Source organism: Amblyomma americanum, chromosome 2, assembly GCF_052857255.1.
Source record: "Amblyomma americanum isolate KBUSLIRL-KWMA chromosome 2, ASM5285725v1, whole genome shotgun sequence".
NCBI lineage: Eukaryota > Metazoa > Arthropoda > Arachnida > Ixodida > Ixodidae > Amblyomma > Amblyomma americanum.
In genome coordinates, this window is record NC_135498.1 from 60,640,899 (window position 1) to 60,783,745 (window position 142,847).

A 142,847-nucleotide genomic window follows, 5' to 3' on the forward strand; every position below is an offset into this window, starting at 1 on the left:
AATGGTGCTATGTTCGGGCGGCGATTCGTCCGGTGAATCTTCATCTATCGCACTGTAGCTCGTCGACGGTTGGGGCTCACTCGCAGGCTGCGTATCCGTGTCGCACGATTCGCCAGAAACAGAGCACACCGTCTCTGCCGGCGTTGGTGACTTTCGACCCGCGTCTCCTCCAACGATGCAATCTCGGCTACCGATTCACGCGTCCGTACGCAGAGGTGCAAAAGGCTCCGTTGGCGCGTCTTCCGTCGACTGGGTTATCGGCTTCGATGGCACAGGGCGATTGTCGGCTTCGCTGCTGGAGTAACGCGGTGCAAGATAGCACGGCATGGTTCCGCATGTTCAGTCGGGTGCTCCGCTTCTCCCGCTGTCCGCAGTCTTTTTCTCGCCATAGGAAGCTTGTGCTTCAGTTTTCCGGAGGCGTGCTTAGTCAAATTTCTTTTCGAACGAGCGACGATCCGTCACAAAGCTGGGAGCTTTTAGAAATCCGAATGCTGCATGTCAGACTACGGTGTGGTTTGCGAAGCAAAACAGTGGTCCATTGAGGTTGCCAGCTTGCCCGCTTCCGCAGCAGCAAGCAATAGGGAGGCGAGGCCTCGCCTTTCAGACCGGCAGCCAATCGGAGGCGCGCTTTCAGCGGAGGGCCCGTGTGACCATCCCAGGCATACCCGCGCTTCTTTTGTGTTTGTGCGACTGTTACAAGATGGTGACGACTGAAGAATTCAGAAACGGAACAGTGGAACTTGCTTTCGAACGATACCAAGATGGTGGTGCTCGGTGGCGGGAAAGACGAGATATGGCTCCGCGAACTGCGGTGATTTTGCGCGATTTTGAACTGTCTCGTTCTGTGCACTGACAAATAAATTTTTTCCGGGCACCTCTAGTGCGTTTTCAGCGAAACCATTTTGATGCAACTTAGATTAGGAGTTGCAGATACCGAAGCGCTTGGTTTCCAAAAATCGATTTTTTTTCCCGCGATTTTCGCGATCCGATCCCCGCGTCCCCCCGTAAATTTGAGGGAGGTACAGCTAGCCAAGGTGCAGCAGGACTTGATAAGGCCACGCTTCTGATACTGGCTTGTAGCTACTGCTCTGGCTAGAGCCTCCTGTCTACTGTGTGTTGCTTTAATCTATTGGTAAATTTTTATTGCATGCTATGTCTTTTTGCTTTCTTTTGAGTCCACCTTCCTGTGTCAGAGAAACGGGAGAGCAGGCTGGTGTGGTGCTTGCTTTGTGCACCCTGAAGCAAGGACATGAAATTTTAAGGCCCTAGAATATCTGACCAGGTAGCCCCGCTTTGCATGCATGCTCACTAGGTTGACTGGTCTGCCACATGTTGCCTTGCCAGGTGGGCTCCTCAGCCGCTAGTTCCATGACGAACAGCACCTACCTGCCAGCCCAGTCAGCGACTGCGTCTGGGGATGTTGTTTCTGTCACTGCCTCCAAGCCCATTGCGCCTGCTCCTCAACGCACAAAGACGCCCAAGGTTCGGGTGCCACCTCCTTCAAAGGTCAGTGCTAGCCAGGCATCGATATGAAACCCTCGTTCGGCTGTGTCATTTTGTTGTGACAGCAGCTGAGCTTGGCCACAAATGTGGCTTTTTCTGTCGGGCAAAAAATTTTTTAAAAATCTGCAAGGGGAAGAAGTTGACTTGTTCTGTAATTGGCTTTGGATCATATATCGCTTTGCCACAGTCCTGCCAGGATGGCTAGATTAGCACATTTAGAACCACTGGTTTAATTTCTATCCGAATTGTTCCTGCCACTGCTAACTGAAACTTGACATGGCTGCACCCACTCTGGCTACTGCTTGGCTGGTGTTGACTCGTGCCAGGTGTTTAGTTTTGTTTTCCCCACCAACCAGGCTACGGGCGAGGTCTTTCTCTTTCTTTACAGTTGTACAGTATAGTGAGGAGGAAAGTGCACTTTGTCGCTGTTCTGGGGGTCATGAATACAGTCAGTGACAGATTATTCTGAACCCGACTGTTCAGGCACTGTTTTTAACTTTGTTTAAAAACTGTTGCTCACCTCATAGGAATGTGTACATGTTGGTGGCCACTGTTTTCACTGTTTTAGAGTCCTAAACTTCAGTTTTGTACACTAAGTTACGCAGGTGAGGATTGCTGCCATAATTGGCCAACTGTTTTATTGTTGCCCTAGGAAATGGACAACTGTTGTAATCTTGTGCCGTGCGCCAATCCGCCTTTTTCATTTTCCTGTGCTGCCACCTCGCGTACAACGCTGGAAGCTCACTGGTAGGGTACTGCGCGCCCAACCCGGCCGGATTGAGTGCCGCTGCGGAGCACGTTTTGTTGGAATCTATCAACGATGGCGTGTCCTGGGCAGCACCTGGTACCTGGAGGATTTCTAGGGTTCATTGGTGGCTGTGTGCGAAGTCCGAGGCAGGCTGTAGTGTCCACCGAAGAGCAAATTCTTCAGTAGCTCCGATCATCCGGCATGCGATGCGAACACCAGCTAGCAAGGTCCGCCGCTTCAGAGATGAAGGCTACATTCGGAACATAATGTTCAATGAAATATACCAGATCAGTGAGGTTGGCGTTTTCCGCTGTATATGCCTGCCATTCATGAAAGGTGGATACTACATCGTGCACACCGTAGTACAGAAAACGACTGGGGACAACAGTTTCCACAAGCAATCGTTGTGCTCAAGCGCTGCCGAATAGCTATAAAAGCACAAGCGTACTCGCAACAAAGCAGCTCTGCTAGCATTTCACTGTATTTTCCCACAACATACCGCTGCATAGGTTAAACAAGCATGCGCGTCCATAAAGACGAGCGCAAGAGGCGCACATTAATCCATTCCGGCGATACCACGCAGAGCTCTTCATCATGGATATGATTCGAACACACGCATAACGCACCTTCTTCTTCTGCCTCTTAATACATGGCACATACCCACACGGGGGGATTGGCCAGGGTGTAGTGGCATAAACAAGGAAATATCCATAGGAGATTATGACAAAATTTTAGCACCATGCGTGAATGCTCTCGTAGCTTCTTTTTCGTTGCCACCATCGCGCGTTGAAAGCGGCTCACAGCACTTGCCCATTTGGCCTTCTTGCTTGAGAAAGCAAAAAGCGTCGAAACGAAGTCTGGGTGCCGCGGTGACATTCGAGGCCTTCCTGCCCATGAATAAAACACTTCGTGATAGACTGCACACGCATTTAAACACAGTACCTCGTCCGTACCTGTCACAAAGTGATTCCCGCACAGTCTTGACGTGCTTGACGGTGCCCAAGGGCGGCACGATCGTCAAGCCGGCGAACTGCTTTTATCCATGCTTCGCGTCGAAGGCTGTCCCGGGAAGCGCTTGGAAAGCGAAAAAATCCGAGTTTACTTTCCTTTACATATTGGGTATTGCTGCCATATGCAACACATTTCGTAGGTATCGCCAAATGCGTCGCGCTGCTGCAGCAACGCACCCCGCGTAGGAAGCCGGTTTGTTTACACTTCCACGACCGGTCTCGAGTGGAGCGAGCGACCCTTCCAATATGTTTCGCCACACCGCCGCCAGGGGATGGGCGCATGCGCAGTCGCGTCGTGAAAAAGGCGGATTGACAACCTGTGTTGACAGTATTGGCTTGCGGTGTACAGACAGTGCGGTGTAGACATGGTGAAACCATGACTTCGGCTCGAACTTATGGTATTCTTGTTGCATGTAAGGACAACATGCAGCAGGGCAGCTTTTTTTCTTTACATTGAGCTTTTTTTTTTTTTACTAAATTGATTTTTCAGTTCCCATCGAGCCTGCAAATTCACTTCACTACCGTTAATAAGCTTGACTGTCATAGTACTGTATGGTATTTGAAGTTGAATGCTAGATCAAAGTGAAATATTTAGTACAGTAGAATCTCGATGATACAGTCCCGATTGATACGAATTTATAAAATTCCTTGGCTGGAGCGCATTGTGCACAATGTGCGGAATTCTGGATGTTCCAAACTCTCTACCGCGCCACATCGGATGATAGAACATGCGAGCCGTGATTGCACCCTCGAGCACTACGTGCGACCTTCACATCGCCGAAATCGCGCATTAAGCACCGCGAGTAGCGATCTGTGGCCGCACAGCAGTGATTAAATCCCGTCAGTCGTAAACAGATCTGCGTGCATGCATTTTCTATGCTTCTGCATATGAATTTTGTTCGTTTGGAGGACACAAAATTTCGGATGATACGAATTTTTTCGCGACCCTGTGAGATTCGTATCATCGAGATTCTACTGTATACGAATTTGTAAAATGCCCTGGCCAGAGTGCATTTTGTGCAGTGGGCAGAAATTCGGATAGGAACAACCCTCCTGCCTCACTGTGGAAAAGAAAGCACGATTCATGACAACAGCCTCAAGCACAAAGTACTTGCTGTACATCACCATCCATATGGTGAATTCTGCGTACGAATTTAGTTCATTTTGGATTAGAATATTTTTTGTCACCCTATGATATCAGTTTGAGGTTCTACTGTAGGTCTGGCTTTTTTTTTTTTTTTCCTTGTAAACTTTTTAGGATAAGTCAGTGCGCGAGTTCTGAAATTAAGTAATTAGGGAGCAGCGGCAAGCTTTGCTTCGCTGCTCAGTGCCTCTTGCCATTAGTGGCTGCGTTTCCGGAAAGCATGCATTGGGCAGTGCACTGAAGCCTCGTCTGCAACCCTCCTGCAGATACCAGAGTCTGCAGTTGAGATGCCAGAAGACAGTGTGGTGTCATCACTGGACGTCCAGTTTGGGGGCCTTGAATTTGGCACGGACACATTCGACTTTGGGGCGACCGATGGTCTTGCAGCGGTGTCCACGTCGCAGTCCACAATGCCACCCGGCCTGGCTCAGGCTGAGCAGGCATCCATCGCTCCGACGGTACCCTCATCCACACCTTACCTGGACGGACATCATGCAGTCAAGTATGTGACTCTTCTGTAGTGGTACTATACACCTGCCACTGTAAATTGCATGATGGAAAAAAGAGCTAGCTTTTCTCGCTTACTGGTGTTCTTGGATGCAGTCTGCATGCATGCAGGCATGAAAAGAGGAGAAAAAAAATGCAAATGCACAGTGCACGCACATCAAGATAAATGCCAATAAATGGAGTAGTGCCATTAGGTTCAGGTTACTGTGTGTTGTTCGGGGGACATCAGTCTTGATGGCTTGGGGTTGACGAGCCCTACCAGTCTTTTTTCTATTGGCAAGGCTTGAGTGTGTTGTTTAGAATGCTACATCAGTAAGGAAGCCAGTGGAATGGCCGAAGTGTGTGTACCTGGTGTTTCAGTTTGTGCCTCTCCTGTGATGATGTGTGGTGTGACTTTCGTTCTCCTGAATGCCCACAGTTGAATGAAAACCATAGACTCACTCTCTGAGGAGATGGCATAGTGTGACACTAAAGTACATCGGCAGAATATTCACTTTTGAGTTTTGCTGAATGGCTGGGTCATCCTTGCCTGCATTTAAAGCTTGTGAAGTTACCCCTGCTTTTTGGAGGAGCATAGTGCCCGGATGATTTGACGTGGAATGTATGAAGAATGCTTGTGTGCATTGGTATGATGGAGCAGGTTTTGTTGTCAGAAGTATGTTTTTACTTGGCCAATTCCTTTCCTTGGCTTGGTGAAGGGGTAGTTTAGAACACGTTGGTTTTTCATATCTCAGTTTAAATTAAATTTTCAGTCTCCAGAGTGCTGAAATAAAAAGCACCATTTTGAATTCAACTATTTGTTTCACTCCGCATTTGTTTTGCGACTGGTGTGACCTGAACTGTTTGTGCCCAACGCAGTAAGGGCACCTCGTCGACGGGTGTCCCGAGCAGTCCTGTGGTGCCCCTGGGTGCCGGCCAGGTCACGAAGGACGCCTCGACGGCAGGCTCTGTGTCTCAGCAGCAGTCGCAACCCTCGCAGCAGCCTCAACAACAGCCACCATCACAACCATCAGCGGCGCCACCCAGCGCTGCACTCTCACGGCCACCCGGCATCCCCGCTCCCAAGGAAGCTCCGGCACCCCTGGGAAACAGCGTGCCTACCCCCACGGCCAACGCTCTTGGTGCGGGGGCCCCTGCGTCTTCTGCAACATCGGCAGCTGTTGCAGCGTCGGCAACTTCTGCCAGTCACAAGGTGAGAGCGGCCTCTTGCTTGCTGGCGTGGGTACTAGCATGGCAAAACGGCTAGGTTGAGTTTGGGGGAATTGTTCCGAATAGATAATATTCAGTGATGGTGCTGTGTTGATGTGACCCCAAGATGGACATTGTGGCAGGAAAAATGGATTGAGAGAGTGACCTGTTAGTTACTATGAGCATATGGATAAGAGTCAGCTTAAATTCAGAACTTCATGGCAAAACTGTGCTTGCTGAGATTTTAGAAGTGCGTAAATGGCCCTGTCAACAGTGCCAGGATGTCGCCGCTGCAGTCGGGACCTCGTCGAAAGATTCGCAGCTGTGACGCAAGGCCAGTGTTATACTAGAGCAGGCAGTGTGGGCCTCGAGTGATCACTTTCTGTAGTATTTGTGCTTGAGTGTGATAATCTGGTTCTGTCCCTTGCTGCAGTGGACGGCATGCAGTTATGTTAACGCGTAACGCATTGCGCTGAGGGCAGTGGTGGGCAGCAATAGTATGCCCCTCTTGTCAGCTAGGGCAGTGCTGAGCGTTCCTTTAATGTTAGGGATAAGGAAACATTCTTCTCACATTGCAGTGTTGCCTCTCCCGTGATGATGTGCATTGTGACTTTCGTTCTCCTGAATGTGCTCAAGTTGAATGAAAATAATACACATTCTGAGGAGATGATGCAACGTGCCCAAAGAATCCGTCATTGTGCTTTCTAAGAGTTCACTGTGGCTTCTGTATGGACCTCCTGAACTCCTATTGTTGTGATTTGAACAGGCATCACTAAAAGTAAGTCCTCTACTCTGACCACAATATTCTGTCCCAGCTGCTTCTTTTGAATTGGACCTGACATCAGTGATCTTAAGGTTTAGCCTGATGTTCAAGTGACATGTCTTGCTCGTGTCAGGTTATAGGGAAGTCTTTTGACAGTACTAATTGGAGGGTTGGGTAGTAAGGCATACCAAGGCAACGAGAGTAGACTAGCTTTGTTATTTGTGAATGGACATAATTCAGAAGTTCCCGATACTTGGCACACACGCTTTCATTGAGAGGAAGTTCACCTGGCGGTGCTCTTTTGGAAAACTTTGTGCCTCCACCTGAGAAATGCGGTGTGTGTTCTCTTGTGCAGCCCCCCGGTGGATCTGGGATGGGACCCGAGCACCTGCTCCTCCAGTCCCAGCAGCACTCTGAGCGCAGCAAGCCCGTGTCATCCTCGTCTGTGGCTGGCCCACAGTCCAAGATGTATGCCGGTGGTGCTGCGGCAGCAGCCCAGAGAACCAGCCAGGGACTCGAAGGTGTGTTGGCTGGTTGTAGCAATAGTTGCAATGTTAGATGTCCAGAACGCTGCTGGTTAGATGACAGCTGCCTTATTTGCAGGTGTGAATGCAAACTGAGGATTTTAACAAATGATGTCATGTCTAGGAAACTGTTGTAGTGGAGTTTGTGCCTGTACGGTTGAATTGCAATAACTCCCACGTCGAAGGAGACTGAAATTTGTTCAAACTAAGGGGTGCCAGATTGTGCTCCCCAAATAGATAGGACCGGGGCGTCTGTTGGACAAACTGCAAGGTGAAATTTAGCAAGGTTCCACTGTACAGTAAAACCTCGTTAATTCGAACTCTGTTTATTCGAAATCCCGCGTAATTCGAAGGTTTTCGGCGGTCCCAACAGTTTGTATGCAAATTTTGCCGGATAATTTAAACAGCCAGCGCGCCCTCATCCGGATAATACGTCAACTTAAGCCATGGCCTCCGTGATTTTTCCATAGTGCCAGTCTCTGAGGCCAGTATAGTTGCCGGAGTGAAAGCCAGGCGGCACTTTAAATCAACTTCCTGTTTCCGGTGCTTTGTTGTGCCTCAGTGATCTGCACCGGTTTTGGAGGCTAGCTTTAGTTGACAAAGCAACAAGCAGGTGCCACTAGGTCAAAATTTTTCTGGTTCCGTTTCCGTTTTTGTTGTTTGTCTCGCTTGTGGCAGGCACTGCTCGTTGTTCTTTATTGTTCGGTGCCGCGACCAGGCGAGTACTGTGCTCTGCTAGTTCTTGACCACGTGCGCGGTGTTGGTGTTAAGAAAATGCCGAAGTACAAAACTCTGACTCTCTGCCAGAAAGTGTGCCTAATTGAGGAGGCTGAAAAATGGACGAGCTCCAAAACGCAGTTGGCGGAAAAGCACAAGGTGCCTTTATCGACCCTTTCGACTATATTGAAAAATAAGACGAAGATCCTCGAGGCCTACGGGAAGACGCATTCGACGAAGCGGACAAGGATTCGTTTTCCTACATATCCGGACGTTGAAGACGCCTTGATAAAGTGGCTTCAGCATGCAAATGCAGCACACCTGCCTGTGAACGGCACGCTGCTGCGCGAAAAGGCCGATGAGCTTGCACTGCGGCTGGGCCATGAAGCATTTAAGTGCAGCAACGGCTGGTTGTCCAGATTTAAAGACCGCAATAACCTCAAATTCGTGACAGTGTGCGGCGAAAGCGGGAGCGTCGACCCAAATGTTGTCGAGAATTGGAAAAGGCATACATTGGCTCCGCTGCTTCAGCAGTACGCGGAGGACGATGTTTACAACATGGACGAGGCCGCATTGTTTTACAAAATGCTGCCTACGAAGACGTTTGCCCCAAAGGATGCGGTAGTCACGGGAAAAAAACAACCCAAGGACAGAATAACCATTCTGTTTGGTGCGAATATGTCCGGCAGTCACAAACTGCCGCTGCTGATCATAGGAAAAGTGGAGAAGCCTCGGTGCTTCAAGAACGCACGACTTCCTCCTAAAGATGACGTGCTGTACAGAAGCAACAAAAAGGCTTGGATGACGGCAGCGCTGTTCGAGGAGTACGTGAGGCACCTTGACCGTAAGTTTGCTGCCGCGGGACGAAAAGTTGTTTTTGTTGTTGACAACTGCCCAGCCCACGCCGACATCCAGAACTTGACAGCAGTTAGGCTTGTCTTCCTGCCGCCGAATGTTACAGCTGTATCGCAGCCTATGGACCAAGGCGTTATCCTGCAAGCGAGGAAGATTTATCGCTGCCATTTACTTAAAAGGATCTTGTTGTGCTACGACAACGGTAAGCAATATTCCGTGGACCTACTGGGTGCCATTTGCCTAATCGTGTACGCCTGGAAGCAGGTGGAGGGAGATATGATCAGGCGTTGCTTTATGCACGCCGGTTTTTCCAAGCAACGAGATGTCAGTCCCGAGGATGCATCTGATGCCAGCTGCACACTGGATGATGAAGGAGAGTTATTGTGTGCGCGCATGACCGACTTCGACGAAGAAAGCGGCGACGGGAGCAACGGATTGACCTTTGCGGACTATTTGAGCGCCGAACTTGATGCCCAAACGTCGTATGCCGACTTGGAAGGAGAAATATGTGACAACGGGCCTTCCAGCGAAGTTGAAGGCGATGTTGAGCCCGCCCGAGCACCAGCTTTAGCTGCAGTCGTCGAGTCGCTGAACGTTGTGCGCAGTTTTGTGGAGTGTAGCGGCGGTAACAGCGAATTGCTGCGCACTGTAAGCAGACTGGAGGACGCAGCCTACGGTGCGGCTAACTACCGCGCCAAGCAGTCGCGCATCGATGACTACTTCAAGTGACCGTTTTTCAGGCGAAATAAAGGCGCAGTATTGATACAGCCACGTTTTGTACGTTTATTTCTCGTTTTTCGTCCATTTTTGATAATTCGAAAACCCGGTTAATTCGTTGATTTTTCGCGGTCCGACGGACTTCGAATTAACGAGGTTCCACTGTATTAGATTTCCTCACGCGCAGTCTTCCAAAATGTGCTGCACTGCGTTCTGGCTGTAAAGACCACCCGTGAACAACCTGGTGGGTGCATTAGCCTCATAGTTCCCACTGACGTGAGCATGACATTGAGCGTTGTGCTGAAACGGTGCACACTCGCAGCACGATCAGTAAATTTGTTTGGCTTGCAGCCAGTAGTGCTGCAGCTTGTTGCCTGGCGATGTGGCGAACCAATTTGGCTGGGGATTGCAGGCGGACTGTCTGCAGGCGGCAAGGTGGAGCAGCCCATGTACTCCTCAGCGGGAGGGCACCACTACGGGGGCGCCTACCAGGCGGGTGGGGCAGCCAAGGGCCTGGTGGGCTCCTACCTGGCCCACACGCAGGGCGGCTTCCCTTCCTCCACAGCCGGACAGCACTATTACGCCCAGCAGCAGCCTGTCAATTCAACCACAGCAGCCTTCAGCCAGCAACAGAGCAATGGTATGTGGTCTCGAAAGCAGCGACCACCCACCCTCCCATTGTTGTGGGGCGCTGGATACCCGCTGTTTTGCAAGCAGTGGTGGGAAGTTGCAGTACTGTGCTTACTCGCACAGCGAATGCACTTTCGGACTCTGCAGTCTTGCTGGTGTCGATTTGAGTCCGAAAAATCACTCCGTGTCCGTCATAAATGTGTATACGCTCGTATGAGGTGCGTGTCGGTTCCTCAGTGAAGCTCGAAATATAGTGCACAGGTCGGGATGATTGGAGTGTAAAAAAGTTTGTCGGCTATTCTGTACTGTATCCGTGAGGCCCTGTGAGATTTTTGAGTGGTAATTTTTGCTGGGCTTCCAGTTTCCATGCAGAATGCTTGGATAAGTTCACACACCAGTCCGGAACCGTAGTTTTTGTCGTGCATTTGGAGTAAATCTGGCCTAATGCTCTGGTTCTGTGTTTAGGGAGCAGCTGTTAAGGGGGGGACACGGGTCTTTGGAACCAAAAAAATGACCAAAAAGTCGAATTATCGAAAATGGCATTTTCGGAATCTACAACTATTAATCTCCAGTTTCACAAATTTTTGTCTCCCAGAAATCAATATTTTTGCCGTATTACGAAATGTAAATCACTGCGTCACCCGATTTTGTGCATGAGCAGACGATAAAAACGGTGCATTTTCTACTCCGCGGAACGCTCGTCTCAGCGCGCCGATCGCAGCCATCTTGGTCTCGTTTGCAAGAAGACTCTCTACGCTTCAATTTCCCGCCGCTTGTGCTTGCATGCTCTGAATGGCTGCGGAGAAAAAGAAGCACAAACAACAAAGAAAGCGTGAGGTCTATTCGCTGATATGAGCACATGACTGAAACGAGCTCTCCCATTGGCGGATTCTCGCATGCTTCGTCTGCTAGGCTTGCTGCTGGTCGCTGGCAGACGCGTCCCCGGTGCCATTTTGTTGAAAGAAGCGAGACCGATGCACAACGATGTCGCCGATTAAATTCCACTCGCGGCACAAGTTCGGTCAGAGGAAAAGAAATAAGCGAGTCAACAACCTTCCTTCACGTCCTGCATCATCGGAAAGCACCGATAATGCGCAAGAGCCAGCGGCCGGTGAAGCGGCGTCAGCGGACGTCGAAGTAAGCCTAACGAGCTCGGCGACAGCTACGCACAGCAGCCGCATACGCTGCGGCACCAGGATGCGACAGCGTTCGGAATTGCTCGAAATCGAAGCGAAAGCTAAAGGAAAGCTACAAGCTCTCGATTCAACTTCAGCAACGCAGAGGAAACAGGATTTCATCGGCAACTGCGACGATCGCCCGCTTCGAGACGCCAACGGCAGTGTAGACGATACTGCGTTCGCTGTTGTGAATCTGGAATCTTTCACCGAACTGTTGAGTGCCGTCAAGTGCAAGGTGTGTGGCGGAAACGTGGACGTTTCTGAAGGTGATCATGAATATGGTTTAGCCGTGAGGCTCGCTCTCTTGTGTGTGAACTGCGGCGAGATTTCATCTGCGTGGAGTTCGCCGCGCGCTCAAGGGAGCCAAAAAATAAGTCCATTTACTGTGAATATTCTTGCTGCACGGGCAATGCAAAGTACGGGAAATCGGCAAACCGCACTGAACGATGTCTTTGCAGTAATGAATATATCCCATAGAGGGCTTCACAGTAAAACCTGGCAAGGTTACATGAAAAACAAGCTGACCCCACGACAACACGCGCAGCCGAAAAAGTGATGATGGACAGCGCCCGTTCCATTCGCGAGCTCTACACAGAGTTGCACTTAGACAACCCTGGAAATATCACTCTCTTTCGACGGTTCGTGGATGACCCGGGGTCATTCATCGCATATCGGTGTGGCCGCAGTGATTGAGCTGTTCACTGGGCTTGTACTAGACTATGTTGTGTTCAGCAACTTCTGTGTGGGGTGCAAGCGCGGGCCTGCGGAAAGTGACCGAGCGTATGAGGCATGGAAGAGCAGCCACAGGTGTCAGAAAAACACGGAAAAAAAAATCTGGCGAGATGGAAGTGCAGGCTGCACTTGTCATGTTTCAAAGGTCATTAGAGAAACATGGCCTTCGATACACGACAGTTTTGTGTGATGGAGATAGCTGCACATTTCTGGCACTGCAGGAGGCTGATGTGTATGGTTTTATAAAAGTGTAGAAAGAGGACTGCACAAACCATGTGCAAAAGCGCATGGGCACGGCCCTGCGCAATGTGATTGCTAAGCACAAAGGTGAGGGAACAGAGAGCCTCAGTGGCAAAGACAAGCTCACGGGCGACCTTGTGAACAAGTTGACTGCATACTACAGCTGGGCTCTGAAGTCTCACACCAGAGATGTCGAAGCAATGCAGCAGGCAGTGATGGCCACGTATCACCACGTTACATCAAATGATAATGTGTCAAATCACAGCCTGTGCCCAAAGGGCCCAAGCTCATGGTGCCGCCAAAATGCTGCCGCAGCAAAGGGAGAGCCCACTCCGAAGCACAGATATAGCTTGCCATTGCATGTGTGCAAGGCACTATTGCCAATATATCAGCGCTTGGCAGACCGAAAGCTGGTGGAGCATTGCCAGCGAGGAAAAACTCAAAACAGCAACGAGAGTTTGCACTCGCTAATATATATTAGGTCACTGGCACCAAAGGAGCGCCATGCATCATTATTTGCGGTTCAAGCCGCTGCTGCAGAGGCTGTTGTCCGTTTCAATGCAGGCAGTCTTCAAGCGTCTTCCCAAATACTCAGCAAGCTGGACATTAACCTTGGCCTAAGTAACAGGAAGAGGATGGCTGAGAAGGATAGGCGACGAACAACTGAGTCTATGCGCAAACTGGCCTCTTCTGCAAGTGTGCAACGGGCACTGCAAAAGTGGCACTCGACCCACAAGCAGCAGTCAGACTGCATGCCTGGTGCTTATTAGCCCCCAGGAAATATAAATATGCAGATATCATCATGAATATTCAATAAATCGTGGCACATTTGGGTTTTTTTTTTTCATTTTTCTCAATTTGCATATTTTTGCCACCCAGCTGTTTTGGGATATCTCTGCATCTAGAGCAGATAGAGATGTAGTTTTTTTTTTTTTTTTTGCTAAAGGAAGCTTAGGGTGCAGGAATTCCCCTATCAGGCTTCAAAAATTAATGATTATGCAAACTTTTGAATGCTTGACAAGCGCATTTTGAACGTTGATGTTCAAAGTTTCATTAAATTACACACATGGATAAAATGGAAAAACTGCCTTGAACATTGCATTCTCTATTCATTAGACTATGTAGCCATGCTTAAAAAATTAATTTTTGCCGAGCCATTTTCATTGTAGTGAGGTACTAATTAATGACTAATTAATGTGATGTAACTTGGGTAATAACTAGCTTAGAAAAGAAAGGCATATTTGAAATCGGCGAAAAAAGACTGGGCAATGTATTAAAATTTCATAATCATCGGCATAGAAATAATGAAAATAGCTTTAAGACCAGTGTCGCCCCTTAAGCATTGCTGTACACGAGTGTAACAAGTACTGAACTCTGGGAGAAATCAACTGTTTCTTAGGCATGCCAAGCCTCTTCATCCTAGTATTGATGCCCGCAGAAAAGAAACTGCGGTTGTTAGACTACAAGCCAGACATGCAGCGTGCCCATAAGCAACGCGGAAGGTTCCGAAGTGGTGGGCAAAATCGCTAGCGGCTAACTATGCTCAATGGGTGCGTTGAAGGGAAGAGTTCAGCTACACTTGGGTGATTAGGCATGCTGTTGTGTAGTGCACAGTGACGCTGCAAAGCAGAGGCGCTGAGATCGGTGTTCCCAGCCGGCAAAAAAAGAAAATAATAGTCTTGTGCGAATATTAGATATTTTCGAATAGTTGAACGAATAATACGCTATTCGATATTCACTTCGATTCGAATTTTGTTATTCGGACATTTCGAAGTATTCAGCTCGAACGAATAGACACACGCGGCAGGGAGAAGGAGTTTTCGGAAGTTTCGGTTTTTGATTCAGTAATACTTTTCCCATGCCAGGAAAGCTCAGAACAAAGGTGTACAAAAATGCATCTCGTCGGCGTGGTGGTGTGGTCGATGGCGTTTATTGGGCGACTCTTCTGTCTCTGCCGTGGCGGCATTTGATCAATCCCAGCCGCCTTGGACCACTCCAGAGAGACCCACGGGGGACTTGCATGCGGCCTACAATCCGATTTGGAATTTTTTTTAAGATTCCACTGGGAACCAAAGCTTGATGTCTTAAATGCAAGGCAGGCCTGAAGACCCCGAAAAGTACGACAGTAACCCTAGCAACGCATTTAAGGAGACACTTGGACTTGCACAAGGACTGCCAAGAGAAGTGGGACACACGCGGAAGGCCATCCAAGCTCAAGGGGCAAGCAAGGCAAACATTCAACAGCCATCCATAGCCGACAGTTTCAAGCCAAAAATGAAGGCGTCAGGCCCCAAAAGCCTAACAGATGACAAAAATGATAGCTCGCTTGTAGCTCATGGTATGCACCCCTACAACATTGTCGAAGAACCAGGTTTCCTCAGCATGAAGAAGTTCGCTATGCCGGATTATGCCGTGCCATCTTGGGCAATGTTCTCGAGAGCCATTATTCCGGACCTCTACGCATCAACCAAAGAGAAGATAAAAAAGAAGCTCTGGGATTTTTTCTCAAGCGGAGTGGAGTCGCTTTCAATCGCAACTGATGGCTGGACATCGCGGGCAAATGACAGCTACGTTTGTGTAACTTGTCATGTCATGGACAGGGACTTCGTGCAACACGTGCATGCATTGGCTTGCACGGAGATGACAAACTCTCACACTGCAGGTAATGGAAGGAACTTAAGCAGTAGGGTGGTCATCATGGAGTGGTGTGCCTTGTTTCGGGCACACCCTTCAGTTGTGTGTCAGTGATGCCAAAAGAGAAATGTCAGGGTTTTTGCAGCTCTGTGCTAAGGCCAGAGAGATCGTGGCTAGATACAAACGCAGTGCCAAGGCCCGAGGACGGCTTTAGGAAATTCAGAGAAACATGCAGCTGGACCCTCTCGAGGTTATACAAGACGTCTTGATGCGATGGAATAGTGAGCATGCCATGATGGCCAGGCTCGTGAAGCTCCGTACGGTCATCACTGTAGAACTTTCAGAATCTGATGCAGTTCAATACTTGGAACACAAGTGAGTGGAAGCTTATGCATGCAGCAGTGCAAATCTTGAAGCCACTTGACCATGCCACAACTGAACTGTCTGGGGACAGATATCCCAAGCTGTCACAAGTCATTCCCCTGTTGCAGTGTACCAAGGTGATTCTAGCTGAACATGTTTCCGAAGGTGGTGAGGCAGCATTGTTTGCCTCCAAGCCTTTTGTGTAGCATCAGGGCGAGGTTCCCTGATATCAAGATGTCACGCCTTCCTGCATTGGCAATGTTGGTCGATCCTAGACACAAAGCTGTCTGTTATGCTGAACGACCCGGGTCGCAAAGCAATGGGCATTCACTCTGCTCACAACGACAGCAGAAGAGACTGCCAGTTGATCAACATGGTACAGCAACAATTGAGAACAGCACCTGCTCTGCAGTCTCATCAGGGGACTGTGTGGAGTGCTTTTACACACTTCAGTTCACATGCACATCATCAGTCAAGCCGTACAATCTTGGATGAGGTTGCTGGGTACTTGAAGGCTCCCCTTCTTTCTCGGTCCGAAGGAAGACCCCTTGTGTGGTGGAAGAGCTACGGCAGCCACCTTTACCAAACCCTGGTTGCAGCTGCCCGTAGGTATCTTTCAATACCAGCCACCCCAGACAAGTGAAAGGCTTTTTTCGGCTGCATGAGCATGTGGAACAGCTAGTGTTATTGCACGAAAATTTGTAAATTTTTGTAAATAATCAAGTTGTTTACTTTAATTGAATAAATCCCGGGCATTAGCCCTCTGCCGTTTTTTTTTCTTTACTTGCTTCTATTCGAAGGATTCGCTTCGAAATTATTAGAGAATTACTATTCGCTTCGAGCCAAAAAAGCACTATTCCCGAAGCCTAGAAAATACAGTAGAATCTCGGTGATACGAATTCGTAAAATTCCCCCTCCGAAATGCATTGTGTACTATGGGCCAAAATTCAAATCTTGCGAACACTTTTTGGGGGCGGCCTCTTCACCTTTTTTCTTTTTACTTTGTTGTTGCCCAAGGCTAGCGCCGCTGCTTATTGGTCCGTTCGCCCTGCGAACCAGGCAACCCAACCGGTCAGGCGCGATTTGTCCTCTCCACATTTCTCGCGACCCTGCTCACCCGTTCCACCGGTCATTCCGCTACAGCCAGCGCGCAGATCGTCACACCAGCAGCAGCTCCCGCTTCTTTGTTCCCTCGTGCGCGACGACTATGGAAGTGCAGTGTGTTGTTTGGTGTGTTGTTTTGCGAGCATTGATCGCATCAACCCGAAAGGCGCTGTCCTTGAAGCACAAACTGGATATTTTAAAGGTGAACTATGAGTCCAAGAAAACGCGCATTGACATGGCCAAGGAATTAGGCCTGCCAATTTCTACGCTGTCTACGGTTGTCGTTCGGCACGACCAACAGTTTTTACAAAAATTTATTTTTCGTTCTTTCCATCGTCCTACAATAATTTTTGTAAGGCTTATACAGTAAAATCTCGTTAATTTACACTTGAAGTAATGGAAAAATCATCCTAATTATTCGCCCTAAAACCTGTCTGAAACCATCCGCGTCAAACTGCATTTACTCGAGGGGGTGCACAAATTGCGTGAACATTTTGCAAACATAGCTAAAAAACCCAACAAAGGTTATAGCATGCAGTATGTACTGTATATTGCTGTCTATATATCGACATCGCAACTCACCCCTTGCTGGCTAAAAAAAAATTGACTCCAAACTTTTTCTCAAAGCTTTTGTCATTGCCACACATGCACAGGCTACCAGGGTCCTTACCAGAGCAATGCCTACTCTGGGCCAAGTCAACAACAGCCTCAGGCCAACTATGGTGTCTCTGCGAAGCTCTCGAGCTCGGGAGGCCTCGGTCCTCACTCTGTCAAGGACTCTGTGCTCGACTCTGCCTCCCAGCAGGTGGCTGCCACTCAGGTGGGTGTCTGCTAATATGCTCACCCGTAGGGGCCACATAAAAATCTGTTTATTGCAAAAATATCTGTAGGCACTAGTTTCACCAATTACTGAGTAACAAAATGCTTTTCTCTTTTGAATATCTTCGTAGATGTTAGAAAAGGCCTCATAAATATGAACTACATGGTTTGTGGTAGACTTTTCGTGAATTTTTTACCCCAAAGACCCCCCTAGATTGGGCCAGACATAAATGGTAGAAGTGTTTCCAGAAATGATAAGGACACTATTAGCAGTTTGCCAGCCTTACTGCTTCTTTTCTTAATGCTCGCTTGCAAGTGATGTAAAGAATTTGGTGCCAAGCTCAGTGTGCCATTCTTGCAGCACACGTATGAGAACGCGCACGTCGTAGCCACAGCAGGTGGACTCCCTTCTGGACCAGCCTCAACGTTGGCCACAACGGCGTCCTCATTAGCGGGTGCAACGGCAACTACATCTGTGCTCAAAAACTCCATGTCAGCAAGTGAGCGACATTTCCTTGGCTCATACCTTCCTCTGCCTTTTCGTCTATTTCTTTTTTTGTTTTTTTGTTAGTCCCAATGTACTGTATTTATCCGAATGCAGGGCAGCCACGACTGTAACGTGAGGGTTGCTTGTGAGGGCATGAAACGGAAAAAGCACATGGATATAATGCACAAGACCGAAATGTGCATAAAGTTAGGTTGATGTATATGAATACAGCAACAGACTGATTTTTTGTGCTCCAAAAATTTATATTTTGGTCTTCGTTGAGGAACATGTTCATGTTTATGACTGATACTTCACAACCTTTTTAATATAAACGTTCCATTTTTCTAACCAAAACGCCAGCAATACTGTGGAGTGTGGTGCAAAGGGTGTTGGAAAACAGATACAAAGATTCTCTGAAAGCATCAGTGAAAGCTACAGTTCGTTCATTTCGTGCACGTCATGGTTTGGGATTCAGAGGGGAGTCCACACTGCGCCACTCCCCTCGAGACTGGTCATGCAGCAGCAGCATACATATCTCGGCAGTCACAGGTAGCATCGAAACTAGGAGGGCGCCCGCCTACACATGCCTAGAGACTACCGTAGAATCCGCAGATGCGTAGGCTCGAGGTATAGGTTGGCCCTCACAATTTCGAATCGTCATTTTGGTATACCGGTAGACTTGCACATGTGGCAGTACACAGTCGAGCCCACGCATAACATCCCGACTTAAGGGGGGACACGGGCTTCGAAAGCCAAAAAATCTCTAAAAAATCGAATTTTGGAAAACCACGTGTTTGGGTAGAACGTGTTATAAACTATCTTTCCTGTAATTATCAGCACGTAATTCATTGTAAAAGTGCTTCAAATTAAATATATAACGCGCCGCGGCAGCTCCTGAGCAGTGAGCGAGAGCTGAAAACATCTATATTTCGCGCGAGCGCCGCCATCTTGGCCTTGTTTTGTTTGTGAATTCTTGCGCTTTTTTTCTCCGGTATCGCCGGCGGCGGCATGGTATGGGCGTGGCTTGCCTGTGAATGAAAGGCTCGCGAGAGCTTTCGAATTTCCCGCGGCTCGAATGCACAGCTGCGATTGGACAAAGCTTGCTCGCGGCAGATTGCGTGTCTGCTATTGGCTGCTGCGCGTGTTGGTCACGTGGTCACCTCCGGCTGCTGGAAGGCTTGTCGTCTGCATCGGCTCCTTCGCTGCGGGTGTCTTTGTACTCCTCTTCTGCCTTTCGCCATTTTTGCGATCGTTCACCGTTCTTTGTCGTGGAGTCCTAGCTTTTACAATCCGGCGCTACGTCTTCTGCTTGAACAGTCGCGGGCTGCCGGACACGGGACTAACCCTGCTCTGGATACTGAGGCCGGTTCTTCTCGCGCAAGTCGTGCACATTCTGTAGTCATGGGTCGCACGTTTCGAAAGAAACTAAAGACTGAGCTTGCGTACGGAAAGCGAAAGCGCCGACCCCCTACTGCACGGAAGTCACGAAAGTCTCTGAAAGTGATCGTTGATGAGGCAGACTTGTCAAATGACGGTGTGCGGGCGCCGGCATCGGACGTCAGCGTGCCGGACTGTGCCCCACCAATTCAGCTACCAAGCAGTGACAGCGATGTCGCCCTGGATCCTGGGCCGTCGACAAGCTACGGCCGCGTACCGGACAATGCAACGGAGTTGCGACGCAGGTCAGATTTGTCAGCAGAGGACTGTTTCCTTGATGAGGCTCTTCAACGCGACACTCAAGCCATTTCGGAAGAAGTGATACATGGTGCGTCGGCAGATGCGGTCGATTAATCAGCGGAGCTGTGCCGATGTTCCATGCGGCGGGCGTCGTACCATTCAGGAACACAGAGAGCCAAGTTTTGTGTCCGTGGAATCGGCACAAGCGCGCGCGACCGCTGTTCGCGAGTCGCTTGGTGCGATGTCGGCAACTGAGCGGAAGTTCACGCTGACCGCGCTGCCGGAATCCGATACTACGCCTGCATCAGATGAGTTCGTGGTAATTCAAATGGGTGCTCTAAATTCGCTGATCAGGGCTGCCCTCTGTCCGATTTGCCGGAGGCCAAGCTTAACAGTGGACCGGGACACCAGACTTGGACTTGCTGTGAAAATGGTGCTGAAATGTTCTTGTGGTGTTATCAGCTCCCAGTGGTCCTCGCAAAGAAAGCAAGGTGCAAGGGCTTTCGATGTAAACCTCAGATCTATACAAGCAATCAGGAGCATTGGCAAAGGGCCCACTTCTCTGAATGACTTCTGGGCAGTGATGAATGTTTCACACCGAGGACTGCACCAGAAGACATACCAAGAGCATTTGAAGAAAGTGCTCAAGCCAGCTGCTCAAGTTGCTGCACAGAGTTTTTTTGCAGGTGCTTAGAAGGCTGTCAAAGATGTTTATAAAGAAATGGAAGTCAACTTCACCAAGAACATTACAGTTGTTTATGACGGCACATGGCTGACGCGCGGGCACAGCTCACACATTGGTGTAGGCTGTGTAATAGAATTTTACACGGGTCTTGTACTTGACTGTACAGTCTTGTCCAACTTCTGCCTTGGGTGTGAAATAGGGCCAACTGAAACCGACCCTGCATACCATGAATGGAAGAAGGCTCACCAGTGCCAAAAAAACATTGATGTCAATGCAGGACGCATGGAAATTGAAGCCGCACTGCAGCTTTTTGGGCGCTCCCTTGACAGAAACGACCTCAGATACACAAACATAAACAGCAGCAGCATGCCTCCCTCTTCACTGTAGAAGCAGCAGTTTACGAGGCAGTTGCTGTGTACAATGCAGGCAACTTGCGAGCTTATACTGAGCTTTGCACTACACTGGGCTTAAAACCTGGTGCCCTTGCCCTTCAGAGGGCTGCAGGAAAAGACCATCAGCGAGCCAAAAAATCGTCTCGTGTGCACGAAATCAAAGGGCAGAGACCCAAGAAGTCACGTGTAACCAAAGACAGCGAAAACTACAGTCCTGGTGCATTTTGAGAGTTGTGAACTGCTCCGAAAACTTTGAGAGACGTTTTCTCAAAAGTGTGTTTTGGGCATTCTGCTTTGTCTGTGGAGAGGGTAGCGTGGGAATGCCTGAACCAATTTTGATCCTGTTTGTTTTTATTTATTCCCTGAAGTGTGCTTGAGGGTATGACAGTCTTCAATATCTCGTTGAGGGCTTAGTTTTTTTTCTACAGCTAATTTGTGAACGACAAGTTCTGGCACAGTTAGTGAAGGTGAACATGATGTTCTGTGTAAAAAAAAATAATGGGTTTAAGAAAATTTTTGGAACTGTTGTACCCTGCAGGGCTCTTTTGAGCAAAGATTGAAATTGAAGGCAGCTCCCTGGCATGTTTCGTTACAGTGCCAGGTTTTCCACAAGCGGAACACATGTAACATTTTGTAACTTGAAAACTATACAAGGTATTATAATGAAACTCCATATTTCTTTATTTAAGACACTTTTCAGTGTGGCTACCAAATTTCATTGCTCTAGGTCAAAGAACAAAAAAGTTTGCCCTGATCCCCACCTCCCCCCTTAAAGGGGGACACTGGTCTTTGGGACCAAAAAATGACCCAAAAATCAATTTTTTAAAAATGACATTTTGGAGCCTATAGCTATTGTTCAACTCTACCAGTTTTCTCCTCCAGGAAATTTGTATTTTGACCATAATATTAAATTTAGACCACTGTGTGGGCTCAATTTGTGTAGCAGCAGGCGATTTAACACCATGAAAATTTTGGACACCTGGCTGTCTTAGTAAGTTAATATCTCAACGTCTCGGACAGATAGACGTCATATTGTTTACTAAGGGAAGCTGAAGGGACAATGTATGCAATAATCGAAGCACAATTGTTCTATCATGCTTCAAGAATGTATAATTTTGCAAAGTTTATCTATGCATGATATTACACTTTGAATGCTGCTATTCTAAGTGCTGTAAGATTACTAATGAGGGTAAAATGAAAAAACTGCTCCGATTATTGCACTCCTCACTCACCATACTATCTAGCCATGGGTTAAAAATTATTTTTAGTAAGGCATTTTTTGTACTGAGGTACTAATAAATGACTAATTAAAATTAATTATCTTAGGAACTAACAAATGAATTTAAAAAGCAATTTCATATTTGAAATCAGCATAAAAAAAATGAGCCAGTTGTTAGTTTCATTAGGATTGGACTAGAAATGAGGAAAATAGGTCAAGACCAGTGTCCCCCCTTAATTAAGACGAACTTTCGCTTATAACGAACGAGACCGGCTCAACCATCAAAATATACATTGTTTCAATGACACAAAATCACACGTACAACGAACGTCATTAAGCCCTGCTGATCGGTTACAGGGAATGGAGTGCGTAAACCCGGCACCGCGATATCTGCCTCCGACCCCTTTGTGCGCCCGGCGCGCGGTATGTTTTCCAGTCTCATCGCAGGCGAAATGCCCTCCCCGTTTCGTTCCGCTCTCAAGCGAGCTACATTTCCCCGCCGACCTGCCTTCCACGGTCACCCTCCCGCCCCTCTGAACTCTGCTCCCCTCTCCTCATTCTCTCGCAAATCTGTTTGTGGCCTCTGCGATCAACCACGCCACCGCCGGTGCTGATCGCAGAGGCCGCGCTCCAGACCTTCCATGGGAGTCGGGAAGGTGGCTGCAACTGACATTCACGGACGCCCCTCGTTGGTCTCTCCGCTGGTGCTGTGCGTCTGTATCTTTAGCTTGATTGGCTTGATTGCCGCCTGTGCACGTTGCATGTCTACCCCATCGTGTGCTTTTGTCACTCTTGTTGCGCTGCGGACGTTTCGTTGGCTTCGTTCAAATCTCGGGCCCTGGTTGTAATTCGGGATGGCGGACGGGAACACCGTGCCCATTTCTATTGTATTCAGTGGTAGTAATGATGAAGGCGGCCTGGGCAAAGGCGATGGCCACTGGCGAGCGGAACTGCTTCCGCAAGGCCAACTTTGTCAACACAGTGTCTGTTGCCGAGCCTGATGCTTCGGAAGATGACCAGCCCGGCGACGATTTGTGGCAGCGCGTCGTCGACTCCGACATGGAGGGTGATGACATTGGTTGGAATGGTTTTATTTCTGTCGATGACTACGCCGACACCGCGGGACGAGAGTGCCGCGGAGAAATCTGATGAGGATGAAACTTCGGAGCCAGCACCCATAAGCGCGCCGCGTGACGCTCATGTTCGTTTAAGCAGCTCGACTGTACTCCGTGTGACATTGTGTTGTAAATGGCCAATGTTGTTGTGCAGCGGGCAAGACCATGCCTGCGATGCCACCCGGAGTACCCGCTGCCATGCTGGGCCACCAGTTCCTTGTGGGCAACGCAGCCATGCCATACTACGTGAGTGCCCTCCCTTTTTGTCCCCTTTATTGGGCACCCATATTTGTTCGTTTTGACTGGGGCTTGGAAGTGCCTTCCGGCTTCACCACAAAATAATGACCACTCATTTAGTGTGGCAGTGTGTCCCCCCTTTGTGCAATATGTGCATTATTTCTACCAGAGTTCCTGCCAAGCATGCCTACAGGATGTCAAACATAAGGCTGCATGAGACACCATTCTTGCAAGTAGTCTTGTGCATGGGCTTCGAAAAAAGAAAAGTCTGGTCTAGGTGTCAGCCATGGAAAAAAAAAGGTGTTGATGGGTGGCCTAAAGCAGTTCTTTTTTCCCTTGCTTAGTAAAATTAATAAACCACTGGAGGTGTGCGAAGTTCTGTTTATAACGTTCTAGAGCATCCAATCAAATTGGAAACAATATTTTTCATTGTGAAAGATTATTCTGTAGTACGAACGAAGCATGGGATGTTCAAAGCGGTCACAAATGGACCGTATCTAATTACATAAATTTGAAGTCAAAAATGTGTGTTCACACTAGGTTGAACTACCTCTATATTTTGACAGTAGTGGTTCAACTCTATTACTGCAGTGTTTACCTGTTCATTAACCTTTGGCTTACAGGGACACCCTAGGGCAGATGCACATGAATGTGGTGTCAACTTTTCTTACAAATAATGTTGCATAAAACAAAGCCCAGAGGTTTCATCCCGTTCAAAGCCCAGAGGTTTCATCCCGTTCACGTTTCCATCATTTCTCGGATCGTGCAAGCACCCCTAGAATACTGTGGAGCATGACACAACAATCTTACTTCTGACGTGCATTATCTATTTAAATTTGAGGCGTTTTTTATGATACAGAGCGCACTACGACTGTAACTTCTGTGACATGGTAACATGAGTGTCATTGATGCAGCTGTGCATGCGGAGGATTCATGTAATGTGTGGGCATGGTTATGCCAAAGCATGCTTTGTAATGGTCGATGCCTGCCTTGGAAGCATGGAGTGAGTGGGCTTGAAGGATGAGCCACAGAGGAAAGCGCCGTTAATGTTGTGAGTGGAGTTTTGGGTTGGTGGTGTAAAGGAAGTGCCATGCAAAAAACACTAGTGAGGGAAGTGTGCATTGGTGCTGGAGCGGCAAGGCAATCATTGTTCTAAGTGGCAGGCAGCTGTAGGCTCTCCGGGCTGATCAATAAATGCTTTGTCGATAGCTACTGTTTCTGCTAGGTGGCGGCAAAGCTCCGAAACGGAAACGTTGAGGCCGGACTCTCTCTCGGCCTGTCGATGTGGGCCTGCCGATTGTCAACAGGGCTGCCATTGCACGCATGCCAGAGGGGTGGAGGAAACTGTGTAACATGCAGTTCAGGCCATTGTGTGATTGTTTGGATGACCACTTGTTGAGCAAGTCAGAGCTTGACATGGCGCCACTTAGGGAGCCCAGCTGAATTAACTGACGCTGGCCCCAGGGTGTCCAAATAAGAGAGCTTCCAGCTCCATAAACATACATGGGCACGTGACTGTGATGACAGTCCGAGTTAACCAAAATTTGGAATTAACGAGGTTTTACTGTATTTGCCTAAGCTTGCAAAGAATAGGAAGGTATGCACTAGGTGCGGAAAATGCAACCCTGAGATCATGGTCTTTAATGTTGCCTTGCGAACACTGGAAAACTGGCAATTTTAGCAAGCGGGATAGTGGCATTCTGCTAACCCCTAGAAGAGCTGTGCCATCCTGGGAAATAATGTGGTCTGCACTGTTTTCTCTGCTGTTGCTGTTGTGCGCCCATAAATTCAAAGTTGCAGCACTGCCCATCAAGGGAAACGCCATGGCTGTGAGCAAGACCACAGACCTGCCATAGTGTGTGCATTGTTTTGTAGCCTCCCCAGTGATGAATTATGTTCTGATGTTGTGCACAACGCTGAATGAAACACTTGAAACCTGAGGGGAGGCTGCGAAGGCTGCACTCAAATGTGTGGCTGTGCTGAACATTTGTGGGCTTGCTGTGGATACAACTCAAAAGTGGTGTGCAGTGCAAATCCACTGGTGCATTTCTCTGAGCACATGGTATGGCAAACGCTTGCATAGTTCGCTGGAATTTGTTTGCACGTACACGAATTGTGGGTGGGCTTTCCTGCATCCTTTTGAGCATCTGATTTGCCAGAGCCTCTTGTAATCCAGTTGTGCGGTTGTTTTTTACTTGACAGGTTGTATGAAAGCAAACTAGCTGCTTACGGAGCTCTTGACAGTGGTCTGCATTGACGGTTCTCTAGACCAGAAATCTGTTCTTGTCTGTGCACGTCTGCGTGTTTTGTTGTTTAAGAAACTTTTGGTGCAGCCTTTGTCAAAAGTAGATAGCCCAGGGGTGTTTGTTTCCTTGTGGGCCATGCTGTGCATCTCTGATCCACCCCCTTCTCTTTTGACAAAGGCTGCACGTGTCCCCTGTGCTAAAAATGAGTTTTGCAGAAAAGGTAGAAAACCTGCAACTGAATTCCTGAGTGCAAATGCTACAAGGGGGGCTTCTTGTGCTTGAATGGCTCAGCAATCACTACTGCTTACTCTGCGCAACCTGAATTGGTATTTTGGTCTCTTCCATGCCGTATGCAGAGAGGTAGCAAACAGCACCCTTAGGGGTCTTTTGGTTCCATGTGAACAACACACGCGTTCACCGAAAAGCAGCCAGTGCATTCAAGGTTGTTGCCGCTCATCAAACCTTGTTTTCCCAGATGTGCCTCAATACAGTAGAATCTGTGATACGAACACTGTTGGTACGAATTTTGCAATCATAGGGATTCGTGAAATTCCTTCGGCCAGAGTACATTGTGTACACGGATGTGCAGAATTTCGGATGTTCCAAACTCTCCCTCGCCTCCACGGATGATACGAACGCATGAGCCGCAACCACACCCTCAAGAACTAAGCGCTGCCCGCACATCGCCGACGTCGCAATCACTTATCGCCTGTTGAGCACCGCACGCAGTGAGCAATGGTGCGCGGCCCGCACATCGCCACAGTCAGATTGCTAGTCGTGCGGTACGCACTGCGCGTAGTCAGTTGTGGCTGCATAGCAGTGAATAAATCCCGTCAGCCATAAACAGATCTGTGTGAATGCGTTTTTCATGCTTCTGCATACGAATTTTGTTCGTTCGGATGATACAAAATTTCGGATAATACGAATTTTTTTGCGACCCCATGAGATTATCACAGAGATTCTGCTGTATCTAAAAAGTATTTTGGGGAATGAACAGACGAAATGGGCTCTTGCATAACAGATGAGTGCAGTGCGTTCCTCTGTACTTGCCCTGTTCATGTGCTTTTGTATGTTAATTCAATAAAATGTGCACTGAATAGTCTTGTGCAGCCAGTGCAAGTGCAAAAAGAGGGTGGCAAGACTTGTCAGAGTGACTCCGCTTCAGACACCGCCATTTCGACATGTGTCAACTTGTGCTATGCAACAGTGGCATTGGCGAAACGGTGCTTGGCTACTTCATAGGCAAGTCCATCGGCTTGCGCGAAGCGTGTGCGCCTGAAAGTCAAGCTGCCATATTGAGACCCCTTTTGGAGCTCCGTTTCCCAAGTCCCAGTGCAATGCAAGGCTTAATGTGGTGGCCACGTCGTGTGAAGTCCATCTGGGGGCTTGCTCTTGGGCTTGCTCGAGTTCCTGTGCATATGTTTGGTGGTGTTTTCTTGGGAGGGCCCTGGACCACTTCTTGTCAACATTGCAGTTTTCCTCCATGGCTTAGTTTGTCCTTGTGATGCTATCACATGTCAGGAAAATTGCATCATTTACATAGGGTGCAATTTTTAGCACTTAATTTTCACTTTTGCAACAAGGTGCCTTAGTGCACTGGAAGCAAAAAAAGGGAGGGTCTGGAAGAAATGAGGAAACTGGCGACGACATTGGTTTGGGGCCCCTCTGAGATGCGTGCAATGTGTTTGATGCTCATTGACCTGTGGTGCGAGTTATGCTTCATTTTGCATTTTGCCTTTTTTGATGTTTTGTTTGTTTGGTTCTGTGGCAGATGTTTTGAAAGCATGACCAACCTGATTTTTTGTTTGTTTCTTTCGTCCTCTTTTCTTTTTCTTCTTTTTCTTTTCTTTCCCCCCACCCAATCTACGAAGGGCTTGCAGCAGCAGCCTTTGTATAGCTACGAAGACTTGCAGGTGCTGCAGACTAGAATGCCACACCTGGTAGGTCTCACTCAATCTTTCACCTTGGTTTGAGCGCTTTTTTTTTTTAATGTTGCAAACATCTTTCTTTTGCCATTTACTTCATTGAGTTTTTTTTCTCTCTCTCTCTGCTTTGCTGTTCTCTGCCTATCATTGCACTTTTCGTGTTTGAACTTCAACTTCACATGCCTTCTTCTTGTATATGCTTGGGTTCTGCACTTCATAACACTCTGCATTTCTTTTACCTCACAGCACCTCTGTTTCATTCACCTATGTCATTCCTTGTTCTGCCCGTAATCGTGGCTATTTCCCATGAAATGCACACTACCTTATTCACACTGGCACTTTGGTTGTAAATTGTGCAAAATGAGTGGAGTGGAGGGGTGTCTTCAGAGCTACTTGCAAGATGGCCGTGCATCGCAAATGTGCAAGTACATGGAAAGCAAAACCAACATGCGTGCTGTATACTTGAAAATGGAAAAAGGCAGCATCAGTGATTTGCTTTTTGGTATCATTATCATCCTGTGTAAGGAGCAGCAACATGCAGGCCTCTAAATCCACAGTTGTGCTTCTAGATTTTGTGCAGTTGCTGTGGTTTCTGAGTTGTTTGCAGCTCTCCTGATATGCAGTGTATGCTGCAGTGCGTTTCACTCATTTCAGACTGAATGGCGATGCTTGGAAACTTGGTAGTCCTTCACGTTGTGTGTCGTGTGACGTGTTAGTACAGTCTATGTGTAATTTACATTGTCTCCCAACCAAACACACAATCAAATTTTGGTTGTGTGTTTGTTCCCTGTAATAATGAACAAGAACGATGCATAAGTCACCACTAGGAATATGTCCACGCCTGGTAAATAAATTGCAGTTGGATTTCTTTTGTTGTGTTGTTTCGGTTTAAATAGCGAAACTGTGCGCTATTACATGTAGGTGGGCTTTTGAGTAATCTGAAGCATAACAGAATTGAGATATTATACCATCTTGTTATACTTGCTTTTGGTGATGCTGGTGTAGGAACAGTTAGTGAATTGAAGTGCAAAGCAGCTGTTGTATGTGTCGCAGTTTTTTTATGCCTGGTGGGGCGTCATCTATGTAATCTAATAGCCATTATTTATCTCTTGAAACGTCGCCACGGTTAAAGACTCCATTTATTTACCGGGCGTATGTGAATTATATGTGGTGCGCAACATTCTAAAGTAAAGATTCTACCAATAATTTCATGTCTATGCTCCTTTAATCTTCAAATGTTTGAAAAGGTTTAATCTTCAAATATTTGAGAAGGTTTAATCTTCAAATATTTGAAAAGAATTGTCCTGCTGGTCCTCGTGTGTCAAGTGTAAATTTCGCTCATCTGTCCCTCTGTGCGGTTTTTATTGGCGCCTCGTAACATGCTTCTGCTGCGTTCTTTTAGCGAAGCCGTTCCTTGATAGCTGACCTGCACAGAAGTGTTGCACTGCCTGGTTGCAGCCTACATTTGTGTTGCTAAGTGGTCTTCCCAGAGTTTGATATTTGTGTGTTCCACTCTTACCTTCCCTGTCGTCTTCCCATTCTTTCCTTCTGTGGTTTGTTTTGAAGTGTCACTCCCAAGAGTTAATGTGCTTTGATAGCCAAGAGCTGTTTTTCTGCTTTCCTGTGTGTGGTTGCAGTATTGTGTGTATTCTGACATCGCTATTCTTTCTGAACTGAGTGCAGTGTCCGTTAAAGTTGTGTTAGGAAAGATTGGCTTCCTGGGATTTTTTAATTTTTCAAACATTGAGATGCATATCAGTATTAGGTATTTAGTCAAGCCTTTTGCTGCCTGAGAATGCAAAAGTGCCAGTGTGATTTTGGTTGACTGCTTTCTTGCGCCATGAATCCTTTGCTCTCTAAGCCGCTGCGGGATTCCATAACCTCAACATGCCAGTATAGACGAAGCTGTTTTTACTAGCAGAAAGTTTGCATGCTTGCTTTTGTGAAATCCATCTCATGGTACCCTGCTGAGGCTGTGTGATAGTGAAAGACATTACGATACGTGCTGCGGTTTCTTTTTCATCTTTAATATTGCCAATTTCACATGTGCATGTGCTTACTTAAGACTTCTGACCAGGAATTAGTTTTCTTTTTTGTTCAGTATTAAGAATGAGTGGGAGGTTCAAAAGTCAGATTATGTTGTGTGAAAGTTTTTCTTCTGCATTTAAATTATCGCTTAGCAACATGATTGCTGCCATTGCAGCTGTTCGCCAGGTGTGCTGGGGCTGCTGTTATAACCATATTTGTTTTCGTCAATTGTCCCTCTCTGGAGGTGTATCAGTTTCAGGAAACAACCGGATGTCATCTGGGGTAAAGTCTGAAAGGCAGTGATGAGCATCTAATTTTTGCAGGCCTTGATAGAGAGTCATTTCTTGTGCGGTATGAAGGAGGGTAGCTTGTGGGTGCATGTCATCACCATTTACGGGGTTTGTCTACCCCTGAACTCGAAGAGTGGTTTGCTTTCAAATGGAAGTGGATGGCACCAGGACAGAGAATGAAGTCAGCAACCTCCCTACAAATAACTGAGCTGTGCCATTTTGCATTTCATTGTTGCACTGCACTTTCTCTGTTGTTGACAGTGGCGGTATGGACTTTGCTAGATGTTATTGTGCCTTTCTTCTTCTCCATCTTTCTCCACCTGGCCAACAACACACAGGGCTACTATGACATGCAGTACCCCGTGCCTGCCACGAGCCTAGCCGGCAGAGACCTTACGTTGAACAACATGGCCTATGCTGGTGAGTGGTTCCGCATGCCCATTGGCCACAGAAAATGGCTTTTAATTGCTCTTGAGGGACCATCTGTTGAGGAGCCTCCTCTCCACAGTGAAGGAATTCCTCTGGTATCGTCATGCTTTGCATGAGCACTAAATGCTGAATAGATGTTTTTTGCACAGGCTCCGTTAGTAAGTCAGACAGGGTGCAGTAGTAGCAATTGGTATGCATATGGACTGGGCCGACTTGCTCTTGTCAGACTCCACATGCGATTGCTGTGCGATGTAAAATTTTTGACTGCTAAGTAAGCACTTGCCTGGCAGTCAACCAAGGGATCCGTACAGAACATGACCCCCAGAAGTAGCAGGAGCTCTTCGATCATGGCAGATTGAAATTCTGTTCCCTGTGGCCACTACGGGGAGGTTAACAGACACAGCCTATAGGCTAGGCTGTTTCTTTGCCCAGTCGGACACCGATTTCAATGCGTAGGTCCTGTGTAGAGTTCTGATGTCATCGTAGAGGTTTGTCATGCAGCTGGTTTACGATGTGCCTTATGCTTGTGCAGAGGGGAACAAGTTTGGCCGAGGGGAGAACAGCGACAGCAGCCCTGGCACAGTGGGGCCTCAGGGTGCTGCAGCTGGGGCTGCCGCTGGTGCCCAGGGGGCCCAGGGTGGTCAGCAGGGAGCACCCCCGGCAGCGGGCCAGCAAGCTGCCAGCCAGCCCTTCTTGAACACACTGCCCCCAGCTTACGGCTACTACTTCCCCTCCAACATCATGCCCGGATCCATCCACCACTATGGCCCACCGCCCATGTTCCCTGTGAGCCCTTTGTTCAGCTGTTGTCCACTGCCAGTGCTGTGAGCACTAGCCTAAGAAAACTGCGTTTTGGTTGGTGTAGTAGGTGCCAACCACAGTGAGCTCAAATAAACATATGATAGAATTTCGGTGACATGAACCTGGCAGATACAAATTTCTGGCTGAAACAAATTTGAGAAAATTCTCTGGCCGAAGTGCATTGTGTATAATGTGCAAAATTTAGGGTGTTACAAAGACTGTCCTGCACCCCTATGGATAATAAAAATGCAGGAGCCATGATCCATCTCCGACGCAGCAGCAATCACCAGTCGTGCAGTACTCGCTGCGAGCAATACCGTATAAACGCATGTAAGGGCCGCACTTTTTTTCCAGATTTGAGGCGGGTGTGGCCCATACACGCGATGTGCGGGGAAAAAATTTAGAGTAAAGACACAACAATCGGAGAATGAGCGACATTTATTCTAAGTTCAATCATCGCTCGCGGAGTATTCCCGACTCCGAGCTGGTGATGTGCTCTGGTGTACGCTCATCCTACAACAAGTGGCGCATCATTTCCGCTGTCAACACGTAGCCGTTCCGCGCTTCCATCACTTAGCAGAGCAGCTCTTCTTCCAGTTCAGGAAACTTGAACAGCTTGCCTCGGAAAGCGCGTTTTTTACAGCTTGTGTTCCTTAGTGCATCCTTTTGGTTGCACCATCGTCGGACGCACTTCTCGGCCACGTCTAATTTCCTGCCAGCCACACGCTTGCCGTGTTCGACAGCAAACTCTCAGCCGTGTAGCTATTAAGGTGCTTGCCTTATCGTGCTAAAACTGCAACGCTCGGCGACAGCACACGAAAGCCACAACGACGGCGAACGACCACGTTACCACAGCTCCCGTGCCTTTGACAGCCGCAAAAGGGGTGAGCTGGTGATACGGAGGAAAAAGTTGATAAGCCACCACCTCGGGCACCATCCGTGGGCGGCACCTGAAAGCTCCTGTGCACATGCGTTGCCTCCGCGATCAAGTATGCCGTTGCTCGCAGCCGAAGCTGATCGCGGAGGCCACGGCGCGTGCATTTCGAAGGCTATTCCTGCGCCAGTCATGGAAAGTTTGGGTGTGGCCCTTACAGGGATATTATTTTTTAGTAATATTTCCTTCCTGTAAATGGGGTGCAGCCCGTACGGGCATTAATAGGATAGGAGGTGGTGCGTAGGCCACACATCACTGATTGCCAGTTGCGTAGTGCTTGCCACGAATGCTAAGCGGCAGCACTTCGCCCGTAAATTGCCAATGCCACGATCGCCAGTCGCGTTTTCTCGCTATGGCAATGGCAGTAAATACTTTCCACTAAGGCATTTCCTATGCTTCAGCAATGGATTTTGGTCTTTTTTTTTTAATGTGAATTTTCAGGTGATGCCAATATTTTTTGCGCCCCCTCAAATTTCAGTTGGTGAGATACTACTGTACTGCTAAGGGGTAATCGCACCTTGATTCTCCTGAACGCATTTGACTCATGTTCACGAATTTATTTGTGCCACCTACATCTATAGCATTGAAGAAGGGGTCCACTGTTAGAGTTCAACAGTGCACGTCTCTGAGCTCTGATATTTCTCAGGGGTTAATAATACTGAGATAGTGATTTTGGGTTCAGTCTTTTCAGAGTTTCTTTAGTTTATTGCATTTCATAGTGAATATGTGATAGTATTGACCTCTTCATTCATTGCTGGTCAGCCTGAAAGCACAAAGAGAAAAAAAAAGCATGGAACTGGGGTGGTCGCCTTCACTCTGCTGCTTTACTGATGCTTGCCAAAGGTTTCTTCTTCCTTTTTTTTTTAACATAAGTTGGGGGCACGATAGGTACATGCTCTCCTTTGATCAATATTGGGAACAGGTTGCTCATGCTTAATTCGCATTGGCTGCACTCCCTACCTCCTCACTCATGTTTCGCTGAATCTCTTCACTGCGAGAGCGAAAGGGACTGTACATAGGGAGCCTGAGAGCTAGCACTTAGAATTTTTTCTCAACATGCTTGCATGGATTGCTGCTTGCAAAATTTTAATAGTAAGGGAGTGAAAAACACATCGTTCAAGTGCGAGAGGCTCCTGATTGTTTGTGAGGTTAACATTGTTGCTGCTTTTTTTTTCAACTTTTTCTTTCAAGTGGATGCTTTCCCTCTTGCTAGTTTTGCTAGCATCCACAATAGCCTTATGGCATTGTAACTTCAAAAAAAAAAAAGTGCAAAAAGACGACGGACACAGAAAGAACACACCACATGTGCCACCTGCGTCACGTCTTTTTTCGCTGCTTTTTTTTTCTAAGATCCTGTACGAACTAGCTTGGATGTCGGTGTTACTCCTGTTGGTTTTGTGATCTCTTTGGCCTTTCATTTGGACAAATTGTGCCACAAAGCTGCAAATGAGTTTATAAGTGAGACTGGTTCCTGAAGTGCGGTGTTTGCTAAGTGTGTCCATTTCTTGGTGCATCCACCTTTCCTTGAGCGTGGGGCTGGCATGCCTCTTCCTTCTCGTGTGGCTCAAAGTCCTCCTTCCGACTGATCTCGGATTTAGTGTTGGATTGTGCCACACCAGTTTAGTTCAACACTCTTGCATGTGGCATAAAAGGCACCGTAGTGCATGATGGAGGGAGTACTTGATGTGCAAAACCCGCCCTTTTCCTTGGTTTCATGTGTAGGGGATAGTGTAAAAATTCGCTGCGTGTTCTCACGTGTAGATGGCATTTTAAATTTTCTTTCATTGGCCAGCTATTTTAGTGGCCATTAGCATGAAAGGGGAAAGTTTTTATTTGGGGATGGTCTTGATTGTGGAGAGAATAATGGTGCTGCACTAGTTTTTTTTTTTCGTATGTGCTGCCTGTAGCCTAGGCAGTCGCGTGTGGTCTGCTCTGAACTAGGAGGCCTTGCTCAGGAGCCTGTTGACAAATGATCGACATTAGTATTGGTGCGGCATTGACAGGACACTGCCATGTGCCGGTCTTGCTCAACCTGTTGGCTGTGTGAGCCCAGCACAGGCAGGACAAATCAGCCGCCGCGGTGGCTAAGTGGTTATGGCGCTCGGCTGCTGGCCCAAAAGACGTGGATTCGATCCCGGCAGCGGTGGTCGAATTTCGGTGTAGGCGAAATTCTAGAGGCCCGTGTGCTGTGCGATGTCAGTGCACGCTAAAGAACCCCAGGTGGTTGAAATTTCCGGAGCCCTTCACTACGGCGTCTGTCATAGCCTGAGTCGCTTTGGGACGTTAAACCCCCATAAACCAAACGGGCAGGACAAATCGGGCTGCTTGTTTCTGTGGGGTGAAGCAGGAGAGTGGCAGTGATGTGCATGGTGTAGTAATGTGCTGGCTACCATCCTGCTGCAGTCTACAGGTCAAGGTTACTCCCCCTTCAAAAAGAAATCAAAACTGTACGGCTGATATCTAGTGTGTGTCAAGAAACTTGTGTTAGCTGAAATTGACCGCAGTAGTTTACTGGTGGACGGGGTTGGTTCTGATCACCCCGGGGTGTTTGTGTGGCAGGTGCCTCCAGTGACCAACGCCCACGGCCCCACCACAAGCGCGCAGTTTCAGAAAGCCAGTGCATACGCATCCCACTCGTTCACCTCCGGTACGTCTTCTGCCAATTGTTCCAGCCGTTTTCTTTCTCGCTTGTTCTTGTTTGGCCGCCTGCATTGTTTCCCGCAGCCGAGCTGCTGCTTCCCTTTGTTTTGCAATGCCGTGGCGAAACCTGGTTTCAGCCTTGAGGGGGGCCTACCTTAAAGTTGGTTGCCGTGCCCTGTGAAGGCAGCAAGAGCTGGGGCAGCTTTTAGCTGCCAAAGAGTGCAATGGCTACTTGCTATCAACTGGTTGGCAGCCTGGAAGAGTGATTGGTTCCACTTTTTGTGGGCTTTTTTTTTTTTTTCATTTGTGGTGCCTTATGTCTGTTATCTGATGGGATGCAGTCGTACTGTGACCTTTCTAAGGTGGGGTGTGGGGGGTTCCTGTAGGCAGAGCTTGCTGTGGAGCAAGCAGTTAGGAACTAGGTGGCCGGGTACAGGGCAGTGCATGTGGGTGTCATGGCCTGGTGCTCACTACTAAAGCGCGCAAGTGCGAGGACAGCTGTGGCACACGAGAGGTGCGTCATTTGCCTGCTCTGTCTCTCCCCTTTCTAGGCGGGTATGACAGTCTGAATCCCACGCCGGACTACGCCAAAAACACCTATGGCGCAGGTTCTCAGGGACAGGCTAAGGGCATCTCGGGTTCATGTGAGTAGTGCAGTCTGCTGCTGCTACTGTGTCGCGTGGCCTCTTGGAACCTGCTGCTCTGGCATTTTCGCTTCCCCTTTTGGATTGCCTTCGTTGTTGTTGTTTACCATTGATGTTATGCATTGTTTGGTTGTGCTCTTCTGTATGCTTGCAGCACACAGCACACGTGTGTGGTGTGCAGTTTTATTTTTACCACATGATTTCCGAGGGCAAGTGATGTGACTCAGGAGATGGTGTTTTTCTTTTACTCCCCGCTTGTTTGTGGACGGTGTCTTGTTGGAGAGAACATGGTGAGAGAGAGAGAGATGTGTGTGTGGGTGGGGACGCAGAGGATGAAACTAGGGCACAGTACAGTGGTGTAGCTGCGTTCAGAACTGCTGTGACCACCACCGCCACTACTGCTGTTCCTGCTTGTCTTTTCCATGTTCCCTTTAACAAAAAAAAGTGGTTACAAGTGGCGCAGGGAACATGGCCCCAAGTGAGAGGGGGGCATCAAGAGATGGTGCGGGTGGGCGGTGTTGGAGTAGGGGGGAAAAATTGGAACAAGACCTGTGTCTCTCTTGTTGCAGTGGGTTCGGCCGATGCATCCAGGTCAGGGCACGCTAGAACCCACCCCCATTTAGCAAAGGTACTGACCCACGGTTTCTCCTCTGTGTTCCTCCTCTCTTTCCTCTCTCTCTCACCTTCTTTCGCTTCTTTGCCTGCTGGTGTTGCTTCTCTCCATATTCGCTTTTCCAAGACTTGCTTGAGGATGCTTCGTACTTCCGTCTCGCCTCCCCCTTCCCCTTTTCTGCTTGCTGCCATGACGAGACGAGTTTCCTGCCCTCACTCCTCCTCTCACTTGGAGAACTCTTCGTGCATTTCACCGGCAGTCGGTGCCTGGTTGCTTCTCTTTCTCAAATGTCATCCTTTTCTCTGGTAATACGCCATGTTGTGGGAAAGTGAAGCCTTGTGCACTGCTGCTCCGGCACTCATTGGTAGTTTCTACCTCCAACGCACTTCTGCTTTTCCAACAGCACTGGTGTGGCTCTATGCCCTTTCCACATCTCTTGCCAAGAGGCTACTACTTCTATTTTTGTTGTTGTATCCTCATGTGTTTATTTTAATTTTATATATGGTGCGGCTGTAATTGGCTATAGCTTTCTTTTACTTGGGCAATGGAAAGTGCAGTTTTAATTGCCATTGTGTGCTGTGTCTCTTGAACTGACTGGTTCTGTGCCATTAGTATAGATGTTAAATAAGGTTGCATATTACATGGGTGTGCTTCAAGTCCTGAATGTAATGTTTTCTGCACATGTTTTTGTGTGACCTGTAACTGATGGAGCCCAACACACTGGTCCTGCCTCCTGTAGTGGAAAGAGAAAGTGTGGGGTGTTAAAAATTCGTTCAGCGAGGTTTCAAGTTTAGGCTGCATTAAGCTGGCAGAGTGGTTAACTGAATACAGATAAACCTGGATGTAATGAACCTCGATATAACGAATTCCTCTATGCTGCTGTGAAGTTTCTCGATAACTCCAACGCTATTGAAGGGTCTGTTTGTGAACTCCGTGCACGAAATTTGTTACTGCGATTGTCCTTTATATTATGAACCCTTTACGCCAACTGTCAGTTGGCTGGTGCTGCATTACTTTAAATTTGGCTGAACCATGGGAAAATTTCACGGCAAGAACACAACAAGCGAACATAGTTGACGCAAGGCACCATACTCCAGCACTATTGGCGCCTTTCTTGTGGAAAATTCTGCAGCTTTTGCGTTTTTGTTATCGCACGAAGTGACCGTAAGCAGCGCAAGACAGGGCTCGGCAAAGAAGGCATTAAACGAGTAGCACACAGCCATCGACCAGACAACCACGAGGGATGGGGCACTCAGGAAGAGACGTGTGCTTCAGACTCCCCCACCACCCTAACTTCCCACCCCAAGAATAGCCGCATCATGCTAGCCGTGGCAGCGTTATAAATGTGATAAAGAAATGTTTCTTTATGTTTAACTTCATATAGCAGGGGGTTTACTTTAACATTTGCAAGGGGATTTCATTGACATTTATTTATTTTAGCTTCTGTTCGGAGTTCTTTTGAGTGTATGTGAAAACTGTATGCAACAAAAAATTGCGGAATTTTATCAGTTTTGTTATGTCCAGGTTTAACTGTAGCTGTGTACCGCATTAGCTTTCTTTTAAGTAAGTCTTCAGTGCAAAAGGGTCCAGGTTTAAGTGTAGCTCTGTACTGCATAGCTCACACTGTGAAATGCCAGTCGTGTCTCTCAAGTGTAGGTTGCTTTGGTGTGCGTGCCGACAAGCATACAGCCCGTGTGACATAACGCCAATAGCAAACAGAAGCTTGTTCTGACTTTTCAGGAAGGGCTCATGGATTTCAGTTCACGGGAGGCCAGCCCTACTGTGCGCTGGAGTCTACCCACTGTAAAGGATGCTAACCTATGCCTTTCCATCTTTCCCCTCCCTTCTCCTGGAACACATCTGCGCAGTCTTTTGAGAAGCCGGGCTTTTTGGCTGGCTCGCAGCCCGCAGCAGCAGCACCCACAGCAGGCGGTCATCAGCAGCAGCAGCCAGGAGGCTCAGCATACCCACAGTTTGCTGGACCCCGTGGTTCGCCACCCTCTCTGGCAAAGCAGCAGCAGCAGCCGGGGGCTCACATGCGCCAGAACTACCCCTATTGGGGCAACTGAAGACCCGTTCTCCTCCGTGCTTTGTACTTTCTGCCACCACTACAAGTCTTTTCTCTCTCAACATCCCTGTCCCCAAAGACTGCGTGCTTGAAGTGAATTGTCGCCACCATCCCTCAGAAGTGGGTTGTCAGCATGCTGCTGGGGACGGGTGGGTGTTGGCAGGATTGGGGTGGTGGCGCCTGTCCCTTGCGCTCACAAAAGACAGTGTCACCCCCCTCCCTCGTCCAGCACCCTCCGTCCCTTCCGTCTGTCTTGACTGGGCTGTGTGCGGGATAAGAAGAAAGTGCTGTGCCCTCTTGACTGTGGTGGCTCTGCTGCAGTGATGGTGATGCTGCTTGCTGCACTGTTTCCTGCCCTACCCATTCCCCTTCCCCTCTTGTTTTTCAGAGACCCTCCCACCCCCCTTCTTCCCCCTTTGTTTTCATCTTTGGCCACCCACATTTAGTCTGCCACATTCTCCACCCTCTCCCTGAGATCATGTTTTTCTCCTTGACAAGTCTGGTGCAAGTTAATTTTGCATTTTTTTTATCTTAGTTTCTCATAATAATGCAATTATAATTCATCTTGAGACTCAATGGAATGCACAAGCCGTTTAAGTTTGCCCGCTTCCCGTTACTGCTTGGGGTAGCACAACCAGCCTTCCATTATCTTCTCCCCCTCTCCGCACCAGGCTTTGTTTGCAAGTGGTTTTCACATGGTGATGATAGTGATGTGCAGCGATTTGCGAGGAAATGCGCTCTTTGCCCACCATTTTCTCCTTGCGAATGCTGCTTCTCTGATGAGTACCGCATGTCACATTCTTTGATCTTTTTTTTTACATGCAGCTTTTTTTTTTTGCTCCAGAGTTTAGTCCTTACTTTTGCTTTGTCAAATTTAGGATTTGCAGAGATTCCTCTTTTAAGTCCACCAGGCCTGCCAGCCAGTAGTAGCAGAGGATTTTCTCAGTGCTTTGCGAGTAGGACAATGCATAGCACTACAGTAGTTTGGTACAAAGCTAGATTGAAAAAAAGTGTGGGCACAGTTCAAGGTGTGTGAATGTTTGTTGCCAGCATTGTTAGTCAAAAATTTGTGCAAGAGCTTGGCCAGTGCATATATTATGGTGAAGAGAAAAAAAAAAGTTGCCTGCAGCCACAGCCTGTGTTGGTTGCCAGTTTTAGTTCTGGCTACCTTGGCTCATGTGGTGCCATTGTCTGTTGCTGTCTGTTGTCAGTGTGGTGCATGCAGTCAAGGATGGCAGGGTCATGAAAAGCAGATGCGTACGTGGAGGGAACTGATGGCAGCCAGCTGCCTAGCACACCGTTGCTTGGCGGACACACGCTTTGTTTTTAAAGTTTTATTAGAGCACAAGCTTGAACCTGACCTGACCGTGTTGTCCCTTTCGAGTGGTCTCCTCTTGACTCTGCCACTCTCTCTTTGTATGTGGACATCTGTCGAGCGTTGCCCGTTTGCTAGTTTCAGTGCTTGCGAGGTTCTTTTGTACATAATCGCCAGGTGGCGACATCATGGGGTGCTTGCAGCATACAAACTTGGCACTTTCCTCCACATCTCCCCTGCTGTTTTTGTAGGTTTTTCTCCCTCCTCATTTTGTGTGTATGTGTGAGCGTTTGTGTATGCTTGAGTAAGTATGTGTGTGTGTGTTTGTGTTGGCATGCAGAGCAGGTATGCCTACCTTGGTTGTTGCTTTTGCAAGCTCTTCTACACAGTAAGCTGTTGCTGGGGGAACTTAACTGCTGCTGGCAGGCGGGCGGGCTTTTTCTCGCACAGATAAGTGTTCAGTCTGTCATTTTTGTTTCAAATGCTGTAATGCCGTGTGTTTGTGAGTTCAATTCTTCTGAACTGTTTCTCTGGCGTGCTTTTTTTTTTCTTTCATTCAGAAGTGTGTCGTGTTTCAGCAGCATTCAGAGTGTGGAAAAGTAAAATGCAGCAGTCTACGGTAGTATTTTTTCTACTGAAGCCATCTTTGCGCTGTGCGTATGTTGTGGGGGTTATCCTCCCCCTCCTTTCTGTAATATTTTTGCACCCTCCATTTTTGTTCAGCGAATCGTCTTTCTTTTTGTGAAGTTGGCATATATATATTATATATATATAATGTATATGTATACATATTCGTAGGGCAAGTGAACAGAGCAAACAAGAAGTCCCATGTAAAGTTGTTTTTCCCATGCGGAAACGAAAAATGTGTGGCAATGCAGCGTGAAATCAGGACGGGAAGAAAAAATAAATGTTTGTAAATATGAGTATACAGTTTGTTTTTCTTTCCAACTGTGTTATCAGCCTCGATGTTTTCTTGCAGTGCGTTCAATGTTTGCAGAATGCTCATGGTCTGATAATAAGCATGCAAATGGGAAGAGCTGGTAGTTTTCGTTTGTGTGGTTCGAAGGTGTGATATATATATATATATAGTTTGTGACGAGAGGCTCCGAAAAAAATAAAATTCTTGTCATTAATTTTGAGCTTTGTGTTTGTGTTTTTTTCCTTGCTACTGCGTGTGGTGCACAACCTCCTTTCATTTCCCTTGCCTTGAACTACCAGTGTGGTTTGAGTTAGGAGTTCAGCTTATGCATGTGCATGCTCTGCAGAAGTTGCTGCCTAAAGTATTTTACTGAGACCACCTTGCTATGTTGCAACCACTTATTGCAGCGAGGTAACCACAGCAGTTGCAGACCAGAAAGTGTTAGCCAACATTACTGTTTGGACATGATAAAATGCAGAAGCATGGCTGCTTTTTGAGTGTTCTTGCTGAAGAGTGAATTGAGGCTACAAGCGCCAGTAGTATTTACTACCTGGTTTGAGGGATCGATGCCCCCCCCCCGAGGTAAATGTCTCCTTTACCGATTAGGGTAAGCATGCTTGGTGGATAAATCGAAATTGCGGAAAAGCAAGAGCTATGACCCATGGTGTTCTTTCCATGAACTGTGTCCAACCGGTTGCAGTCAATATGTGCTGACCGCAAGAAGCTGCAGCTTCAATTTTTTATGCTAATGGGAGCTTTGCTTGATTGGCACCACTGACACTGTCCATTTGCAGTATGCATAATAGTTGGCATGTAATCTGCAAAATTAATGGTTCAACAGTTTCATTCCAAATGCTCCAAACTTTGTGCATTTGAGTGCCAAATATGTTGCAAGCAATGTGGGAAGGGATCAGACCAAAAGCAAGCAACCATTTTTATTGTCGCTGATCTGATATTCGCTATCGTTTCGAAAATATTGTGATTTTTTAGAATAACGTTTTCTAAAACCTGAGATGAGAAAAATGCAAGTTGGCAGCACTACACAAAGGTTGTTAGAAAAGGGAAGCCCGTGTCCTCGCACGAGATAAACCAGAGCCGGCTGCTCGGCACCAAGGCTGCAGCACCAGCGATGTGGGGGACGTTTTTTTTTTTTTTTCAGGTCTGTGACAAGCTAGGCACACAGACTCTCTAAAATGATTTCTCACCTTCGTTAACACTGTGTTCAGCAGGCCGACAGGCGCTTTCTCTTATTTTCCTCTCCTCCTGTGCACTAATACTCTTGCAAACTAGCAGCAGGAGCCCTTAACTAGGACCCAGCTGTACAGATCATCAGCTGGGCCCAGGCCGAGGAACTCTTTTGATCCCACCCCGCCGTAATTAAAAGTTATCGCCATCACCACCTGAAGTTATCGAAACTCGCTAATGAGGAGAAAGCTTAATTTACACTCATCGTAAGTATCGAATCTGAAGCGATCGAGGAGCGAGACCTTTGCAGCAAGACTTCAAGCAAATAACTACTGGACAAAGCAGAAATAGGATAAAAGAACCGACGATTGAGCGGTGGGACGAAGCTTGCTGTCCAATCGGACCCTTAAGTTCAGCAGGAGGTGACCGAAAGGGCAAGAGTGGCTGCAAGATCCGTTATCATTTCGAGTTTTTGGATGTTGCGAGCACTTGTAGAACACCTGTAACTATGCGACCTGCGCGAAAAAAGCGAATCGTGGGCTGCCGCGTTTTGATGGAGGCGAAAGGCGCCCGTGTGGTGTGCGATTTCAATGCTCGTTTAAGATCACCAGGTGATCGAAATTATTGCGGAGCCCCCCACTAGAGCACCTATCTTCTCCTTCCTTCTTTCACTCCCTCCTTTATCCCTTTCCTTATGGCTCGGTTCAAGCGTCCATCGAGATGTGGGACAGTTACTGCGCCGTATCCTTTCCTCAAAAACCAGTTTATCTCGTGGTCTTGTCCAGGAAATGCAACCGAAATAAGCCCTATCCTGTGAGTAGTAGTAGTAGTAAGTGGTTCTTATCAAAATAAAAAGGAAGGAAAAGATTTTTGCTTCATATACAGTTTCACGTGGTGGAAAGTGGGCGGAAAGAAAGGTTCCTCCATGCCTAGCGATCGCCGAAGGCAGCCGGATCGGAAAATCTTTAACCATCCTAACGGACTCAAAAGAGGCGTGCAGGAACTCTATGAAAGGAAGGATAGGTGAATGTGCAAGACAAGTCCTAGCACAAGTGGCTCCAAAAAAGGACCAGGCGAGGCATGTTATTTTCTGGGTACCCGAACATGCGGAAGTATGGGGCAACCTCAGAGCCGATTAGACTGCTCGAGCTTACGCGAACCGAGCCTCTCATCCACTGAGGCCGGAGGGGGCCTCAAAAAACGTAATGTCCACCTTCTCAGAAAGCACGAATTACTACAGGGGGGTAAGGAAAAGATATCCGGAACCGCACTCTAGCGTGACTCGGGAAGAGGCGGTCATATGGAGGAGGCTCCAAACAGAAACCCTAGCTAATCTTTTCATGTATCCAACGCAGTACAGGGACACGTGCCCCAAATGCGGAGGCAGACCCACGGTGTATCACACAACGTGGGAGTGCAAGGACAATTATAGTTTCCATAATCAGAAAGAACCGTGTCGGGAGCAGTGGAAGGAAGCGCTTTCCAGCCACAATCCAGCCTTCTAACAAAAGCTGGTACAACATGCTGTGAAAGCTGCCAGATCCAACGGGGCCCTGGAATAGGGGCTCCACCCGCTGAAGAGGGCGAAGACATCGCAAGATGAAGACGGCCTCTGCACTCTAAAGTGTATAGAAACTATAGAAGTAAAGTTTATCCTATCCTATCCTATCCTCCATGCCAATGAAATTGGATTGGATTAGAAAACATTTAATTCGTCTGAAAAGGCAGAATGCAGACGATCCGTGCTAGGTGGCTATCAGTCCACGGCTGACAGCGACCTGTGTAGCCCATTCAATGACCCGGGTTTGAACTCCCAAGTCTGAGCTGACCAACACGGCCTCCCACTGCTCGAGAGTAGGAACCTGTATTAGAGATTTCGGGGGCGGCTCCTCTTTACAATTCCACAATAGGTGATCAAAAGTGGCTAAATCACCACATAATGTACATGCAGGGTCGTATTCACCGGGGAAGAATTTTGACATGTAAGGCGTCATGAAGGATCGCGTCTGGAGTCGCCTCCAAGTGGTCTCCTGCTCCTTATTAAAGGCTTTGTCTGAAGGAGGGAATATCCTCCTTTCAAGTTTAAAATGATTAGTAATATCGTGAAAAGATGATAGGCCGTCCTTCGAAAAACTCTCAGCAACGACAGCGTCCCCTGCTCGGCTGACGAATCCTCGAGCTGTTATGTGTGCCGCTTCGTTACCAGGATTCCCCGAGTGAGCCAGGACCCATATCAATTCAATAATTCTGTCTAAGTCTTTGGTTTGACCCAATATGCTCATTGCTGCCTGAGAAATTCTGCCCCTCGCATAATTGCGTATGGCAAATTTAGAGTCGCTGAGTATGGTAGCTTCTGTGTTAATGATAGCAAGGGCGATTGTCGCCTCTTCTGCCGTTTCCGAGGATTTCGTTATGGTAGTGCCGGAGACTATCAGTTTACCTTGCGTATCCACCGCCGTTAGTGCGAACGCTTGTTTCTGGGGATATTCTGCGGCATCTACATATACTGCATGTTCATCTTGGTTGTATATGTTGTGTAGAGCTTTTGCCCTAGCCCTTCTTCTCCCCTCGTGGTGAGCAGGATGCATATTCTTAGCTAGTGGCTTAACTCTTATTACCTTAATTAGCGATGCGTTTAGGTATCTGTGTTTTGGTATCTTGGGGTGGCAACTGTATGCCTAGTCCTAAACGATCAAGTATGGTTCTTCCTGCTTTGGTGCGGGAAAGCCGGCCTCTCTGCATTGTTAAGTGTGCCTCTGTAAGCTCGTCTAAGGTGTTGTGTACTCCCAAGCCCAGAAACCTTTCGGTGGAGGTACAGTTCGGTAGCCCTAATGCTACCTTGTATGCTGTTCTAATCATAGACTCTACTTTGGCTTTTTCACTACTGTCTAATTTTAAGTATGGGAGTGCGTAGACAAGCCTGCTTATTACAAATGCTTGTACTATTTTGCAAAGTTCTGTCTCCTTCACTCCCTTCCTTTTCCATGCCAATGAAAACTGCTAAATGTAGTCGGAACTCAAAACTCCCGCCAGTGACCATTGCCGCTCCCCGAGTAGTAAAAATGCAGTAAACTGAATAATGGTGCTTTTAATACACTCATTAATTATATTTCACCGATTGTCGAAAGGTGAGAATTATTTGAGAAAAGAAATAGAACATCACGTGATTATTCTCATCATCATTACACAGTCAGACGCCGGTGTGTGCGAGGAGCGTGCGCGCGGTCCTGGCGCGGTAAATAGCGAAAGGATCGACTCCTAAGAGAAGCTTAACATGTATTCGTTTTCGGACGATGAGAATTCAGTAAAGGTGAGCTGGGGCAAAAAAACTTCCTTCACTCTGTAGTGCTCTGTTACTCTGCTGTTGTCCGCAGGCGCGGCATGTGCGAAAGCGCGCAGGCGTCGTCGCGAAATCGTTTCTCTAGTCGCGGTTTCGCCGCGGATGCAGGTTACGATTATTTTCGTTTTTCATGCTGTCATCTGGTGGATGTAACGGTGATATATGTGGTCACACGCCTACAGCAAACATTAATGTGTTAGCGACGAGACCAAGGCGTGGTTGCTTGGCTTTTGTAGAATTGTAGAGTTTGCAGAATTTGTAGCTTTTGTAGATTTAAAGGTTACAAAGAATTGAAGGTAAATACAGGACTTGGCAGGCAGAAAAGAGAGGTCTCATAAATACTATCCCATACAGTATGAAAAGTGCTTAGCACGAACACTCAAAATGAAAGGAGAGAGATGACAACACTACACGGGTGCTATGATCTAAGCATTTTTTGGATGCTCCCTCCAAGGCCCAGATTTTCCCGCACGCGCAACCTCCTCTATGCTCTGAGGAGCTCAGGGGAGTACCACCATGAAACAGAAGAAATACGATGATCAGGAAATAATAAATTGGTTAATACGGAGTGTGGAACATAACAGAGCATAGATGTGTGCTTGGAGGAGGTAAGTGCGATGCGTTCAGAGCTGAAAATTTGGCGCCAAAACAGAGATAATATAATTTCTGTGGTCCCAGGCTGTTTTGAATGATTAAAGCAAAATGTTTCTTCATTTCGTGTGCGGACGCCATGTTTATGCTTCTACTATCATGCGTAACTTTTCACGCTAAGTTAAGGTAGTGGCGAGCAAAAGTAGTGTGTCGATATGACTTTCGGTGCTGTTCTGCCTTAATTATTTTGCATTTTTTGCATTTTCATTTTTTTTGCATGCTGACCATATCACATGACATGTTACCGAAGATTAATAAGTTCACACTCTGGAAATAGCTGAAAACTGGCGCTCATTGCTTCGACCTGCCGTTTGTTAACCTCATGACAGCATAATAAGCAGTGTTTAGTGAAGGTACCCTTTCACTGCTCAAGCCAGAGCCCGTTCCAGGCCTGCCGGCTTTCAGGCCCAAGCCTGGCCAGCATTCACAACCCAAAGCCCGGGCCAATCCTGTACTCTTGGGTTAGTCCAAGCCAGTGCAGTGCTCTAGGCTCTTCCCCAAGAGCTGAGGCAGCACTCCCAACTGCACGGAGTATTTCCCTTCCACTGGCCAACTTTACATGTGCAAATATTTCAAAATGTTTCAACTTTACCTGTGCAAAGCATGGTGAACACACATTCGTGGGACTGGATATGACTGTCCTGCTGAAATATGTTGGTGGTTGTTGGTGGCTTGCTTCTGCAGGTACAGCATGTGTACACAATGTTAGTGCCTTCATTCAGTCACATTCACTGTGGCCACATTTGGGAGACCCAATTCTCAAGTTTCAGTTCACACTGTTGATTTTACAAGATATACAGTTCATCAAAAGAAAAAATGGAGCTGTTGTGTTAGTAGTAGTAGTAGTAGCCAAAGCTAGCTGGGGGCACATAATCATTACTACCAAAAAGAAAACTAAATTACGTAATGCAAAGATGTATTTGAAAAAAGAGAGTGTATATATGAACAGATATGTACAGAGGTAGATAGTTGAACAGCTGCTGCTGTCCTAACAACAAATGCCACACACTTGCACCGGGGGATAGGTCAAGAATCGAGAGCCATAGAAAGGCTTAATCAGCCAGGCGCTTTCAAGCACGAAGGGAAGGAAAGCAAACGACCAACAAAAACTAAAAAGGTAGGTGATAATGCGCATGGTAGAGCAACACAAGGGGGCCTTATTACAGGTAGGGAGTGGATTAATGGCAAGCGGCGTCCATCACGAGCATCCCACTTCGTCATCCTCTTCATCCACACCTATGACTGTGACAGTACATTAGTCTAATACAAAGGAGAGAAATAACAAAAACATGTCATTGAATATTAAAGATGAAATCCTTTCACAGAATAGTGTACATTTTGACATCAAGTGAAATATTTCATTTTGTTCCACTGCAGAAGTGTAATATTGTCTGTAAATGTTGCATGCTTCTGGGTGATGACAGCGCAGGTGGCTGGTTTTGCTATCTGATGGAGTAAAGGAACTAGTTGTGATTTTGACGGATTATAACTGTGATTGATTTGTGTCTATATGACATGACTTGTATAAGGTCTGGAACTTCATAGTGAAAGTCTGTGACGAAAATAGAAGGCGCCGACCAAAAGAAAGAATAGGATGACGTTTCGGCTCCCCCACGGGAGCCTTGTTAACAATGAGGCGTATTTTCGTCATATACCATCCCGACCAGACGGGTTTCCGCCAGACACTAGACTTCAAATAATGAAAGTCAGTGCAGTAAACTTGATGGCTGTTCCTTCTTTCACCAACCAGCCAGTGTAGTTACTAGCAGACTCAAGAACTTCGCTTCATCTTGGACTTGTCTCTCCTTTCTTTCCATGAGAACTTGTGTGCCAGATTTATACCCAAGAAGTAAATGACTTTATGTGCATCTTTTACAAACGTATTTACAGGGGGGGGAAATTCCAGAAACTGAACCAGTGCATGGCTCTGAAGCCAAGCATGCATCATTTGCTTGTAATAAACATTTGCCAAAACGGTAAAACCTCTATAAAAAGGAAAGATGAAGTTTATTACATACCTGAAACATTTTTGATAGGGGCTCTGCCTTTTTTGTGCTCATTATTTCGTGTCCAGGTATGTTTACCTCACGACCATGCGACAAAACGTAACTGCACTCGAAGTATTTGTTGCACACGCAGAGTGTAGTTTACTTACCTCAGCTACGAGTTGGCCTAATGGCTTGTCACTGTGCCTTCTTTCGAACTTTTACACCTCACTTCTAATTGAATAGTGTGTTCTAAGCTGAATGCAGCCTCTTTCCTCATCACAGTTTGCCTTCCATTTGCCTTGCAATTTTGCTTGCCCTTGTGGCATGTGTATGGACTCTTGTCTTCAGGAGTTGTGTGCAGTTGAAATTATACACCGTGGCATTTTACATCATTTTGCCGGATGTGTAATTTTTGGTATTTTATTTCCTACTGTGAAAAGATGATGGGTTGCTTGCTTACCTTTAAAACGTGCCTACACACTGCTGCTTACCTACTTGCTCTCAGTTTCGCATACCTGATCCGGCATTCGATGGCACCAGGACTGGCTTTGCTTGGGGCATTGGGAATTCTCTCATGGTGTTCCCACAAGCTGCAGATGGTAGGTCATGACTCTTTTTCCAACATCGTGCTTGTACACACAATGACAACAAATTTAAAAATATAAAAATAATAACACTATGCACGTGTGCAGTAGGGGCTGCAAGCTTAAATCTTGTACTGGAGCTTTAATATGCTTGCAGCATTTTCAGTGAATTTTAGTACAGTGTTTTACTAAGTTCGAGCCTACTTCTTCCCATCAAAAATCATCTATGAGTGCATGTGAATGAATGCTTCTTGTGTAGTTTTTGCCCAATTGCCTTGGTAATGTTTCTTAGATCGCATATCATATTTGCATGAGTCGCTGCGGTGGCTCAGTGGTTATCATATGGCGCTCGGCTGCTGACCCAAAAGGCGCGGGTGCGATCCCGGCTGTGGCTGTCGAATTTCGATGGAGGCAAAATCCTAGAGGCCCGTGACTGTACAATGTCAGTGCACGCTAAAGAACCCTGGGTGGTCGAAATTTCCGGAGCCCTTCACTATGGCGTCCCTCATAGCCTGAGTTGCTTTGGGACGTTCATCATCATCATCATCATCAGCCTGACTCACTGCAGGGCAAAGGCCTCTCCCATGTTTCTCCACTTAACCCTGTCCTTTGCCAGCTGCGCCCACTTTATGCCTGCGAACTTTTTAATCTCATCCGTCTTTGGGACGTTAAACCCCCATAAATCATAAACCAAACCATAATTGCACGAATGTAACATGAGCTTTCTTTTTTCTATCTGCGCATAATCATAAACGAGACAAAGCACCTTTTGCTGTTATTTGGAGTTGTTTTTGAATCATAATGTGAGATAATTTGATTGCTTTCTAATTTCTGAAGTTTAGCTCTTTGATATGCACTAAGCTTTACCACTACATCTGTGCGAATAAGCTTTGCAAAAAGGCTGTTGCCGTGCAGTCTTATGGAGGATACAGATGTGCGCCTGTGATTGTAAGGGGAGGTGGTGGAGAAGTTAATGTGATTGCATTGGAAGCCTCATTGGGGAAAAAAAGCGGTGTCACATAATTCCCAGGTGGTAGGTGGTGTACTCTTGGGAAGAGCTTGCAAAAAGCATTGCACGTGACACGCAAGCTGGGTCTCGCAAGCCCCACAAGTTACATCTGGCAAAGGCATCAATAGCCCTGGATACTATCGCATTGCCAACACACAATAATTAGGTGTCTCTGTGGATTTTTTTTTTGCAAGGTCTGTCCGATGGTTTTGAAATTGTCCCCCGCTAATATTCAAGCAGGTAACCCATGCTAAGTAGTATGTGAGCCACGTAGGCCATTGTGCATGCCCAGGAAAAGACGCGACAGTAGCAGCAAAAGTGCCACCTTTTTTTAACCATTAAGGGTCTCGTTCATTGGCAACCCCAGCATCAACGTGTCGAGAAAAACAGGTGGCCCACCTTCCACGTAGGTCACATGAGCTTGTGACATCATCACAATCTGTCCACCGTGGCAGGTGGCAGCTAAAATAATGATTGGTTGTGAGAGGTTACACAGGAAGAGTAACCTCAGTCTCACAAGACCCACCGGTGGGTGTGTCTGAAACAGCCACCTGCCGGGGAAATGGTGCATCGCTTAAACGCTGTACCACGAGTGAGTAGTATGAGGACACCCAGCGGTCTGTGAATCTAAAGTAGAGAACGACCACTTCCACATATATGGGCATGTAAGCAGAACCTAGGTTTAGAACAAGGAGTACTTTGCCTGGAGGGACCTCTAATGCTGTTGCATTGTACTCTTAATGGTAGGTTAAGTGTTATTCGATAGTAAAAGAAAGAACAGTGTCCTTGTCTGTGAAGTGATATGCAACGAGGGCCCCAGGCCGCTGAAGGGACCCATTAACGCGATTGCGTCATACTCTGAAAGCGGAGCTTAAGTGTCCCCTCAGGTGCTTTTGTGTGCAGTGGCACATTAGGTCAGAGTGAGCTCTAGAGCAGTGTGCTGGCTGATAAGAAAGGACTCGTGTGCGTAATGTCATGCAAGGCTTGACACCACGTGCGGCACCTGACGGATAGCGTTACCACGCATTCCAACAAATGCTCCTGTGCCGCCTAGATCTTCGTTGATGGCAATAACTTTTTTTTGGGCACCTTCGTGTTCCTATTTGAAGTCTTTGGCTTATAGTTGTGTTGCATACGGTTGGTTTGTGTTGTTGCCATAATATTTCTCTGTTTCCTGAACCTTGAAAAGTCCTCCCTTGCATTATATACACATTCGTGCATATTCTTGGAAATACTGCATTAGGCACGCCTGTCTCTAAGCAAAGTAGGTAGAAAGTGCCTCATTTCATTTGTTTCGTGTATTGTCATCACTGTCAGGTGAAGCCAACTTTGATAATAAGAATATTATTACTTCGTTATGTGGACCTGCTCATCCTTTATGAATCTAGTTGCTTGTAAGTAGTTTATTCCATGTGGAAAAGTCATTCTTACACCATGTTCCTTATCACTGTGGTTAAAGTGCACACTTATTTGTATGCCTAAATGTTTGTCAATGTGAATTTCCCCGAATTAAAGTGGTGTGTGCCTCTCTGTGAGTGCAAGTGCAGGGTGCTGTTGTTTCTTCGTATAAGTGGGCCTAAACTGCACCCCCTTTTTTTTTCTTTCAGACAAGCAGACTGGCAAGAAGACCAGCCATTTGCATGATGCCAGTTGGGACACTGCCCTCCACAACAGAGTGATGAGGCAACTTGTAAACGAGTCAGCATGTGAGTCGGCACCATTGTGGGCTGTTGGAGGGGCACTGCAGCGGGGTACAGCAGAGAGTCGGACAGGGCAGGAATAGGGTGGCAGGACAGGGTTGATTAGAGATAAGTGGGAGTGGCATGTGGTCGTGTTAGGGTGTTTGGAAGTGGTGCATGGATCAGTCCACTGTTTGGAAGTAGAGCAAGCTGCCATACAAATTTTTCTCCAAATCATCATAGTAAGATCAGTCGTGCCTCGTTAATATGTACACTTTCATTCCCAGGCAAAACTGCTCATAAAGCGAGTCATCCGTAACAATGAATCATGAAGAAAGAAACGATAGTCGGAAAAAAAAAAGCAGTTCGTGATCAATATCTGCTTCTGTGCCTAGTAGTTGGTGGTGAAATGGTATATTAGACAAGATCTTCAGAGCTCCAAGTATGTTATCATGGTCACTATTATTTTAAAAATAATGTGATGCAGTTCAAAGCACCTAGTGGCATTTGAAACGCACGATGGTGTCTCGCGGTGCGATGACGTATCTCCCTGTTACTACTGCCCACATACCACTAACCACCAATACATATCTCTACTAAGTTGACAGACAGCTGTTGAAGGTGGCTTTCAATATAACACAAGATGCATAGAGAGCATCATTAGCAACCATTCCTGCAATACAACTATTGGTAAGGCCTGTTGACCAGGCACCATGACACTGGAAAGCATGAAACCACAAAACAAAGCCATCATTCTTGCCTATGCACTTCTGCACTGCGTTTTGCTGTTGTCCAGCACTCGGAATACAGGAGAGTAAATATCTGGTTGGGGAAGTCGAGATTTTGTTCTCATCGCTGTTCATATTAACACGACAAGGCTTTATGGAACCCAACAGGCTCTGTGCATTTCTGTCCTGTCCGCTGTCCGGACAGTGAGTGGCCTTATTAAAGAGGCCAAAATACGGGCAAAAGTTTCGTCCTCAGAAAAATTGTCGATAACTCGAGTTGTCCATATTAACGAGGGCCGTATTCACTGGGCTCGACTGTACAGCTTAAGAAAACAGTTGGTATCAGTGGGCCATGGCTCATGGAGTCCTGTATTACTCCGGCAACCAGTTACAGCAGTAAGTGAAAGAAACAATATTAATGGTTCACTCTATTAAACAAGCCAGAGCCATCAAAATTCTGGCGCTTATAATTTCATTTTGTTTCTGCCTTTTGCATAAGTATGAGAAATGCTCTAACAACGGACTAGTTACCTGTTGCGGAGGAACAGTGTGGGGTGGTCATGAATGTGGGCGGAGCTTCACTGCAGAATTCAGATGTATCCAACCATAGCAAGCAGTGCCTGGAGGGGAACTCTGTCTTCTAGCATTGCTGTTTGTCGCAGTTAGTTTGAAGCCTTTTTTTTTTCTACATGCTATTTATGGCACTATATTTTACTACAAGGCATTTGGTGAAAAGAATGTAGACACCTAATTTTAGTTGCATGTTTTCTTTTCTGTAATGATGCATAAGGCATCAGAATACAAGGATCACCACAGGGTATTTACCTACGACCACTAAATAATTTATAATTCTATTTGTTCTCTCGTTTTGGTTTTATCAGGCCGGTTCAGGTAACGTGAGACATGAATAAAAGCTGTGATATAATCGTTGATACATTGTTTGTTGTCATTCCAGATCTCGAAGGTGGCTGGCGTAGGTGTTGTAGTGAATGAAATCATGTATCAGCGATTATATTGCAGCTTTTTTTTCATGCCTCACATAAATTAAACCCACCTCGGACATTGCAGCCATCTTTCGGTTGTTGAAACCTAAACAGCATCAAGGAGAAATTCAGATATAAATTATTTAGCGGCCGTGAAGAAATACCACGGGGTGATCCATGTACCCAGACACATCCTCTTGTTAATTTTATAGTATGTCCTGCAGTTTGCTTTTGCTGTTTTTTCCGTAGTAAGCAGTGTGCAGGAAGCTTGTGCTTCATGCCATCAGGTGGAGTCGCAGCACACGGCTTCACTGACGCCACCTTTCCATTGCAGGACAACTGCATATGCTGGCACCAATAGGGAGTTCCTCTTCTTGTGTTCTTAAAGGGACACTGAGGAGAAATTGAAGTTGGCTTGTATCGATAGAATAGCAGCTCCTGATCACAAAAACGCCACTCTTACTGAAAACAAAGCTCTTGTAATGTAGAAAATAGCAAGAACCAAAATACAGGTGTCGCCGCCACACGGCAATCTCGCAAGTACAAGTGTGATGACTTCCTAGGGCAAGAGGCGCCACCTTGGAGGAATTTTCCTTACTTCATGGAAGCCACTAATCTCTGAGGCTGGCAAAGGAAGGTTGCGCACCGCACCGCTAGCCGTCAGAAATCACGGAGTCTGCGTTTACGTCACGTATCACGTCACTCCGTTCTGTGACGTCATAGGAGTTCTCCATGTCGTCATAAGAGTTCTCGAGTTTGAATCGGAGCGGCGGGAAAAACTTTCTCAACTTCGAATCCAAATTTCTTTGAAATAAATGCATCTTTCGCGCCCGGACAAGCGGCAACAAAGCCATGAAATGCCGAAGTATCAGATTTTGCTAACAAAAAAAAAATGATAGAGTTCTCCTCAGTGTCCCTTTAAAGCCATAGCGTTAAGGGTCTCGTTCAGTGGAAAAGCTGGTGTTGTAGCGACCACCGGCATTGTGCCGAGAACATCCAGATTGGTTGTGAAGTCAAAACCTCATGGCCTTGAATGGGTAATTCAAACACCCCGTAACGATCACACAGTATAACAGTGGTGACATCACTACACAATTGTTCATTGGCCTATAGGGTAATGATGCCATTCCACCACCACTGCGTAGTACTTCAGAGGAAAGAAAAGCAATTGTGCTGAAATAAAGAATGGTCGAACCAGGACCCACTGCCCCTTGGGTCGTGAGCCAGGCACGTTACCCCTCGACCACTGAGGAACGTTCGTTCTTCTTGTTTAAAGGGAGGCCTTGTGTGTCTTGTGGTAAAAAACAAAGTAAATAACAATACAAAGGAAAATTTTAAAAGGAGTTAAAAAACAAGACACACACACAAAAAAAGAACAGTGTCCGTGTCTGCAAAGTGACATGCGGAGGACCCCTGACCGCTGAAGGGACCCATTAACTGTACCCTGTCATACCCTTAAGTTGCAGCTTAAGGGTCCCCTGAATTTTTCGCTAAAATTCTTTCTTGAACTTAGGGCTGTACGTCAGAATTAAACTGGCCATCTGTGACTCGATTTTTGCTCCCCTTTTTTATGTGCAAGTGTGCAATAACTCCATGTCTTCTTGCCATGTTGCAGGGGTGTTCCTCGACTTGCAGAACAAAGAGAGAGAGGTCAAGGGAGAAATAGCAGATCCGGAGTAAGTTATCCAAAGTAAAAACTGAATGTTTACATGAATGTTGGGCTGCTGCACAAATAATGTCTTCAAAAAAAAAATGTCCATCATCACATGTCCTGTGCATGCAGTAATACATGTCCTCGACATTTTCTGCTTGGTGCATTAGACTGAATGCCGTTTGTCCACACGTGGTAAGTTGTGTAAAAATCCAAAATCCAAAAATGCAGTGGAACTGAACTAAAGAGAGCTACAGTTTGTTAAAGCAGCTGTAACAGATGAATGAATGTACTGCCAGCTTTGGGTTATCATTTTTCCACCTGCAAGGGTCTCCTGCAAGCCAGTTGCAATGCAGAGAAGACGTAAACTAAACGAATGTAATGGCTGCTCAGTTTGCGCAGGTAAATGGCTACAGAATTTCATGTGCTGGCAATAGAAAGCTGTGTGCTCGATGTTAGAGATGAGCAAAGTAGTGAAAATATACGTGGACGGACTCATGCACTGTTGTTTCTGTGGACTTCAAGCAGCCTTGTGAATTGGCTGCAGTCTTCCACCCTTCCTTACAGCAGCACGTTCTCACTTAGCCATGTATGTCACTGTTAATTGCATTCAAAGGTTCATCTCTGCTTCTGAATAAACGCTCACCTATACTTGGGGCACATGGTTCAGATAAGTAAGCTTGCATATACAGTGAACTCCCATTTAAACGAACTTGGTTAAGACAAATTTCGCAGATAAGATGAACGCGTGAGAACATTTGCAGGTTTCCCATAGGATTCAATGTTAAAAAAAAATCCGCTCAAGACTAAGTGTTTTGCACGTCCTTCAGCTAAGGTGAACATTTGCTGTGACTATGAACCACAGTGACCCCGCGAAATGGTACTCTTGAAGTGTACTTGCTGCACTTTTAAAGAAATAAAAATAAAATTATCAAACGTTTCCACATAAGAAAGTGCACCCCCACAAGAGAACTTCCACGCACCATCGCACAGAGTGGGGGGGGGGGGGGGGAGGGGGGGGGGGGGGGTTTCACAAAGGGCACTTTCTGGCGGGAAGATTTCTTGCTGGTGCAGATGCAGGGCACCTTTGCTCCTCCACCAGCAAGATGCAGGGCACCTTTGTGTGTGGTGCAGAGACCTGACAAGCCCAGATCCGAGCATTGCACGTGCCACACGGTGCCTCCCGTGGACTGGAAGGCGCATAGGCACGGTGTGCACTTGCTCGTTGACTTGGGGCTTGAAACGGTTTGGAGCCAAACTTTCAACTCACACAGCATCACCGCATGGGTTTTGGTGCAGAGATGCAGAGATGGCTAGACATTGGTCCTGTTTGTAGAGTTGGAAATGGGCATTCAGTGGTAGGAACGAGATAACAGAGATGCATGGCTACCTAGCTGAGCTCTTTCAAAGTTCTTCGAACCTGAGGGAAAGCACAAATCAGAAAAAAGACCCAAATATTAGTCATTGCATAAGTGAGATAAAGAGACTGCAAAAAAAAAAAAATCTACACCAATACCGTTATCAGGTAGGGCAATGTTAGCTTGTCTCATGCCTTCACTCTTTGGCGAACTCTATGCATTGCATAATGCAATAAATGTTGTCTGAAATTATCCTCTATCGGCAAGGTCATATTTACTCACTGTATTCACGTAGCATTTATTTGGATATGCCTAGCAGGCTCATCTATCCTTTTTGCTGGCACTTTAAAACATTTTACTGCAAGGAACTTTCTATGATGCATGCCATTGCTTTTTCGTGACATCGAGGAATGCAGTAAAGGTATAATTATCCTGCCTGTTATAGAACATGAGTTTTAAATTTGCCACTCCTGAAACGGAATAGAAACTTTTCTCCCTGTTTCTGAAGTGGCAAATGCAAAACCCTGAAACGTTGCTTATATGATAGGCAGAATTATAATTTTACCGTTGCACATTCTTTGATGTCAAGAAAAACTAATTGCATGCATTTCATCAAGTTCCCTGCAGCAAATTTACTTCAAAGCTCTTGGCCAAGAACTTACATAATATACTACATAAGTGTACAAGGACTTGTTTTACGTCAAATTAGATGATAAATTGAGAAGCGGTATACGAAAATACTTGTTCTCTGAAGATTTAAGAACTGTGACATTAATAATAAAAACTTGTTTTTTTCTAAAACCAGGTTTTCCCCTGAAAGGGGTAGAGACACCGAAACTTTTGTAGTGTATTTTTGCTTTCAAATGATGTGCAAGACATTCACCCAAGCTCAGTACCTAACTTGTATAATTTATTCTCGAAAGATATTTGTGACGTCTCAAGTGAGCACCAGATCCCGTGAGGCATACAAAAACTGCAATATAATCAATCTTTGTTTACTTGCTTCCATTCTGGCTTCTTTAGAAGTTTAGCGCAAGAGTTTGAACGAATTAAGATGGCAAAGCAGCGATTATATTGCAGTTTTTGTATACCTTACGTGATCTCATACGCACTTCTGACATCGCTGGCTACTGAAACTGAAACTAAAGAGGGGGAAAAAATATTTTTTGAATGCTTACGAATTGCATGTGGTGATCTTATAGTGACGTATGCATCATTCCAGATCAAAAACATGCTTCAAAAAATCTGGTGTCTCCGCTACTTTAAAGAGGGTCTGCTGTAGCTGTCCATTTTCATGGTTATGTTGTGTGGGTTTTTGTGTATAATACCAAACCTGGTCTGCATCACTGGAGAGAACCGAACAAATGTAATGCTAAAGCACTGTAGTGGCATGCGCGAAATGCTTGCAGGGTGTTAATACACTTCTTGCTTGAGTTCTATCATGCTCAGATGGAACGCGTATGAGACCATAATGTTATTAGTTGATGTATTTTAATTAATGGTGCACTAAATAAATAAATTGGTGTTTGTTTGCAACCTGTAATAATTACTCCTGAAGATATTGAAATATGTCATTTGTCATTAGTCAGCCTCCACAAGTCAAAACTTTTCTCGTTTTGTGTTCTCATTTTCAGTGTATTATTTTTGTTCCTTTCGTCCTCAGTAATACGCTAGTCCTCAAATAGACACTGGCCACCTCTGGCGCAGCTGTAGGCGTCGCGGACATGCGTGTGTAGACATACTTATATGGTGCTGCAAAGATAACCGCTGGTAATGGAGTGGACTCCAAGAGAAGCAAGCGTAGCAGGGGGGGTTGCAGAAAGTTAGGTGGGTGGATGAGATTAAGAAGCTTGCAGGCATACGGTGGGTGCAGCTAGCAAAGGACAGGGTTAATTGGAGAGAAATGGGAGAGGCCTTTGCCCTGCAGTGGGCGTAGCCAGGCTCTTGATGTTGATGATGATGATGACGACGTGCTGAATAGGAGTCATGGTGGACCACTTGGCGATAGCCAGGCTCACGCCAGACATGACATGGGCACATGCTTTCGGTAAAAGCTGTGCGCCTTCACGTGGTGATTTTTTGTTGTGTTCCGCGAGTAATTCCTTTGTTGTCTATTTGTCAGGATTCACATGTCTCGACCGCATTTTTGTTTTTCACAGCATATTAAGGGCAAGCAGAAGCTATCGGGCTGCCTTGAACTTTTGCTGGAACAGCTGCCAAGGTATGGAGTAAATTTAAAACAAATCTTTATTTCTGTTGTTTTATTGCTTTGGGCTTTTTCTGTCGAGATGCTAAGAAGCCATTGCACAAGAATTTCGGGTGTACTGAACACCCTACCACGCCACTTTGGATGACACGAATGCACAAGCTGCGACTGCATTCCCGAGCACTAAGTGCCACCCGCATGTTGCTTACGCATGATTGCAAGTTGCAGAGTAAAAATCGTGAGCCAGGAGTGGTGGTGCGCGGCCCATATAACGATGACATTGTGATCGCCAGTCACACTGCGAGCAGTGAGCAGCAGTGGTACGCAACCGTTAAATCCATTCAGCCATAAACAAATCTGCGTGAATGCATTTTTCGTGTTTCTGCATACAAATTTTGTTCTTTTGGATGAGACAAATATTTTTTGGGGCCCGTGAGATTCATGTCATCAAGATTCTACTGTGGTACAGTGCAAGGCTACAGCATGCTTGCGCTTGCAGAAAGTCATATATAAAGCAGTGCAGCCAAGTTTCCTGAGCGATATTTCTTTGCTACCTAGCAGGACTGGTACATTGTTAATAAGATGCTATGATAAGCTGCCGTGATTACTTATATGTCGTTGCTTTTCACTTTGCATTTTGGCAAAGCATGGCTGGCACTAGCAGACAGAACAGTGCACAGGAAAATCAGCCAATTCATTGTTGTGGTGGCGCGAAGCGCCGAGGGACCAGGCGAGACTACATCGACGGGGTATCGGGAACGTCCCTTTATTCCGATGACTGTCGCTTATATACAGATGAGATGAATGATGGGTAGCGCCCCCTATACATACACAACAATTGTTATTTTGACTGTCAGCTTAAATATAACAAGGCGCTCACAGTTAGTAGCATTAATTGGCTTATTTGTTGCTAGTACTGTTATTACTTGAACGATTCCATCAGTTGGAACTTGTGCGGGCTTTGGGGCCCAAAGTGCTTGGTGTGCTTGTGTGTGACAAGCTCCGTTCTTTTTCTTCCGCTCTCCCTTTTTTGTATCTTATCTACCTTTTTTTCACTTCGCTGCAGCTTTCACTGTGGGCTTGAAATGGTGCCTTAACCATGGTGTGTCTTGTCTTTCATGTGCAGATGAAATGCAGTCGATGGATGAGGACGCACAGCTGGAATACAGTGCTAAGGTAAATGGTGATCATTTGCATACTCACATGAGGTAATCTGATATGTGACGTTGGTGTGTTGACCTGCGAGCTGTTGTGACCTGTTCTGCGCCACCAAATAGGTTCCAGAAACCTGAGGGAGAAAACGTGCTGTAAGTTGCAGGCTGTTGGCGACAGCTTTGAAAGTATAAGTGCGCCAGGTTGACCCGCCATGCTGTAGTACTAGCAAAAGTGGACCTTCAGATGAGCTTTGTGGTAATAGCAGTTTCTTAAATGACTGTAGATACTTAATTTTAGTTGCATGATTTCTTCCTTCAAATGATGCGTTAGATATTAGAATACATGAATAACTGCGTGGTATTTGCCTACGACTGTTAAATAATTTGTAATTGAATTTATTCTCTCAGGCTGTTTCAGTTTCGGTTTCATCAACTGAACGATGGCACGAAAAAAAGGCTGCAATATAAATGTTGATACACGGTTTTAATTCACTACAACACCTAAACCAACCTGTTTGAATGACAACACACGAGTTATCAGCAGTCATAATGCCATTTTTTGTTCTTCGCACGATCTAAATGCGAACTGCACGTCACAGCCATCACTCGGTTGATGAAACCTAGGCCGAAACAGAGTCAAGAAGAAATTCGATTATAAATTACATAGCGGTCCTAGGTGAATATCATGCGGTCATCAGTGCATATTAATGTCTAATACATCATTTGAAAGAAGAAAACTTGCAAGCAAAAATTTGGTGTCTATAAACCTTTAAGGAGTATGTGGCAAATAAAATGGCTAGTATGGTCAAAATTTTCTTTTTTTTCTTAATTTCTTATTTGATAATTCTTTGGCCTTTTTCTTTCTCGTGACGAAAAATGATAGCAAAATATGCAGTACAAATTTAGGAAATGGAGTTCTTTTTATGCATAGTCATTGAGAATTGTGAGCGAATCACGGTCCTGGCGCATCGCAAATTCTGCTGGTTTCAGATGACAGAGTGCTACCATCCTAGTATCAATGTAAAGAGGAGATATCAGGTGATCAGAGCTTCCATTGGTTGCAGTGCTGTATTTTTCTGACCAAAACCAAAAGAATGCGAGGCGATAAATGAGGCAAAAAACTTCAGGGGGGTTGATTTTCTCAGCTTTTATGTTTTTTGCAGTTGCTATCACTCATCCCTTGGGCATTTCATAATGAATGACATAAGAATGATTCTGTTTTTTGCCCATGCATTTTGAGATATTAAGGGATGCAGTAAAGCTCTCGATTTTTCCATGTACATATGCAATAGTTTTTGAAAGGTATTTTTGTAAGGTACGTTTTCATGTTAATATGCATGCTTGAGTTTAACTTTTATTTTCAGGACTACTAGGAATTTAAAAATAAGAACAAATAGCTTTATTGTTCAGAATGGGGCTTTCTGAACATTTTGACATAAAACTTGTGTACTTCCCCTTAATTATTTAATGCCCTGGGGATGACTTTATGATGTGTGTTCATTGTTATGATGTGTGTTCATTGTAATTACTCCACAACTGTGCCAGCTAGCTTAAAATATAAGGCAGTTCTGAAAGTAAGTATACACAGTTGCATATCCCTAAATTTAGTTATAGTATTTCATGTATAAAAGAACTAAGAGTTTTTTTTGCCACGTCTCTCCTTAACCAGTGTAGTACTATAATAATGTCTACTTCTTTTTTAATATGCTCTGGCAGAGTGGCTTAAAAGGCTGTCTATTTTTTTTTTGCTGTTTCATTTGCTGCTCTAAATAAATGGCATGGCTGATCAATGCTAAAATTATAAAATTTCACAAAAATGGCTTACCGTATCTATCTGAATGTAACTCGACTACGATTGTAATGTGAGGGTCGACTTTGTGAGTTTGTAAGGGAAAAAAAACGAAAAAACATGAATGAAACATAAATAACGATTCCACAGTTTAGGGAAAAATGTGAAGTTTAATAAAAAAGTACCTCAGCAAATGGCTTACACATTTCCTTTCTGTTTCAAGAGAGCCGCACAAAAGATTATCAGATAGGACTGATCCGAAGGTAAATGTGGAGTCCTGCCACGCTGACACCGTGTTGACCATGTGCTTTAGATCATCATGAGCCTGACTACGTCCACTGCAGGGCAAAGGCTTCTCCCATATCTCTCCGATTAACTCTGTCCTTGACCAGCTGTGGCCACCATATCCCTGCAAACTTGTTAACCTCATTGGCCCACCTAACTTACTGCCGCCCCCTGCTACGCTTACTTTCCCTTCGTGTGCTTTGGATGCCTCGTCGTAAAAACTCTACTTACTCAACTTTTCCCATTTGCTGAACGGAGTGATGAGTTATGCCTCCTGAATGTCAGCAGCCATTCTTGGCAACATTTAAACGAGTTGTTGTCTTGCGTGGAGCATTCGGAAAATTGTGCAAGTTAGATGCCGCTTAAAGTTACGTCAGATAGCAATACTGAGGAAACTAACGAGAGCGTCTTTTGACATGCAGTAGCAACGCCAAGATTTCTGTGTACCCGAAGCGGATTACTGCTATTAGCGTACGGCATCGGCGGTGCTGCGAACGTTGAGGGAGTTTGCCGAACTTTCAGAGAACAAAACAGAGGCCTTTACGATGCCTGCAAGTCGCGTGTATTCTGTCGCATTTCCTCTGGACAATACGTTGAATTCGTGCTCAGTACACAAATGCGCTGTCTCTGGCTAGGAGTTTCTGACTGCTCTGCCACTGCTCTCGATATTTGTTGATAGGTAATTGTGGCTTGAAGTTTCAGTTGGTCTACCAATGTGGCATTCTAACCGTATTTTTTTCGTTTCCCAAAGTTGAGAGCCAACCTGCACGACGCATCAATCAATATGCGAGTAATTACGGTGTAGTGTGCTTTTTGTTTCCGCATAATGTTTGATTTTATTGCGAACATTCAAGCAAATACAGTAATTCAATGGGCTAAAAAATACTGCTGTTGAATTGGTGCCGCGCAGCTTCTTCACATTAGCATGTAATTATGCACCCGATAGTCAACCTTTTGTTGTCTTTGCATGTCTTTCTGTAGCCTTCAAATCTTCTGCCGTCATTGATATTGCTTGACTTGTTTTCAGCAGCTATCAATATGTTATGTTTTTACTCATTTCTGTGATGGTTTTTGGAAAATTTATGAGATGTTTGTTATTTAAATTCGACATATCTTTACAACCGTCAACGTTTATAGTTACGGGTATATGCATGCTCTCAGAGATAGTACTAAAGCTGGTCAATTTACTTCCATATTAAAGGCGTTGCCTGTTGAATAAGGGTTTGGTTTTATAGGGTTTAACGTCCCAAAGTGACTCAGTCTATGAGGGACACCGTAATGGGGCGTTCCGGATAATTTCGACTATTTGGGGTTCTTTAATGTGCACCGACATCGCACAGTTCACGGGCCTCTAGCATTTCGCATCCATCGAAATGCGACCACCGAGGCCAGGATCGAACCCGCGTCTTTTGGCGTTGAATAATGAGCACTTCTTTGAACTAATGGGTGTCTGGAGACTCCATTCAGCTGCCGATTTTAATCTGTGTTAGAGATTCCAAATGGCATTGAGACTGCAATTTGAACCTGTATTTCTCTATAGCCATTAGTGCTTTGTCTTTCACTGCATGAACATTACTGTTTTGCCAACTTAGTGCGCTTTTGATAGCTTTTTTTTTCTCATGTGCACTCTTTGTCTTTTCATTTCGTTCACTTCATGACATGCAGTATGAGTTGCTGCGAGACATCGAACAGATTTGGCACCTCTGCGAGATACTGTTCTTGGACCTCCAACCAGGTGGGTGAACAGTTTGTGGCGTTATGGGTCGGAATTCATGCTTCTCGTGAGGAACTTGAGCAGGGCAAAGATGCAAAGCTCGAAGTACTGTGCTGGTTAGACTGGTACTGCAGAGGCTGGAAATAGATATCAGTTTTTGCAGCTAGAACGGATCTCCTCGTCGTTCATGTTTTGTGCAGCACAGCATGGTAGATCATGTGGAGTACTGATGGAAGCACTATTCCTGTGATGCCATGAGCAACGTCACTGTGTTGCGGCCAGTCGTTGTGGTGTGTTGCCGTGATGTCACTCATGTCAAGGCGAGGCAAATTCAGTACTTGAGCTAACCAAAAATACGGATAATCTGAGTTTGCTTTATCTTGAGTTCTGTACTGTCTGAAAGCATTTTTCAGAAATCTCCTAAATGTTCTGTTTGTGGTGATGCTTCATGATATTGTGAAGTTGTCCACGAACTCGCAGACATGCGTAAATCTGTGCAAAGTTTAGCCTTGGCAAGTGTAGTATGAGCACAGAAAGCTTGGATGTGGCCTCGTATGGGCCCAGCTTTATGATCCTGGGCTGTGTCTTTCCCTTTCCTCCCCATGGGGTGGCAGGAACGGCGTTTCTTCACCAGCTCCAGCGCTGGGTGCAGAGCCGTGCTGTGGACACTCTGGGAGCGAGGGTGCGAGAATTGCTCGAGGATGATGAACCACACAAGGCAGATGACTATTGGACCCAAGTGAGTGGCACTGGGCAGACTCCTGCTTGTACTAGTATTACCACTGTGCATAGTACCTCCATGTTGCACACCTGGCAGTTTGTGCATGCAAATCACCCGGAACAGTGGGACTATGTTGCACTTGTGTATGGACACATCTGAAAGTGAGAAGCCACTTCCTCGAACTTTACAAAGGAAGTGAATTCAATAGAAAAGTGTTAAGTTTCTAATTTGGCTGCCTGTGATGCCAGGGCGAGTTTGGAAGGTAGGAAATTATTATGATCATATAGAATGGATTTTTTTAAGCTCCGGTCAAATTCAGCCAGTCACCTTGGGGACTGCGCCAATTGGGCAGGCTTGCCTGTGGGGATGCTCACCTATTTCACAATGTTGAGAGGTGAACAGATTGTTGCCTAAAGAACTGGCCTTTGTCTCGGCACCCAGCAAAATAAAACTGAAACCCGAAGTGTAGAATGCAGACAAAGGGACGACTTGCGGACGTCTTGAGTCAGACCTGGAAGTGGGCACAAACTGACTAGGTGATCTTTTCTGTGAGTGTCTGTGAGACCGTTAATTCACAGTGAAATAGCTGTGCTTGTTGCTGGGTGTGTAGATGATGCTTATTATAGTAGGTGGGGTCCGTTAATGGTGGTAGTGACCACAGTGGTAGCCTAGTGATTTGAGCATCTGCCTCTATATGCGGCAGGTGAAGGGTTTGATTCCTGGTGCCGCCGGGTACCCTCCATTTTTCCGGTGGGTACAAGTTTTCTGTAGTCCTGGTACTTGGCTTCTCTGGGGTGAAATATTTTGGGGAAAAATGGGTCGTTGAACTCATCTGATGCCGACTAAATTTGTTAGCCGTGGCACGCTTTGTCTAAGGTGCCCTTGCATCGTTAAAATGAAGGTCAGGTGCACGTTAAATTGTGCGCCTGAGCTGCCGCGGTGACTCGGTGGTTATGGCGCTTTGCTGCTGACCCGAAAGACGCAGGTTCGATCCCAGCCATGAAGGTCGAATTTCGATGGAGGCGAAATTCTAGAGGCCCTGTACTGTGCGATATCAGTACACATTAAAGAACCCTGGGTGGTCAAATTTTCAGGAGCCTTTCACTACGGCCTCCCTCATAGCCAGTATCGCTTTGGGACATTAAACCACCATAATTCTAATCCTAAAAGTGCGCCTTACCTTCAGTGCTGGTGTTGAGCATCTTCGCTTCATCTTGCCACGATTGGCTGATGCCGTCAGCTATCACAAAATCATCTTATCGCACCGTGATACAGCAAACACCTTTTGTAGGGATTGATGCTAAACACACTTTTTTTCCCATGTCATGAACCCTCCTGCCAAATTGATGTAAACTTTTCTGGAAATAGAGTAGGTTGCGTGTACATATGGTAAAGGTATCACCATGAGCAGACAATTTCACAAGTGAACTACATGCTTTGACAGCAGCAGATCCCGGAGGCTATGTTACACTGCCATTCACTTCAAGGTGGCAGCAGCCAGTCCTTCTCGGTGTGGACATCACAAGCTTGAATTGAGTGGCGAGATAATTTTTAGATTCAATTTTCTCAGCTTTAAATAGGTTTCTTGCTGCTGGGCAAATGTCAGCATAGCCAGACTGAGCCAGAGAATCAATTTTTACTGAGAACAATGATTGAATATAGTTGTCCTTGGTGTCCCTTTAAGGCCAGGCATGCACTCGTCACATTGTAATGCAGACTGATAACGGGTTTTGCAGGTGTACCTGCTGATTCTTCAAGCTGACTTGGATGAAGCAAGGAGGCTTCTTCGGAGGCACCCAAGCTCAGGCCGAGAAGACTTTGTTACCTTTGAAGAACTACTGCAGTCGGCACCACGGGTAAACAAGTTTTCTTTGCATAAGTACTGAAAATGGTATGGGTTTAGATGGGGGCCTATAAGTGAGCTAACCAGAGGTGTAATAGGCTTTGAAAGTCGAGGAAATTCAGAGCACTCTCTTTGATGGTCTAATCGGGATGTGCTAGTCGTTGTAGAGAAATGATTTTTTCTTTTCTATTTGCTTTGTAGCCAAGTTCAAAGAAAAGAGGACAGCATGCTGCTGGCGGGGAATGATGCTGCGTTGACAAATCGCAGAAACAGTGGGTTTTAGTGTGAGCATCTGTGTAGGCTTCTAATTTATTATGGAGGTCATTTCTACTGCACAGCACAGTGAAACGTCTTTCACATTTAATTTCAACAATAGTGTTGGGAATTTACCTATGTTACGAAGGGTATGATGCTGAGAAGTTAAAAAAAAAATGTCATATACAGTAGACTTCCTTTAAGCCCAACTTGAAGGGACCATGAAAATTTGGTCGTCTTATCAGAAGTTCATCCTAACAGAAGTGCCAGAAAAAATTATATGTGGGCATGCTAGGTGTGTTGAAAGAGTGTATGTTAAATTAAACAGTGATAAAAAATGGGCTTTCAGTGACAGGATAAATGCCCATAAATCATTTACTTTCACTGTGCATGGAGTGAGCAGTTGACTGAGGGCATGAAACAAATGCACATCATTTTACGCGAAAATGGCACTAGTCTAGTTTTCTTTTTTCACCGGCTATTTTTCCTTTCTCACTTTTCCGTGGCGAGTGCTATTTGTGCTTTTGTTTCTGATTTTTTTTATTTCCCTCCTGCTCTAAGCACACCGACTGTTACTAGTTTAGTAGCTCTCACGCCATCCACAATGTAGCGGTTAACACAACGTAGCGGTTAACTTTATGAGCAGGTGCACCACATGCCTTTCTATCCGCCGCAGACACTGCACTTTCAGCGCCAATATCTGGCCATCTTCGCACTGCGCTAATGCATGTTGCGACGCCACGTAAATCGAAAATTCGACGCCCAAGTTTTAACCACCAAGTCAAGGAATGGGTTCAGCAAGAAAGCTTCCCATGCTTTTGCACGACAGTGCATGGAAGCTATCCAATGAGGGTGTGCTTTGCTTTGTAAAAGCATTTCATATAATGTTTCTTCAACACATGCACGCGGATGTCCCACGAATGCTGTTGCGCGGGGTCGCCTTGGTATCACTTCTCTGCGAAAGCTTGCCTTAACCGAAGCACATGTGAAACAGTTTGTTTTCAGCGGATTTTTTTTACATTGAATCATATGGGAAGGCAACAAAAATGGTCTCGCATTGTTCATCTTGCCCGAGAATTCGTCTTAACAGAATTCATCTCATCTGAGCGGGAGTTTACTGTATATGAAGAGTTCTTAGTGCATGAGTTAAGGAGTACCACAGGAGCCTTTCTCATAGTGCACTCTTTATTGTCTAAAAGAAGAAAAAATTTTACTTGAGGGGGAGAGAGTTCGGTGTAAGTGTTGTAGCTTACATTAGGCTGCGTTATACGGGATACAGCGAGAGCTGTTGCGCTGTGCCCTCTTTCGTCGTGCTGCAGGGCCTCATCCTTTCCCATTGCACTGCATTATGGCTGCAGATCCTCACCCTGTGCACAGCACTACAGCTTGTGCTCCCGCCTGCTGCTAGATCCCTTGCCTTCCACACAGAACAGTGCTTCCCTGTTGTGTCACCCTGCTTTTCACTCTTTCACCCCTTCCCGTGGCACCCCTCACTCTAGTGCGGAGGTAGAGGTCATGGGAACTATTGATCACATGACCCCATTCCCCTTGCCGTGAAGGTGTCTATGCCAGTGGTTCCATATTAACAGCTGTTGCTGTAAAAAAAATACATGAACGGGAGAGTGCTGCTTAAGTGTCATGGTGCTTGTGTTGCGCAGGGATCCCACCAGGTGGCAACAAGGGAGCTGCATGTTTGGTGGCAGACATGGGTTGCCCAGTGCGCGCGCCACTTTGAGGACGGCGAATTCTCCCTCTCGCCTGAGCTGGGGACCGCCTGCAAGGTTGTTGCTTCTCCGATTTGTCTCTGTCCTACACATCTTGAGTGATGTACAAAGGTTCTTTGCAGTTAATCAGGTGATTGATGTGCAGGTGTGTGCTAGTGCAGACAGGAAAGCGAACTCAGTAGAGGTGAAGGAAGTTGAAAATGCCCCCTGTCTGTTTCTCCCCTTGTCCAGTCCTGGCATAAAATTTGGCCCAGTGCTCACCAGGTTGTAGTGGAAAAGTAGAAACAGGATGCACCATTTCATCATCCTGGGTACGGTGTCTAACCTTGGAAGAACTATCGAAAGGCCTTGCCTGGTTTGCCTGCTGTCTTTTAAGTGGCTGCCAGCTATTTTGTAAATGCCACCTTATGTCACAAAGCTTTTTTTTGTTTTTTGGCTTCTCTGCAAATCCACAGAATAACATTTTTATGTGGGACCGACAAAGCCGAAATTATGTTTCCGACCATTTTTGCCGGAATCTGTGATGATGCTTACAAATAATTGACTGCTGTTAATCTGCGTCGTCTGATGGATGCAATGGTTGCTGGGAAAGATTGTTAGCTTCAGCACTGTCAAATTTGTCTTCTCTTTTTTGGTGTGTGTGTGCAAGATCATGCAGTAAGCAGTCTCAAAGTTTCATAAGCTTTCACTTCACAATTGCAGTCACCTTCAAGTGAGAGCACACTCATTTCAGTCATTTTGCATCACCCCTGTGATATATCATTAGAGGCGACTGATCAGAAAAGAGAATGGCGTATGCCAAGGGTATGGAAATGAGTTCAGGTGTGGTAGTATGTAACGAATGCTTGCTGGACTTCTGTGAGAGTCTTAGAATGATTGTCAGTGGTTAGGGTGACATTTCCAGTGTTCAGTGTGTGTTGAGCAGGCTTGACTAAATTCAGTTGTAAACTGCTTAGTACAGTCAAGCTCATTTATTGCAGCTGTACTGAATTATCGCAGTGCACATGAGGGCGATGGAACTGGGCCTCGGATAACATTTACGTTTATAAACTAGAGACTTCATTGCAGGAAGCACACAGGTGTCGCAAACTTGTGTGCCGAGACACACTGCTCACGATTGGTCTTTACTGTGCGTATGTGTGGAGCATTTTATTCGCGGTGGCTCTCATTTTCGACGCGAAGTACAGTACGGTCCACTGTTGTAGGAAGCATGCGATCATGTGGCCTCTGTGCTTCGAGAAGCGGTGCCACTGAGAGCCGTTGAGGATGATCGCATGTTCCCTTTAACAATGGACCGTACCATATGTGAAGAGATTGTGCGTTTAGAAAAGATGGCCGGGTGCTTAATTTGTCATCAAATAAAGAGTTACTGTCTCTGGAATAAATGGAAAAGGAAAAGAGAGGAAAGACGCCATGCTAATGCATGATCCTGTACGGCCCCTCTCCTCTTCTAACAGAGGGCTGTGTGTTTCCCTAAATGTGTGTTGCTAAAGAAAGCAACGGTCATATTGCTGCTCAGATTGACCACGAGATATGTCATGCTGCATAGACGCATGTTTGTATGTCACACTAGTTATTGCTTGTTCTAGTATATGCCCCTTGCTGGTTTCTTTCAAATCCAGATGGAGCATTATGTAGGAAGAGTAGCTTGCACCACCTATTTATTTGGGGACTGAAATACTCTTTTGTTGGGAGTCGCACCAACAGCAGCACCAAATGGAGCATAAGTGCAAGGCTGGATTTGTGGACAAATGTGCTGGTTGCAGTGTTTGGTAAAACCTAGAAAACCCCTAAATTTTTCTTCTGCATACCAAATGAACATCAGTTAGTTGTCTTGTGCATACCTCAGGATGTTTATTGAACTCCTGATCTTGATGAGTGCTACTTGTGTTATTGTGTAGCTGGGTAGAAAACAGGCAGCAGCTCAGAAACACTCCATTCTCTCCAATCACAGAAAAATGCACCATGTATTTTAACCTTGCTTAGCTTGCATAGTGTAAACTTTTTGATACTAACCGACATACGACGCAAGGCAAGTTTGTTACAAAAGTGCCTGCAGCTTAGTGACATTTTGTTCTTCTACTCTTTGCAGATATTAATGGGCGACAAGGAAACCCTTGGAAAATTAAGGTGTGTGTGTTTTATTTTTTTTTTGTCTGTTGGATTCATTAATTACTGCACATGTATAACAATGTAACAATAATCTGAGGCATCTGGAAGTCACAAATGATCTGTGAGTTTTGTGCTTGTGGCTTGCATCCATTGCATGCAAAGCATGCCCTCCATTAGAATTTGTTACTGTTAGCTTGCAGCCCAGTCTTTTACTTTTTTGTGCAAATAGTTCAAGCTGTGAACATTTTGTTGCTGTCACACACCCCCTTCTCCCGCCGTCTATGACTACATTAGCTCTTAATAATGCAGTTATGCTAAGGAAGTGGTGAGCTCTGCCAGCACATGCTTGCCTCATGTAAATAGTTTTTGAAACGTTCTTTGAGGGTAGAAATGGTCATGTCTTTGTCTGTACTAAATTTGTGATTGTTAGGAATGCATAAAATGAGTTCCGTGTCATTAGTTACCGTTAGGCAAAGACATTTTAGCATTTTTAGGCAGTTTTAGTTTTATGTACATACAGAGTTCACGTACACAAATGTGGGAAGTCCACATAGCCTACGCGCATGTCGTTTCAAACCCTTATAGTTACACGTACACAACAGATGCCACACGCTGTTCCTAGTGCCATCTACTAACAGATACGGACACTGCTGTAGCCATTCTAATACAAGACTAGTCAAAACCAAGCCAGTCCAAGTACGTCGGCATTGCTGTGACGACGACAAATGCTACTTGGGCAGGCTTAACAGCTAGAAAATCGCCCTTCTATCTGGAAAACAAAAGCTATTTGTCTCTTGAAACCTTATGCGAGGGTAAGAATTAGCAAATTAAAGAAGAACACAACAGTTTGGAGCACGATATTGCGTCGAGGGATTAGCGACGAAGCTGTTATCGCTGTGAAGCGGGTAGGCAGGACGCTGCCATGTTGTCAACGCTGCATACGCAAGCAACGCAAAGACCGCAACATAAAAATCCGAATCTCACCTACGTCTGTGAGTGCATTGTGCACATGCGCACTGGTCACCCGTAAGAGCTCTACGTACGTGAAGCTAAAACTGTCTTTTACTGCATAATTGCAAGAATCATGCTGGCTGTGCACTTGCCCGGTTGATTGCCGTGAGTGTGGACTGAATACTCCATATCAGCATCAGTCATTGACATGGTTGGAAAATTAAATTAGATACTTCTATGTTATTTAGAGTTTTACATTGACCTTTAAATAGTTGGAGTGATTTTTAACCGTTCTTATTTTCTGGAGGCCAGGGATGGAAACAGTGATTGCTACTGACTGTTTAAAAAAAAATACAATTACGTTTGGCTTCTTTTACTCAATTGATTGTTAGTGGAATGGCCTTGTTTCTGGAGAGCTGTTCTCTAAATTCTGGCATGCACTTTCTGCTAAAAGCTGCCTGAATTTGAAAGCAACTGTTAGCACGTGAAACTGAGAAAAAAAGGAAACCGAGGCTAAATGGAACAAGTTTAATGTGTGTTCCTTTTTATTTTGTTTGCTACACTACCTATCTCAAGCCCACTGCCGGTCATTTCAGTTTTCCTAATAGCGGTGCGTGCTCATTAGAGGGCTTTTCAATCTCTTTTTGATCCGTCGCATCTCTTGAGCATTCCTTTCATCTGTGATCCTGCTCCTCTGCATTCACTGTTTGTTTCCCGTGTCAGTTCACATGTGGTCAACAAGGTGCTGCTTGGCGTTATGAGTTTGAATTACAAGTCTCGTTTATGAACAGGTCAAGAAGATTACAGATGCACAAACAAAGGCAGTGTGGTTTTCTCTGCTTAGCAGTACTCTCTATGCTTCGTAATTGCAGAAGTCTTGAATAAGATACCTCTCTAATGGAATTGTTTTCTACTCCAGCATTGTACATACAATTGACTCATTTTGAGATAAAATTGATGGGGCCTTGTGAATTTTTTCACGGTGTATGCTTTGTTGAATGCCGTAAAAAGCCTTTTTGCTCATTGTGCCATAACAGAAGGGATGAGAGCTATTTACCGTTCTCCTTCCCACTCCAAGAAATGCAAGGAAATGTTATTAGCACGGTTTCCCATTGCCCTGAGTGGAATTGGAATGGAATTGGTAGCCCTACCGGACAGCCATCTTGTCATAAAAATATTTTCTGCAAGTTTGCTTATTTCTAAGAGCTGGGAGTGTCAAAGTTTTTCTTGAGCTTTGCTGTTCTTTTCAGGGAGCTGTGCTCAACGTGGTACAACTACCTGGTTGCCCTGGTGACCTACACCTGTCCAGCGGATAACCCGCAAATGCTGGCTGACCTGGCGGAGGTCCGTAAGCTCTAAATTTGCTTCACCATCCTCAGTTTGCTGGCTGGGCCTAATGCCGAATGTCTCACGAAAATTTTTAGCAAACACTTAGTTCCTATTTTTATTTGTGTCACAGAATCGAAATACACAGTGTTGGCATGGTTATTGTAGACACTATTGCTATTGAAAGGGTGTATAAGATACATAATAATCAAGATATTATATTATTAATAGAAATTTACTTGGTTGTTTGATTAAATTTGCTGCCTGCATATATCAGATGAACTTTGCGAATTTTGGATGTGCACATTGCACTCTGTGTTGTTACCCTCAGTCTCTCTGGATAAACAGGACTGTCTGACGCAATTTGGAGGCGCGGGGCCAACTGGGGGCATGGACAACATACTGCTGGCAGCGTTCCGGTTTGACTTGCCCATGGTTATTCGGGAAGCCAGGTAAGCTGCTTGGGCATGTGTTGAGCAAAACCTGAATTGGGGTAATTGGTTGGAATTTGTACTGGCACCATTTGTAATGTAAATCTGACTGGATAATTCAGAGTTGAGGCCTGCACCAACCCTGTTAATTCGAAGATCTGGGTTGCGTGCGGGAATGCCCGGTCCCAATTTCAACACAAACCAATGAATCGACGGCTCCTCGGAGCTGTGAGGCAGCACTGCAGAGCGATACCGTTGCTCCATATGCGAAGCACCTCACCAGCACCTGCACCCGTGCTTCCAGCACGAAAATCAATCTGCGGTTTGGCTTGCGGACCACCGAAGCATGTGCCTGCAGAGGAGAAGGCGTGCTTCTCTGCAATGAAGCAGTGGATACCTATTTCAAAATAACGTGCTCTCGGCTCCTCGTCAAGGCACGGCCGGACTGGAGCACTGGGGACAGCTGTGCACATGCTTGTTGCTCCTCTCCAGCCTGACCATAGCGAAGGCGGAGTCTTGTGGAAGTGCTGGCATCTAAACAGTCTCTTTTGAAGAATCTAAAGAATCATTTTTAAAAAATCATCGGTTACTCTTATCGCGTTTAACTCACCTCGTATTTAAAGGCTTTTTTAACTCACCTCGTATTTAAAGGTTTTTTCATTTTATCGTTTTATGTTCTTTTACCTCCTGACGTTCATTGCAGCTGATAGGTGGTGTGACAGTGACGCTATATATTTTGTGTGTTTCGATAAAAGATTCAGTTGCGTGTCGTCCTGTCTTCCTTTCACGTGATTCTTTTATGTTGCGATAACGTTCACCGCAAAATATGCACCAACTCACCCAGCAGCAAGTTTCACTTCAGCATCTAAGCACCGCTGGTGGCAGTGCCAGTGCGTGTCTTGCGATGCGACCATTCTTGCTCCATTCCCATGATGGGTTGACTGCGTGCAACGCTGGCCTGCGCGCAACGCTGGTCTGCGCTGTTTCTTTGTGTGGTGTGCTGCAGTTAGGGGATTAGGTTACCAGCATATCTGATTACTTCTCGTACCATCATATATAAATCAACCTTTCTTCAGAAAGATTACCATCCTAAATTTGGCGGTGGGGGGAAGTGGGCTAATGTAGTTTTGGACAAGCGGCCTGTAGTACGCGCCTCATGCCTGTGCTCGTTCCCGGCAGGACTCTTGGTGCTCCATGCATCAGAAAAATGTTCATTCTTATGCAGATCTGTTCCGCTAAAGAAAATTTGAATTTCTCTCCATTTACCCCACTCGTTTGCTTTAGCAGTTGGTAGTTCGAGAGTAAGCCGACAATCTCCAAGCCGTTTGTTGCACCGGAATCCGAAACTACAGGACCTTTTGCAGTGCGGTCGGCCGCTAGTCGATTGGGCAGGACACGAATGTTAAAGGCAGGTTAGAACACCGTTCTTTTGCTTCTTACCTCCATCGGCTTCAGACTGCTGTCCGTGTGATTGCATTGGTATGCGTTTATTGCTCCGAGTTGTGCACGTGCTATCCAACCATCCCGCAGGAAACTACAAAACAAAAGGCGGCGCCCGTATGAAGCTGTGAGGGTGGGGGATGTTTTTGTCAAAATAATTTGGGGCCAACATTTTTTTTTTGTCCAGCAAGGGCTACTAGTTGGGGGAGGGGGGTTCAAGTAATCTCAGAGTTCGTCAATAATCAAGGGTAGCGCATTCTGACAACGAAATTTTTTGCTTTGGATTCATTTTTTTGTTCCGTTAATTAAAAAAAACGGTTAATTCAATTATTTTTTACTGTCCCAATGACTTCGAATTAACAAGGATTTATTGTATTGCACACCACTGTGCTGTGTGTACCATGTCAATGGACAGAGTGAAATTTTAAACTTATTTTAGGTTGCAAATTAATTACCTCCTCCTGTCCATTCAGATATCTTCAGTGGGCACTCAAGCATGAAATTCCCCTTGTGTCTGCACAATTCAGTAATTGGTCCAGTAATAACTTGACGAAGGTGCTGATGTTTGGACTGCTGTAGATATTCCAGGGGAATCTGCCCCACGATCTCAGAATGATTAGTCACAGCAGTTTGCTGAATTTGATCTTATCTGGGCAGCATTGGCCAGAGCATTTCTGAATGCTGTGTCTCACTTTGAGTTTAGGTCCATCAGCGTGCAAGTTCTTATGCACTTAAGCACTGTGTATAATTTGTTGTTCTGGCTACCTCACTTGCAAGCATGCTTGCTTCGCATGGTGGCTGACAGGCTTCTGAAACTCTGTTACTTGTAGCCGGTTCCTGGACAACTGGTGGTTCTCGGCCCATTTCTCGGACCTGCTCTTCCATTCTGGCCAGATGGAAGCAAGCCAGCCAGAGTCAGTGGACCTTCCCATTGTCTTACTGCTGCTGAGAGAGTTTGGTTTATTGGTAACTGTCACGGTGGTTAAAGAAGTGGTCGTGCAGGCGTTAAAACTACAATGGGGTTGTTTCCTTCAGGCAACAGACCAGCTGTCACTTTCTTGTTAGTCATAGGATCAGGCCGAATATATAAGCAAAAATGTCTCACGGTAAAGGCTTGCACCGCTGACTAGCACGTGAAAGTAGCGGTCATTCTGGCATGGTTTGTTGATGTTATGGCCCTGTGCCCTAGGGTAGTGCTCTTTTACCACATAAGTTAAATCTTCAATAACTTTTTCTTTTGAGGCTACCTATATCTTTCTGTAAATTAGTGGAATTAAAAGAGTTTAATCAAGTGAAAGTTTTCAGTGTCCTCTTTCCCAAAATTATGCCACTTTTTAATATGGCCCCCCAAGCAGCAGGGGACTTTCATTACTGATGCTCCAGTCCCTGCAGGCCATCTTTCTGTTCCATGACTAATTTAAAAAAGAGAGAATTGCATGAATTTATGCTTTTGCCATGCTGCTCATTACTAGAATCTGCTAGCGGTTTTACTGCGAAAATTTTTTTGATACTGAGCAGTTGGCTAAAAAAGAAGTCACGGCAAGCTTATGCCCATGCCACGGGTCCCCGATTTAATGTTATTGTTTTTGAAGCTCATTTCTTATACACAGGTTTTTATTGCTGGTCAATGCTATGATGAATGGTAATGAGCCTTGCAATGGCTTCATTCACTTTTCTTTCAATCAGCCAATGTGTTTATTTGTACATAAATGTATATCTAAAATAAAATTCTGTCTAAGCATTGCTAATTGATACATTCAGGTGACTGAAATGAAATGGCAAGGTAGCTTCAGATTGAATGCTATGACTTTTTGTTCCGTTTGTACAATTGTCAGTGCAGACGCTGTCCAACCAGTGGATGATTGAGGTCTGTTTCCTGCTACAGAATAATCATCATCCACGCCAATGTTTGACATGCTGTTTAGCGTCAACTTGCGCTTCCATGTGCCCTCGCTGTTATAAACCTTTGCGTTCAACCTTTGCATTTTTCTTAACTCCTTGGGGAGTTGCAAAAAAAATTTAATTATTTACTTACCTACTAGTGCAGCGGTACAGCTTTTGAAGTGTTTGTTTTGCCTGTAGGGTTAGCTTTTGGAGTCTGTAAACTTCCAGCAAGCTTCCTTAAGTCCGGCCACTGTCTTTTTGACTTCTTTTTTTTTAAGCATGTGTTGAAGTGCAGTTTATGCACTGCTGGGAGGAATCGCTACAGTTTCGCGAGCATAAATAAAAACTATTCACATTTTTGTAGCCGGTCGGGCTTTACAGGTTTAATGAGCAATTGCCTTTCCTCTCGCTCTAGGTATGCGAGTGAGCTGAGAGAGCACCTGATCTTGGAGTATGCATCGACCCTCATGACACATCACAGGTGTGTGTGTCATCAGTGTAATATAACCGGTGAGAAATAAATGCTTTGAGATAAGAGGATGACTAATAGCGGCTGTGCATAGGAAGCTACTCGTCAGTATCTTGTTATAAGGAAGTAATCGCTCATTGGCATCCACGCAAGCGCAGCCAATGCTTAATTTTGGCCAAGAAGCAAATGGTAAACCTGTGCTTGCCTTTGGTTCATATACCTGGGGCAGATTTTTGTCTTAAGTGCTATATTTAATTTTTATGAACTTTTCGCACAGCATTCTGTTTTGTGTTCAGCTCTGTTGCTGAACATTTTATTCCCAACTGCTGCCTTGGGCAAATGTGTCTTTGACTTGTGGGAAGTGTTTTATTTAACCATATTGATCTGTATGCCTTGTAAAAGCAGCTCTTGTCAAAACTGCCTGAGCTCAGGTAAAATTTTGTTTTGCTAATGGTCTACACTTGATTCTCAATTGCAAGAATGGTTTTAAACTTGACACATTCTGCGTTCCTGATGCTATCACTCTGGTGAGGCTCCCTTCTTGTGGCTCTATGTCGAGGCTTGATAGGTACATTAGTTAAATTATACCTATACACTTGCTCATATGCTCTGGTTAAAAGTCCTGTGCCATGCCAGCACCAACTTGTGGGTCCACTCACGAAATGAATTGGTTCAGTATTTCATGTATTGTTGCTTCGTGCATATATGTGTTGTAAGCTATTTCATGGCCAGAACTCGTCGCTTAAGGTACGCTTGGTCGTCAAGGGACTGCTGCCCCCATTTTACAGGGCTCCTAATTGGTCTCCACTGGGGCTGGAAGGAATTTCTTGGGCAGTCTTGGCTCAGAAACGAAGCTGTAAAATTGTGGGATGCAGTTATTGGGATCGTTTGTGCTAACTTATGCAAATGCCTGTGTGGAGCGGGATTGTTGGCATAAAATGTGATAATCAACAAGAAGACAGAAATAATTGGAAAGGAATTCTTTATCGAAAACACCCTGTTATATTCAAAGCAGCCCATTTTTGTTTTTTTTTTGCATACCTGTAGTATATGAAGATATTTTTGGCATTTCAAAAAAGGGTGTTACGACTAGCCTCATTTGCATGTTCTTGCCAGCAAAAGCAGCATTTGGCTGCCACGTGTTTGCGGTGGTCTTTTGGTTCAAGACTTGGCTTTGCCAGGAAGTGCATAACGTTTGAAGATGCTTGAAAATTTATGCGATCCTAAAGGTAGTGTGTACTGTATTTACACGATTGCAAGTTGACTCGAATGTAAGTCGACCCCCCAAATCACATTTCCGAAAAATAAAAAAAAACTTCCAAGGTTATTCAAGCTTGGCCTTGAGTAGTTGAACGCGATAGCATTATCCAGTGGCTGCCATTTATCGCCAGCCGCTATCAGCTGCCGCGCGCGTGCAAGCCCGTGGGCACATTCCAAAACGAAAATGTATTTGTCACTGGACTACTCGTCCACACTTGCGCCATCGTCCTCACTAGCGCTGCCGTCATAATCGCTGCTGCGGGCCCACAGCTCGTCGTTCTAACGTCGTCGCCCAGCGAAATCCCGCACTTCGCAAACAGCCAGATCATGACATCGCGTGGAACAGCTGAAAATTTTCCTCGCTGCAGCTGCCACACCTGTACCACCCGTTGCAAGCATCGAACTTGCGGCCCAGCGCGCAACTGTTCGTTTCTTTGGCGTAAGAATGGCAGCCATTTTGAATGTAGGCGTAAGAATGGCAGCCATTTTGAATGAAAATGGTGCCGGTGGTCCAAAATGGTGCCGGCTACATTCAAAATGGCGCCGGTCGCTTTCCGGACCTGGAGCACAAATGATGACTGACGAAGCACATTGAAAACTTGTTTAACGCGGCCGGCAGTAGTCACATGCGCCAGAGCCAAAGAGAAACTACGCGTGAATGGTGTCGGCTCTTCCGTCGGCTACCGACACTCCCCGGCACCGCTGCCGTTCCGAGTGGGGGTGCTGCCTCGATTAGAACAGCGGCCATTCAATAAACTATCAACGCTCCCTTGAGCGCCAAGCGCACATTTGAAAGTAAAAAGAAAACTTGTTGGACGCTTGAGCTTCCCGTAGAACACGATTGTGTTATCGGGCTGCTGCCGCTTATCAGCAACCGCAGTCAACAGCCATGTGTGGGGTGCCAGTTTGCTGCTTATCAATAGCCACAATCGGCCCCCGCCCGCACGCGCGGGGAGAGTATGCCAGTTTTGCACGTTGACATAGCAGCTGCTCAAGGCCAGCACCAAGAGCGATGCGACGGAGCCGCGCAGCGAAAATGCAACCATGCTGTAGCATGCCCGATATCTCGTTTGTCTCGCCTTTACTTATAGTGCAATGCTTTCGTTTTGATTGTAAGTCGACCCCCCCACTAGGGATTTTCAAATTTAAAAAATAGGTCGACTTACAATCGTGTAAATATGGTGCAGTTTAAATTTCATCGTAATGTGTCGACATAGCACCACTGTAGTGTGCCCATGGTGCTTGTTGCCATGGATGTTGAGGTGGAGCCTTATTTCTTCTGGTTACAGCCTCTGGCAGGTTGGAGTTGGCTACCTTGACCACTGCCCTCGACGTGGACGGTAAGGGGCGATGTTGCATAGAGCAGCCGGTGGGCAAGCTTGTCCATGCAAGATCGTTGAGAAAAACACTTGTTTTTGTACGCACAACCGTGTTGAAATAATGCATCATTTTGCTTCTGAGTGAGACTGCGCATGCAGTCAGGGATGCAGAATGCCCTGCACCACATTTGTCTCATCATCTTTCTTGTTCTGTGCTTTTATTTTTATTCTTTTTTTATTTATTATCACGTGGTGTTCACGGCTTGCTTATCGGGTCATGTGGAGAAATGGACCTTGAGTACCTATACCATTTCAGAGCAGTTCTGCTTTGACATTCCGTACAGTGTGCACGCAGTAAAGCATTTAATGAAACTGCAAAATATGGTTGCCACGCAAGTTTTGCCTAAAAAATATTAGAAAATTGCCAAGCTTTTCACCATACGAAGTTTCTTTGATGGGGATGATTATTGGCAGGTTTGTGGATGCAGTTTGATAATCTTGCTTTGAGATAATTCTGACCTTTTTTTTTGGTCCCTTCAAGTATAATTAATGACTGTTATCTGGTTCGGACATGGGGATCGGTGGTGGAATTCTTTATTCTTTGATATAGGGCAATGAAATTTGGCATGGTTATTGAGAAGTCCACTGAATGCCTAAATGCAAAATTTCTCTGAAATATCTTAGGTATTTTGACATTATAAATTTTGACATGCTTCATGCTGTACCAAACTTGCAGAAAGCGTGTCACGGCAACAAAACATGGTAGGAGCCTACAGTCACTCTTTAATTTTACCCATAGGAATGGTCGATGCAGTGACATTCTCCAAATATTTTTAGCAGCCAGATTTTTTTTCTACGCGGAATGTTATCTCTGCGCTTGCATAATGCACTCGTTATCATCGTATCAAATTAATGCCAGAGTGAAAAAATGACAAAGTAATTCAGAAACACAGAAATGTCACTGCATAAAGAATTTATCGAGGAACGCAATGGAATGAACTGCATGAAAAGCTTTAAAGCCATTGTCATGCTATGCTTTCTGCAAGCAGGGCAGTCTGGTCAGAAAACACTTTTGAGAAAACTGGCATTTTTATGGAGATTTCAGCCAGTTTCTTGCTACCTACGATCATGAAAACATCTTGTAAAGTTTATTCTGGACTGTTTCTGGGAAAGTTTTTTGAGATGTAATTATAAAGACCTCATAAATACCAAATCTGGTGTTTTCTAAAACCCTTTTTTTTGTAATTTTTGCAATTTGATCCCAGTATCCCCCTTAAGTACATTTAAAATTTGGGTGTCAAACTTCATCTGCTATGTAATTTCTTTATTTTTTCGTCATTTCATACTTGATTCTTTTTGGTACTCTAACATGTTTAATTGTTTGATATTTTGGTACTTTTCTGTGGTAACTTGTATTATGGCTTGCCGTAGTGTTGGCATCTGCAATGCGTATGTTCTCCACCTCAGGGAGTACCTTGAGGCCTTTATGGAGCGGATACCATTGCAAACCCAGGCCAAGGCATTGAAAGTGGCTGAAATCCTCGAGCGCAGGGACATGCCTTTGGGTGAGTTCTGCCAGAACAGCCTCTTTAAGTACTTACATTTTTTTTTACTTAAAAAATGCGGTGCTTGCATATGTGCTCAAGCCTGTTTTCAGTGCTGCCGTTGTCACTTGTTAAAATTAATGTTTGATGAATAAAATAGTGAGTTTTAGTAACGAGTAGTACTTCTCACATTTTTATTACCACATTCGAGCTAATGCTGCAAGGACAGCTACAATGGCACGGTTAATACATTTGATGAAACTATAGCAGGAAGCCTTAAGAGATTTGTCGTTTGTTCCTTTGGTTTTTCTGTATGAGAGCTTCGTTTATTTCTGTCTCTTCTAAGTGATTGCATGTGTCCTTGGCGGTTTCTTTTCCAGCCAAGGACATTTGCCAGACGCTGGCAGTTCGTATGGCCAAGAAGGGCCAGCTGGGCACTGCACTGGTTTGGGCAATGCGTTGCAAGGTGAGCATGTGTTTTTTTTTTCCCTGTAACATACTTTTTTTTGTTGTTGTTGATGCATTCAGTTCAGAATGCTCCCACTAACGCCTCTGGCCTTTTGGTAGGCAATTGGTTCCGTGGTAATGTTTGTTTCTCTCGTGGTATGCTTGTCTCTGGACTTGCAACTGTTCACTTCTGCTTGCTCTTTCAGAATCCTATATTGACTTCGAGGCTGGCGGATCAGTAAGTGGAGACTGCAATTCCTTTTTCATGCTGTTCACATGCAGGGAATCATTAATAAATCCACATAAAAGTTAAAAATCGATAAGAACCACTGCTGGTGCATTATTTGAGTTCCACTTGGCGGTGGCGGCACGTAAGACAGTGATGCCAGAATTGGGCATTCTGGTTGTAGAAAATAATGTTAGACTGATTATTGGAAAAGTTCACATCATTCAGAGTGAAATTAATAACGCTGAGTCCTGGAAAATTCTAATGAGTTGCCAAAAATGAAACCCTTGTGATCCAGTTCTCTCTGTGCCTTTACTTTCCATAGTGTTGGAGCCTTGTGAACATTTATGCACTTTTAGCTTTCCTCAGATTCCTTTTCTCTTGCACCAGTCTTGAATCTTGAGACCATTCTGCATATGGCCGAGCATGTGCAGGAGCACCACTGCTTCTAAAACGCAGAGAGGAGCGCTTATTTAGTTTTAATACCAGTTAATAAATTCAGCTGTTTTTTTGTGGAATCTTATTTAGGTTGTCCTTACTTCCTTACTGTTAATCAGGCTGAAGTATCTGATAAATTTAGGGTGAAAAATTTTTCGTGCCAGTTAAAACACCATTTTGTAGTTATGTTTGGTGGCAAAGAATTCCGGGTGGGGCTTAACCAAGTTCCTATGTCACCTTCAGCACTAACTTGTGCCTGCCAAGTAAAAGTAGACCCTGGTATTGCAGCTAATGAACAGAGGCATCAACCTGATCTGAAAGGCCTCGATTTATGACCAGCCCCTGTGGTGCACATCATGGCTGATGAGGCTAGTGTAGAAGCATTTCAACCATCTGGTGTCTCGAGTGCATTTTCTACAGTCACAGGATCATCTTGCATGGCATTTTTAGGAAGGAAAATGTGCACAGGTGTAAAGCATTGACCACTGTGCGTATTTTGAGTTTTCTGTCCAATCTCGGAGAACTGTGTAGTATTTCGATTTCATGCAGTTCCCATGGTCATTTTCATGTGACTCGTGTCCCTATGTTTTCCTGTGCCACAACATGCCACAAATACACAACATGTCACAAATGAATGGATTTGGCCAGGGTGTGTAGTGCAAGGAACAGAGAGACAGTTGTCTGTTCGGGCAATGGTGTGGATATCAGTGGAAGGGAAACGTAGCTGGGAATATCAGGGCTTTTGATGTGGAGGTGGTCAGGAAATTCACCTGGGGTAAGTTGGTAGCAGCTGGCTCAGGACGGGGCTAAGTAGAGATCGAAGGGAGAGTCCTCTGTTTGTTTTGGGCTAAACCTGGCCGTTGATGGTTCAGATTCCTGGCCGAGTACAGCGAACGGCGAGAGCTCCCCTGCCTGGACCTGCTGGAGAACATGGGCGAGAGCATGCTGTTTAGTGACCGGCTCACCTTCTTAGCCAACTACCGCGAGTTCCAGCGTAAGCCCCCGGGCCAGGCAAAGGCACGCCTCCTCACAGACCTCATCGACTCACAGCTTGCTCCCCATTTGTGAGTGTCCTCCTCCTCCTTTGGGGAGAGAGAGAGTGATATCTTGGGGAGGGGGGGGGGGGGATTTCAAGGGCTATTATTGTTTTTGTTGAAGTGAGGACATACTTTGTGGATGCAGAAACTACAGCAGGGCCATTATGCTTATAAGAAACTTGGCGGCGGTTATGGTACTCCCTAATGCGAAATTTGAGCGCAGCTTGATTTTGCCGTATATTGAGGCGGAAAGCTGGGACAACGCTTAAGCTAACCTTAACCCTTTCGCTGTCGCGGACGTACCGGTACGTCTTCGCGCTCCCCCCCCACAGTGTCACTGACGTACCAGTACGTTCTCTATCGTGCGTTTAAAATTTCGCGCCTGAGCGCAAAGCTGGCGCTCCTGGACTGGCCGCGCCATCTGTTGAATCTTTCTACAAGTTCATATTTTCGCCCCGCACTGTGTTAGTGCATGTATTGAAGAGTACGGTGCGACTGCCACTCCCCCCTCTCTCTTTGCTGAGTGGCGCGGTCGCTCCGCGTTCGCTAGATCATGCGCGGCGCATTTGTGTTTATGGGTTCAAGGGTTGTTCTGCCATCTCCGCTGGTTTGAAGGTTTTTATTTTTCTTCTGTTGGCGTGTCTGCTACGGCGCGTCAAGTTCAGGGGCACGCGCCGTTGCCTCTCCAAAAAGAGACCGACACATGACTCGATTGCTGCTTTCGCTCTCTCGCCGTACCCTCGCTTCCGGCTTGCAGCAGTAAACGTAAAGCCCCTCAAACTTTGTTTTAGCCTTTTTCCATCTACCTCTTGATCACACAGCGTCCCATTTCTCTCCGTTGTGCGGGCGATTGAAAGCGCATCCTCCCTGCGCGTGGTTACTTTCGGAAGGCTGAGTGTGCGGGACCTTCGTCTGCTCATTGGAGTGGTGGCTCTTCCGATTCTGAATACGAGCCGAGCTCGGATTCGGACTCGGACAGCGTCTCATCCGAGGAAGAGGTGAGTTCCGCATCGTCAGATTCTGATGTTGAAACGGCAGGACCATCATCCCGGAAGCGTGCGCGGCAAACAGAAACTATGTGGAAGAAAGGCGATTTCTCACCAACGTTGTTTCCTTTCGACGCGTCACGTTCAGGACCGTCCGCGAGTGCAACTCTTCAACCGGATGCGCAAGAAGGTGACTATTTCAAGCTTTTTTTTGATGAGCCAATCGTTTCACACATCGTGAGTGAAACAAATCGGTTCGCGCGAGTGAAGACAAGCGCGCAAGGAGTTGCGCGCAAGTCGCGGCTGAGAGCTTGGGTGGAGACAGATGTAGCAGAAATGTACTGTTTCCTTGCGGTCGTTCTGCTGATGGGCCTGGTAAGAAAGAATGCCTTGCAAGACTACTGGAGCACGAACCCTATGTTGAACACACCATTTTTTGCAACCATTTTTTCGTTGAACCGCTTCCTGCTCCTCCTGCGGCTTCTCCATCTGAGCGACTCCACTGATATCGCAGATCGGCTGAGAACAGTGCGGCCATTTATGGAAGCAATTCAGAGCAAGATGAGTAGCCTGCTAATTCCTCACCAAGACCTGTGCATAGACGAGTCTATGATGCCATGGAAAGGGCGGCTGTCATTTCGGCAATACATTCCTTCGAAGAGGCACCGCTTTGGTGTCAAGTTCTTTGTTCTTTGTGATGTCAAAACCGGCTACATTTTGAAATTTGTTGTGTACACTGGAGCGACAACAAACATGACCATGGTCAAGGATTTGGGATTTTCTGGCTCCATCGTTCTAGAGCTACTTGAAGACTACCTCGGCAAAGGACATTCGCTATTTGTAGATAATTGGTACACTAGCCCAGCATTATTCAACTGCCTTCAAGATAAAAAAACCAACACATGTGGAACTGTTCGGACGAACAGGAAGGGGCTTCCAAATTTCTCAAAAAAGATGAAAAAAGGGGAAGTGGAGTCATATCATACCGAGACTCTTCTTGCACTCAAATGGCATGACAAGAGAGATGTACATGTACTAACGTCGATGCATAATGCACGTCTGGAAGACACAGGGAAGGTGGATAGGGTAACAGGCGAGAAAAAGCAAAAGCCCGCATGTGTTCTCGAATACAATATGAAGATGGGATTAGTGGACAAGACGGACATGATGATGAGTTTCGCTGAAAGCATTAGGAAGAGCCTCAACTGGTACAAAAAGTTTTTTTTTTCATATTATGGACATGTGCCTTCTGAATGCCTTCACCTTGTGGCGTGAAAATGGTGGGCGAAAAACATTCGGCGAATTTCGTTTCAATGTCGTGTACCAACTAATACAAGAGTTCCACATTGCTAGGAGGAGAGGTGGAAAACGGAGCGGTGATGACCCGACGAGGCTCACGGCACGACACTTTCCCCAGATGGTTCCTCCAAGCGAAGCCAAAGGGAGCCGCACCCAACGGAGGTGTCACGTGTGTGCGAACACTGTTCGAGGGCAAAAGAAAAGGAAAGACACCCGTGTGATGTGCGCTGAGTGCGACAAAGGCTTGTGCCTGGACCCATGCTTCAAGATCTACCACACTCTCAAGAAGTATTGAGCAGTGTTTTTTTTTTTTCATGTTATCCCCATTTATCTCATTTATAGTCAGGCTGATGATGATGATGATGTTTACCAACAGCTGCAGAACACTGAAATGTGCATATTCCATTGACTATTTTATTTGTATACCAATAATAATCAAAAATAAATTGCTATGCTCATTTCCTTTTATGCTCGTTCCCTGAAACCAAGCGGCCGCAGCAAAAGGGTTAAGACTACATTGCGAAGCAGTGCCACTTTGTCGCTCATTTCCTTTAAACTGTCGCACTGAATGAACGCTCCTCAGTGGTGTAGAGCTGTGCGGTACAAACCTTGTTCGGTTGCGGCATCCTCTCCCACGTTTGCTGCTCCCTGCAAGAATGCACTACAATGTGCTTGTCTCATTTTCAAAGAGGAATGCTGAAGCCACAAAGGGCGTGTCTTTGGACTGGGCCACAAGGTGTGTGGCCCGCACATTCAGAGTAGTGCATGTCTGTTCCCATGGTAAACGGCGTGGACTCCACAAACAGCCCCCAAAGGTGTCCGTTATGCTTGACGGTTAGACTGCCAATCTATTGCTGACTCAGGTTGAAACTAGCAGTTGTGTGGAAGATCTTGTGTTGATTTGAACATAATCAGCCATGCACCTGTGTGACAATTAAGGGGCCCATAGTCTTTGCACAAGGAATCGCCTCACTTGGGCTAAACAGTGTGTTGTGTTCCACAAACCCTCCAATGTGTACTGCCTGAAATGGATGGGTTGGTGGGGTATTTGCCTGCTACGACATCCACTGCAACTGCTTTTGTGCGGCTGGTTGCGGTGCTCGTTCTAAGCATGACAATCGTTCCACTTTCCACCTTATTCTTCCACCTTTCTCTCTTCCACCACTGCCCCTTCCTTTGCCCCCCCCTGCCCTTCATTACGTTCATCCTTCGCTGTGCTCTTCGCTTTGCTACAGCTCTTCCAGTTACACCATCGACAATGCGCAAGCTAGGAACGGGCGCCTGAGAGCTGCTCTCTAAAACAGCTTTCTATGATTGTAGTTGGTCCTGGTAGTGCTAAAAACTCTTATATCAAATAATCAGTTACAAGGAAATGTGGATGAGCTAGCAGTGGCTGCTCTGCTTCTGCCACAAAGCTGAAAATGCAAGGTTCAAAATGGCATTGGTTCGAGCAAAGCAACTTTTATTTGCGCATACTGTTTGAACAATCAAAGGACACCACCTCAGGTTAACAAGGCCACCTGTAAAATAAATTTAATGTTTCTATTAGAAAGAGGAGATTTACATATTTTTTCCTACACAGCTTAGGAAGAGAAAAAAAAGCAATGAAAACGCACTTCCATTAAAACACTGTACCATTCCTTTGACCCCTTTGTTGCATTGTCGGCAGCGATGTGTAATGAACAGAATGCTCACACGTATGATCGTCTGGTTTGCAGCTTGCGGCCCCTGCTTCTTCGTGATGCTATCCACACCCTGTCGGACTCGGCAGAGCTCCTCCTGGACACAAATCAAACGGAGCAGCTGTTGAGTTGTTTGGAGGCGGTGTCCGAGGGAACAGGTGCACGCACAGACACGGGCGACGCCGTGACACAATATCAGCAGGTGAGCAGAAGTGAGGAAATGGAGAAGTCTTCCCCGCAGTTCTGCATTTCACAGCACCTAAATGTTGTGCACTAGATAACCAGAATAGAGCAATGCAGTGGACTTTAATTAATTCAGAGTCGTCTAATTCGAACTTGCCTTTGCTCCCACCAGCATCAAGGGTGTGAAGGAGACTCTTGAATTCAAACTGCGCATTATTCGAACTGATTTTCAGTCCCGGTTGGTTTCGTATTATTGAGTCAACTGTAAGCTACCACTGTGGCTCAGTTATGGTGCTTGGCTGCTGACCTGAGAGACAAGGGTTCGATCAAGCCTCAGCGGTCGCATTTCGATGGAGGCAAAATGCTAAAAGACCCGTGTACTGTGCGATATTAGTGCACGTCAGAGAATCCCAGGTGGTCGAAATTACCCGGAGCCCTCTACTATGGCATCCGGTCATTAAACCCTGCAAAGCCATAAAACCAACTGAGACTTAACTGTAATGCAAAAGCTCTATTGACGTGCAGTGTCGCAGGTGCTACTATGTCAGAGGCTAAAGAGTTGCGTTGGGTACTCCTTTGGTAACAAAATTCTCTTTTCTATACAGTACCCGACGGATGCTTTGGACACCGAAAATTCAGACTTGCTGCATATTTCAGACTGTCATCAGGCACTGTTCGCTGCCCAATAGGACACTGTACATAGTGGCAACAAATAGTAATTCGAACAACGTGCATGTAGAAAGTTCGGTATTTCGGATGAAAATTGGTACATTCAGATCGTTGCGCGGTTACTTTCCGCCGTTATGGCACGATGGGGGCTCAGCTGGCAGCCCGCATGTTGCCATTTTGAATTTTTGTGGCTTGTTGGGAACTGCTGGTGGCTTGGATTGGACTGGTGTGGTGGTCGTGCCGTCAGAGAGCGTTCGTGATTTTTCTTTTGTGTTGCTCTATGCGCCATAGGTGCCATCATCATTATCGTTGCTCAGTCACTTTGTCCCCACCACCGGTCACTGTCGCTGCTTGTGTGTTGCATACTTGTTGTTGCCTGGGATTTTCTTGCCTTTTCGAAGAGAATTTTCATAGTGTGTTTTCAGTGCCGTGGCCCCGCCTCGTGCCGCTCCGCTGAACGTTGCATCGAAAGCAGCGATAATTGAACTCTTAGAGAAACGACAGTTCTAGCTGTCAGAGTAGAAAATTTCAGAGTACGTTCAAAACAAGACCAAGATCATCTGCATTTGAGAAAAGAATGACCCAAAGGGTGATCATCCAAAGTTGGAAGATGCACTTAGACTGTGGCTGAAAAGAGGGCTGGTGAAGAACTTTCCGGTTTCTGCAGTTTCCGGCTACACGCTCAAGTGGGGATGGGTCGATAAAACTTTGTTTTTAATTTGTCAACATATCTTGCGGAAACTTAGCATGCAGGTGTATCATAGAATATAGATTTAAAATGTCATTTAGATTGCAAATATCTTTCCTGGAAAGAAATATATGGCAAAATAACATCCTAATTAGGTCATTTCTTACGAGCTTTTATGGTAACTTCTCAGTTAAAAAAAAGGCTTTCTTAAGAATATGTAGGCATTTGCAAATATCCACCACACATCCTAAAGCTAACAAAATGCCTATAACGTCATTTTGTTGATCATAAATAACAATGTTGGAAAGAAAAATCTTGTGGCAGTAATTAGCCTGCACTTGATCTAATTGCTAATCTATCACATTTAATGACGAAGGAAGTCTTTAGGATGTCACATGCTTGCACAGACCCTTCTAATGCTAACGCATTAATAATGTTAGATTCTTGAACACTCCTGGTAGATGGCACTTGTAAATGCAGTAGAATCTCGTGATATGATTCTTGTTGATCTGAATTTAACAATGATATAAATTTTAAAAATTTCCCGGCCAGAATGGGTTATCATACACTACGTTTCAATTCAGGATGGTTCAAACATTTCGCAACCAGCGGCGGATGATACGAACACGCGAACCACCAGCCCAGCGATGATGATAGCGTTCAAAAGGGACTACTTCGCGATATATTGCAGGAAAGGCAAACAAGCATTGTGGACGTTTTCGGCTGAAAGTAATTGAGCCAAAAAAATAAAACCAGATATATCGAACTCTCAGCATCAAGCAGTTCCCGTGCTGATGAGAGGCAGCAGGCTTCGCCTCATCACACATATGGCTGGAGGTGGAGCGCACCCGCGGTGGGTTTCATACGTACACGATAGATGGCACAGCGGTACATTCTGCTTCTGTTCTGCTTGTACTGACTGAAGACCACTGGCAACATTCGTGCATGAAACGTTGCATGCAAATCGCTGTCTGTCTAAGCTAAAGTTTTCATTTTCATCTTCACAAAGAAGTTCCTGGTACATGCATGCGATTCGCGAGGACTTTGTTGAATCGAAAGTGTGATATGAAATTACATCGTTAATTCGCGAGAAAAAATAAATGGCTTTCGATGGGGCAGAGATTGGGAAACGAAAAAAATTTGTTGCTTAGCGAATTTTGTTAAGTTGAGGTTCGTTACATCGAGGCTCGACTGTAGTACTCGCTTTGAGTGCTCAATTCTTACTGTTATTTTCTAGCCACATCCTTTGAAGTGAAGCCATGCTTTGAAAGGGCTCTGAAAGGGGCTCTCAAGAAAGGTGTGGTATTCCTGGGATGTTAAAGGACGCCTCGTCGCTAATATCCTCCAGCCAGAATTTTTTTAGTGTGTTTTATAGAAGCTGAGCTACCTGTAGTCAAAATTCGATTTTCAGCATCTTTGCGCCTTTCCCTCTCCTGTCGTCACTTTTTGCACGCTCAAAGGTCGGTGCTCCTCTGACCCCCCCCGAGGAAATTCCTTGGGATGTGGAGCTTCCTGACCCGCCAGAACGATGGTGCTGACTGGCCACGGCCATGGCAGTTGCATGGCGCCTGCAAGAAACTAACCAATAGCCATCTCTGAACAGAATTACTTAGCAGCATGCGATGGAGAAGGGCGTGAGCATGCAAAAAGTCTCCGGAAAGGACTCGGCAGTTTTCGCGCGTGCAATTGTGGGTTCTCTCCTGTGTGTGTAGAAGTGTATTATTTGGCTCAGGTTTTCATGACGAGAGAATGTAGTGATTGAGCAACTTTATGTACTCTCCTCCGAAGTCGTTTCAGAGTTGTTTTTAAGTGACATAGAGGGTATACGAACCCCAGCTATTACTCGAGGATACCATCTTAAAATATATTTAGGATGGCTGCTAGTTTTTGTGTGGTATACATTAAGCTGTTTACACTCGCATGTTACATTATATGAAGGCTAGTTTTCATGTAGAAATGAAGTGTACCCTGATTTTTCTGAAACTGGTTTGGTGTGCAAAACGTGGGATAATTATGATTCTGCCTGAAACCAAAGGGCGCAATTAATACTGAATTTTGTTGCCATCAGTATGTAGTTTGTCATTTTCCTTTCCTTGCAGAACTTGATGAAGACAGAGGAGAAGGATCTCCGAAAGCTGATTGCTCAACATCTAGCAAACGCACTCATCAAGGAATCTAGTGCTCCATCCTGATTGCACAAACGTTGGTTTTGTTTGTTTCAATTTAATGTCATTGCTGCTTGCAATTTTCATCTCAATAATGCTCAATAAAATGGAAATAAAACCCACTATGAAGCACATGTTTAAGATTTGTTGGTGCCAGTAAGTGTCAGTGGTGTCTTCTAGCTACTATCAGTGAGCAGTTGGAGTGACTGCTCTTGTCGCACTAAGAGTGCAATGGAAATGATGGGTTAAGTGGTTATTATGAAAACAGTGTTATGAGGAGAGAGCTAAAGTCGCCCAGAATTTTTTTTTTTTTACTTAAACAATGAGGATGCCATGAACTTTCTTCACTGGGAAAAAAAAGCTCGTGCACTCCGGGAGAGCTCCTAAATGTCAAGGAGTTCTCTGTCCTAGCTTTGCGTCTGTTCTGTTAAGGTTGTCTTGAAAAACTGCATACAAAAAATGACAGAAAATGTTTACAGCATTTGATTCAGAGCGAAAGTATGGGCTTTCTTTTTGTTTTTGGCAACTGATTTTACACGCATGAATGACTGAACTGAGGCACACACGTGATGACTGATTTAATTTTCTGTTTTTTTTTTTAGTGGACACTCAAAAGATGGTTTTGCTCTGGTCAGAACGACCAGACCAGTGCTGCGTGATGACTATGATGAGCGGGCAGCACTGCGGGATAGAGCGCTCACTCTGAGCACATACACGCAAGAGACTATTTTGCTAGGCTCTGAACGTCCGGATTAGAGCTTTCGCTCAAATAACACCTCATTAATTCGACCCCCGTTAAGGTGAAGGTTTTGTGCCTGTGGCGGTTACGAGTTGGTTTGACTACGCTTGCATGATCACTGTTGCCCTTTGCTTGTGCTAGAAAAACAATCTTTAGCTCATTTTAAAGAGAAAATAATCAAGTTTTCAGTGATGTGCGATGCTGGTACCAATTTCATCTGGTACATGTGGGGTGAGCATAGTATGACGTGATCAAAAAGGCACTTCTGTTCTGCTTGCCTTCTTGCATGAAGTTTTTTCGAAAAATTGTTGCACCAAAAAGAGCACTCCTTCCACAGGATTTAGGATAGATGTTAGTCTCTGTAAATGCTGAGCAATTTCTAGCTCCAGTGGATACTTATTTAGAACCGACGTTCAAAAAAAAGCCAAAGGTTACCAAACTGACGTGTATTAGAGGCTCAATAGCTTCCGTGGAGGCATGTTTGGCGAATTTATGTACCCTGCAAACACGACCGACCTCTGTGGGTCACGTTTTCGTGGCGACTGTTAACTTTGCATGAGTGTTTTGCAAAGTTCAGTTGAAAGAAATTTTGAGCACTTTAACAGATTTGCGCAATCTACAAATATGGTAAAAATACTTGCATTTTTGTGATATTTAGACTTTTCTAGAGTGCTTGTTAGTAATAACTATCCACAAGAGCTGACAACCACTTAGCATTTACTGGGATAATTACAGTCGACTCTTTTTGGGATGAATTCAAGGTACCATAAAATTTGTCTTATCAGAAGTTCATCTTAACAGAAATTCCCCTTAAAAAGATTCGTGAGCACACTAGATGTGTCCATATATGTGAGAGGATAATTGCAGATAGAGCATTTATTGCACTATGCATAAAGTGAGCTGAAGAGAATGTGGTGTTGAATTGAGTGCAACCCTCGTTCCACTGACCGCACACCAAATAACAGAACGCACCAAAAGAGCACTAGTGGCCCATAAAGCGATACCATCTCTTTAGATTACATAGAATAACTTCACTCAACAAACCAGCACCGCTGGCTTCAGGCGGAGGGTTCAATGATTTTCATACGTAAGACTGAAGAAAAAGGTTATTTTAGTGGACATATATTGAACACTGGTATTGTGCCGCGTCTTCAGGCTTTTAGTGTTCTTATGGTATGGTACATGTGTCATGCATGCTTGTTTGTGGCCCAGTTCACAATGCCGCTTCAGCTGGGAGCCGACAGTTAATCAACAGTTCTCATAGGCTCCAATTGGTTCCAAATACACAATTATTACCCCGGGAATTCTGATTGGTTTCAGTCATGTACAATTAAACCAATTGTATTCAATGGCTTTTAACTGGAACATTTGATTGCAATGCTTAGGCATTCGAAACTGGAGTTTCTGTTTGCTTCCGAAAGCAGAATTTGGATTCTCCTAATTGAACCCAATGATTTTTTTCACCTGGGCAAACAGTGGCGTCAACTCTATCTATTTCGGTAAAGTAGGGCAGCATGGCGTCAAGCTTAATTGCTGCTTCCTTGCCTTGGACGAGCCTAAAAGGCGTCATTTGGGTGGTATGTACCACTGCCATGTTGTAGGAGAAGACTACATAGGGAAGGATGAGATCCAAGGTTTTGTGTTCTGCACTGACAAACATGGCGAGCATGTCGGCGAGGGTGTTATTGAAACGCTCTGTTAGGTTATTAATCTGCGGATGTTGCGCAGTTGTCTTTTGGTGCTTTGTCCAGCTATAGCGCAAGATGGCTTGCATCAGCTCTGCCGTGAACGCTGTTGCCCTGACCGTGATGAGCACTTCGGAGTTGCCGTGTCGCAAAAGAATGTTGTCCACGAAAGATGTCGCAACTTCCACCGCTGTGCTGTTAGGCAGGGCTTATGCTTCGGCATAGCGTGTCAGTTAATTAGTCACCATAGTGATTCACTTTTTTCCTGAATACAACTGCTTGAAGGGGCCAAGCAGGTTTGTGAACCAGCTTGGCCCATGAGCCTACTTGGCTTAATGGCTCAGCATTCATGCTGAACTGTTGAAAGGGCCTTGATGGGGGTCCAATAAGGTTCAGAAATCCTGCTGATCAGGCTGGTGGCATATTTTGTCGGTGGCAATCTTAGCAACTTTTTACATAGCGTGCAATGTGTGCGGACAGTCGTGGCCAGTAGAATTTCTCTTGAAGGCGGTGAAGGGTGTGGGTGAACCCGAGGCGCCCGGCTGTCGGTTCATCGTGGGAAGCCTGCAGAGTTTCCTCTCTTAAGCTGTTGGGAACGATGAGGATGTACGCGGTCTTGTTGGGGGCGAAGCTCTACACAAAGATGCCATTTTGCAGACAAAGTTGGCAAACCACGCTTGAACGCTGCTGGACGTGCAGAAGCGTTGCCTTTGAGATACTGCAACGAAATGTAGTAGGTCAGAGCATTGGTGGTGCGAAGTCAGGAGACAGAGTAATACAGCACGCCGTGAACCACGGCCCACTGTTAGCAACTGCTGTTTATTCTTTGAAGTGGTGTGCTACTATAGATCAAAAATTTTTGTGGGAGGATGATTGGTGGTTCAATATTGTTCGGTTGCTTTTCTTACCCTTAGTACAGTACTCCTCGGGGACCTTTTAAGCCTGCTACATTTTGCCACAAATGGTAGGTTTGAAAAGCAATAGTGCCAGCCATTCGCAACGGATCGTTGCCTTGATGGCTGAGAGATAAGTTTTGCCTCGTGCGGTACAAGCCCACTTGTGGCCCCTTTTTCTCAAGGTGTGGTTAAAGACCCATTTCCCAAGCATTTCACCTAGAAGAAGCCAAGCACCAGGCAGGGGAAAGCTTTTACCCATTGTATCACTGGTGGGTACCCGGCGGCACCGGGGATCAAACCCCGCACCTCCTGCATGCGAGGCGGATGCTCAAACGACTAGGGCAACAAGTTCGGCTTCTAGCGCATGAGGCGGATTTAGGGTTGCTTGACGGTGGAACTTATCTCTGATCCATCAAGGCAACGGTTTGGTTCAAGACCCTTTTCCCAAGCATCTCACCCTAGAAGAGCCGAGCACCAGGCCGGGGTAATTTTGTACCCATTGAAAAACCTATGGGTACCCGGTGACACTGGGGATCGAAACCCAGCACCTCCCGTATGCGAGGCGGTGCTCTACCACAAGGCCACGCTAAAATGTTATCCGCCCTACCACCTTCACCCTCCAGAAGTGCCACCAGCAGCCAACTCTACTTCGAGGAGTGCCACCTACTACCAACCCACTATCCCCACCCTCCACAAGGCCTCCAACCACTAGAAGCCCATGCAGCAGCGGAACAAAAAAGCCACGATGAAATCTAATTCAGAAAAGGAGTGGAAAAGCCAGCTGCTTTTCAGAAGCACCACGTCCCCCCCGCCTACCCACCCCCTCAGCAACCTTCCCTTATCCTACCCACTATCAGCCTCGACCCAGCTCTCCAACTCGTGTCCACCCACCGAGTAAAAGCATGAAAGTAATCGTCGAGGGTAATTCCAACTGCTATCGCAGCTTTCTCGCATCGGGTTTCATGATCGCCCTTCACTTGACCAATGGGAGGCTTTACTTCTCGGCTCGAGTTCAGAGATCCATCTAGAAGCCGTCTAACTGGCTGAAGCCGCCGCAAAAAGTCGGCCTCTTGGCCATCGTCTAGGGAACAAGAACACCCATTGAAAAAGCACCTGGCTAAAGAGAGAAAGTTTCAGCGCGAGGATGACTACAAGAAGGTAAGCACCTCACGGTGCACAAAGGCAAAGAAATAATAGCTGGTGGTCTAGCATTGCTAAGCACGAAATAGTGCGAAAGCACTGTGGGCCACCCAAATTTTTGAGGGTGGGCCAAGCCCATTCTGAGGGTGTCCCAGGTCAGTTCCAAACATGGTTCAACTCAATTTTCATGGTGGGCCGCCTAAATTTCTGGGGTGCCGATGCCATTTTTGAAGATGGGCCAATCCCATTTTGAGACTGAGTCAAGCCTGTCTTACACCCCAGCACACCCAGATTCACCGGCAGTCAAATTCGGCCAAGGTCATTCCAACGTGGTCCATGCCGTATTTGGGCATGTGCCATACTTCCTATCAGGAACCGACCATTCAATTTTCATCGGTTTCGGCCAGAGTGACTTAAGGTCAAATTTCGGGTGGTCCATGCCATATTCGGGCATGAGCCACGTCGGGGTATGCCATAATCACATCCCCAACCTTCAGGGTCGTTGCCAAATCTCTTTACAGCTGTTTTTACAGCCGCTGCAGATTGAGTCACGTGACCCGCAAGGAGGCTTCACTCATCGCACGCCTTTCGCCGAGGATGCAGTGTTGGAGATGAGGGACCCTTAGGTTGTTTGACTGGTTCAGGCCCGCATGTACCGTCTCGGAATGATGGTGTTGAACTCTGTTACAAATGAATCTGAACAGCACATTTATTTTACATTTTTACAGTCGGAGTACCTTTGTAACATACTATCGGCGCATTAAATACAGTTCATGTTCCCTAGATCCCTCGCTGGGGATAAAGTTCTGTAAACGATGTCCAGTCAGGTGGGCAGTTGTGGGCACTTCGCGTAATACCCACGGCAGGAGGCGGTGCTGATGCACTCCCGCAGCTCCGTCAATGGCAAGGGGAAAGGCTGAGTCATCGAGCACTGTAATGTCGATCTCACCAGTGCGGCAAGTCTTCTGTTCGGAGCCCCTCTGGGAACGAAATTTCAAGCCGCCTCCCAGTGGGTGAATAATGAGAGACTTTGTCCTCCTCCCTCGGATGCCGGAAAGAGGATAGTTCTGACGATGTCCCAGCCGCATTTCAATTAACACCACCAGCTTGTGTTTAAAGCTATATCCCGCTCCGTCCGGCGAACCGAGGGCAGACTCGGCCAGTTGATGCCGCCGCTAAGGTGGCTTGAGTGGGCCCAACCTAGCCACCGTACCGCCGCCGAGCACCTTGTGTCATGGCGCTCTTTGGCCACAGATGCCCTTGCGCCATAAAAATCCAATATCATCATCAACATTATATCACGGTCAACCTGGCTCGCTTAAGCCTACGAGTGGCTCTGTTTGCAACAGCCGCCTGCCAGTGCAGGAATGCATCACTCGACCAGTGCGATATGAGGTTACTGTATCTTTTCTACCTCAAGATATCCCCAAACCTAAGCGCCTTAACAGCTATCGCTGAATCTCGCATTACATATTCGTAACCGTCCTTTGAGTTTTTTGGATCAGTTTTAAGCCTCAGTAACACCTACTCCAGAGCTTCTCAGTGAAATTTTCTAGCACAGTGCTTGTTCCACTTTGCACATTATGGTTTTTCCGTTGTTTTACTTAGTCTCCCGCTTTTAGGAAATTATATGCCGTTTACTCACTAAATTTAGTTCTTCGTAATGTCGTGAAATAAAATCGCCTTTTCTCTGCCCTGCCTTGGTAATAACGGAATGGATTCCACGTCAAAGCAAGCGTAGCAGGGGGCGGCAGAAAGACAGGAGGGCGGATGAGATTACGAAGTTTGCTGGTATGCTGTGGCCGCAGCTGCCACAGGACTAGATTAGCTGAAGGGATTTGAGAGAGGCATTTCTCCTGCAGTGGACGTAGTTAGACTGATGACGATTAGCTGGCGAGTTTACTCGTTTGCCAGGACGTGTTGCACGCGGGAGTTAACTGCTTTTCAAGCAGCACTCGCAAACTGGCAAAGCGGCGCTCTTGAAGCACTAGATACATTGAGCGAACCGGCATTGCGCAAACAAAAGGTAATGAAAATGGCGTAGAAAATGCTTTCGCGAACCATTCCGGTGACGAAGTTTTTATTGTAGTCCTCTTTGTCTCTTTATCTTGTAGGAACAAAACTCGTGGTGAAGATTTTTCAACTTCCGATGAATCGTTAGGCGCGAAGACAAGCAACCTACCTGGCCAAGCCTTGCCTTCAGGGGCGCGCATGCCGGGAGGAAAGGTCTGCCAACCGCATCAACATGGTCAGAAGAAGAAGAAATACGCGCAGACCCACGGCACGGGACGCTTTAGTGCAATCTGTCGGCAGTGAAGTTAGATGGAGAGGCCGCCGCGCTCTTCAGTGTGTTTCCCTAAATGTACCAGGAAGTCAACGAAACCGCCCGGAAGAAGAAGCTCGGAACACAAGTCCAAATCGGACATCGGGAAATCGGACACCGGGGCCACCCAGCGTACAAACACTAACGTGTCGGCGGGGCTCGAGGCTGCCGAAGCCGAGAACGAGCAGTTGCAGCAAAGCGCGAATGTCTACGGCCACGGCAACTTTCAGCGGCTCATCTTCGCCTTCAACATCATGGCTCTCATGGTTCTGCAGTGCCACAGCCGAGTTTTCGCGTTTATCGCCTATCCCGTGGAACACTGGTGCAAGCCGACGAAGCGCTTCGCGAATCTGTCGGTCGCCCTGTGGAAGAACGTCGGAATACCCATAGAAGAGGCAGGTCGCTACAGCCAGTGCTTCGTCTACGCGTACCCCGGCCATGGCAACGACTCCCTCATAGTGCCCTGCAGCTCCTGGGACTACGACGAGAAGGAAGGCTATGGAAGCGTGCGCAGCTTCTGGGACCTCGTCTGCCACAGGTCCTGGCTGCTGCCCCTGGTTGATGCGGTGTACATGAGTGGCGCACTCTTCCTGGTGCCTGTTGCCGGTTACCTCGCCGACACGACGGGTCGCCAGCCAGTCATCATTGGAGCCGTACTGGCGCTCGTCTTCACTACGACTGCAGGCTGCATCTATGAGTCATTCGGCGTGTACCTGATCACGAGGTTCATCTGTTCGGCCTGTGCAAGCACGATCCACCTTCTCTCCGTCATCCTGCTGTTCGAAGTTATCCCACTGGAATTCAGGACCTTCTACATTGGCTTCGCTTGCTCTCTGGGCAACATCTTAGCCGACGTGTTTTTTCTGATCCTGGGGCAGTTGAACCTCAGCTGGTCCGTCCGGCAGGCGGTGGTTGTTTCACCTACACTCCTTCTCCTCTCGGTGCACTCCATCATTTATGAGTCTCCGATCTGGCTGATGGCCATTGGCCGAATGGAGGACGCCGAAGATGTGATACTGAAGGCGGCTAGAATTAACGGCGTGCAGCGCAGGGTCGCTGAGAAGGGGATGGCTGCCATCAGGAGCGAGATGGGCTGGAGCGACATTTCCCTCTTACCCATGACGCCCAAGGCTGTTATTGAGCCCGGCCCCATTCGCACGAGAGCAAGCGCCGTGTTCTTATCGACTTTTGCCATAATGTTCGGGTTCTTTTTTATATCGGCCAGCAGTCACTTCCTACAGCAGGCCGTTGTCAGGATGGTGTCAACGGTCCTCCTCGGACCGTGCTACCTGGCCATGTACGTCGCCCTGAACTCGATGGGAAGACTGAAGCTCCTTATGGCCTTAACGGCACTTCTGGGCGGTGTGTCCTCACTCTGCGCCATTGCCATCTACGCTCGGCCCGTTGCGGTGTCCTATATGCTTGTGGTCATTGCCAAGGCTTTGGCTAGTGTTCTGATTCCGATTAACTACCTGTACATCTCCGAGCTGTTCCCCACAGCCGTCCGCAGTGCGGTCTTGTGCGGTGCTTACACCTTTGGTCGCGTAGGAGCGGTCCTTGCTGCTTCTTTAGGACCGCTCAAGTTCGCCCGCCGAGAAGACCTGGGCTTCGCTGTGGCTGCCTTGGCGGCATTTGCTTCCACATGGATCGTGATGAAGCTGCCCGAGACAAGCGTCGGGACGGTCGCGACAGCGGATGTAGAGAAACGCAAGGACCTCATGGACTTGATGCAACGCAGCTTGTCACCGATGAACCCGAAACGGCATCGGGCGCGTAGCAAGAAAAGCCTTAGCTTAAACGAAACGTAACAGGAGTTCTGTTTCAACAGGGTGCTCCTCCTTCGTCGGTCAAGGCATCTTCCAGCACTCCTGACAGCTCGTAGATTACTTTTTGGCGTTCTTTTTTTCCGGGAGGGAGGGAGGGGGGGGGGGGGGGGGCTAAGGGCAGTTTGTGCTGTGTATATTTTGCGGTGTGCATTTTTTTTGTGCTAACCCAATATCTGCGTGGCACGTGAGCCTAGCGGCGGGCTGTTAATGGAATCGATTGTTTTTAGGGACTGTTTATTATTGGATGAACCTATTGTGGACTTACTGTGTGATTTGGAGAAAGTACGTTTATTTAGAAGGCCGCTTGTTTTATTCTGCCAACTCGACTGCCATGTGCAAGAAACTCTAGAATGTTTTGCTTTCTTTAACGCTGTTCTGCTTATTCTCTGGCTTCGGCGATGACAGTATGTGGCTATCGCTGTGTGAAAGCAAATACAAAGAGTTTGGTGTGCCGCCTTTCGTACTGTAAGGAATTCGCCCTCCCCGCCACACACACACACACACACACACACACACACACACACACACACACACACACACACACACACACACACGCACGCACGCACACACACACACACACACACACACACACACACACACACACACACACACACACACACACACACACACACACACACACACACACACACACACACACACACACACACACACACACACACACACACACACACACACGAACATTCATTCATTCATTGTCTATTTTTCGCTTGGACAGAGAAGGAGACAGGACTAAAAGCTCTTAAGCTTGACAGAGGTCCTGCCCCCTTTATGAACTTGGCAGTACAGTACACAGGCAGAGATTTTCAATTTTCCAAATAAACACTGAAACAAAATAACAAAACACTTTGCAAAAAAGCAGCGCTATGCATTGCGGCACAAACATAGGTATTAGAAAAACAAATAACTGGTCATGGGGAAACGAAAAGAAACAACAGGTATAGGTTTAAACTGAGTGCAATATTACGTAATCTTGCTAAGCTTACCGCTGCGGTGGCCAAGTGGTTGAGCATCCGCCTCGTATGCGGGAGGTGCGGGGTTCGATCCCCAGTGCCGCCGGGTACCCACCGGTGATACAATGGGTACAAGCTTTCCCCTGGTCTGGTGCTCGGCTTATTTAGGGTGAAATGCTTGGGAAATGGGTCTTTGACCCCACCTTGAGAAAAAGAAAAAAAGGGCCACAAATGGGCTTCTACCGCAAGAGGCGGATTTAACGTTGTTGACGGCGGAACTTATCGCTGATCCATCAGAGCAACTATGGGGTCAAAGACCCATTTTCCGAGCACTTCACCCTAAAGAAGCCGAGCACCAGACCAGGGGAAAGCTTGTACCCATTTTTTCACCGGTGGGTGCCCGGGTGGGTGCCCGGCGGCACTGGGGATCGAACCCCGCACCTCCCGCATGCGAGACGGATGCTCAAACCACTTGGCCACCGCTGCGGTCTAGGAACACCGCGGGAAAGGTGGGCCTATGCCTCATTTGAGACAAGAGGAGATGCACACTGTGACTGAAGAAACCTCAGAAAATTTCGGTGATTCCTCACATCCGGTGTCGCAACGCTTATGATTCGCTGGCTCACCATAAGCAAGAAACCGGGCAATGGTTGCCCACCAAATGCAAGACAAATGCGTGACTGTATTGACGAGAAGGGACATTCAAAGTTAAAAAGTATAATTTTTCTTCGGTGAAATAACTGCGAAACTATTTTTTACGAGCTAGGCAACTGTATTGTGGTATTGCAATTTAGCGGAATTCTCGAATTCACGTAGGAATTTGCGGCCCATGTAGGACATCGTACAATGAAGTTGCGGCTGCATTATAGCGGCTTGGAACATGCCGGACTTAAGAAATTTCGCTGAGTTAAACGCCGTGCATTTGCACCCAGGTGCATTCACTAGAACGTGACGAATTTTCATTCCCGGTATTTAAAAAAAAGACACTATGACTTCATTAATTCCCAAATCACGGATTCGGCTAACAGGATTTCTCAAGTCGGGAACACGATATAATCTTGTGTCGTCTTGAGGGTGATTTGGAGTGTCTCAGCCAAAATACACTGTGCTCTTTACGATGGTTCACATACTGCAAGTATTTTTCAAAGGCACTTCAAAAGAGAATCTGGGACATTTCAACAGCGTCGGCCTGTTCGAACCTACATCAGCAGCCCTACTATTTGTCACTGGTAGATTGTGAAAGAGAATGGCCTGGCTGAGCGTCTTAATGAAACTCACGCCGAAATGCTGTCCGTGCCCGTTGACGTCGAGCATCGGTCTTGGGGACGATATCGTGCCACATATTACTTTCGCGGGCAGCACGGCGCAACAAGAAACCACGCTGCGGACGCACTTCTTTCTGATGTGTCGCCGCGAAGTGTCGACAGAGGTGGAAGCAATGCTGCCCCATGGTGGCCGCGACCTCGATGTTGGCGCCGAGGAGCTTAATCTTCGTGCAGAAGCCCAGCAACTTGCGAGGCTGCACCTAATGACAGAGTGTGCGTATGGACACCCATTCGACGCTGAGGTTTTTCAGAAAAAGTACTAAAGCAATACTTTGGCCCCAGCAGAGTGCTCTGTCAGCTAAGCGACGGCATTCACCGAGTTCTTCCGGATGGGTTTTCGAGGGCTATACTCGCTGTCAGCAGAGACCTAAGATCGTCCATATTGTACGGATGAAGCGTTACTTTTCGCGAGATATTTAGTGGCTCAGCTCCACGGGCTACCTCATTCTGAGATTTTTTTCTTCATCCTATTCTCTCGTTACAGCATCCGGTCGATGCTTTTGAATAGAGGGAGGGTAATGCCGCGTCTGCAACAATAGCCGCTCGGCGGCTGCTCGGCACGAAGGTTGTGCTTCTCGCTAGTGGCTTCGGTGGAGAAATTGAAGTTCCGCTCAGCCCGCCTCTTCCTTTCTAGCTTCATTCATTTCGCTCTTCTACTTCTGCGCCTCATCCCTTACTTTTCTTAGCAGTTACCGATGGGAATCTTCTTGGTATGCGCCACCGCGGTGGCTCAGTGGTTATGGCGCTCGGCTGCTGACCCGAAAGACGCGGGTTCTATCCCGGCCGCGGCGTTCGAATTTCGATGGAGGCCAAATTTTAGAGGCCCGTTTACTGTGCAGTATCAGTTCACTTTAAAGAACTCAAGGCGGGTGGAAATTTCCGGAGCCTTTCGCTAACGGTGTCCCTCATAGCCTGAGGCTATTTGGGACGTTAAACCTTCATAAACCATAAGCCAATCTTCTTGGTATGCGCCACCAAACGTCGGCCAATTCCCCCGCGTGGGTATGTGCCATGTTTATTGAGGTCTACAGCACCTCGCTCACCACACAGCACACAGCACACACATACCACAGCGGTGGCCAAGTGGTTGAGCATCCGCCTCGCATGTGGGAGGTGCGGGGTTCGATCCCCAGTGCCGCCGGGTACCCACCGGTGATACAGTGGGTACAAGCTTTCCCCTGGTCTGGGGCTCGGCCTATTTAGGGTGAAATGCTTCGGAAATGGTTCTTCGACCCCACCTTAAGATGTCGAAAATACCTTGTGCCATCGCGTTCTTTGGGCATAGATGCCCTTGCGCCATAAAAATCTATAATCATCATCACCCAACGCGCACAACAGCACAGAGGGCTGCTGTTGCCTCTTCTCGGTCACTGAAAAAAAAAGATTAATGTTTCATTAAGCGAATGTTTCTAGCGCGTTTCGGCTTCATAGGTTTTTATTTCTCTGCTTTACGTCCGCGTATCTGTCGACTCAACATGCACTTGCGCTTTCCTACGTCGTCGGATAACAGCACATTTCTAGTACCCCTGAAACGCATCAAGAGGTGGGATGTTAATAAAGATTGCATATGAGGTCGTATTCCTGTTTCGCTTTGTACAAGAAAATGATAGCATCGAGCATGTCCAGATGTCCAATGGCTAAACAGCGTGTGTTCTGGTGAAACGTTAAGGATTATGGTTTATCGGGGTTTAACGTCCCAAAGCGACTCAAGCTGTGAAGGACGCCGTATAGTGAAGGTCTCCGGAAAGTTCGAACCCTTCGGTTCTTTAACGTGCACAGACATCGCACAGTACACGGGCCTCTGGAATTTCGCTTCCATAGAAATTCGACTGCCGCGGCCAGGATCGAACCCGCCCCTTTCGGGACAGCAGCCGAGCGCCATGCACTGAGCCACCGAGGCGGCTGGTGAATCGTGAAGGTTCCATTCTGGCCCGGAAGTACATCTTCGCGTGTATGTGCTTACTGAACGCTGCATTCACCTATTGGCATTTGCATCACACTAGACGTAAAAGTTTAAACGAACATTGATCGAAAGCGGAAGCGGAGCCAATATTATCTTATGCAGGTGTAAGCGACAATATACGTATATACGCAGAACAAAGCGCTTCTGACTTCTGCGTGTCGGTACTAGTGTTTCTTTTTGCGCTTCAAGAAGCCAAACGAGCAGAGGCGAACCTGCATTGCGCATAAAAAAGTTGCCCGAGAGGGCGAAGCAAATGTTTTTGCGCGCCGTTCCACAAGCGAGAAAGTTACTGTTTTTAATCTAGACCACTCCCTGTCTCTTTATCTGGTACAAAAAAAACTCATGTTGAAAATTATAGCAGTTCCGAGGAACCGTTAAATGCAGAGACAAACAAGGTACCGAGCCAAACCTAGCGTCTAGCTGGAGGAGCGGTCTGTGAACCACATCATCATGATAAGAAGAAGAAGAAATACGCGCAGATTCACAGCGGTTTTCATTCTGGGCACCGGCCTTTTTTCTGCGATCATTCGGCAGTCAACTTCGATGGAGAGGCCGCCGCGCTTTTCAGTGTGTTTACCTGAAACCACCAGGAAGTCGGCGAGAGCGTCCGCAAGAAGAAGCTCCGTGCGCAAGTCCAAATCGGACATCGGGAAATCGGACACCGGGTTCACCCAGCGTACGAACACGAACCCGTCGGGGCTAGTGGACGCCGATGCCGAAGCCGAGAACGAGCAGTTGCAGCAGGGCGCGAATGTCTACGGCCACGGTAACTTTCAGCGGCTCATATTCGGCTTCAACATCGTGGCCCTCATGGTTCTACAGTGCCACAGCCGAGTCTTCAAGTTTATCGCCCCTCCCGTGGACCACTGGTGCAAGCCGACGAAGCGCTTCGCGGATCTGTCGGTCGCCCTGTGGAAGAACGTCGGAATACCCGTCGACGAGGCAGGTCGCTACAGCCGGTGCTTCGTCTACGCTTACCCCGGCCATGTCAATGACTCCCTCATAGTGCCTTGCAACTCCTGGGACTACGATGAGAAAGAAAGCTATCGAAGTGTGCGTAGCTTCTGGGACCTCGTCTGCCACAGGGCCTGGATGTTGCCTCTGGTTGATGCGGTGTACATGAGCGGTGCACTCTTTCTGGTGCCCGTTGCCGGTTACCTCGCCGACACTTCGGGTCGCCAGCCAGTCATCATAGGAGCCGTACTGGCGCTCGTCTTCACTGCGATTGCAGGCTGCGCTTCGGAGTCATTCGTGCTGTACTTGATCGCGAGATTCATCAGCTCGGCCAGTGCCAGCACGATCCACATTCTCTCCGTCATCCTGTTGTTCGAAGTGATCCCACTGCAGTTCAGGACCTTCTACATTGGATTCGCTTGCTCTCTGGGTAACATCTTAGCCGACGTGTTTTTTCTGTTCATGGGACAGTTGGACCTCAGCTGGTCCGTCCTGCAAGCCGTTGTCGTTTCACCTACACTGCTGCTGCTCTCGGCACTTACCATCATCCATGAGTCTCCGATCTGGCTGATAGCCACTGGCCGAATGAGGGACGCCGAAGAGGTGATAATGAAGGCGGCTAGAACTAACGGCGTGCAGCGCAGGGAAGCGGAGAAGGGGATGGCTGCCATCAGGAGCGAGATGGGCTGCAGCGACATTTCCCTCTCACCCATGACTCCCAAGACTGTTATTGAGCCCGGCCCCATTCGCACGAGAGCAAGCGCCGTGTTCTTATCGACTTTTGCCATAATGTTCGGGTTCTTCTTCATATCGACTAGCAGCCACTTCCTACAGCAGGCCGCTGTCAGGATGGTGTCAACGGTCCTCCTTGGACCGAGCTACCTGGCCATGTACGTCGCCCTGAACTCGATGGGAAGACTCAAGCTCCTTATGGCCTTAACGGCACTTCTGGGGGGTCTGTCCTCACTCTGCGCCATTGCCATCTACGCTCGCCCCGTTGAGGTGTCCTATATGCTTGTGGTCATTGCCAAGGCTTCGGCTAGTGTTCTGGTTCCGATTAACTACCTGTACATCTCCGAGCTTTTCCCTACAGCCGTCCGCAGTGCGGTCTTGTGCGGCGCTTACACCTTTGGTCGCGTAGGAGCGGTCCTTGCTGCTTCTTTAGGACCGCTCAAGTTCGCCCGCCGAGAAGACCTGGGCTTCGCTGTGGCTGCCTTGGCGGCATTTGCTTCCACGGGGATTGTGATGCGCCTGCCCGAGACCAGCGTCGGAACGACCGTGACAGCTGAAGTAGAGAAACGCAAGGATTTCATGGACTTGATGCAGCGCAGCCTGTCGCCGATGAACCTGAGACGCCATCGAACGCGTAGCAAGAAAAGCCTGAGCTTAAACGAAGCGTAGCCGGCATCCTATTAATCCAAACTGCTCTTCCCTCCTAGATAAATGCGAATATCATCTTCTGGCGTTCTTCACCGCACATTGATTACATTTTTCCTTTTTTTCCGCGGAGATCAGGGCTGTTCCTGCAGTGTACATTTTGTTCTGTGCAATTTTTTGGTTTCCTATCTTTATGCCTGAGCAACACGTCTGTCGGCCGGCGGGCTCCTAATGTAATTTTTTTACGGGTTAATATTAGACAAACTCATTGTGAGCTTACTGCTTGATTTGGTGATGTGTTCCTTTAGATGGCCGCATATTTTATTTAGGCAACGGGACTGGAATGGGCAAGGAACTCTAGAATATTTTGCGGACTTTAAAGTGGTTCTTCTGCTTATTCTGTGGCTTCGGCGAGGGCAGTATGTGGCTGTCGCTCTGTTGGGACTACGATATTTGAATTTGGACCCTGCCGAAAGAAACTCTCACCCAGTATGCCACTCGTGTGACGACAATTCGTTCTTAGGCATTCGCGGCTTTTCGCGGCGTTTCGCTTCTATAGTTGTGTCTCCGGCAATAAACGGACCAGTATAATGTATCCTCAAGGTGTAATTCTCGGCTGGCCGTCTTTTTTTTATGGTTAGGAACCCCCCCCCCCCCCCCCCACACACACACACACAATGCACACACACACGCACGCACACGCACTGCACGCACGCACGCACACAAAACAGTAACCACTTACACATGATTGTCGCGAGAAAAGTTTGCTTGTGCTTTAATTGAGACAAGAGAAGTCTGAGAATTGTCAGAACACCGCAGACACATGAAAGGCCCGTGCTAGAAGTCTCTGTTAGAAAATCGATTTCGGTGTTGCAGCTTTCGAACTACAATCACGTATTTGAAGCACCGAGGTTCGGTGGGGTGCGGGGTGGTTCGGTGCAGGTTTCCTGTCAGATTTATTTTAGTCTTTTATGTGTTTATTGAAGGTTCTACAACAGAGGCACCTTCAGCAGCAGAGGCGTAATATTGTAATCAGTGACTAGGGCAATAACGTCTTAAATGCAAGCAATATTCTAAAACATGCACGCCGCAGTGGCTCAGTGGCTAAGGTGCTCGTCTATTAAGCCGGAGAACCCGGGTTCGAACCCGAAAGCAGCGGCCGCGTCTCGATGGAGGCAAAACGCAAAAAGTGCCTGTTTGCTGTATGATGGCAGTGCACGTTAAAGATCCCCAGGTGGTCGAAATTATTCCGGAGACCTCCACTATGAAACTTCTTTCTTCCTTTCTTCTTTCGCTCCCTTTTTTTATCCCTTCCCTTACGGCGCAATTTGGGTGTCCACCGAGATATGTGAGGCAGTCACTGCGTCATTTCCTTTCCTCAAAAACACAGTTTTCAAAAATCAATCCCTTCTCCTTTCCTTTACGGCGCGGTTCAGGTGTCCAACGATATATGAGACAGATACTGCGCCATTTCCTTTCCCTAAAAACCAATTATTATTATTATTAAAAATCAATCTTTTCCTTTAGCATAAAATATATTTCGCTTTCATGATGCACTTGTTTTGTCTGCACTGCTCTATTTCCGCTTGTGTTTCCGAGTGGCGCCGATGGGGGCGCCACTCGCGGTGAGTAGCGCACCTGCTGCTGGATAAGCTCACCCCCGCGCGAGCTCCAACGGCTGCAATCGGATCGCGGCGGCGGGTCCTGCTGCGTTTCAGTTTGCTAAGACTGCCGATTTTAAACACAAACCGTTGCATTGTCGCATCGTTGTCTATTGCACAGGTTTGCACATGCGATATTAATAATAATAATAATAATTGGTTTTTGGGGAAAGGAAATGGTGCAGTATCTGTCTCATATATCGTTGGACACTTGAACCGCGCCGTAAGGGAAGGGATAAAGGAGGGAGTGAAAGAAGAAAGGAAGAGCTGCCGTAGCTGCTCCAGCTGCTGTCAACTGGTTTCACCTTGAACAAACTGTTTGATCATCTTTGGATGTTTTCACCTGAGCCGTATATTATTTATTAATTACTCCTTTCATCCATTGCCTTCTGTGGGAGAGTGATGCGCATTTATTGAAGCAGCCTCATGATGCGTGCTGTGGAAAGCGGTGGCCCGCTGACGGACGCGTCAGCTCTGCTATACAGCCATGGACGTTGTTGTCGTTGCATAAAAAAGGTTAGGACTGCGCGAATGGGGCAGGACAGGAGAACGAGGAACAAAAACGACAACACAGGCGCAGACTTCCAACTCTTTCCAACTGCGCCTGTGTTGTCGTTCTTGTTCCTCGATCTCCTGTCCTGTCCCATTCGCGCAGTCCTAACATTTTTTTCTGCAATGAACCAACTAGCCCGCAAGAACGTTCTATACTTGCTGTTGTTGCCTCTCAATCGATGGCACATACCCACTGTGGTGGAGTGGCCAGGGTTTGCTGCAGATCCCAACACGAAAAACTTCATCCAGACTTATCTCAAGCATCTCATAAATAAATATTGAGGAATCTGGGAGAACGCATAAAGAATTTTGAGATATTTTGGGGGAATTGAGTACGAGATTTTGAGGTATTTGGGCTCATCCTGTATCGTGTGAATTTCGCATGTTAACAGCGGACGATGATCAGCTTTTTTTATTTATATGTTATAGCGGTCTTTTGTGTTGTACGAGAGCACCCAAAAAGTTTTTGAATTAGACTCTAGATTGCTTACCTTGCGTTAAGCGCGCGAAAACTTCCTTGCGGCGGGCTCTTCGTCCCTCAGTGGGCAAATAAAGCTACCAACCTTTCACTGCGGCTGATCGGTCCGGCGCTTTCTTCGACCCTTGACCTCGAGTAGCGGCATCCCGTCCTTCGTGGGATTAAACTGGCGTCAATTTTTAATATTTTTTTGTGGCTGCTCATTCGCCCTTGAAAACAGCTTTCTCGGGTTACTCCCGCATGCACAGATGCGAGGAGCAAGTAAAGGTGCTATAAATCTGTACCTCCATTTCAACGCTAAATTTCGCAGCATTGTGCAGTATTTTGAATGAATGCAAGACTAATACCCCTGTCGCACGGCATTTCTCTAAGGCCTTTCCAGCAAAGGCTCCTCTTTTCATCAAAGGAGCGAAAGCTCGAAGGAGCAGCGACGCAGCTACACGGAGCAGCCCAAAGGTGAAACAGGCTTTGAGGCTTAGTACCCTCTGCTGTGCTTGAGGCTGCTGAAGTGAGTGTTTTAAAATTAAAGTAGGGTATTCTGTTCATTCGTTGAGCTCAGAATTTTTTTTATTCTAATTGCTCACATAAACGAACTGGCACAGCTACTCTCATCAGCAGCAGCAGCAGGTTTTATGTATTGCCTTGGCCACCAGGGGCACTCGATGTTGCTCAACACTTTTACTGTCTTGAAATCTGGGCGTAAAGTATAAACATAGGTACGAAAAATAAATCCAGACACACCATTCGTATTTATTAACAATGTTTTCAAACATTGTTGGCTGCATCTATTTTTTTTATTAATTTTACTTTTTGGCGTCCGATGGCACTGCGGAATTAAGCACGTTCTCGAAGGCCGCGCCTTTGGGCTCCAAAGGTCTCGGACAGGCGCCTTCGCCTCCAAGGCCCTTAGCGGCAAGGGCGCAACATTTGTGGCGTCTAGCTGCACTCCTTATGCCTTTGGACATAAGGACCTGATTCTCAAAGGCCTTTGCTGTGCCCGTGTGACAGGGGTATAATACAACGTGGCTTGATTTCTTCAGCTACGCACTTCGTAGATACAACGATATATCGTACCACTGGTTGAAACAAACTGGCGTGGTAAGGCCATTTTGTAAGCCGTTATTCGTATTATTGCTTTACTAAATTTTCAGAGTGAACTCTCGCCTATGGGATTTTGGCTCGACACTTATAACCATGCAGTTTGTACATATTTCTTGTCTGTTTGTTTGTGTTCTTGTTTATATGAGAGAGAGAGTTGACTAGTGTGCGTAAATATGCATTTACCTTTCGCTTTTGCTTTTTACTTTTCTTTACTTTTCTATCTCTTGTCTGCCTGAAAACCCAGGAAACCTGGGTAAGCTCTTCTAGTTTGCGCAGCTGCCGCTAAGCGCTTCAAGGCGCTGTTCATCCAAAAACACCGTGGTAATTTTGAGTATTTGATAAAACCCATTGGTTTCCTATGCGGCCATCATCAAACGACGTCATCGAACGCTTCAGTGCGAACGCAGGAATCATTACAAAGGTCATATTCTGCAGCACTTAAGAAGAGCAAGCCTACAACATCAACATCTTCGCGCGCTCTTTTAAAGGGGCGCTTTACTTTTTCTCAATTACAAATGAAGATATTCCCATTCAGTTAGGCGGTGTTCTCTGCTGGCAGACGACAGTTGGGGCTATAGTTGATGATGTCCAGGAAAGCTGGGAATGACTTTCTATCCGTTCACTTTTCTATTCAATGAAAAGTTTTCTTATACATGGATAAGACTGAGGGAGGGACACATACGACATTTGATGTCTGCTTTCGAATTCATCAGTGGGACTTTGTGCACTTTTTTTTTCTGCAAAACGAGCGGTGGAAGCGGCTTTAAAGTGACGTCATTCAGTTCCACTAGTTATTCTGAGTGGAGTTTTACCACTTTTAAGCATGTGAGATACGCGTGCAGCTTGACCCTTATAAACGGTTAAAAACGATACCATCGGTTTTATCAATAAGAAATCCGCACAACTGGTCGGGGGATGACGGTACCAGGGTGTGCCGCCATACTGGGATACGAACCAAGAATCTCTCTCATAAAAAAAAGAAAAAAATCATTGCGCGTTTTTTTTGGTTTCTTTGTAGAGGTAATTTTTTCCCAAAACTCAAGACTTCAGCATAGATATTTATATTTATGCTTCGACCAATGTTTCGAATAAAATTCAGAAGTTGGCGCTTGTCTGCGTCTTTGCTCATCGTTTTCTGCGTGATTTGTTGTCAAGAATGGATTACCAACTATCCCAAACCCACACCTTATTAAGCTTCAAATCCTTATACTTGGACGACGCATCGGGGGTGGTGTAATTATAGTGTATACATAAGCGTAAAATGCGTCCGGGTTTTGTCTCAGCCAGAGCATGAGTTGCCATGAGTTCAAGCCATTTGCCATGTAAGTACTTCATGTGGCGGCCATTCGCAGAAACGCGCAGTCCATTGAATAGTAAGCCGACGCGGTGGCTGAGTGGTTATGGCGCTCGGCTGCCGGCCCGAAAGACACGGGCTCGATCCTGGCCGCGGCGGTCGAATTTCGATGGTCGAATTTCGAATTTCGGTAGAATTTCGAAATTCTAGAGGCCCGTGTACTGTGCGATGTCAGTGCACGTTAAAGAACCCCAGGCGGTCGAAATTTCCGGAGCCCTACACTACGACGTCCCTCATTGCCTTAGTCGCTTTGGGACGTTAAACCCCTATAAACTACACCAAACCATTGAATAGCCGCGCCGACGTTGTGCTGTACCATTTTCTTTGAGCCAACCATTTACTTAGATGAAGACAGAACGCGCATTGACGGCACTTGTATCCTTTGTTTTCTGCGGGCCTTTCTTTATTCGGTTTCACTAAACGCACGGTCGACACCTTTCTCCTCTTAATGTCAAAACTACGGCTACGGCTTGTTGTTGTGGGGGCAGCAATCGTTGGCGACTTGGTGTGCAAAGCCTTGCGTGAGAGAGGGAGAATAAACATTAATTTGTAAAAAAGGAGCCTTGCGTGAGCCGCTGCGTTCTTTCAAGGCTGCTGACATTTTAGGGATCATGTTTGCGTTTCATCTTTTTGTTTGATACATTTGTTTCTGACTAAGTACTTGCGCTCGTCTTTCAGTGAGTAACTCTGCATAACCTTCGGATGTTTCCGACACGTGTTTCGCGTGGAGAATGTTGATTTGAGGCTCAAAATGAGTTGAAAATGCTCTAAAGTTGCGTGAAGGCTTTCTTAGTGTGTTTCGCGACTTTCATCTGCAGCACGCACTGTGATGATTGCACAGTGTTTCCTCTGTGACAGCTATAGCTGAACGAAGGACTTTCTTTGTGGTAAAAAAAAAAAACGTCGCCTTTGCTGTCGGCGTCGTACGTCATCACCAAAACTGTCCTTGCAAGGCAAGAAGTACAGGAGGTTGCGTTCTTTATCCCAGCTGCGTGCCGACTTCCAAACGTAAAATAAAGTAACTACCGCATTTTTTGGACTATAGTCCGCAGCTGGTGTATAGTCGGCAGGGGTAATTGCTCATTTGAAAAATTGTTTTTTGGGAAAGGAAATGGCGCAGTATCTGTCTCACATATCGGCGGACACCTGAACCGCGCCGTAAGGGAAGGGATAAAGGAGGGAGTGAAAGAAGAAAAGAAGAAAGAGGTGCCGTAGTGGAGGGCTATGGAATAATTTCGACCACCTGGGGATCTTTAACGTGCACTGACATCGCACAGGACACGGGCGCCTTTGCGTTTCGCCTCCATCGAGACGCATAACGCTAAGCGTTCGAAAATAAAGTTTTTGCTTAGATAGTCCGCATCCGGTGCCTAGCCCGCAGAGATGAATTTCGACTGAACTGTTTTTAAAACTGTCCGCTGACGTTTCAGAGAACCAGCCCAGATTTCTATAAGATCTTTCTTGGTGGCAGCCCACATCTGTTCACTTTTTCATCGACGTCAGATTCTTTCTCCGCTACTCGTTTTGACTTCACTGCTTACGCGCGCGCCTGGCAATTGTTGAACACCCCTACCCAAAATTTACCGCGCAGGGTAGAGCTTCAGTGGGTTCCGGCTCACTCTGGGAACCCTGGAAATGAGGCTGCCGATAAATTGGCCCGAGGTCTGATTTGCCGGGCTCAGGACAGTCTCGATCCAGGATTCTCGAGGGAGCGGGCGCACACCTTTGCGGAGCTCACGCAAATACCCTGTTTGGACCGTCGGACTTACCCTGCTCCCCACCCCTCTCTTACGCACTCCCAACAGATCCTCTTCAGACGCCTCCAGACCCGCTCTCTGTCATCCCCTCAGCTTTTAACCCACTATTGCGGCACATCCCCTGCATGCTCCCTATGCGGTGACCCCCACGCCGCACTCTCCCATATCCTTTTCGGCTGCCCTGCTGACCCTCCCCCGCGGGGACAGCACGCCATCTCGAGCTGGGAGGACTGGGAGGTCCTGCTTATGTCTGCAGACCCGACATGGCAGCTTGCTGCGGTGACTCGGGCTGCCGACGTCATGTCCCGGCATGACCTACTTGATGCAATGCGGGACCGCGCAGTGGCCCAGGGACCCAGCTGGGTCTAAAACTCACTTGCTGAATAAAGTTTTTCTGTCGGTCTGTCTGGGGGGGAAATCCGACTGTGCGGCCTGCCCGTGGCCCCCCTGCCACCGGATACGGGCCGGTGTAGTTTCGGCTACTAGGCTTTGTTCCGGTGCAACGCCAGCGGTGGGGATGGGCTGGCCGGGGCCCGTCCCCTGGGGATGCAAAACCCCATGGGAGTGGCAGCGACTCCCAAGCGACTGAGTGGGCCAGTCGCGCACGTGAGGTCCGATGCCTGTGCGGAGGCAGGCCTGGTTTCATAATCAGGTTGGACTCACGGAATTGGGCTCAAAAAGTGCTCGAAAATCAAAAGGCCTCTGCACGCGGGGGCGTGCGTGGCTACCGGCTGGCGCGTCGGTTTCTGGCCACGGAGAGGCCAGGTCCGCGCGGGGGTTTCCAGCAGAAGGTCTTCTTGGGAGCGATGTCCTCGGGGAAGCAGCCAGGGATGGCTGACCGCGGGGCCGTGAGGCTAGAGCGCGGGAAGCCGAGGTAAGGGGGACCTTAGTAGGACCGATGCAAAAACCGTCGATGTTGTGGAGTAGCGGTGGAGTAGGCCCGGGTTATCTCACCCTCGGCCAGGTTCTTGGTTTGTGGCCCGGTCAGCCCGGCCCTGAACACTCCCTCCTCAGTAGGTGTGGAGCAAGCCAGGGGAGGAAATAAGTGCAAGGTTGGTTGATTGGAAGCACAGGTGGGTCCCCGGGAGTCTAATTCCATTGGCTGGATCCACCACACATACTTCCGGAGTCTGAAAAGCCGCGAAAAACACTTGACGGTTAGTAGCTGGGAGCGGGACGCCAGTCCGAACCGGACCCCTGAAAGTCGTGGAGGAGCCCGAGGCAGCTGCCCCGGGTTAGGATTCCCTGTCTCCGAGTCGGAGCTATTGCGTCGTTGGGTGGTCGGGCATCCCGTGAGTGGAGCCGCACCATTGGACAACATCGACGCCCTCCCTGTCCTGGCCAGACAGGAGTCGAGCGATGATAAAATGAGGGTCAATATCTCGCTGTCCCCATTCCCATCACATTACCCATAACCCTTCCCTCAGTCCCATTCCCACAACCTATGTCCCACCCCCTCCGCTACGTCCCAGGGGAGATCAGGGGAGTCTCCCCACGCCCGCTCCCCCGGCTGTGGGTCGCTTAGTAGCATTGCCCCATTTTTTATTTTCCCACCTACGGGTGGCAAAAGCACAACATTGCCTTCGGGCCTTTTCATTTATATTACGATTGGGTTAAGCCTGTGATACTTTAGTGGTACAGGCAGGAGCTTATTGGTTTACTTTTTTTTTATGGCAGCTCCACCATACTCTTTGTCTGTCTGTCTGTCTGTCTGTCTGTCTGTCTGTCTGTCTGTCTGTCTGTCTGTCTGTCTGTCTGTCTGTCTGTCTGTCTGTCTGTCTGTCTGTCTGTCTGTCTGTCTGTCTGTCTGTCTGTCTGTCTGTCTGTCTGTCTGTCTGTCTGTCTGTCTGTCTGTCTGTCTGTCTGTCTGTCTGTCTGTCTGTCTGTCTGTCTGTCTGTCTGTCTGTCTGTCTGTCTGTCTGTCTGTCTGTCTGTCTGTCTGTCTGTCTGTCTGTCTGTCTGTCTGTCTGTCTGTCTGTCTGTCTGTCTGTCTGTCTGTCTGTCTGTCTGTCTGTCTGTCTGTCTGTCTGTCTGTCTGTCTGTCTGTCTGTCTGTCTGTCTGTCTGTCTGTCTGTCTGTCTGTCTGTCTGTCTGTCTGTCTGTCTGTCTGTCTGTCTGTCTGTCTGTCTGTCTGTCTGTCTGTCTGTCTGTCTGTCTGTCTGTCTGTCTGTCTGTCTGTCTGTCTGTCTGTCTGTCTGTCTGTCTGTCTGTCTGTCTGTCTGTCTGTCTGTCTGTCTGTCTGTCTGTCTGTCTGTCTGTCTGTCTGTCTGTCTGTCTGTCTGTCTGTCTGTCTGTCTGTCTGTCTGTCTGTCTGTCTGTCTGTCTGTCTGTCTGTCTGTCTGTCTGTCTGTCTGTCTGTCTGTCTGTCTGTCCACTAAATTGAGCTCGAATGCTGCCTAGAAGGCTCTTTGTCGTTTCGTAGCCATCGCAACGGTTCTTCAAGAAGCCCCACAACTCTTCTGGCGATAATCATCGATATTTTTCCAGTGTGCACACAAATCCAAGCGCTGAAAAGCAGCCACTCTTAAGTGCCGCCAGCAGCTTTGTGCGCAGTTTTTGAAATTTAACGGGATGGCAAATGTTGACCGTCTCCGCTCAGCGCTTCCCTTCATCAAGAAACGTTTCTAACTGCTCATAAGAGAGGGGAAAGAGCATTTTTCGAGACAGAGTCTCGCGAGCAATGATAACGGTTTTCTTCTCACAATTAACCTAAATGCTCCTTCGTCGAAGGAACCGTCTTAAATATAGTACAATGCCCGTGCCACTAGCACCCAGCAACAACTTGAACCTCAACCCCAGACTTCAAACTGACCAATAGCGTTCGCTTTCGTACAAAGCACTTTTTTGGACACGTTGGTACACTGGCTTCCTCAAGTCGAGTTTACTACAGAAATGCGAAGGATTTAGTTTGGGCTAGCTCGTTGTAGCTGTGAAACATATTGACTAGCGCGCACACACAGACAGACACCAAAGTAAGAGTAAGGGACAGGACACACGCTAGACTTGCAACTGGATATTTTACTTGAAACACGGTATTTATGCACTTTCCTCCTGCGCCACCAGTGCCACCTATCAGTTGCCGTCGCGTCATATGACCATGAAGAAATTGAAGCTTGATGGAACAAAATTAACAAGGCACATGCACTCGGGAGCACCCCGAAGACATATAGCAACACAAGATACGTGAAATCTAACTTGATAGGGTGCTTTAATGCGGCGCGGAACACAAACGATAAACGAGGGGGATCTAAAAGTACACATAAAAAGGGATATGTGGTCTGTATCAGATGAAAACTTATCAAGAAGCTAAACCCGCACGAGAGACCTGCAGAAAGACAAACAACACGTGGTAACAGCACCAATGTTCAGATAAAGGAAGGAACACCAGGGCCTACCGAATGACGATGACCACACCAAAGGGCGGCGAGAATGAAAGATATAAAAACAACGGGACCTCTATAGAGGCCTACACGCGACAATATAAACTTAGCCAAATTGGATTGTACACTAAACCCGAACAAACGTGGTCATAAACTTGATCACAGAGTGATCACTTGATCACTTGTCTCTCGTGCGGGTTTAGCTTCTTGATAAGTTTTCACCTGATTCAGACCACACATTCCTTTTTATGTGTACTTTTAGATCCTCCTCGTTTATCGTTTGTGTTTCGCGCCACATTAAAGCACCCTATAAAGTTAGATTTCACTTATCTTGTATTGCTGTATGTCTTCGGGGTGCTCCCGAGTGTATGTGCCTTGTTCAATTTGTTCCATCAAGCTTCATTTTCTTCATCGTCATTTGACGCGACGGCAACTGATAGGTGGCACTGGTGGCGCAGAAGGAAAGTGTATAAATACTGTGTTTCAAGTAAAATTTCCAGTTGCAAGTCTAGCGCGTGTCCTGTCCCTTACTCTTACTTTGGTCTCTGTGTGTGTGCGTTAGTCAATATGTTTCACAGAAATGTGATACCAAAGTGAGTAGGTACGCCACTTTGGATCACAGTAAAGTCGGCTCGCAACAGCGTTATGATAATTTCACTTTTTTTGGCGGCAAAAATGACCTTTCTGTCATTCCGCCAAATGACTTTCTGTGAGGATTTCAGTCTTTTTATTTACAAGTTCAAGAGGGGGAGAAAAAACATTTTTTATGAATATAAGAGAAAATATATATGAAAGAATGATGAGTGGATTGTGGTTACGATAAAAACTGAAGCCACGTCAAACAAAAAAAAAAAAAACGAATAAAAAAAGGGCTCGTCCGGGATTTGAACCCGGGACCTCTCGCACCCGAAGCGAGAATCATACCCCTAGACCAACGAGCCAGCGCTGGGTACACAATTTGGCCATTTAGGATCTAGAACGTTTCCACGGCCCGTTCTTGAGTTGAGCGTCGTAGTAATAATGGCAGTAGTTCGCATAACCAGGGTGTCGCAAACACGTTGATCACGTGGAGGGTGGCTCCGTGGAAGGCGGAGGAGGAGGTTTGCCCTGACGTCACTCATGACGTAAGTGCAACGTGCCATATCAACGCACCCCGCTAGCTAAGCGGTGTGAATATATTGACGTCACATCGTCGTCATCATCATCAGCCTGACTACGCCCACTGCAGGGCAAAGGCCTCTCTCCAATCAACCCTGCCCTTTGCCAGCTGCGGCCACCGTATCCCTGCAAACTTCTGCCTTTAACCAACTGCCTTTAATTTCCCCCTCGGAATCACAGCTTGACCGTCTCAAAATTTTCCTCAGAAAGGGCCTAATAAGCGCCCTCGGAGTTCCGCAGGCGGCAACGAACAATGCAGTTCTTCATCAGTGACTCTCGAAGCCTCTTAGCCTTATCGCTTGACAAAGGTTACTAATGCAACTCCTATCCGTAGTTCCTATCCCTCGTAACTCCCCCCTTCAGTGACGACATTCCGAAACACATTCACAAACTTTGCCTTCAGAACAAGGCATTAGTTTAACACCTCGATCACCTCTCCTGCCACTTCTCAGATCACAAGGCATCATACGTGACTATCAAGGACTGCGAGAGAACTGTTACTTGAAGAGGAGTATGTCTGAAAAAAAGTGAATAATAACAGTACATATATGCATGCTGGTCTCAAATTCTTCAGCTTAGTATATCGCGACGGTTGGCGCTGAACCTCGCTTTGCACAACGGCAACCCTCCGCTGAGATTTAAATTCATGCGTTAGCGTTATAGGCTCAATGAAGTCAAGAAGCGGTGTCGGTCATGAATTTCTCCCATTGGCTTTAGGGGTGTGATGTTACCAGACCGGAGCATTCCCGTTGGCTGGATGGAAGTGACGACACTAGCCGGAAGAGATGTCACTTTCGGATAAAAGGAATAAGATATCCCTGTGATTTTTTTATTTATCAATTTCAGGAACGCTGGTTAATTATTTTCGTGCCCGGCATGGTCGTTATTCTTGTTTTCTACGCTCCGAAGCTCCTTTAGTTGGCTATCAGTCGTGCTGTAGAGAAGAGCTATGAATTATTATCGACGCTCCCTTCATTGCAGGCGCTTTAAAAAAAAAACGAGCACATTGCATATCTTTAAATGTTTGCTCATATAGTTGCATACAACTGAACAATAAAACAAGAATTGGCAGCAGCGGTCTATGTCCTGGTCTTATTCTTAATCTGAGTATTGCTTTTTCTAATCAACGTTTTAATATAACCGTACATCAAATGTCAGAGGCGACCAAATTATCGCGCTGATAATTTTATCTCATAATTATAATTTTGGCAACGCGGTGTGGCCCCATTTCTGGGCTTGTCCTGGATGGGACAGTTGTGACCAGAAGCGGAATCGGGCGGGCGCGGTGACTACGTCAAAGGTGGCATGCGGATGCTTGCAACCTGACTTTTCTGAGAGCGACAGCAAATCGTGCAGGGACGGTTCGTCGTATCGATTGTGTCTTGATAATTAAGAGCAGTGCGCCTTACAATTGGCGCTTTATAGAGAGCCCTAAAACTCCAAAAAAACCCGGATGTACCTCATGGGGAAAAGTACTCCTGCTTCAGGCTGACGGCAGTCTTCCTTCGAATGCCCTAAATCACATAAAGGCTAAATGTTCCAGATATTGAACTAGGTTGTGCCACTCACCAAAAGGGAGAATAAGAGGGAAAGAACAGGAAAAAATATTTAAATATAGATGAAAGGATGAAGTAAAAAAAGAAACGAGGCACGAAAGAGAAATTAAAGGTAGGATATAAGTTCTGAGGAGACGGGTGTGCAATCCAGAAACATAATTCGAAATCAAATTTTCTGTGTAGCGGCGCTACTTTTTATTAAATAGAAAGCGATAAATATCTTTGTTTTGTTTCTCAACGTCATAAAAAAGAAATTAAGATAAGAGGCGGGTTTCATTGTTGCTTCCTGTCTCTTCCTGCGTCGCATTTCCGCGCATAGCCACTGATGCCGGAGGAGCGTGAGTTATTGGGAGTAGTAGACGTGACTATAACACAACCGTGGCCTCGCCTATTATGCGTTGCCTGTATATTATAGTCGTGTGCGTAAAGAAGCCAGCTGCAGTGCGTGTGCAGTTATCCTCAAAGATTATCATCAGAGAAGTTAAAGTGCTGCCTTTTCCTCTGTGCTTTTGTTTGGTTTTATTGGCCGCAAGTGCGGATGATCAACTTTCTAAATTTCTCTTTCTTTGCTGCCCTCGTCGTTAGCGCTATTTTTCCAGAAGTATGTATCACCAACTCGCCCGTCTTGACATCGTTTTTACAAGCGCTGGTCCTGTTGTTTCCTTTCTTTGCTGTCCTCGCCTTTAGCGCTATTTTCCCAAAAGTATGTATCCCCAACTCACCCGTCTTGCCATCATGTTGGCAAGCGCAGGTCCTGTTGTTTTCTTTGTTTGCTGTCCTCGTTGTTAGCGCTACTTTCCCAGAAGTATGTATCACCAACTCGCCCGTCTTGCCATCATGTTGGCAAACGTTGGTCCTGTTGTTTTCTTTCATTGTTGTCCTCGCCTTTAGCGCTATTTTCCCAGATGTATCACCAACTCGCCCATCTTGCCATCATGTTGGAAAACGCTGGTCCTGTTGTTTCCTTTCATTGCTGTCCTTGCCTTTAGCGCTATTTTCCCAGAAGTATGTATCACCAACTCGCCCGTCTTTCCATCATGTTGGCAAGCGCTGGTCCTGTTGTTTCCTTTATTTGCTGTCCTCGCCTTTAGCGCTATTTTCCCAGAAGTATGTATCACCAACTCGCCTGTCTTGCCATCATGTTAGCAAGCGCTGGTCCTGTTGTTTCCTTTCTTTGCTGTCCTCGCCTTTAGCGCTATTTTCCCAGAAGTATGTATCACCAACTCGCCCATCTTGCCACCATGTTGGCAAGCGCTCGTCCTGTTGTTTCCTTTCTTTGCTGTCCTCGCTTTTAGCGCTATTTTCCCAGAAGTATGTATCACCAACTCTCCCGTCTTGCCATCATGTTGACAAGCGCTGGTCCTGTTGTTTTCTTTGTTTGCTGTCCTCGTCGTTAGCGCTATTTTCCCAGAAGTATGTATCACCAGCTCGCCTGTCTTGCCATCATGTTAGCAAGCGGTGGTCCTGTTGTTTCCTTTCTTTGCTGTCCTAGCCTTTAGCGCTATTTTCCCAGAAGTATGTATCACCAACCCGCCCATCTTGCCACCATGTTGGCAAGCGCTCGTCCTGTTGTTTCCTTTCTTTGCTGTCCTCGCTTTTAGCGCTATTTTCCCAGAAGTATGTATCACCAACTCGCCCGTCTTGCCATCATGTTGGCAAGCGCTCGTCCTGTTGTTTCCTTTCTTTGCTGTCCTCGCCTTTAGCGCTATTTTCCCACAAGTATGTATCACCAACACGCCCGTCTTGCCATCATGTCGACAAGCGCTGGTCCTGTTGTTTTCTTTGTTTGCTGTCCTCGTCGTTAGCGCTATTTTCCCAGAAGTATGTATCACCAACTCGCCTGTCTTGCCATCATGTTAGCAAGCGCTGGTCCTGTTGTTTTCTTTGTTTGCTGTCCTCGTCGTTAGCGCTATTTTCCCAGAAGTATGTATCACCAACTCGCCTGTCTTGCCATCATGTTAGCAAGCGCTGGTCCTGTTGTTTCCTTTCTTTGCTGTCCTCGCCTTTAGCGCTATTTTACCAGAAGTATGTATCACCAACTCGCCCATCTTGCCACCATGTTGGCAAGCGCTCGTCCTGTTGTTTCCTTTCTTTGCTGTCCTCGCTTTTAGCGCTATTTTCCCAGAAGTATGTATCACCAACTCTCCCGTCTTGCCATCATGTTGACAAGCGCTGGTCCTGTTGTTTTCTTTGTTTGCTGTCCTCGTCGTTAGCGCTATTTTCCCAGAAGTATGTATCACCAACTCGCCCATCTTGCCACCATGTTGGCAAGCGCTTGTCCTGTTGTTTCCTTTCTTTGCTGTCCTCGCTTTTAGCGCTATTTTCCCAGAAGTATGTATCACCAACTTGCCGATCTTGCCACCATGTTGGCAAGCGCTCGTCCTGTTGTTTCCTTTCTTTGCTGTCCTCGCTTTTTTCCCAGAAGTATGTATCACCAACTCGCCCGTCTTGCCATCATGTTGGCAAGCGCTCGTCCTGTTGTTTCCTTTATTTGCTGTCCTCGCCTTTAGCGCTATTTTCCCACAAGTATGTATCACCAACTCGCCCGTCTTGCCATCATGTTGGCAAGCGCTGGTCCTGTTGCTTCCTTTGTTTGCTGTCCTTGTCGTTTGCGCTGTTTTCCCAGAAGTATGTATCACCAACTCGCCCATCTTGCCACCATGTTGGCAAGCGCTGGTCCTGTTGTTTCCTTTCTTTTGCTGTTCTCGTCTTTTGCGCTCTTTTCCCAGGAGTCTTTCTTTCTGTTTAGTTGTGTTTGGCGTGCATACATCCATACGTCTACATTCTCTGATAATTTTGAAGAGTGGACTGAAAGGCAAGGAGCGGAAAGAGTGTTGTCGTCTAGTGTATAGTATAGAAAAATCATAAGCCTCATCAGAACAATATGGTTTCGCGCCATTGTCTGAACTTTAAGATCAGAATGACCATAAACTGCTCCACAGGCAGTAAAATTTGGTATTAGCAACGCACGTATGGAATAAGCGCCGAGTGGCTGTAGAACCAGGTTTTGCCCCCATCATTTTTCAAAATTATTTCTTCGCCAACATAACTGTCTGCACGCCGGGAAAAGCGTTTATCTGTCGTTTTTTTGTATGTTCCCATTTATATTTTTATTTTTTCTTGGGAGCAACGCAACCAACACGTCGGCAGTTCCCTCGGCCGTCATTCTCGAGGCTTCAAATACAACGCGTCGACGTCAGCAGCCGCACTGTACCTTCAAAAGGAGTTATGTTCTGAAACCATGCTACCTCCTGTTGGGATTCAGGTAGCGTGACTGGGCCGGAGAAGAGACGAGGACGATCAGAGGAAGAAAACTTGGAAAACTTTATACAGAGACTATTTACATAATGTACAAGGAAGGGCAACTGAGAGTGCTTCTCAGTAAAGGGAGCTTCTTAGCAGGCGGGAGTCTCTACCAGCAAAGGGTATCTCTCAATAAGGGGGGCTCTCTTCTGGTACGAAACCAGCAGCTCGTCAAATACTCTTCGTATTCCCCAGATCCCTAGCTGGGGAGTACAGTTCGAAGAATGATGTCCAATCAAACAACGGCACTGATGGTACTACCCACGGCAGGGCGGTCCTGATGTTCTCTCGCCGCTCGGTCGATGGAAAGGGAACAGGACCCGGTCACTTTGTCTTCCACGGACACGTGGAAGACAACGCTCATATGGAACAGGAAGGCGCCTGCGTGACACAGGAATGCGGGCTGTCTCCCAGCAGGGATTGAAAGATCTTGTATTGATGATCGGAACGCGGAACCTCTGTCGAAGGCGCGGCACTCGGGCAATTGTTCAACCCCAGCGTGACTGAAGGGGGCAACACTGATCTTGTACTTCGTCTTCTGATGACCGGAACGAACATGTGGGGACGCTATTATCGTCGTTGCACCTAATGACCTGTTCAAACACGTAGGGACGCTATTATCGTCGCTGCACCCGATCGCCTGTTCGAAGACGTGGGGACGCTATTATCCTCGCTGCTTCCGACGTTCCTGCAGCCACGTTTATTCCAGATGGCTCATTCACCTTCGCGGTGGTTTTCAGGGAATCCTCCCTCATGTCTAAATTCGCCGAACTGAACAGCAGGAAGGGAGCGCGAGCACAACAGAACTTCCGCCGCCAGATATTGCGCCCGGAAGATGAACTGCTCGCACGTCTCCCGTATTTTCTGCTCTTTTTTGCGTCCAACAATCGTTTCCCAACCCTCGTCGACCTCCTCAGTAGTCACCTCCTCCTGCCGCATAACCTCGAGAATTTCTTTCTTCTTTTTGCAGAACGTAGAGAAATTTCCATCTCCTGGAAAATTTCGAGCAGCTCCTGCACTTTTAACTTCTCCATCGTGAGCTCCACCATGCGTTAGCAAGCCCACAAAAACAAAAGCCCTACTTGAAGTGGACAAAACAGTTTCCCTAAGTCAATTTCCCAGACAACAGGAATCCGCACCTAGCATCTGCCTGTGCTAGCACGGTCTGGCGAAATGAACGGAAAACATTGGGCACTCACCCTGCCAAGGTATAGCTGACGCCCGTCAGTCCCGTAGCTGCCGAGGTCCGTTGAAGCCGGTAATTTCGCGTGGACATCCCACAGCTGCCATCTAGTTGTTGGGATTCAGATAGCGTGACTGGGCCGGAGAAGAGACGAGGGCGATCGGAGGAAAAGTTGGAAAACTTTATACAAACACTATTTACATAATGTACAAGGAAGCTAGGGCAACTGAGAGTGCTTCTCAGTAAAGAGAGCTTCTTAGCTCTTAGCAGTCGGGAGTCTCTCCCAGCAAAGGGTATCTCTCAAGAAGGGGGGCTCTCTTCTGGTACCAAACCAGCAGCTCGTTAAATACTCTTTGTATTCCCCAGATCCCTAGCTGGGGAATACAGTTCGAAGAATGATGTCCAATCAAACGACGGCACTTATGGTACCACCCACGGCAGGGCGGTCCTGATGTTCTCTCGCAGCTCGGTCGAGGGAAAGGGAACAGGACCCGGTCACGTTGTCGCCCACGCGGCCTCCAGGTGGCCGCGCACGTGGGTCCTGACCGCGCCCATGTGGAACAGGAAGGCGCCTGCGTGACACAGGAATGCGGGCTGTTTCCCAGCAGGGGTTGAAAGATCTTGCACTGATGAGCGGAACGCGGAACCACTGTCGAAGGCGCAACTCTCGGGCAATTGTTCAACCCCAGGCTGACTGAAGGGGACAACACTGATCTTGTACTTCGTCGTCTGATGACCGGAACGAACACGTATGGACGCTATTATCGTCGCTGCTTCCGAAAATTCCTGCAGCCACGTTACTTCCGGAGGGCTCATTCACCTTCGCGATGGTTTTCAGGGAATCCTCACCCATGTTAAAATTCGCCGAACTCAACAGCAGGAAGGGAGCGCAGGCACAACACTCCATAACGAGTCGATTGTCCGCAGACGTCATCTGCGTAGTTTCGTTAGAAAGGAAAGCCGTTCCCATGCATCTCAGGCGATTTGTGCCCTAAATTTGGATATTCACGGCCATAGTGAATGTTATTATAGCGTGCTCTGAGGCCGTTGCCTTCCAAGCGAACAGGCGTCAATAAACAATAGTTGCCATAGAGAGGCCGTGAATGACGTCACGAACGTTGTATTTCCGCCAACCTTCTATCCCTGCTTTCTGATTTCAGAAAAAAAAAGAGTAAGCTGGACCTGCTTCTACCTGATTTCATTTCTTTCCGCTGCACTTTAGACTGTTTTGCTGGAGTGACAGCAAATTGTGCATTTTGTTTTATGGAATCATCGTACCTAACTGCAACAGACCTTCAGTACGCCCACGGTCGTGGATTCGATCCCGTATGCAATGGGGGGTGATTTGCAGAAAAGCTCGTCTACTGAAATTACAGTGCCCACTAGAAACCCCCGCTGGGCGCATTTGATTCGGAGTCAGCTCCAACGAGGTGCCTCGCTGCCCACAGTTTTGATTCAGCAAGCAATCACGCAAAAAACTGAGTTTAGCGTCGTAAAGCTGTACAGGGCTTCAGCTATCAATGTACGCCGTTGATTAAACGAAGTAAAGCGCGCATACAAGCTTACATTCGCGGCGGTCACAGCAGTTTCAAAGTATGCTCCAAAAGTCGACGGCTCGCCACGCGCCATATATACGCTTTGCTCTTCGCGGTTATTGCTGTGGCTAAAAAAGCAGAGAAGTGCTAAATGAGAGCAGAAGAAAACAGGACGAACAAATCTTGTCTACTTCTTCTGTGTATCTCGTTAACTGCGCAACTTTCGTTTTCAATCTCGGAAGTGTCGATTAATGTCATACGAGTCCCTAATCGGATTGCTGAAACTGGAGCTGGTAGTCTGCAGCGATAAAACTCCTCGACAACGATACTGCCTATATCCACAGTTTTATCGCGCAGTACCTGGGGATATTAGCTGGAATAAAACAACGTTCTGTATGCGGTTGCCAGTGCCTGCAGTATTACCTTGTACAGCTGTAGCGGAAAAAAATTAGCACAAATGATCGGCGGAAGAAAAAGGATTATTAGCAAGCAGTGACTTTCTGCTGGACATTCCGCAAAAATGAAGATTGGGGAAGGCATATCATTGTTGTTATTGGCATTTTAGTGAACCGCAGCGCCGCGAGTGGAGATTATTGCGCGTGAGTCGTTAATCACTTATGCTAATATTATTACGGGGTTAGTTCAGCAGCAGGAACGATAGGCCGTGCACCCAAGACACACCAGAAAGCCAGGTCACTCAAGCACTAGCTGCAGCGTCCTTGTCGTCGTCGACTGTCCAGCGACAGAACAACGCCCTCTACACTTCGCGGCTGTGTGCCGTAACACTGCCCCCCCCCCCTCTTCCCCGCGGGAGAAGGCACAGTCCCGGCACGGCCTAGGGGGGTGGGCGCGAGTGGTAGGTTTTAAGACGGGCGACGTGCACAAGCTGTGTAGAGGAGGCCTCGGAAGGAGAGTAGGGGTGCAGCGGCGTGAGGTCATAGGTCCCATCGCTCAGTTGCCTCAAGACGCGGTAAGGACCGACGTAACGAGGCAGTAGCTTCTCACACAGTCCCACGCGGCGTGCAGGGAGCCAGAGGAGTACCAGGGAGCCGGGAGGGTAGTGGTCGTCACGATGATGAAGGTCTCCGTAACAATATGTTTTCCTGTCCAGCTGTGTCTGTACTACACAGGTGTTTAAAATGCCTTAGAATATAATGCCATTGCACTGAAATGCCAGTGTTGTGTAGCTACACCAATTTTTCCCCTTTCTGTTTCTTATCTGCAGAACTGTAACGATGGAGTGCAGAAACCAACTCGCCCAACAACTTGTACTTATTTCAAATGTCAGTTGATTCGACAGAGCCCCACATGGACAACTGAACCTTTCAAATGCCTTCGAAACGCAAACAACTGTAACCTCGTGCGCCGAGCATTCTCGCCGTCGTTTGAAAATAGCAAGTAAAATGTGTTGTAAGTTAAGAAACTTCGACAGACGTTATAAGACAGCCGCGTTATATAAAGCGGCTAATGCAGCACGCCGGTCATTATCGATCTCGTCGGCTTCCGTTTTAGCCTCCTCAGGTTCGGAGCGAAAATGCATAAAAGCAGCCATTCTCGAAAAGGAACTCAAGAGCCTTCATCGGTGGCGCCTCTCTCACCATCATTTATAAGCGCAAACCGAAATCACCGCAGCGGTGGCTAAGTGGTTGAGCATCCGCCTCGCATGCGGGAGGCGCGGGGTTCGATCTCCAATGCCGCCGGGCACCCGACGGTGCTACAGTAGGTACACGCTTTCACCCGGTTTGGTGCTCGGCTTATTTAGGGTGAAATGGTTGAGAAATGGGTCTCCGACCCCACCTTAAGATGTCGAAAATACCTTGTGCCATGGCGTTATTTTTGTATAGATGCCCTTGCGCCATAAAAATCCATAATCATCATCATACAACGCGCACAACAGCACAGAGAGGTGCTGTTGCCGCTTCTCGGTCACTGAAAAAAAAATGATTACGGTTCCATTCAGCGAATGTTTCTAGCGCGTTTCGACTTCGTAGATCTTTATTTCTCTGCTTTGCGTCCGCGTATCTGTCGAGTCAACATGCGCTTGCACTTCCCTACGTCATCGGATAACAGCGCATTTCTAGTACCCCTGATACGCATCAAGAGATGGGATGTTAATAAAGATTTCATATGAGGTCGTACTCATCTGTTTCGCTTTGTACAAGAAAATGATAGCTTCGAGCATGTTCAGACGTCTGTTGCGTTGTGTCTGCTCCGTTAGCGGACCCAACGGGTAGCGAATAGCCGATCGTCAGATGTCGGGCAGCAGGCACTCGGGCATCGCGTTTGACGACGATGCAGAGGCGAGTCGAGCAATAGAGAAAACTGACAGAGATTTATTTACATGGTGATCGAAGCGATTTCGGTCCCACAATGAGCACTGCGGCTCGTTTTAAAGGGTCCCGTGTCCCCAGGTCCCTAGTTGGGGAACTTGGTTTAATGAAAAGCGTCCAATCACTACCCTTTTGGGTCACGTGCACTTTCTTCGGGAAACACCCACCGAGACGTCCCCGACACACCCTCGCCACTTCCGGCGCCTGACCGTTCCTGCAGCAGCGATGACAAACACGAAAGGCGACCCAGGTGGAAGGAGCGAAAACAAGGCACAAGTCGAAGCAGCACTTGCGAACAGAGTTCCGCACAATGGAAGAGAAGGCGTTTTCAGAACGGCTGGTACACAGGTGGTGGGGCTCGCTGTAAACAACAGCAGCCGCGTCCGCCGCCGGGCACGGGCCACCCAACAGGACACCCAGACACACTCTCGCCGCCTCCGGCAACTGGTTGTAATGGGCTTTGCCACTTAGCGCACGACCCTCTCGGCGCCGCTCTCCCGATGCACACAATTGAAAACATACGCGCGCCGGGAACCCGAGGAAGCAGCTTGGAGCAGTTTGGCCAGACCAGCGGATGTCCGTCCGAAACCCACTGTCATGAGGCTCGGGATATTTCGAAACGTAACACGTCCAATGACCAAACAGCGTGTGTTCTGGTGAGTCGTTAAGGGTTATGGTTTATGGGGGTTTAACGTCCCAAAGCTACTCAGGCTATGAGGGACGCCGTAGTGAAGGGCTCTGCAAAGTTCGACCAGTTAGGTTCTTTAACGTGCACAGGCATCGCACAGTACACGGGCCTCTAGAATTTGGCCTCCATAGAAATTCGACGGCCGCGGCCGGGATCGAACCCGCCTCTATCGGGACAGCAGCCGAGCGCCATCCGCTGAGCCACCGAGGCTGCTGGTGAATCGTGAAGGTTCCATTCTGGCCCGAAGTACATCTTCACGTGTATGTGCTTACTCAACGCTGCCTTCACTTATTGGCTCTCCCATTCGCATCACACTAGACGTAAAAGCTTAAACGAACATTGGTCGAAAGCGGAAGCGGAGCCAATATTCTCTTATGCATGTGTAAGCGCCAATATATGTATATACGCAGCACAAAGCGCTTCGGAAATCAGCGTGTCGGTACTAGTGTTTCAATCTGTGCTTCAAGAAGCCAAACGAGGAGAGGCGAACCTGCATTGCGCATAAAAAAAGTTGACCCAGGCGGCGAAGTAAATGTTTTGGCGAACCGTTCCACAAGCGAGGAAATTATTGTTTTAGTCTAGACCACTCCCCGTCTCCTTATCTGGTACAAAAAACATCTAAATTCTAGCAGTTCTGAGGAACCACTAAAAGCGGAGACGAACAAGGTACCGGGCCAAACCTAGCTTTAGGCGGTGCGTCTAGCTGGAAGAGCGCCTGTCAACCACGTCATCATGATAAGAAGAAGAAGAAGAAATACGCGCAGAACCACAGCGATTTTCCTTCTGGGCACCGGGCTCTTTTCTGCGATCAACTTCGATGGAGAGGCCGCCGCGCTTTTCAGTGTGTTTACCTGAAACCACCAGGAAGTCGGCGAGAGCGTCCGCAAGAAGAAGCTCCGTGCGCAAATCCAAATCGGACATCGGGAAATCGGACACCTGGGCCACCCAGCGTACGAACACGAACCCGTCGGGGCTCGTGGACGCCGATGCCGAAGCCGAGAACGAGCAGTTGCAGCAGGGCGCGAATGTCTACGGCCACGGTAACTTTCAGCGGCTCATATTCGGCTTCAACATCGTGGCCCTCATGGTTCTACAGTGCCACAGCCGAGTCTTCAAGTTTATCGCCCCTCCCGTGGACCACTGGTGCAAGCCGACGAAGCGCTTCGCGGATCTGTCGGTCGCCCTGTGGAAGAACGTCGGAATACCCGTCGACGAGGCAGGTCGCTACAGCCGGTGCTTCGTCTACGCTTACCCCGGCCATGTCAATGACTCCCTCATAGTGCCCTGCAACTCCTGGGACTACGACGAGAAAGAAGGCTATGGAAGCGTGCGTAGCTTCTGGGACCTCGTCTGCCACAGGGCCTGGATGTTGCCTCTGGTTGATGCGGTGTACATGAGCGGTGCACTCTTCCTGGTGCCCGTTGCCGGTTACCTCGCCGACACTTTGGGTCGCCAGCCAGTCATCATAGGAGCCGTACTGGCGCTCGTCTTCACTGCGATTGCAGGCTGCGCTTCGGAGTCATTCGTGCTGTACTTGGTCGCGAGATTAATCAGCTCGGCCAGTGCCAGCACGATCCACCTTCTCTCCGTCATCCTGTTGTTCGAAGTGATCCCACTGCAGTTCAGGACCTTCTACATTGGCTTCGCTTGCTCTCTGGGTAACATCTTAGCCGACGTGTTTTTTCTGTTCCTGGGACAGTTGGACCTCAGCTGGTCCGTCCTGCAAGCCGTTGTCGTTTCGCCTACACTGCTGCTGCTCTCGGCACTTACCATCATCCATGAGTCTCCGATCTGGCTGATAGCCACTGGCCGGATGAGGGACGCAGAAGAGTTGATACTGAAGGCGGCTAGAACTAACGGCGTGCAGCGCAGGGAAGCGGAGAAGGCGGTGGCAAGCATCAGGACCGATATGGGCCGCAGCGACATTTCCCTCTCACCCATGACGCCAAAGGCTGTCGTTGAGTCCGGCCGCATTCGCACGAGAGCAAGCGCCGTGTTCTTATCTACCTTTGCCATAATGTTCGGGTTCTTCTTGACATCGTCCAGCAGTCACTTCCTGCAGCAAACCGCTGTCAGGATGGCGTCAACGGTTCTCCTCGGACCGAGCTACCTGGCCATGTACGTCGCCCTGAACTCGATGGGAAGACTCAAGCTGCTTATTGCCTTAACGGCACTTCTGGGCGGTCTGTCCTCACTCTGCGCCATTGCCATCTACGCCCGCCCCGTTGAGGTGTCCTATATGCTTGTGGTCATTGCCAAGGCTTCGGCAAGTGTTCTGATTCCGGTTAACTACCTGTACATCTCCGAGCTGTTCCCCACAGCCGTCCGCAGTGCGGTCTTGTGCGGCGCTTACACCTTTGGTCGCGTGGGAGCTGTCCTTGCTGCTTCTTTAGGACCGCTCAGGTTCGCCCGCCGAGAAGACCTGGGCTTCGCTGTGGCTGCCTTGGCGGCATTTGCTTCCACGGGGATTGTGATGCGCCTGCCCGAGACAAGCGTCGGAACGACCGTGACAGCTGAAGTAGAGAAACGCAAGGATTTCATGGACTTGATGCAGCGCAGCCTGTCGCCGATGAACCTAAAACGCCATCGAGCGCGTAGCAAGAAAAGCCTGAGCTTAAACGAAGCGTAGCCTGCGTTCTATTTCTCCAAACTGCTCTTCCCTCCTTGATCAATACGAATAACATCTTCGGGCATTCTTCACCGCAGGTTGATTACATTTTTTTTTATTTTTTTCGCGGAGCGCAGGGCGGTTCCTGCAGTGTACATTTTGTTCTGTGGAATTTTTTGGTGGGCTAACATTATGCCTGTGTAACACGTCTTTCGGCCGGCAGGCTCGTAATAGAATTTTCTTACGGATTATTATTAGACGAACTTGTTGTGAGCTTACTGCTTGATTTGGTGATGTGTACGTTAATATGGCCGCTTATTTTATTTCGGCAACGGGACTGGAATGCGCAAGGAACTCTAGAATATTTTGCGAACTTTAAACTTGTTTTCTGCTTATTCTGTGGCTTCGGCGAGGGCAGTATGTGGCTGTCACTCTGTTGGGATTACGATATTTGAATTGGGACCCTGCCGAAACACGTACCCAGTATGCCACTCGTGTGACGACAGTTCGCTTTTTGTCATTCGCAGCTGTTCGCGGCGGTTCGCTTCTATAGTTGTGTCTCCGGCAATAAACGGACCAGTATAATGTAGTATCCTCAAGGGTAGTTCTCGGCTGGCCGCTAAACACACACACACACACACACACACACACACACACACACACACACACACACACACACACACACACACACACACACACACACACACACACACACACACACACACACACACACACACACACACACACACACACACACACACACACACACACACACACACACACACACACACACACACACACACACACACACACACACACACACACACACACACACACACACACACACACACACACACACACACACACACACACACACACACACACACACACACACACACACACACACACACACACACACACACACACACACACACACACACACACACACACACACACACACACACACACACACACACACACACACACACACACACACACACACACACACACACACACACACACACACACACACACACACGCGCGCACAAAACAATAACCAGTTACACATGAATGTCGCGAGAAAAGCTTGCTTGTGCCTTAATTGAGAAGAGAAGTCTGCGAATTGTCAGAACACCGCTGTCACAGGAGAAGCCCGTGCTAGAAGTCTCTGTTGGAAAATCGATGTCTGTGTTGCAGCTTTCGAACTACAATCATGTATTTGAAGCACCGAGGTTCGGTGGGGTGCGAGGTGGTTCGGTGCAGGTTTCCTCTCACATCTATTTTAGTCTTTTATGTGTTTATTGAGAGCTTTACAATAGAGGCATCTTCAGCAGCAAAGGCGTAATATTGTAATCAGTGACTCGAGCAATAACGTCTTAAATGTGAGCACTCTTCTAAAGCATGCACGCCGCGGTGACTCATTGGATAAGGCGCTCGGCTACTGTGCCGGTGTACCCGGGTTCGAACCCGACCGCGGCGGCCGCGTCTCGATGGAGGCAAAACGCAAAAGGCGTCCCTGAGCTGTTCGATGCCAGTGCACTTTAAAGATCCCCAGGTGGTCTAAATTATTCCGGAGCCCTCCACTACGGCACCTCTTTCTTACTTTCTTCTTTCACTCCCTCTATTATTCCTTCCCTTACGGCTCGGTTCAGGTGTCCAACGTTATACGAGACAGATACTGCGCCATTTCCTTTCCCCCAAAACCAAAGATTATCCTTAGCACAAAATGCACTTCGCGTTCATGATGCTGAGCCCTCCACTACGACACCTCTTTCTTGCTTTCTTCTTTCACTCTCTCCTTTATCCCTTTCCTTACGGCGCGGTTCAGGTGTCCAGTGATATATAAGACAGATACTGCGCCATTTCATTTCCCCAAAAACCAATTATTATTTATGATGCAGTTTTTTGTCTGCACTGTTCTTTTCCTGCTTGTGTTTCCGAGTGGCGCCGATGGGGGCGCCACTCGCGGTGAGCAGCGCACCTGTTGCCGGATAAGCTCACCTCCGCGCGAGCTCCAACGGCTGCAATCGACTCTAATGCTCCGAGCCAGGCGCGGAACGCTAGGTCTCGCGTTGTGCCTAGCACAACAAGGGCGGTCCTCCAGCCCATGCCTCGCCCCGCGCCACGCTGCGCGGCGCTGAAAATGAGCTCGGAGGCGTCCCTGCTATCCACAACAAATGAAGGCTTGGATTCCGACATGGACTTAACCGACTCTCAAGACCGAACGGAAAACGGTCCGACTACCAGTTCGTCCCCGCCCTCGCCACCGCCTACTACCCCTCTGCCCAACGGCTGGAAGATAGCCTTGAGCAGACATCAAGAAAGGAAGCTTCGCAAAGCAGCCCGGACTGAAACCAACAGCCAAGTGCAGGGCAGCACCGACTCCCAGGACCCCCCACTAAATCACAAACATCCTACGCCAAAGAAACGCGGCCTTCGAGTCCGCCTCCGGCCTCTATCGCAAACGGACATCAAAATCGTGATTCGACCTCGCCGAGGACTCGCTTTAAAGAACTTCTCAAATCTCGATCTTGCCCAAGCAGTAAGCAACGCCTGTCCAGAACCGCTGCAGGTGGAAGGAAGGTACCTCCTCCGCCCCCACTACGGACCAAATATCCTCGTAGCGAGCACTCCGCACGCAGAAGTTGCCAACGAACTTCGACAAATCAAGACACTGTCCCTTGGAGACCTCACTCATGACGTGAACGCCTACATACCTTTCACAGAGCACGACAGACGGGGCGTAATCCACGGAATTCCGGACCACGTGACACCGGAAGCTCTTCAGAGGGGCCTATACATCCGCTCACGCGGGACCACCGTACTCGACGTACGACGCATGGGCAAAACATCCTCGATGCTGTTCACTTTCAACGGCCCGACCACCCCCAAAATTGTGTACTTCAAGAGCGCGGAGTTTTGTTGCACACCAGACCTGGCGGCCTGCACGAAATGCGGGGCCCAAAATCCTCCTCACGGACATCAGTGCCTGCCGAAGTGTGCTCTGTGCGGAGGAACACACGAAACCGGCAGCAAGGAGTGCCCCAATCGGTTCAAACCACTCAAGCAAAAGCCATCATCCGTCCGATCCTCCACTCCACCCAGCAAGGAAAAACACCGGTCCAGGAAAGGCAACCAGGCCCGAACTCAGACGCCGCGCTGGTTCAGCACGGACGACGAGTCATCCAGCCAAAGCTGCAGCAGTAGGAGCAGATCGAGATCCGTCTCCACCAACCGGTCAACCTCTCCTCCCCCTGCACCCAAGCAAAAATGGAAATTAGCCGGCCACACCAGGGGCAAGCCAAGGCCACGGACAAAAAGGTGAGATGGGCAGAGCTCGCTAAGAACTCTCCCACTGTTCCTTCAAACACACCCACTCCACCCAAATGCTCAGACTGCGCAAAAATGGCACACACTATCGACAAGCTACGATCCCAGGTAGCGGAGCTAGCCCGCAAGTGCACTCCTCTCACCACCCCCCACGTTCAACCTACACCACCTCCTGTTTCCCGGGAAGTTGAGACTTCCCCCAAACCACTGCAACCACCAGTGGCGACACCCACTCCCACACCTCGCCAACCGACAACCACCCCCTCCCCAACACATATGAAGAAATAGAGGGACGGCTCTTGAATAACATTATGAACAACATAAACCGCCTTCTCACAACATTCACCTCCCAGCTCTCAGCCCAAATCGCACAAATAGGCGCGCGCCTGGACGCACATGACGCCCAATTTTTTACACTACAAGCACTGATAAACACCAAAGCCCCTAGCAGAAAACGTGTTACCAGCTCTGACAACCCTCGAGCAAAAACCTACCGGTCCGCGACCGCGGCGGTCGCTTTGAGTAGCGACAAAGAAATCTGTCAGAAGCTTTACCAGCCCCCAGGATGGCTCCGCTCTCTAAATCAGGCACTCCTGACCACCCAGAGATCTGGCAATGGAATTGCCGAAGTTTCAGGAGAAAACAAAGCCTCTTGAAACAATACATCAATGTCACCCCCATTCGACCCGATATAATCTGCCTGCAAGAGGTAGGAGCCGACCCGGCGCCGACTTTCCCAGGATATTACACAGTCCACAACGCGAGCTCGCCAAAAGTTGCCACCCTTGTTTCTAAGAACATCATGGTGGTCGAACACTCCTTGAGAGAACAGGAGATCAACTACAACATTATCGAGGTCATTCCCAACAAGAGGGGCCGCAAGTGTACGTTCGTTCTGAACGTGTATCACCCCCCACGAGCAACCAAGGCCGATTTCTCTGACATACCTCAAGAGGCAGATCAACTAGCTGTTTCGCATCAGCTTATCGCACTCGGTGACTTTAACGCCCCCACAGGGAATGGGGCTACAAAACGAACTCGCTTCGTGGTCTGAGCGTGGTACGAGCTCGGGATGCCCTGGGCCTGGAAATACTTACTGATCCTTTATACCCAACCCACGAAGGAAATAGCGTCACGCGCGATTCATGCCCTGACCTTACAATCGTCAAGAACATCCATAACGCTACGTGGACAAATCTCGGAGAGAGCTTAGGTAGCGACCACTACATCGTAAGCACGTCTGTCACCTGTGCAAACATTCGTCGCACCCTGGGAACAGCCAAAATCACGGACCGGACTAAATACCGTGCACAGCCCGTTCTGGAAGACCCCATTCAATCAATCAGTGAATGGAGTGAACAGATTCGGAAAGCACACAAGGAGGCCACCACCGAAGTACAATGCACACCCGATAATCCGGCGGTCGATCGTCACCTTCTGAAGTTGTGGCAGACCCGACGGACTCTGGTTCGCAGATGGAAACGCCAACGCCTCAATCGTCCCTTGAGACTTCGCATATCACAGATCATGGCAGAAGCACAAGAGTATGCACAACACCTCTCTCAACAGAATTGGCAGGAATTTTGCGAGTCACTACGCGGCACGCTGGGGACCTCCCGCACGTGGGCGATCCTCCGCAGCCTCGTCGATCCGCAAACATCGCGGTCTGCCACTAACCGTACACTCAAGAAAATCGCCCATCTGCACCCCGGAGACGACGCGGCACTCCTCACCGCCCTCAAAACCAAATACATCGGCGCCCCCCCCCCCCCCCCCCCCCCATACTCCCAGCACAATCTCGTACACGGGAGGCCCAAATGAGAGGCTGGACGCCCCCATCACCACTGCCGAGGTTTACGCCGCGGCTCGATCTGCCACACGCAACACGGCAGCTGGCGCGGACAAGATCACAAATGGGATGATTCGAAACCTGGGCAAGTCGCAGATCGAGGTCCTCACTACCTACATAAATGACACCCTATGAGAGGCTGGAGAACTCCCTGCAGAGTGGAAACACTCCAAAATCGTGACTATCGCAAAACCAGGCAAACCACCAAGCCTGGAAGCATTACGACCCATCTCCCTGACCTCTTGCCTGGGCAAACTATACGAGCGCGTTATCCAGACCCGCCTCCAAAACTACATAGAGGACAACAACCTCTTTTCACCCACTATGATCGGCTTCAGGAAAGGTCTTTCTACGCAAGACGCTTTCCTCCTTCTCAAGGAAGAAGTACTCAGTAACATCCCGAGAGGCGGCGAGCACCTAATTATGGCACTTGATCTGAAAGGCGCTTTTGACAACGTTTCTCACGACGCCATCTCGAAAGAGCTCAACGCCCTCGATTGCGGACCCAAGACCTTCAACTACATCAAAAACTTTCTCAGCAACCGCACGGCCACGATTGGCATGGGGAGATGTCCGCTCCGGCACAGAGCAGACACCCAACAAAGGCACTCCCCAAGGCTCTATCATCTCCTCTCCTCTTCAATATAGCTATGATCGGCATGGCAAAAACACTCGAGGCTATTGGAGGCATCGGCTATACTATCTACGCTGATAATATTACCATCTGGTCCAACTGGGGTTCCCTTGCCGACAAAGAAAACACCCTACAATAGGCAGTCAATTGCGTAGAAAGACAAGCATCAAATTGCGGCCTCCGCTGCGCACCCGACAAATCCGAAATTATCTGCATTCAGGGCTATGCCTACAAATCTACCGGCGACATCGAGGTTTACCTCGAAGGCACGAGAATAAAGAAAGTCCCTCTTATCCGCATCCTGGGCTTTTCGCTTCAGAGCGACAGGAAAGCCAACCACACGTTACAGCGTCTCCGGACAACTGCCCTCCAGATCTTCCGCATGATTCGGCGCATCACCCGCAACCGAAAAGGCACGAGAGAGGAGGATACAATTCGACTGATACAGGCTCTAGTTATGAGCCGCCTGTCATACGGTCTCCCATTCCTACCAGTTCTGGGGAATGAGCGAGACAAAGCAGATGCCATCATCCGTACCGCCTACAAACATGCGTTAGGCCTCCCGATGTACACGGCCAACTGCCACCTCGAGGACCTGGGACTGACCAACACAATAGAAGAAATTCGAGAAGCCGTCCTAGCATCGCAAAATGAACGCCTCCTCACCACCAAAGCTGGACGCGCAATCTTGGAAAGAGTGGGGTTCCCGGCTGACATACGCGCCGTCCAGGACAACCGAGACCTACCCTCAACTCTGCGAACTCGCGTGTATGTAGCTCCACTCCCGAAGAACATGCACTCGGATTCACAAAAGGGACGACGAAAGGCGCGAGTGGACTATCTACGCCGCACACATCGACAGGCACAAAATTCTGTATACGTCGACGCAGCCATGTACCCCGATTCAACAAACGCGGTGGCGGTCGTCTTGGACACCAATTTCAAGGAAATCGCCAGCGCCTATCCCTACGAAACTGCTCTCCCACAGTAGCAGAAACTGCTGCAATTGCCCTCGCAATCCAGCACGGCCATGCTACGGGAAATGAGTTAAAAATTATTACCGACTCCCAGTCCGCGTGTCGCCTCTTCCGCTATGGCAGACTTCCACACTCCGTCGCTCCCATTCTGACTACCCCACAAGTTCAAAATTCCACATGCAAGCACCAAATCACTTGGACTCCTGGGCACGAGGGGCTCGAGGGAAACGAGGCCGCGGACAGTCTAGCTCGAGGATATACTAACCGAGCGACTAACCTCCCCGACCTCACCCCCCTCCCCTCTACGTACGGCGAGTGCCTCCTCCTTCTCCGAACACAAAGACAAGTCTATCCCCCACCACACCGTAAGTTAACGGCGGCAGAGGCGAGGGAATGGCGACAACTACAGACGAACACCTTTCCTAACCTACACAAGTACCACATCATCTTCCCCGACAGATATGACAGCATCTGCCCCTGGTGTGGCCAAATTCCAACAACATATCATGCAACATGGGGCTGCTCCAGTCCCAAGCCCCCCGAACTAGACAAACATCACTCCGAGGAACAGTGGGAGTGTGCCCTGCTCAGCTCTGACTTGGCGACGCAGCGAAAGCTGATATCCTAAGCAAGAGCAACTGCGATGGACATTGGGGTCCTGAAATAAGGACTCCACCCAAAATCTGAATTTCGCCTCTCTGTCCTACCTTTTTGGAATAAATGTTTTCTACTACAACTACTGCAATCGTATCGCGGCGGCGGGTCCTGCTGCAATCTCAGTTTACTAAGTCTGCCGATTTTGAACACAAACCGTTGAACTGTTGCATCGTTGTCTATTGCACAGGTTTGCACATGCGATATTTCGCCATGAAGTCGGCTTGACCGCGCCAGTCACTTGATTGCGCTTGTCCAACGTAAACGTTGCACCAGCCACACTAGCGTTTGTCGGTTACCGGAGAATGAAGCTATGAATGCAAATTGCATGCAACAGCAATTGAGATTGGTTCCGCATACGTAACTCTAGAATGTGCGGCAAGCTTCTTGTTGGTGGTTCGAAATCATTTAACACCCACCTGCCTTACTACCGCTCGGCATTGTTGTAAAAGCAACACCCGTACATCTGGCTAGGGGATCGCTATATTAATGCAGTTATTTCTAGGAGAATAATTACTTCGGAATGAATTTTTTTAGAACAATTTATCTTACCTATCTGGCGCCTGTCGAAATCAAATATGTGATTTAAGAAAACAGCGGTACACAGAGAAATCGCTTCTCTTGCAGAACCTGCGCATAAATTTAGCATGCAGCGCCGCATGGTCGCTTGGAAAATTTGGACACGCACTGAATATTATTACAACAGAAATACTTTTGGGGCATAGTCTCATCATACCGGAATGGTTTCTTTCGTCTTTCTTGAAAGAGCGGCATTATTTTACTACTGGATCGTTGCAGCCCGTTGAAAAGATGTGCCCCTCCTTTTCTCAGGTGACGATATATCCTAAGTGGTAAAATTAGTTTGCGGAGGTTTTTTTGCAGCTGCTGTCAACTGGTTTCACCTTGAATAAACTGTTTGATCATCTTTGGATGTTTTCGCCTGAGCCGGATATTAATTATTAATTACTCATTTCATTCATTGCCTTCTATGGGAGAGTGATGCGCATTTATTGAAGCAGCCTCATGATGCGTGCTGTAGAAAGCGGTGGCCATCTGACGGACGCGCCAGCTCTGCTATACAGCCATGGACGTTGTTGTCGTTGCAGAAGGAAGGTTAGGACTGCGCGAATGGGACAGGACAGGAGAACGAGGAACAAAAACGACAACACAGGCGCAGACTTCCAACTGTTTCCAACTGCGCCTCTGTTGTCGTTTTTGTTCCTCGTTCTCCTGTCCTGCCCCATTCGTGCGGTCCTAACCTTTTTCCGCAATGAACCAACTAGCCCGCAAGAACGTTCTATACTTGTCGTTGCCTCTCAATCGATGGCACATACCCACTGTGGTGTATGCCAGGGTTTGGTGGAGATCCCAACACGAAAAACTTCATCCTGACTTATCTGAAGCAGCTCATAAATAAAAAATTGAGGAATCTGGGAGAACGCATAAAGAATTTTGAGATATTTTGGGGGAATTGCGTAAGAGATTTTCAGGAATTTTGACTCGTCTCGTATCGTGCGAATTTCGGATTATAACAGTGGATGATGATCAGCTGTATTTATTAAGATGTTATAGCGGTCTTTTGTGTTGTACGCGGGCACCGGAAAGTTTTGGAATTAGACACTAGCTTGCTGACCTTGCGTTAAACGCGCGAAAACTTCTTTGCCGCGGGCTCTTCGTTCCTCAGTGGACAAATAAAGCTACCAGCCTTTTACTGCGGCTGATCGGTCCGGCGCTTTCTTCGATCCTTGACCTCGAGTAGCGGCATCCCGTCCTTCGTGGGATTAAACTGGCGTCGATTTTTAATATTTTTTGTGGCTGCTCATTCGCCCTTGAAAGCCGCTTTCTCGGGTTACTCCCGCATGCACAGATGCGAGGAGCAAGTAAAGGTGCTGTCAATCTGTACCACCATTTCAACGCTAAATTTCGCAGCATTGTGCAGTATTTTGAATGAATGCAAGACTAATACCCCTGCCGCGCGGCATTTCTCGAAAGCCTTTTCAGCAAAGCCACCTTTTTTCACCAAAGGAGCGAAAGCTCAAAGTATCAGCGAAGGAGCTACACGGAGCAGCCCAGAGGTGAAACAGTCGTTGAGGCTTAGCAGCACCCTCTGCTGTGCTTGAGGCTGCTGAAGTGAGTGTTTTAAAATTAAAGTGGGGTATTCTGTTCATTCGTTGAGCTCAGAAAATTTTTTATTCTAATTGCTCACTTAAAAGAACTGGTACAGCTACTCTCATCAGCAGCAGCAGGTTTTATGTATTGCCTTGGCCACCAGGGGCACTCGATGTTGCTTAACACTTTTACTGTCTTCAAATCTGGGTGTAAAATATAAACATCGGTACAAAAAACAAAGCCAGAGCACCTTTCGCATTTATTAGCAATGTTTTCAAACATTGTTGGCTGTATATATTTTTTTTTCATTGCTTTTACTTTTTGACGTCAAACGGCACTGCGGTCGCAGGTTTTCAAAGGCCGCGCCTTTGGTCACCATGCAAACATCTCGAACGGATGCCTTCGCCTCTAAGGCCCTTAGCGGGAAGGGCGTAACATTTGTTGCGTCTAGCTGCACTCCTTAACCCTTTGGACATAAGGACCTGATTCTCAAAGGCCTTTGCCGTGCCCGTGTGACAGGGGTTTAATACAAAGTCGCTTGATTTCTTCAGCTACGCACTTCGTCGATACAACGATATATCGTACCACTAGTTGAAACAAACAGGCGCGGTAAGGCCATTTTGTAAGCCGTTATTCGTATTATTGCTTTACCAAATTTTCAGAGTGAACTCTCGCCTATGGGATTTTGGCACGACACTTGTACCCGTGGATTTTGTACATATTTCTTGTCTGTTTGTGTTCTTGTTTATATGAGAGAGAGAGTTGACTAGTGTGCGTAAATATGCATTTACCTTTCGATTTTGATTTTTACTTTTCTTTACGTTTCTATCTCTTGTCTGCCTGAAACCCAGGAAACCTGGGCAAGCTCTTCTAGTTTGCGCAGCTGCCGCTAAGTGCTTCAAGGCGCTGTTCATCAAAAAAAACACCGTGGGAATTTTGAGTATTTGGTAAAATCCATTGGTTTCCTATGCGGCCGTCATCAAACGCCGTCATCGAAGGCTTTAGTGCGAACGCAGGAATCATTACAAAGGTCATATTCTGCAGCGCCTAAGAAGAGTAAGCCTACAACATCAACATCTTCGCGCGCTCTTTAAAGGGACGCTTTACTTTTTCTCAATTACAAATGAAGATATTCCCATTCAGTTAGGCGGTGTTCGGTGCTGGCAGACGACAGTTGGGGCTTTAGTTGATGATGTCCAGGAAAGCTGGGAATGACTTTCTATCCGTTTACTTTTCTATTCTATGAAAAGTTTTCTTTTACATAGATAAGACTGAGGGAGGGACACGTACGACATTTGATGTCTACTTTCGAATTCATCGATGGGACTTTGTACACTTTTTTTTTCTCTACAAAACGAGCGGTCGAAGCGGCTTGAGAGTGACGTCATTCCGTTCCACTAGCTATTCTGAGTGCAATTTTACCACTTTTAAGCATGTGAGATACGCGTACAGCTTGACCCTTATAAATGGTGCAAAACGACACGATCGGTTTCATCAATCAGAAATCCGCACAGCTGGTCGGGGGACGACGGTACGAGGGTCTGCCGCCCTACTGGGGTAAGAACCAAGTATCAGGTTGGCGCTTGTCTGCGTGTTTTCTCATAGTTTTCTGCTCGATTTGTTGTCAAAAATGGATTACCAACTAGCCCAAACCCGCACCTCATTAACCTTCAAATCCTTATACTTGGACGACGTATCGCGAGTGGTGTAATTATAGTATACATAAGCGTAAACAGCGTCCGGGGTTTGCCTCAGCCAGAGCATCAGTTGGCATGAGTTCAAGCCATTTGCCATGTAAGTACTTCATGTGGCGGCCATTCACAGAAACGCGCAGAACATTGAATAGTAAGCCGACGCGGTGGCTGAGTGGTTATGGCGCTCGGCTACCGGCCCGAAAGACGCGGGTTCGATCCTGGCCGCGGCGGTCGAATTTCGATGGTCGAATTTCGAATTTCGGTAGAATTTCGAAATTCTAGAGGCCCGTGTACTGTGCGATGTCAGTGCACGTTAAAGAACCCCAGGCGGTCGAAATTTCCGGAGCCCTACACTACGACGTCCCTCATTGCTTTAGTCGCTTTGGGACGTTAAACCCCTATAAACTACACCAAACCATTGAATGGCCGCGCCGACATTGTGCTGTACCATTTTCTTTGAGTCAACCATTTATTTAGATGAAGACAGAACGCGCATTGTCGTCACTTGTATCCTTTGTTTTCTGCGGGCCTTTCTTTATTCGGTTTCACTAAACGCACGGTCGACACCTTTCTCCTCTTAATGTCAAAACTACGGCTGCGGCTTGTTGTTGTGGGGGCAGCAATCGTTGGCGACTTGGTATGCAAAGCCTTGCGAGAGAGAGGGAGAAGAAACATTAATTTGTAAAAAAGGAGCCTTGCGTGAGCCACTGCGTTCTTCCAAGGCTGCTGGCATTTTATGGATCATGTTTGCGTTTCATCTTTTTGTTTGATGCATTTGTTTCTGACTAGGTACTTGTGCTCGCCTTTCAGTGAGTCACTGTGCACGCCTTCCGATGTTTCCGACACGCGTTTCGCGTGGCTCAAAATGAGTTGAACATGCTCTAAAGAAGCGTGAAGGCTTTCTTGCTTAGTGTGTTTCGCAACTTTCATCTGCAGCACGCGCTGTCATGATTGCACAGTGCTTTCTATGTGACGGCTATAGTGGAACGAAACACTTTCTTTGCGGTAAAAAAAAAAAACGTCGCCTTTGCTGTCGACGTAGTACGTCATCACCAAAAATGTCCTTGCAAGGGAAGGGGTAAAGGAGGGAGTGAAAGAAGAAAGGAAGAAAGAGGCGCCGTAGTGGAGGGCTCTGGAATAATTTCGACAACCTGGGAATCTTTAAAGTGCACTGACATCGCACAGGACACGGGCGCCATCGAGTTTTGCGTTTATGGAGGAAAAACGCTAAGGCGCCCATGTGCTGTGCGATGTCAGTGCACGTTAAAGATCCCCAGGTGGTCGAAATTATTCCGGAGACTTCCACTACGGCACCTCTTCCTCCTTTCTTCTTTCACTCCCTCCTTTATCCCTTCCCTTACGGCGCGGTTCAGGTGTCCAACGATATATGAGACAGATACTGCGGCATTTCATTTCCCCCAAAACCAATTAATAATAATAACACTGACAGCGCACAGCACACGTACGCCTTAGCGTTTCGCCTCCATCGAGACGCATAACGCTAAGTGTTCTAAAATAAAGTTTTTGCTTAGATAGTCCGCATCCGGTGCATAGTGCACAGAGACGAATTTCGAATAAATGTTTTTGCAAACTCTCCGCTGATGTTTCAGGGAACCAGCCCAGCTTTCTTTAAGATCATTCTTGGAGGCAGCCCACATCTGTTCACTTTTTCATCGGCGTCAGATTATTTCTCCGCTACTCCTTTTGACTTCACTGCTTGCGCGCGCTCCTCTAAACTGAGCTCGAATGCTTCCGAGAGGGCTCTGTCATTTCGCAGCCACCGCAACAGTTCTTCAAGAAGCCCTGCAACTCCGCTGACGATAATCATCGATATTTTTCCAATGTGTTCACAAATCCAAGCGCTGAAAAGCAGCCACTCTTAAGTGCCGACAGCAGCTTTGTGCGCAGTTTTCGAAATTTAACTGGATGGCAAATGTTGACAGTCTCCGCGCAGCGCTTTCATCAGGAAACGTTTCTAACTGCTCGTCGTAAGAGAGGGGAAATAGCATTTTATGGAGACAGAGCCTCGCGAGCAATGATAACGGTTTTCTTCTCACAGTTTACGTAAATGCTCCTTCGTCGAAGTAACCCTCTTAAATATAGTACAGAGCCCGTGCCGCTAGCACCCAGCAACAACAGGAACCTCAACCCCAAGCTTCAAACTGACGAATATTGTTCGCTTTGATACAACGCGGTTTTTGGTCTAGTTGGCATACTGGCTTCCTCAAGACGAGTTTACTACAGAAATGCGATACCAAAGTGAGAAGGTACGCCACTTTGGATCACGGCAAAGTCGGCTCGCAACACAGTTATG

The 142,847-nt window shown here is 47.3% G+C and overlaps 5 protein-coding genes and 1 non-coding gene across 11 annotated transcripts in view; 5 read left to right on the forward strand and 1 right to left on the reverse strand.

Annotated features, from left to right (window-relative positions):
* Positions 1 to 40,260, forward strand: part of lig (ubiquitin-associated protein-like lingerer) — a 47,825-nt gene extending 7,565 nt beyond the window's left edge. For 2 of the 6 annotated variants that reach the window (XM_077654469.1, XM_077654468.1), the window contains exons 9-23: positions 1,345 to 1,506; positions 4,672 to 4,907; positions 5,771 to 6,104; positions 7,219 to 7,384; positions 10,089 to 10,316; positions 17,211 to 17,377; positions 17,738 to 17,876; positions 23,106 to 23,197; positions 27,306 to 27,374; positions 30,016 to 30,097; positions 30,639 to 30,892; positions 34,401 to 34,488; positions 35,033 to 35,125; positions 35,695 to 35,753; positions 37,607 to 40,260. In XM_077654469.1, coding sequence (XP_077510595.1) covers positions 1,345 to 1,506; positions 4,672 to 4,907; positions 5,771 to 6,104; positions 7,219 to 7,384; positions 10,089 to 10,316; positions 17,211 to 17,377; positions 17,738 to 17,876; positions 23,106 to 23,197; positions 27,306 to 27,374; positions 30,016 to 30,097; positions 30,639 to 30,892; positions 34,401 to 34,488; positions 35,033 to 35,125; positions 35,695 to 35,753; positions 37,607 to 37,807 — 2,370 coding nt within the window. In that variant the 3' untranslated portion in view covers positions 37,808 to 40,260. The remainder of the gene's footprint in view (positions 1 to 1,344; positions 1,507 to 4,671; positions 4,908 to 5,770; positions 6,105 to 7,218; positions 7,385 to 10,088; positions 10,317 to 17,210; positions 17,378 to 17,737; positions 17,877 to 23,105; positions 23,198 to 27,305; positions 27,375 to 30,015; positions 30,098 to 30,638; positions 30,893 to 34,400; positions 34,489 to 35,032; positions 35,126 to 35,694; positions 35,754 to 37,606) is intronic. The other 4 variants (XM_077654471.1, XM_077654470.1, XM_077654472.1 and 1 more) reach the window with 3 other exon arrangements.
* A 4,143-nt stretch (positions 40,261 to 44,403) lies between these two features.
* Nup75 (nuclear pore complex protein Nup75) lies at positions 44,404 to 89,584 on the forward strand. Its single transcript, XM_077654474.1, has 22 exons — positions 44,404 to 44,535; positions 47,710 to 47,803; positions 50,405 to 50,503; positions 53,803 to 53,863; positions 57,356 to 57,417; positions 58,529 to 58,578; positions 62,296 to 62,365; positions 62,959 to 63,083; positions 64,802 to 64,921; positions 66,822 to 66,944; positions 68,980 to 69,017; positions 71,201 to 71,294; positions 71,625 to 71,728; positions 73,978 to 74,061; positions 75,447 to 75,512; positions 78,050 to 78,100; positions 79,547 to 79,644; positions 80,004 to 80,089; positions 80,277 to 80,308; positions 81,607 to 81,798; positions 85,775 to 85,940; positions 89,378 to 89,584. The coding sequence occupies exons 1-22, from the start codon at positions 44,500 to 44,502 to the stop codon at positions 89,468 to 89,470; spliced, it is 1,944 nt and encodes a 647-aa protein (XP_077510600.1). The 5' UTR covers positions 44,404 to 44,499; the 3' UTR covers positions 89,471 to 89,584.
* Positions 89,585 to 96,225: 6,641 nt separating this feature from the next.
* On the forward strand, positions 96,226 to 98,069 carry LOC144118601 (solute carrier family 22 member 6-like). Its single transcript, XM_077651495.1, has one exon. The coding sequence runs from the start codon at positions 96,226 to 96,228 to the stop codon at positions 98,032 to 98,034; it is 1,809 nt and encodes a 602-aa protein (XP_077507621.1). The 3' UTR covers positions 98,035 to 98,069.
* A 4,785-nt stretch (positions 98,070 to 102,854) lies between these two features.
* Positions 102,855 to 104,666, forward strand: LOC144119706 (solute carrier family 22 member 7-like). Its single transcript, XM_077652262.1, has one exon. The coding sequence runs from the start codon at positions 102,855 to 102,857 to the stop codon at positions 104,664 to 104,666; it is 1,812 nt and encodes a 603-aa protein (XP_077508388.1).
* Positions 104,667 to 115,794: 11,128 nt separating this feature from the next.
* Positions 115,795 to 115,866, reverse strand: TRNAP-CGG (transfer RNA proline (anticodon CGG)). The gene has a single exon. It is a non-coding gene; the product is annotated as a tRNA-Pro (tRNA).
* A 9,618-nt stretch (positions 115,867 to 125,484) lies between these two features.
* On the forward strand, positions 125,485 to 129,337 carry LOC144119707 (solute carrier family 22 member 7-like). The gene is made up of 2 exons (XM_077652263.1): positions 125,485 to 125,582; positions 127,660 to 129,337. The coding sequence occupies exons 1-2, from the start codon at positions 125,485 to 125,487 to the stop codon at positions 129,305 to 129,307; spliced, it is 1,746 nt and encodes a 581-aa protein (XP_077508389.1). The 3' UTR covers positions 129,308 to 129,337.
* Positions 129,338 to 142,847: the final 13,510 nt, after the last annotated feature.

Bases quoted from the DNA above. Each gene is read 5' to 3' on its own strand.
- Nup75 (XM_077654474.1), top strand. From the start codon at position 44,500: ATGTATTCGTTTTCGGACGATGAGAATTCAGTAAAG. The intron at 64,922-66,821 runs GTAAACAAGTTT...TGTGTTGCGCAG, and splicing joins TACTGCAGTCGGCACCACGG to GGATCCCACCAGGTGGCAAC. The intron at 69,018-71,200 runs GTGTGTGTGTTT...TGTTCTTTTCAG, and splicing joins GAAACCCTTGGAAAATTAAG to GGAGCTGTGCTCAACGTGGT.
- LOC144118601 (XM_077651495.1), top strand. From the start codon at position 96,226: ATGGAGAGGCCGCCGCGCTCTTCAGTGTGTTTCCCTAAATGTACCAGG.
- LOC144119706 (XM_077652262.1), top strand. From the start codon at position 102,855: ATGGAGAGGCCGCCGCGCTTTTCAGTGTGTTTACCTGAAACCACCAGG.
- LOC144119707 (XM_077652263.1), top strand. From the start codon at position 125,485: ATGGCGTTATTTTTGTATAGATGCCCTTGCGCCATAAAAATCCATAAT. The intron at 125,583-127,659 runs TCGGTCACTGAA...GGGGCTCGTGGA, and splicing joins AGAGGTGCTGTTGCCGCTTC to CGCCGATGCCGAAGCCGAGA.